The sequence below is a fragment of the Cnephaeus nilssonii genome (assembly GCF_951640355.1).
Source record: "Cnephaeus nilssonii genome assembly, chromosome: 3".
In the NCBI taxonomy this organism is placed as follows: Eukaryota; Metazoa; Chordata; class Mammalia; order Chiroptera; family Vespertilionidae; genus Cnephaeus; species Cnephaeus nilssonii.
Genome location: NC_137074.1, coordinates 6,893,138 through 7,035,965, shown reverse-complemented (window position 1 = coordinate 7,035,965; position 142,828 = coordinate 6,893,138). Strand labels below are relative to the sequence as shown.

General features: G+C 50.7%; 4 protein-coding genes across 7 annotated transcripts in view; 3 read left to right on the top strand and 1 right to left on the bottom strand.

Annotated features, from left to right (window-relative positions):
* TFF1 (trefoil factor 1) overlaps positions 1–1,539 on the top strand; it is a 3,039-nt gene extending 1,500 nt beyond the window's left edge. The window contains exons 2-3 of the mRNA XM_079763813.1: positions 737–889; positions 1,337–1,539. Coding sequence (XP_079619939.1) covers positions 737–889; positions 1,337–1,353 — 170 coding nt within the window. The 3' untranslated portion in view covers positions 1,354–1,539. The remainder of the gene's footprint in view (positions 1–736; positions 890–1,336) is intronic.
* An 11,234-nt stretch (positions 1,540–12,773) lies between these two features.
* Positions 12,774–16,547, top strand: TFF2 (trefoil factor 2; the record flags this gene model as incomplete). The annotated part of the gene is made up of 5 exons (XM_079767257.1): positions 12,774–12,846; positions 13,477–13,626; positions 14,765–14,911; positions 16,105–16,124; positions 16,404–16,547. 5 exons carry the CDS (start codon positions 12,774–12,776, stop codon positions 16,545–16,547), a joined length of 534 nt encoding a protein of 177 aa, XP_079623383.1.
* Positions 16,548–34,316: 17,769 nt separating this feature from the next.
* Positions 34,317–36,874, top strand: TFF3 (trefoil factor 3). Its single transcript, XM_079767315.1, has 3 exons — positions 34,317–34,433; positions 35,640–35,786; positions 36,714–36,874. Exons 1-3 carry the CDS (start codon positions 34,346–34,348, stop codon positions 36,725–36,727), a joined length of 249 nt encoding a protein of 82 aa, XP_079623441.1. The 5' UTR covers positions 34,317–34,345; the 3' UTR covers positions 36,728–36,874.
* Positions 36,875–47,990: 11,116 nt separating this feature from the next.
* ABCG1 (ATP binding cassette subfamily G member 1) lies at positions 47,991–112,075 on the bottom strand. Of its 4 annotated transcripts, none has more exons than XM_079767083.1 (16): positions 112,002–112,075; positions 111,250–111,308; positions 87,022–87,265; positions 65,648–65,765; positions 64,711–64,843; positions 62,106–62,156; positions 57,372–57,517; positions 56,951–57,074; positions 55,478–55,592; positions 53,770–53,921; positions 53,514–53,615; positions 52,480–52,648; positions 51,574–51,674; positions 51,304–51,459; positions 50,434–50,552; positions 47,991–48,990 (listed from the first exon to the last, which is right to left on the bottom strand). In XM_079767083.1, exons 1-16 carry the CDS (start codon positions 112,054–112,056, stop codon positions 48,762–48,764), a joined length of 2,073 nt encoding a protein of 690 aa, XP_079623209.1. In that variant the 5' UTR covers positions 112,057–112,075; the 3' UTR covers positions 47,991–48,761. The 4 variants fall into 4 exon arrangements, with proteins under 4 accessions (XP_079623209.1, XP_079623208.1, XP_079623210.1 ...); XM_079767082.1 differs by having other exon boundaries at positions 53,734–53,921; positions 112,002–112,074; XM_079767084.1 differs by lacking the exons at positions 111,250–111,308; positions 112,002–112,075 and adding an exon at positions 93,449–93,621 and having other exon boundaries at positions 53,734–53,921.
* Positions 112,076–142,828: the final 30,753 nt, after the last annotated feature.

The following is a 142,828-nucleotide window of genomic DNA, read 5'->3' as shown; positions in this document are numbered from 1 at the left end:
CCCAGACCGCCCACCTCTACCTCTGCATCGTCTCTGCACACGGACTCACACCTCCTCGAACACACCTTGCTCTCCCCCTTCACTGCCATTGACCATGCTGCTCCCTCTGCATGGAACACCCACTGCTCCATCTTCAACAGGTCAACCCCCTCCTACGGGAAGCTCTCCTTGCTTTGTTCAGCCTTGTTGTCACTTGCCCCTTCTGTGCTTGACCTGGACACACTGGGATGGTGGCACTGTGCTGCTTTGTACATATACTTGGCTTTCTCCTCCATTTGAGGTTGGTTTCTTAACAAGCATGTCTTCATTTTTAATTTCTGGGTCACCACCACCTGGCACGGAGCCTGGCATGAGCTCGGTTTCTGAGGGACCCGCGCTGTCTGTTTTTGCTGTGTCATCTCCTGTTCCTAGGACACACAAAAGTGCTCAATAGACATATTGATTGAGTAAATATGCTTAATAATCCTTAGTTGAAATTAATGAGCGAATGAATACGTTGTCCAGGTAGGTGCAAGGTTACAGATTCCGGTCACCTTGCATTTTCCCTGAGGTGACGTGGTTACATGTCAGGAAATGAGGACAGGTCTCCCTCTCGGACCCTGAGGCCTGGGTCTGCATCAGCGTGCCAGCCGGTTGCTGATTTAACTGGAGAACGAAGCAGGATGGGAGTGTGGATAGAAACAGCGAGGAGTTCAGCCGCTGGCTGACCTTTGCCCCCTGCCCCATGTGCTTTTAGAGACGTGCGTCATGTCCCCGAGCCAGAGAAGCAACTGCGGGTTTCCCGGCGTCACGCCTGCCGAGTGCGCAGCGAAGGGCTGCTGCTTTGACAGCACCGTCCCCGGGCACCCGTGGTGCTTCTACCCTTTGCAAATCAACAACGTTCCAGAAGGTACGTCCATGACAACGCGGGGGGGGCTGACGGCGTGGAATGCGGGAGAAAACCCGCACGGGCCCTCGGGACTCTGTCTGCATTGCCAGCTGTGTTTTCACCCGGGTCGCGGCCATGGGGGCCTGGGGAGGAGTGGGTTAGCCTAAATCACCATGAATCCGGGTCTGGGACAGAGGGAGGGCTGGAAGACCGTTTGGGGAGGAACCCTGCCTTGTTCCTGGCTTTCCCCCACATCCTTCACCGAACGCTGTGAAGAATCACCCTTCTGATGCATAGCTCACTTGGGGTGGGAGGGCAAGGAATGGCAAAATACGAAGACGGTCCATGTTTTCTAAAGAATCTTCCCGTTGATTCTTTCAAGTCAAAAATCCCCTGGAATTATTGCAAAGTGAGAGAACATCCTTATCCTCACTAACACATCTCTTCTCCCCGCACCTTCCCTTTCAGAGGAGTGTGAATTTTAGCCGCTCTCGGTGGGAGTCACGTCTACACTTAGAATGGACACACACACACCCCTCCAGCCGCAGCTCAGCCTCGCCACCACCCACACGTCTCCAGCTTCTGCGTCTGAGCCTCGGCTCACTGCATGGATTGACTGCTTTGATTTTTCCTGCTCAAAATTGACCTGAAAATGAAAAGAGATGAATGCTACTTTGTGCTTTTAGTTCTTTTGAAAAATAAAAATGATTTTCTTTTCTTTCAAGGCTTCTTGTCATGGGTTATACACTAATTCACTGTCCCAGGTGAGATCTGAGCGGTGGGTGAGGGGATGATGTGGCCACAGGGTTGCAGAAGTTGCCTCAGTGGCTATTAGCAACCGGGGTCCATGCACAAGCCCTTCATTGCAAAGTCTTTCATCCCTTCCTGACCCTCACCCCCTTCCTGACCCTCACCCCCTTCCTGACCCTCACCCCCTTCCTGACCCTCACCCCCTTCCTGACCCTCACCCCCTTCCTGACCCTCACCCCCTTCCTGGTCCTCACCCCCTTCCTGACCTTCACCCCCTTCCTGGTCCTCACCCCCTTCCTGACCCTCACCCCCTTCCTGACCCTCACCCCTTCCTGTCCTCACCCCCTTCCTGACCCTCACCCCTTCCTGGTCCTCACCCCCTTCCTGACCCTCACCCCCTTCCTGACCCTCACCCCCTTCCTGACCCTCACCCCTTCCTGTCCTCACCCCCTTCCTGACCCTCACCCCCTTCCTGACCCTCACCCCCTTCCTGACCCTCACCCCCTTCCTGACCCTCACCCCCTTCCTGACCCTCACCCCTTCCTGTCCTCACCCCCTTCCTGACCCTCACCCCTTCCTGTTCCTCACCCCTTCCTGTTCCTCACCCCCTTCCTGACCCTCACCCCCTTCCTGACCCTCACCCCTTCCTGTCCTCACCCCCTTCCTGGTCCTCACTCCCTTCCTGTTCCTCACCCCCTTCCTGACCCTCATGCCCTTCCTGACCCTCACCCCTTCCTGTCCTCACCCCCTTCCTGACCTTCACCCCCTTCCTGGTCCTCACCCCCTTCCTGGTCCTCACCCCCTTCCTGGTCCTCACTCCCTTCCTGTTCCTCACCCCCTTCCTGACCCTCATGCCCTTCCTGACCTTCACCCCTTCCTGGTCCTCACCCCCTTCCTGACATCACTCCCTTCCTGACATCACCCCCTTCCTGACATCACCCCCTTCCTGTTCCTCACCCCATTTTGTAACTGAGGCCAAGGCGCCGACGGTGCTTAATGACCCGCAGGGTGAGCAGACCCCTGATTGGACGGGCACGGCCCACTCTCGAGTCAGGGATCCGCCCGGGGTTGAGGTTTACTAATAACTTCAAAGATGCAATCGAGAGAAAGCCAGGAGGGGTCTGGGACACAGGGACAACGCCATGTTGTTCCTCCGTGGCTCTGAGACACAGGTGAGGCCCTGGTGGGGCTCCCACGGCAGGCCCTTCATGTGGTCCCGCCCCTTTCCCACCCAGAGGGCTGTGCGGGGAAGTGACACACAGACTGGGGGCTTCTGGACTCGAAGGCCTCCTGTGGCCAGGGACATCCAGCAGCGGGGACCCTCCTCCTGGCAAAGGTGTCAGGATGTGGGCCCAGAAATGCACACAGTCCCTAAGGTGTGCAGGGTGACAGAGGCCAGTGACCAGGAGACCGATTCGGTGGGTCCCCACCTTCCTTCGTTTCCCTGGATTCTGGCCCAGTGAAGGGACGGGATGGATACAGGGCTGGCGGCATCAGCTCCCCTCCCCGCACCGGGTTACAGAAAGCATCCGAGGCCCACGATCCATGCCCAGCTCCTCCGGGGTCCACCCCCCCACAGTGTGGATCCTGTGGCTCCACCAGCTGGACGCCAGGCCTCTCGTGAAGAGGACGGGGGCTCCTGGGGGGTGTCCCCCTCAGCACGCAGACATGCTTCTGTCCCGTCAGGGCCCAGCACCCTGCACCGGACTCAGCTGGTGCTTGGAAACTGGAAACGCACAAAAACCCCGAAGAATTCCGACAGTGGGATGCACCTGACGGGAGGGGGAGAGGCCTGGAGGCAGAGCTCCGAGGACGGAGAGCTGACAGAGAGCGAGGCTGTGGGCCGTGCCCGCGCACGGGGTCTGGAACAAGACGCTCAGAAGGGTGTTAGGAGCATGCCCTGTGTCATCCCTCCTCGGCCCGCACACACATGTCCGTGGACCTACGGCACTCACTCATGTTTTGGGGGTCAGTGGGAGCTGCTGAATGCTGGGTGTGGTGACAGGTGGGGTAGGTGGCCCTGAGGGGACAGAGGCCCTGGGTGACATGCCACTTCCTTTTCATGGCCAGAGCCAGGTGGGGTGAGACAAGAGAGGAGGAGGTTGGGGAGAAAACCCAGAAAGGCCCCAGAAGAATGAGACGTTTCCTCCTCACGCCCAGGAATATAGGCATCAGAACCTGCCCAGGGCCAGCCCCACGCACAGCAGCCCCTCACCCATGGTGCATCCCCCCTTAAATGCCCCATGGTGATCATCTCAGGGTGGGGGGACCTGGATGGGGATATCACACCACATTCCTACCTATGTCTCTCTACAGCCATGAACACACAGGCAAAGGAGGTGGGGGCGGGGGGCAGATTGGTGTCTTAAGGAAGCAATGGCGGCCTCTCCGGGTCACTGCAGAGGCCTTGAAGCACACGGAGAGGCCTTGAAGCACACGGAGAGGCCTTGAAGCACACGGAGAGGCCTTGAAGCACACGGAGAGGCCTTGAAGCACACGGAGAGGCCTTGAAGCACACGGAGGGTCCTTGAAGCACACGGAGAGGCCTTGAAGCACACGGAGAGGCCTTGAAGCACACGGAGAGGCCTTGAAGCACACGGAGAGGCCTTGAAGCACACGGAGGGTCCTTGAAGCACACGGAGAGGCCTTGAAGCACACGGAGAGGCCTTGAAGCACACGGAGGGTCCTTGAAGCACACGGAGGGTCCTTGAATCACACGGAGGGTCCTTGAAGCACACGGAGGGTCCTTGAAGCACACGGAGGGTCCTTGAAGCACACGGAGAGGCCTTGAAGCACACGGAGGGTCCTTGAAGCACACGGAGAGGCCTTGAAGCACACGGAGGGTGGTGGGGAAAAGGCCAGCTGGGGTGACAACGAGCCTTAGTAAGAACAGCGCTGCTGACAAGGCGCAGGATCAGTTAACAGTTTGGGGAACATATCACGCACACACACGTACATGTACACACATGCACACGCAGTCCCTAAAGAACCCAAGCTCCTCTTCTCCCCCACCTTTGGAAACTAGGCTGAGGACACCTGTGTGGAAGGTCAGCGGGGGGCCCGTGCTCTCTTGCACCTAAAACCGCTGGACTTCAGCCAGGGGAGGGAAAACCCCCGTATAACTTCCATCTCCGGATACCTGGCGTAGTGGTGTCAGGTACAGATAGCGGGGAACTCGCTCTGAGGAGTAGGTGACAGTAACCTGCAGGCTGTGTGACCTGATCAGAAGGATGGAATAAGCAGAACTGTTACCCTGGATGGGAGAGGACGGAGCGGCCGCGCATCAGAAGTAGCAGTGCCTGTCCAGGATTGACAGCTCAGCCGTGTCATCCGCGAGCCAGGCACTCCTCTGTGACTCTCATCATGGCCCCATTGGGGCCCCAGGTGTCAGCCCAGAAACAGGCGGGACTCTGTGGGCTCCAGCGGGGCCTGCAGTGCCAGCTGAGGTGCCTCACTAAAGCCCCAGCCTGTGGTGGCCCCAGGCACCGTCCGTGTCCTGGCCCCTTGCTCAAACCCCAGTTTTGGTCCTGGCTACCATGCATTGCTGGAAAGGCCAAAAGCGGGACAGGACAGAATACCTCCCCCACTTCCTGACCCTCACTCCCTGTTGGTGACCCAGGATCCAGGTGAGCGGTCATTCCACCCACTTGCACCCGCGGGACGTGTGAACCTGCCTGGGCTCTCACTTTGGGTTGTTGATTGATTTCACACACGCCGTGGCTTGAGCGTCTTGGTTTGATCCGTGAGCTTGTTTGTTCTGTGGCTGGTAGTGCAGTGGAGGTTACCAATGCTCCTTGATAAATTCCCACACAATAGGGTTCTGTTCAGACGATGTTGAACTAAAGACCAGGCCAGGAACCAATTCTCCAAGCCAAGTTGTGGCTTAAGATCATATTTGTAGAGTCACTGAGAAGGATATTGTTAACTTAAGAAAACTCCCTCGCCTTTCTTTGTGAGAGTGGGAGGGGCAGGTTGTGAAAATATTCAATAAATGTGAACATGATAGGAAACATCAGTGGCTATTAGGGAACAATTAGATATTTGATCCAAATATCAATGGCTATTAGAAAAAAGTCATCCACTTAAAGGTCCGAGCAGACAGAAGATTATAGTTAGTAACAGAAAAATGTATAGTGTTATAGTATTGTAAAGATGTTTCTATTTTTTAAAAATTGAATTTATTGGGGTGACATTGATTAATAAAATCATATAGGTTTCAGGTGTACAATTCTATAATACATCATCTGTATGTAGGATGGTGTGTTCTTAATTGTTCTCCTCAGGTCTTAATATTGTCCTGAGTTGGACATTTTGTGGGTAGCAAACAGATTAAATTAGGCAGATCTGCATATATCTACGTACATATGGGGTGCAATGAAGTTGAGTGGGCCTAATAAGTAGGGAACCTCTATGCTAAAGGCAAACATTGAAGGTGTTTTATTTGTTTATTTAATCTGTTCTAGGTCATCAATGTCAAGAACTCGGAAGAGCTCAGAGTTTACCCTACTTGCAGGGTGATAGTTTTATGGATGCTGGCAGAAGGAGAGCCCTGGTTCAGAGCTAAAGGACTACATTACTCACCGTGCAGCAAGCAGCATGAGGTCATCATGTTTGTGCTCCCAAGTCCTCCTGGGGTGACACAGATGGGCTCAGACAAATGCTGGAACACACGGGGGGTTGCATTAAAGGACAGGAACCCTGACTTCTTAAGGAACTCAGATCTTTTTAGGGGCAGTAAGCTTGCCTGCCCTCTGCTCCAGATGGAAGTGCCACATCTGCCTTCCCAGATTGTTTGCTCCGCAAACATCCTTGGAAAGATAGTCTGGCATGAAGGACTGTTTTGACAGCCTCCTACTCATCTCCTTGGTGGTGGCCGAGTATTCCCATCTAGGGTTATGGGGGTGGCCAACACTGGACAGCTGAGATCAGCTCCAGCTTGCATCACATATGCTCATGCCATGCAGGGCCACCTGGGGGTGCACTCAGGAACAGAGCGAACAAGGGGGGGGGGGGCGCTGCAGGAGGAGGCTTTGCAGCATCAAGAAGGTAGGGTGCCCATGGTTCCCACGGAGCATGAGATTGGCGTCTTTGAATAATTCTGTGGGCTGGCAGGGAAGTGAGAGCCCCTATACAGGGCAAGCGGGAACTGTGCCTCCTCCCCTGATAAGGAGGTTGGCTTGGCCAGGGATCTTATCTGTGGGGACAGGTGGGGAGGACATGTGGTCAGGCCACCTGAGGCCCTCTCAGTTCCACTGAACACTGAGTCTTAACGTTAGGTCCCAGACCACAAGGACAGTTAGGGAGACATGCACAGATGTGAGAGGTGCATGGAGAATGGTCTCTCAACAATTTTTAAACTTTTAAAAGTTTATTTTTAGAGAGTTTTTAAGATGATAATACAGGGAAAGGCAGATATTTATTTATTTATTTATTTATTTATTTATTTATTTATTTATACTAGAGGCCCGGTGCATGAATTCATGTACCAGTGGGGTCCCTTGGCCTAGCCTGTGGGATCGGGCCAAAACTGGCTCTCTGACATCCCCCAAGGGGTCCTGGATTGTGAGAGGGCACAGGCTAGGCCAAGGGACCCCACTGGTGCAGGATTAGGGCTGGAGAGGGACTGCAGGAGGGCTCCAGAGTATGTCTGGCCTGTCTAGCTCAGTCCCGATCAGCAAGACTCCAGCAGCAAGCCAACCTACCAGTAGGATCGTCTGCTCCCTGGTGGTCAGTGCACATCATAGCGAGTGGTCAAGCAGCCTTAGCATATCATTAGCATATTACACTTTGATTGGTTGAAAGGCCGACTGGTCGACCAGACACTTAGCATATTAGGCTTTTATTATACAGAATTGATTTCAGAGAGGAAGGGAGAGGGAGATAGAAACATCAATGATGAGAGAATCATTGATCAGCTGCCTCCTGCATGCCCCCAACCGGGGATCAAGCCCGCAACCCAGGCATGTACCCTTGGCCATAATCAAACCCGGGACCCCTCAGTCCACAGGCTGGCGCTCTATCCACTGAGCAAAACTGGCTAGGGCAGATTTTGTTTTTCTTAAAGGACCAGATGGAAAATATTTTAGGATTTGTGGACCATACAGTCTCTGTCACAAGTAATCAACTCTGCCATCACAGCTTGGAAGTAGCCATAAACAAATGTGTAAATAGGCATGGCTGTGTTTTAATAAAGTTTTATTTAAAAAAACAGGCAATGAGTCCATGAACCATAGTTTGCCAACTCCTATTATAATATACTAGAAGCCCGATGCACAAAGATTCGTGCTAGAATGGGCTTTCCTTTCCCTGGCTGCCGGCACTGCCTTTCCACTCTGGCCCAGTCCCTTTCCGCTCAGGTCACAGAGCCGCCTCTTTCCGCTCCCGCCCTGCCTTCCCACACTGCCCAGAGGCCCTGAGAGACTGGGGGTGGGGTAGAACGACTGCATCATTGTCATGTGTCCTGCCCGCCCCCATCACTCAGTGCCCGTGTATGCAAATTAACCACTATCTTTGTTGGATTAATTTGCATATCACTCCTGATTGGATGGTGGCATAGCAGAGGTACAGTCAATTTACATGTTTGTCTATTATTAGGTAAGCTCAGTTTGCCTTGATATGGTAACCTAAATTATTTAAATATTTTGACTTTTTAAGGTCAACCAGATTGTGGCTTGTCTTAGTATGGTGTCAAATAAAGCAAAACAAAGCACCCACTCAGATACCAAAGAGACATCTTAAAGTAATGTACATCTTGAATAAAGTCTTTCAAAGAAGTATAAGGACAAATCACATTGCACAACACATTAGAAAATGTGCTAAAAGTTATATCCACCCAATTATATTCCCAAATATAACTCATCAAGAAATCCTGAATTTCATTCCCTCCCCAACTCTGTATCAAAATTCTCACCAGCAGTAGTTCATCTGTGTATGTCTTCCCCTAGCTTTGGCCTAATTCTTTATTAAGTAGATAAATTTAATCATGGGCTTTCAAAGACTCTATTATTTACCCACTCCACTGATCAGCAAAACCAAACTCCAGAAACCTGGAAAGCTGGGGAGGAAACTGAATTGTATGTTGTTCACGCCTCCCCCCCGCCCCCCCCCCCACACACACACACACTCCTCTTCTACATTTAGGGGCACTAGACATGTAAATGGTAATAAAAATAGTTTTTCCCTGATGATAGTGTAAAATGAGATATGATTCCTCTTGGGCTTTAGGAGGCACGTGAGACTTTGGAGAGCACTGAGTAAGCCCACCTCCCTTTACAAATGACACTGTAATCCAGAGGCGTGAGGAGGCTTGCCTTAGTTGTGTGCCTCTATCTATGTCTAGATATTATTTTATGAGTTCTAAAGGTAATTTGGGTAGTAGGCAACTCTAGGTGGGAAGTTCCCGTTCCTCAGCTCCTGGGTTGCAGTCTCTCCACTTCTTCACTCCACTCCCCTCATTAAGGAAGTCCCTGATGTGCAGACACTGGGTCCGGTGCTAGTGAATAGGAGATATCTTCCCGTGTAGACCATAAAATGGGCAATAGCTTTAGCTCCTCCTTTGCATTGCTGTAAGGATATGATCTAGCCTGTGAAATCCTCAGGTGATCACTTGGCACAAAGTTAGCCTGCAGTAAGTATTAGCTGTTATCTTTGGTACAATTAACAAGAGAAAAATAAAAATCTACTTATTACAATGTAGGTGCGGCTGGTGTTTTGAATCAGGTGAACAGAAGATGTTTGGGAGAGGGGTGAGGGACCTGTCATCTCTCTGAGGGAAGTAAGGGAAATCTTTCTGGAAGAAGTGACTCCTGAATTAAGAGCTCAAGTACAGGAGGGAGTTGAGAAGGCAAAGAGTGGAGGGAGGGCACTGAGAGAAACGAGGGCACACCAGCAAAGGCTCAAAGGCCAAGGTGCATGTAGAGAAGTGTGATAGGCCTACACTGTGAGGGAGACCCAGCAACAGGAGAGGCTGGAGGGGTATGTGGGTCTAGATCATAAAGGGGTCTTGCTTTTCCTACGCAGGAAACTCATACCTGGTACCTTACAGGCCGCGAGAAGCAAGGGGAGTGGCAGAGTAGTGACATATATAGATTTTCATTTTTTAAAGATAATTAAGGCACCTGACTTTTGTCTGGATGGGGACAAAACTATTTGTGGCTGAGAGACGAGTTAGGAGACAGTTGTAGCAAACAAAGTGAGAAGTCACGAGGACTAGAGTGGGTTGTAGATGCAAATGCTTACAGAGGTCAAACAGGTGCCATAACCAGATAAATCCAGGTGGGTGCAACCTGCCTGCAGCAATCTGGAGAACTCACACCCTGCCCTAAGGGAGCACCATAGCTTCAGCTTCAAGAACTTCCTTCAAAATTCTGTTTACAACAGACAGGTTCACTCCACTTTGGTTTGTCTGAAAAAGTACCTTCTGCTCAATTCTGTATGAACCTAGAACTTCTCTAAAAAACAAAACCTGTTTTTTAAAAAAGTTATTTTGCCTTTATTTTTGAAGCGTATTTTCACCAAGTATAGAATTCTGACTTGACAAGGTTTTCCTTTTCCTTTCAGCACTTTAGATTTGCCATTCCATTGCCCTCAGTTTGCATTGTTTCGGATGAGAAGTCACTTGTAATTCTTATTATGTGCCCCTGTATGCAGTATGTCTTTTCTCCAGTTGCTGTAAAATATTTTTAATTTCTTATTTTCAACAATTTGATCATGCTGTGCCTTGATGTGGTTTTCTTTACATTTATCTTGTTTGGAGTTCATTGAGCTTCTAGGACCTATGAGTTTATATTTTCTCCATCAAGTTTACAAAAAATATTTTTGCCAGTATTTATTCAGTGCTTTTTCGCTCTTCTTCCAATGCTACACCAATTATATGTATGTTAGACTGGTTGACATTATCTCACGTCATTGAGGTTATATTCAACTTTTTATTAATATCTTTTCTCTGTATATTTCAGTTTGGAGAATATGTACTGCACAGGCTTCAAGTAAATCAGCCTTTCCTTCTACAGTATCTACTCTAAAGCCTATGCAGTGAATTTTTCATTTCAGATATGTTTTTTCATGTCTAGAATTTCCACTTGGTTCACTTTTAGTCTCCATTTCTTTATTCAAATTTTAACATTTGTAATCTTATTATATTTTTATGTTTCTCTTTAAATATTTGAGCACTTCAGTGCAGAATCTGTGTCTGTTTCTATGCACTGATTTTTTTCTAATGATTATGGGTCATGCTTCTTTGTCCTATGAGTCAATTTTGGTGTTGTGTTAAACATTATTGTGTGTCTGTATTTTTGTTATCGTCCTTAACAAATGCTAAGTTTCATTCTGTTAGGCAGTTGCTTTATTTGCAGATTAAATTTATTCTTTTAAGACTTACAAAGATTTGCAAGAAAGGAGACAGAATGATGGTTTGCAGATGACAGTGGAGCAAGGCATTGAAAGTGGTGTGGTTTGCAGCCTGCATCTCCAAGGAGCATCATTTTTGTGTGAGGAGAGAGACATCAGGCCTCAAGGTCAATGTCCAGCCCCCGTCTGAGCTCATGTAATGGGTGCATGAACAGCCAATGCAGTTGGAGATGCACATGTGTGCACAGCTCCATGTTCACATAGGGTGCCACTCAGACTGCAAACACCACTGTCTATTCTAATGATCTCCCCAGACGTGGAAGTAACTTGTCTCGAAGAAATGTACTTCCCTCCGCCCCCCCACCCCAATTTTCACAAAAGAAGTTGGTATGGGCAGTTGGTGCCTTGGGGAGGGGGCTGAGCACTTCTGCCCAAGGTGGTTGCCAGGGAGCATCTCAGGGAAGACACAGCCTTCTGTTAGGGCCAGAGGAGGGTGAGAGACACGGGGGTTGAGGATGGCAAGTTGTGCTTTTGGCATAGATCGGATGGCATCAGCGGGAACCCTGGAAGGGTCAGGATGGGGGCAGTAGGGAGTCAGGTCCAGGAAGAGGAAGCAGAGAGAACAGAGGGGACAAGAATCCAGGAGAGAACAGGTGATTAAGGACCTTATGTCTTGGTGGTGACTCAGGGTGACAGGGGCATGGGGCAGGGAAAGCTGACTTTGCAAGGTTCCCAAGATGGAGTCCCATTGGTTGCACAGCGGTGGGCAGTCAGGTACCTTGTCTGGAGATGTTATAACTGGACCCCCAGAAACCCTGGAGCATGAGGCCTGCTCTCTAGACTTGAGGGCCCAGGGTTTTGGATTCCATGCACCTTTGGGTCCCTGGTTGCACAACCAATGATTTACAGATTGGCGACTCCTGTCATTCCTATGGTGGTGGGGAGCTTGATCCCTCGCGGCCCTCCCACCACATCTTTCCTCTTTATCTGTTGGAGTGTCTCCCCTCTGGCTTCTTTCCTCTCTCTCTCTGTCCCATCCACAGACTCCCTTATCCTGAGCATCTTACCCCTGGGCACAGCGGTTACAGGTGCCACCTTTTGGGAAATGCAGACAGCTGCCATGGAAGATAAAATGAGGAATTTCGGAGGGTTGCTGAAATGAACTTATTTTTGCACTCATCTGGGCTTCTCCTTTCACCTAATCAGACTCATCTCTGTGGAGAGCAGCCCCCTCCCCAAGATGGAGAGAGGAAGTGCTGGCCAGGGGAGCCCTAACTGTGCACCGTGGAGGAGGGGTCTCCTGCCCTCCTCGGAGGGCCTCCCATTCCTGAAGGAGGGGGTCTTCTCTCTGCTGACAGCGGGCCTGGTCACTTCCCCAAATAGCCTTGGGCCCAATATATATATATATTTTTTTAATTCCTGTGGTAGGCACCTACTTTATCTGGAGAAATGCATGGCTTATCCCTTCCTGGGTGTGACCCTGTGGTGCCCCGCTCCAGACATGCATGTGGCCAGTCTTCCACGTTGGCATCCTGGAACGGCCCGGCTCCCGGCCGGGCAGGGGAGGCCGCCCTGGTGCCCAGAGCGTGGCACCTGGCCCGGAAGCCTCGCCTGAGTGGCTCTCTGTCTCGCGGCCGAGCTATCTCAGCCCCCTTTCCTAACAAAGGATCCAAAGGGGGCTGGGGCCAGGGGTGAGAGAGAAAGGTCATTTCCGCTTGCTGAGCAAACAGAGAGACGATGATAAAACGCCCGCTGGCAGCGGGAACCCTGCATTCTGCAGCGGCCCTGGGTGCAGCTGAGCACAGACATGGCAGGCGCCCGGCTCCTGGCAGCGGTCCTCGTCCTGGGTCTGTGCGCCATGGCGGGGGCCGGGAAACCTTGTAAGTGAACGCCCCGAAGTGACCCTCCATGGCTCAGTGTTCCCATCTGGGCAGTGGGGCCTCTGGGCCAGCGAGCCCGGAGCACCTGCTGAGCCCAAACCCAATGGGCATGGAAGTCCTACTGGGGTCTCTGTGCTGCTGGCTTCTCTCAGGAGGAAGGGGGGGGGCTGCGTTAGCTGGAGGGAGGAAGCAGCCGGAAAGGCCCCTAAGGTTTGTGGTGGGGGCCACACGCCCAGCCCCGTGTCCGTTCACACTTGCTTTCCTGCTATTCAGGGAGGATACCCGGGGTCCGTGAGACCTCTGAGAGAGGCCTCCCTCCCGGACAAGGTCGGGGTGCCCCCCGGTGCTGGGGGGTCTTCTTGAGGAGAGGGACTGGGCAGGAGGCCCCACCAGGGGCTCCTTGGAGTCCGGCTTTGATCACCTTTCATCTTGGTCTCCACGTGGGTCCATCTGTCCACCTCTTTCCAGAAGGTTACTTTATTTTTTTAAATATATTTTTTACGAATGACACAATTGCAGCAAAGCCCTGTCCCATGTGGGTGAGACAAGGCTTTGCATTTGGACACGATGGTGTCCCGAGTGTGCCCGGAGCAGGGCAGCGTGGAGGGGTGGTGACCCGTCTCCCCACAGCCCCCTGCCAGTGCTCCAGGATGAACCCCGACAGCAGGAAGAACTGCGGCTTCCCGGGCATCACCAGTGACCAGTGCTTCGCCGCCGGCTGCTGCTTCGACACCACGGTCCCGGGGGTGCCCTGGTGCTTCATCCCGCTCCCCATGCAAGGTAACCCCCGGGCAGCGGGGCCCCTTCCGGCTAACGGTGCTGGGGACAGGTGCCCCGGGCCGCCAACGGGAACAGAAAACCCCCCTTCACCTGTGTCCACACCTGGGCCCACGTGCCAGCCTCTGCCCCTTTGGCAGACACACGTGGGAGCCCGTGTGTGTACAGAACCTGCTTCTCTGTGTTTGAAGAAAACAACAGCGCTGGGGCCTCTCCTGCCGTAAAGGCGCGCCCGGAAGGCGCTTCCAGGGAAGGGGGCACTTCACGGGACCCCATTAACGTGACTGCCCGCAGACTCCGTGTGAGGAAGTTAGGACTCCTAGGACCACTTCTGAGAGAGGCTTGACGTCAGATGCTCCCGAGAGCAGGCCGTCCACCCCAAGGCGCGCACACAAGAAAGTGGGTGCATTGCAGGCCGGCGTGTCTGGAACTCGCACCCCGGCCTCTCGCCCACACTCCCGGGGGCTGAGGGCGAGGCTCCCGGGCTCTGAGGCTGGCTGCTGGCCAGGGGCCTCCCTCAAGGGGAAGGGCTGTTGGGTTTTAATACTTGTGCCAAATGCTTTAGAAGCTGAAAGTTCCTTCTCCTCTCTGGACCCGATATTCCCCTCTGTAAAATGGGCTGCCCCATTTTACAGAGGGGAATGTCGGGTCCAGAGAGGAGAAGTAACTTTCTTGAGGCCCCAGGACTTTCAGGCTTCTGACTTGTGACATCTGTGGGGAGGAAAGGGTGGGGGTGGCCAGCTGCTGGCACCAACCCGTCTGCAGGCCTCGGGGGGTTCAGCCTCAGAAGGTCCTCCTGACACATCTTGGCTGTCAATCAGAGGTGTCCCCAAGGGAAAGGATGGGGATTGTCTAGTCCAGTGGTCGGCAAACTGCGGCTCGGGAGCCACATGCGGCTCTTTGGCCCCCTGAGTTTTTAGCAAAGGCCAGCTTAGGAGTACCCTAATTAAGTTAATAACACTGTACCTACCTATATAGTTTAAGTTTAAAAAATTTGGCTCTCAAAAAAAATTTCAATCGTGGTACTGTTGATATTTGGCTCTGTTGACTAATGAGTTTGCCGACCGCTGGGCTAGTCAACAGAGCGGGCCTAATGGAGTCTCTGTGCTGTTTCTCTCCCGACCCCGGTGACGGTGACCAGACAAAGAGGAGTGTGTCATGGAAGTGTCGGCCCGCGTGAACTGTGGCTACCCGGGCATCAGCCCCCAGGACTGCGCGTCTCGGAAGTGCTGCTTCTCGGACACCATCCCTGAGGTGCCCTGGTGCTTCTTCCCGAAGCCCGTGCAAGGTAACGCCGCTGCGGGCGGGCCCGTCCGGCGCCTGGGCATGAGGATTTCTCGGGAGGGTGGGAGCTGGGGCGGGGGTGTTCTTACCCGGACGTCCTGCCGGAATGCCACCGAGGCCCCGGCTCCTGACCCAGGGGTGGCCGTTTCAGGGAACAAGTAGACTGATGGGTGAGCCTGCCTTTACCGTGAGGCAAGTCCAGAATGTTCTCAGCAACGGTAGCGTCCTTTAGAGCCACACAGCATCATGGGTCTTTATGACGGTTTAAAAGCACAGTGTTTTCAGCGACGCCGCTGGACCGCGGCCCTCACAGGTGGCCTCACAGTCCAGTCCCCATTTTTGGATGCTACTCAATGCCCTCGCTGTGTTGGGTACCGGGGACGGGGCCCAGAACAGAGCAGACGTGGCCTCCTCTCTGTGGACCTCATGTGCCCTCACGTGGCCACGCATGCCAGGTTCTGCCCCAGCGTCTGCTTCAGTGCCAGTCCCGGAGGGCCCGGCCCCCTCTCCCTCCTCCGTCACAATGTGTCTCCTGACACTGAGATTGGCAAGATAAAGGAAAAGCAGGCATTTTCCCCCAAATGGGAGGAGGGACCTGGTCCTTGAAGAGCACAGCCTTCACTTCCAGAAATTTCCAAGTGTGATCTAAGGGTCCACCTGGAAGATGGCCAGCTGTTTGGGGAGAGTGGCCCCAGAGGACACCCCAGCCCTGGGCGTTTGTCCCAGGAGGGGGGCTCCCTCCACGGGCACAGCTGGGCACGTGGCCTGTTGCCACGGGACCCACAGCACCCTTAGCTCAGGCTCCGGGCTCCCTGACCTCTCACCAGCGTCTCGCTTTGTCAATTTCTAGACTGTCATTATTAAGAGGCAGTGGCTTCAGAGGACCCGCCGGCTCCTGCATGTTCTGAAGCAGCGAGAGGACTCACCAGCTCGTCCGATTGCTGTCCCGTGTTTCCCGAGTGCCTCGGTTTTCTTCGTCCCTTTGTATCTGGTTCAGCGGTTTCACATTCAGTGTCTTCAAATAAAGGAAACCCTTAACATCTGCTCCATTTTATTTTGGCTTCATTGACACAGAGGCGGAGAGAGGGGTGTGTGTGTGTGTGTGTGTGTGTGTGTGTGTGTGTGTGTATAGCTTTAATACTCTTTCATTTCCCATACGAGCAAAAATTCATCCGATGTGTCCGGCGACTCTTGCAGCAACCAAGTACCCCGTGGAAGTGAGTTTCTGAATCCGCCTCACTTCTAACTCCTGCACCTGGTCGGTCGTGTGTATGCACACTCACATGTTCAATCGCAGGAACATGCGATTTCAGAATGCAACTACAAAATCACTTCCCTGTGACCAAAGGCAGCTCGGACCAGCACATGCCCTTGAACCGAGGGCCAGGGCCCCCATCGCCTCTCGGGACGCCGCTTGTCAGAAGGAGGCCACCTATGCTCACAGCACACCTGCCGGCTGAATAAGTGGGTGCCTGTGGCTGGAGCTCGGGTCTCAGAAACACTCGGGACAAATGGCCAATGAGATAGGCGTGGGCGACGGTGAATTTGTTCGTCACAGGGTGCTGGTCCTTCTCCCCTTCGCCCACAGGGTGCAGATCACACGTGCGGGCGTCACCAGCCCGGCCATGCACCCGCACTGAGAGTCTGGAGGCCCCGCTCCCAGAGCCGGCGCGTGGCTGCCCTGCCTCTGGGTTTGGCGGGAGCTCCTGGCTCCTGGCCCGTGTGGGCGTTTCCTCGTCCTCGGACCTCCTGTTCTCAGGCGGAGTCTCCGGGGGCCCACCCTGAAGGCGTTTTCTCAAAATCCTCCTCTCGGGCCCACCCCCTCCCACTTCCTCCCTTAGGATCCTCTTTGGTGCATTAACACCCTCATTTCTGAGCCGATTCCTACATCGCCCTCTGACGATTGCCTGCGGAGTCTTAAGCGATTTCAGGGGCGTTTGCCAGGGGCTTGGGGGTCCTTGGGACGTTTTCCTGTTTCAGCTATGGTAGCTCCTGCCAGCTCCAAAGCCCCTGATGGCAGTTCACTGCACGGCATCCACCGTGGCTTGGATTGCGCTGTCCCCTCCTCCTCCTTCTTCACGTGGCCACCAGAGGGTCCTCGTTGGCCCTGGAGCAATGGTTGGGGACATAGAAACCCTCTCTTCAGAAAAATGAACCTTTCTTTGTCCTTCTCTCGGTCTTCCTCCGTCTCATCCCTTCCCTTCCTTTTCCTCCTGTGATGAGTTACTTTGTCTCCTCCGCCATTCTCTGCTCCTCTCCCTCCATCCCTCTCCCCTCGGAGGCAGCACAGTCTGCTGGGCTCTGGCAGTCATGCTGCTGAGGGTGAGGAGGGTGAGGCTGGGCGCAGAGCGTCCGCCAGAGACCATGCTGTTGGGAGCAGGGGGAGGGGAAGCACACATACACACTCCCTGGTCTCCTGGCTCCTGAGGCTCACGCAGGCCCTTGCTGGCTGGCTCAGGTGCTGAAGGTGGTTTGAGAAGCAGTCACAGGAGAGGGGACCGGCCAGCACTGGCGGAGGGGACACCACAGTGCACGTGTGGGCTGCTATCCCAGGTGTGTGATGTCGGGGCGCTTCTCGTAGGGCTCAGGTTTTCAGGAGCTCTGTTTGTAAAGCGTGGGTAATACTGACACCCTAGCCAGTGGTGGTGGGAATGAAAAGTAACGTCTGTGAGCTGCCCGGTGCCTAGCGGCCCCACTCAATGGAGCACCTTCCAGGAGAGCCTGGGCAGAGGGGACTGCCGGCTCCTCTTGTCCTGACACCAAGCAGGGCCACCCTGTGTCCGCGTTTCAAAGCCCTTTCCGCACGGCGTCAGGGCAGTGTGACTGCGTCCAGGTGCGGGTGGGTCCTGCAGGCTGGGCACTTGCTCATTACACTCACCGCACACGCACTGCACATCACTGCACACGCACCGCACACTCACCGCACACTCACTGCACATGCACTGCACACTCACCGCACACGCACCGCACACGCACCGCACATGCACACTCACTGCACATCACTGCACACTTACCACACATGCACTGCACACGCACTGCACACTCACTGCACACTCACTACACATGCACTGCACACGCATTGCACACGCACTGCACACTGAGTATATGTAACTGGCTCTCAGTTTTCAAGGTGGTTATGTCCTAGGAAGTCACCGGCACTGAATTGGCAAATACTGAACCACGGGGGTTGGGGAAACACGGGCCAGGTTCCCAAGAGCGTCTTGACCAATTCCATCCACTGATCAATGCGTGACGCTGCTTGAGGTGTGTTTCTGTTCGCAGTAACTTAATGCATATTGTTGACTCACTAGCATTGAACTCACAGCCAACTGCAGCCACAGCTCACTCCCGAGGAAGCTGGTCTAGTACCTGCTTTTTCTCTAAGAAACACCACAGCCTTCTTGCCCTTAGGACGCTAGCCAGCCCTTGCCCACCGATCTTGGGGACCACTCACATAGCACAATCACCACCGAAAAGCACAAAAATGCCAGCAAGGAGATCTACACTGGCCGCGAAAGACACGCGCTTACAGCCAGAGGGGAAACAGGAAGGCAGAGGGACCCTGTTGTACCTCAAGTTTTGTTTTTTTTAATATAATATATTTTATTGATTTTTTACAGAGAGGAAGGGAGAGGGATAGAGTTAGAAACATCGATGAGAGCGAAACATCGATCAGCTGCCTCCTGCACACCCCCTACTGGGGATGTTGCCGCAACCAAGGTACATGCCCTTGACCGGAATCGAACCTGGGACCCTTGAGTCCGTAGGCCAACACTCTATCCACTGAGCCAAACCGGTTGGGGCGGACCTTGAGTTTTCATGCTCTGCACATTCGTGCATCAGCCTTGACCTCACACGCACCGGGAGTATTGACTTTGGAGTTGCAAATACATTTTAGCGAGCAGGCAAATTTACGAACAGGGAGTCCATGAATAGTGAGGAGCGCCTGTATGCTGGTAGCAAATATTCATTCTATGTGGTGCATACGCATAGACACCCCTGGCTGTTGCTTCAGGGTTCAGGGAAACACCCCTTTGCCTGAAGGAGGAGGAGGAGAGGCCACAGCCTCATATGCACCTCCACGGAGCCCCATGGAGTCTGGGCGCTGCAATAAGACTATATGTGTCGGGTCTCCAAAAGAGACGCACTGCACTTATGCTGATCACAGTTTCTGTACCTAAGTCTCTTCCTCGCTGTGCGACCTTGGGCAAGTTACGTAGATGCTCTGTGCCTCGTCTTATGTATGTGCAAGCGAGGGTGTTAATAGCCCCTTTTCCTACAGGCTTTTGACAGGATTCATGAGTTAATTCATGAGATGAGCTTAGAACAGTGTCGGGCACACAGCGAGTGCTTAATGAGAACATGATGCTAGTCATTATTATCATTAACACATACGCTTCCCAATAGGCCAGACCCCATTAGTCAGGATGACAATGTGGTCCCATGTACTCAGTGCCCATCAGCCCCTCCAGGAGCCCACGTCCTCATGCAGGAGGCCCGTCCCTGCCAAGTCCCCTCCCCGGGGTTCTTCTGCGGCCCTTCCTAACGCTGTGGTCCTGGTGGGCAGTGGTCCCATCGCAGGCTGGATGCTGAGGCTGCCACCTCATCGGGAAAGCTGGGGGCCTGCCGGGCTGGCTGGTGTTCCCTTCCCTGCTCACGGCCTCTGCCCCTCCCCGAAGGCTGGTCAGTATCTGTGGGACATGGTGGGAGGTCCCAGCACACCCCTGGGAGTTCCCTCAGCTGCCCTGCCACCTGAGGGGTTGGGAACAGAGGAGTCGCCTCCATTCCATGGGCCCCGAAAGTGTCTGATCCCAGCTCCAGCGCAGCCAGCCCTCCCTGGCAGCTCAGACACAGATGTGCTGATGCCCTGGCTCCAGGGCCCGTGAGTGACAGCTTCCATATTTATTTTCCTGTGACCCAAAGAGAGCGCCTCAGGTAGATGTTCCATCTTCATTTCACACAATCAAACACGTGACTTCAGGGAAGGAAGGACCCTTCTATTCGTCCCATTTGGACACGTGGCAAATGGATCTAAGGTGTTTTTCACCATAAAGAGCCTCCCAGGGCCAAGGATGCTCACTCCGCTGCCTTTCCTCTAGTGCCCTCTGCTGGCCAACACAGGAACAGAATTCTCCAACCGTCACCTGCCCCCTACTGGGCACCTCAGGCAGCAAAGATGTGGCATCTGTGTCCTCTGTATAGCTTAACGTCAAGAAATTGATCTCACTAACTATCGTAAGTTGCGAAGCTTATAAAGCCAGATCAGCCTGACTTTATTGATGAGGGCTCGAGAAGCAGAGATTCTGTTTAAAGTTGCACCTGGGGGTTAGAAACAGCTCTCTTCCCGCCTCGCCTTCTCTCTGTGTCCTCACGGGGAGGCCTTACACGCACATGGAGAGAGAGGGGAGAGCTCTTATCTCTCTTCCTCTTCTTATAAGGACACTAACCCTATCAGATCAGGGTCCTACGCTTATGGCTTCATTTAAACTTAATTGTGTCCATAAAGGCCCCATCTCCAAGGACAGTCACACATATGAATTTGGGGGGCCACACAATTCAGTCATAGAACCACCCTTCCATCGACCAGTTCACTGTCTTCACAATGGGAATACGGATCATGGTGATGTTTATACCTTGAGGTGTGTTTGCTTTTTTGAATTAGCTTCCTGGAGGTGTAATGCAGGACAGTAAAAATGGCCTATTTTAAGTAAATCAGCTCAGTGAGTTTTGAAAAATGTATGCAGCCATGCAAACACGACCACAGTGAAAAGATAGAATCATCTTCATCCTCACCCCTCACCCCAGATTTCCTTATGCTCGTTTGTAGTGCAGACACTCCTCCCACCACCAGCCCCAAGAGACCAATGACCTGCTTTCTTTCGGTGTAGTTTGGCCTCTGCTGGAATTTCATAGAAGCTTAATCACACCGTGTGTGGTCTTTTGAGTCTTTCATTCAGCAGACTGCTTTTAAAAATATATTTATTTTTATTGATTTCAGAGAGGAAGGAAGAGGGAGAGAGAGAGAGAAACATCAATGATAAGAGAGAATCATCGATCAGCTGCCTCCTATACACCCCACACTGGAGATAAAGCCCACAACTAAGGCATGCGGCCTGACCTGGAATTGAACAGTGACCTCCTAGTTCATAGGTTGACACTCAACCACTGAGCCATGCTAGCTGGGCAACATACTACTTTTGAGGTTCATTCAGGTCCTTCATTCCTTTTCCTTGTTTAGTGGTGTTCCATGATTAGGGGTATTTCACATTGTGTCACCAGCTGATGGACGTTTGGGTGGTTTCTAGCTCTTTACTATCTATATATATAAAAGCCCAGTGACCGAACAACAGAATGACCAGTCACTATGGTCGAACAGTCACTATGACGTGCACTGACCACCAGGGGGCAGACACTCAAAGCAGGAGCTTCCCCCTGGTAGTCAGTGCGCTTCCACAGTGGGAGCAGCCACTCAGAGGGCAGGTCCACAGTGGCTCGGCTTACTGGGATGAGCAGTGTTCCCATAGCAGGCTGATCCCCACAGGCCATGCCCCCATCAGTGCATGAATCTGTGCACCGGGCCTCTAGTTATGAATAAAGTTGCTCTGAACAATTGTGTACAAGTCTTGGGTGGACTTGGGTAAAACCTTTCTCTTGGTAAATATCAGCAGGATTGCTGGGTAGTATTTAACTTCATAAGGATCTAATTTTTCTTCAAAGTAGTTGTACCATTTCACCTTTTCACCAACAAAGTATGAGAAGCCCAACTGCTGTCCAAGTCCTCCCTAGCACTCGATGTCGTTAGTCATGCTAGTGTATGTGACACGGTAACATTTCCACTTTAATTTGCATTTCCCTAATAACAAATGATCCCGAGTATCTTTTCATGGACTTACCTTTTGCTTACTTCTTCTCTGGCAAAGTGTTCAAATGTTTTAGTCAGGTGCTGGTCTTCTCTGTATTGAGCTGTAAGCGTTCTTTATTGATTCTGAATGCAAGTCCTTCATTAGATACATGTACAAATATGTTCTTCCAAGCTGTGACTTGCCTTTCATTTCCTTAACAGCATCTTTCAAAGAGCAAATCCTTTTAATTTTGAGGAAGTCCAATTTTTCTGATTCCCACTTTAAGTATCTTCGCCTAATCTAAGGCCACAAATATTTTCTATTATATTTTCTTTCAGCGTTTTATAGCTTTAGCTCTTACATTTTGGAGTTATGACACATTTTGAATTATTTTTTCAGCATGAATTTGGACATTTTCCTTTGTTTTCTCCCCTCTGAAACATTGGGACAATTCGGTATTTGGGGCATTGTTAGAATTTCCCCGTGGGACCATCTGGTCATAGTGAGTTATACAGATTTGCTCCTTGATAAAGTTCTCTATTTCCTCTATAGTTCATCTGAGCTTTGTGTCTCTATTGGGACAATTTTGGTAAATTGTGATTTTCCTAGGAACTTACCTATCTCACCCACATTTTCAGAAATTTAGTTGCATAAAGTTATTCAGAGAAGTCTCTTACAATTTTTTAATGTTTTCTCTGTTTCAATAGGTGTTTCCCGTTTGTCAGTTCTTATTTTGTACTAGAAGCCCAGGGCATGATTTAATCATGCACGTGTAAGCTGTCTGTCCGCTGGTCGGCAGCTCCGAAGTCCCTGGGCCCCTAGGGCGAAGCAGGGCGGGGGCGTGGTCCTCCTGCGGCCGGAGCCCAGGCCGGGGTCTTACCTTTGCCTCCCGCCCAGGAAGGCTGGGGCCACCGCCACGTGCTCCTGCGGCCCAACTGCCGCCAGACTCCTCCCCAGGGAGCCGTGCCGCCCGCCCACCGCTCGCCGCCTCCAAACCTCCAAAACGCTGCTTGGCTCGCTGTCCCAGAGGCCTGTCTGTGCCGCAGCACAGCCATGGCGCAGACGCTGAGCTCGCGTCGCCGCTGGCAACGCGAGCTCAGCGTCCTGCCGGCCCAATCACCACCCCAGCCACCCCGATTCCCGCCCCCTGTGTCACCCGCTGGCCCAATCATGGGCATAGCAGAGTGATGGTAATTTAAATATTACCTTTTTATTATGTAAGATAGTTGGGATTTTTTTCCCCCTCCTGTTTTGTTTAGGTTGGCTACTGGTTTGCACATTTAAACATTTTTTATAGAACTGAGATTTTTATTTAATTTTACTATTTTTGTCTTAATGACGTTATTAATTTCTTTATCCCTGTGTTATTTTGGCTTATGTTCCTGTTCTTTTCCTAGCTCTCTGAGTTGGGAATTTAATTCACTCACTATGTAAGTGATGGGTATTTAAAGCTGTACCTTTTACTCTGGTCACTATCTTAAACATTCGTCATAGATTAGGAAACGTGGTGTTTTCATTATCATGATTTTAAAGAAATTCTATAATTTTGGTTTGTAGTTGACCTTTTAGCCACAGATGTTTAATAAAAGATATTTACATTTCCGTGTGCAAGAACCTTTCAAAAGGGTTGCCATGGTTTCCTGATTTTGTGGTATTGATCATAGTGTGGTTTTCACATCTCTAGTTTGTGGATGGTAATGCTCTCTCTTTGAACAAACCTGTGATGAGATTCCGTGACTCTTTCATGTGCTCCGCAGGAGAGTTGGTCGGGACTTGAGGTTGGACACATCCATGTCCATGAGCTCTGCCTTGTCGATTACAGTGTTTAAGCCTCTATTTCCTTCCTGGTCTTTTGTTCACACGCTTGTCTTACAGCTGAAATGGGTCCCCGTCGGCACAGCACGCCCCTCCCAGTGCACATTCGCTGCGCTTGTGTGTGTTTCTGCCTGCATCGTGTGTTCTTCCCGCATTTGTGAAGTAGAATGCCTTTGCCTAGCTCTTGGTCGCACAAATACACTTGTGAGTGTTGTATCTCCGTTGTGACGTGTGGCTTACAGTGTCCTTCTTCCTGTGTAGGCGCGTCGGCCTGACTTCTACTCTGTCTGACATCAGGGTCACGTCCCCCGCTCTTAGCTCAGCATCCTCGTAGTTAAGCCACTTTTGATCATTAGTGTGTTAGAGTGGACTAATTTTTAACCGTAATGACTCTTGGTTAAAAGCAGAAAGCAAAAGGAATTCTGGTCAAGAAACACAGGACGCTAACAGGAGAATAATACTAACAATGAGAATACTGAAATTTATCTTCAGACCTTCAACAGGTAAGTTATCTGATGACTTGATTTTAAAATCCCATAGACACATCAGTGTTTCTCCAAAAAGTAAAATCAATGTTAAAAATTGATCATAGTATATAAATTATTGCATTTTTAATGACACACTTATCCAAAAAACAACAACCCACAAAACCACACAAAAAAACACTTCCACTGATACCAAATTCACTTTGTCTTATACCATACAAAATTACTGTAAATTATTTTTGTAGTTCCTGAAAAGGGGCTTAGTGTTCTATTTTTTATTATTTATTATTTTTTTATTTTGTGTTCACGTCTAAAGCCTTGGCAGCCACTGCCCCTGCCTGCTTTACCTCCTGCTCCCTCTTAAACCTGACGTTAACCCCAGGAGCTGTTCATCAGCCTCCGACTCTCAGACGCTCCTGCTTATGGCCGTGCTGCTCTGCAGTGTACCTTGGACCGGAGCGTATCGAATTATGACCCAGATGATCCTCATTACAGCCAATAGAGCCAGCGCAGGTGCCTGCCCGTCTGCCCCGGTGTGCTTTACCGGGGATCGATCAACGTTGGGGCATAGAATGTTCCACCTCCACTGCTGATGGTTTCCCATCGATTCAATAGCGACTCCCCACCGGCCAGGAGCCGTGCAACTTGTCAGATAAGTAACTGCTGCCCCAGGGTGCAGCGCTGACGAGCTCCTCCCCTGCGAGCTGCAGGCAGGGTCAGCATCTTTATCCTTTTCATAACCCCTCCTGCCCCCACAACCCCCCGGCAAGCCCCCCATCCTCCCGCAGTCGGGGTACCGGGGAGCAGAGCAGAGAGCGGCGTCCAGTAAGCAGAGGCGGCTCAGGGGAAGACCTGGGAGGGCGGGTGAAGCCAAGGGTCTGCCCCAGGACTGGACAGCGGCTCTGGGCATGCCACCCAGCGTGGGAGGCAGTGTAGGAGGCTGGGCATCGCGTTGGACCCAGTTGAGCTGAACGGGGTCGTGGGGGACCGAGAATTCCTTCGAGTTTGCATCTCAAGATCATCACGACTGTAATGAAGCAGTGCTTGCATGTGGATCTGCTGTAACAGCGGCGGCTACACCCGCTAGTAGCATGACGATGGTGCTTTACCCACTAGGCTGCCCTGTACATCACTGCTGGAGGCCCACACCCACCACGGGCACCATGGTTGTCCATCAGGAACCCGGGACACCCACAAAAGCTTGAACCCCATCTTCTGTCTCTAACCCTACAGGGCCATCCTCTCTCAGCCTTCCTCACTACAAGATGAAGGTGAAGGGCCAGGGTCATGACCACTGTGCTTGGTCCTTGAGCATCTTCCATCTGGAAACCAGGTCCTGGGGACCCTCCTGCTAGGGGGTGGGGGGGCTGTCCAGGGTCTCCTCCACCACAGCTGCTCTGAGTCTAGACCAGTCTCGCCCTGCCCCGATGCCCCAGAGAGAGGCGTGTTCTCTCCCTGAGAGGGGATTCCTTCATCTCCCCGTTTCTCACGTTCAGGCAATGCCTCCTCGTTGACTCAGTCACATCACTTCTGCGTGGCTCAATTCAGAGTCCCCTGTTCCTTTAAGATTTCCTCTGCTAGGAAGAGTGAGGCGTTAACATCAAGGCCCCAGTGCCCACAGATCTCTCCCACCCATGCGCTGCGTGTTGATTTGTGAATTTGCTTTTGAAGTTAGCATATTCACCTACTCAATCCTTTATGGGTGGGCCCACTAGAGGGCAGTGGCTGTAGCAGCAGGAATGCCACATGGATTCCACAGGGCACATGCCTTGGAGGGTGTGAGGTTCCCTCCCTGACTACAGCTTTCTTATCAACAGTGACCTCTCCATCTTCTCCCTCAGCAACCTCCCACGGCACCTGGCAGAAGCCTGGGCACACAGTGGATGTTTGGTAAATATTGATTGATGGTTCTTGGTTCAATAATGCGTCCGCCTGTAGGAGCTTAACAAACACCACTCCGGTAAAACCCCTGAAGACACTCAGAAGGAAGATACCCTGTGAGAGCTATGTACGTATGAATAATGCACTGAGGAGCCTGGGTATTTAGCTTCTTGCCATTTGATATGCAAAACAGGGCTCTGATGAGTCTTGAGCGCATGGGGCACCTTATAACTGAGTGGGACAGGATGGGGGGTGCAGGGAGCGGGGAGCGCTTGCCTGCGCATGTTGACATTCTTTGCAATCTCACACTCTGTTTTCAACGCCATGGTGGATTAAATTCTTCATAAGGGGAACCCATTAGGGCAGGAAAAGGGATCTGAAACGATGGTGAGTACAAAAGGGCCCACAGGAGAGATCTGCTTGCTGCAATCCCAGCAAATACCCATGGGGAACCTCTAGCACAACCCAGCCAGAATCCTGCCAGCAGCCACCGGGAGAGTGGCCAGCGGGGAGGAACCCTCCTCCGCAGAGAGCTCTCCCTGCCCCTGTGTAGACAGCCCGGTGCCTCCAGGCCAGTGACCAGCTGCCTCCCCACCTAAGACTCAACCTGCGTCATCTTGTAGGTTCTCTGCAGTTTTGATAGAATGCTCTGTTTTTGTTTTTGACAAACACATTCTTAAGGGTGGGATCTGCTTTCAATTTCTTTTTAATTCTCCCCAAACTACTCTCTAGCGCTGGGCTAGTCACTGTTGGAGATGTGGCAGGAAAAACAAGCATGAGATACGTGTTAGACAGACATGAGCAGAGCAAGGACGATGGGCCAGATACAGAAACTCACCAGGGCAGAAAGCCCCGATGCCTAGCACAGGCAAAACTGGGAAAACAAGAACCTGGTCCCCAGGGTGGCCTGCCCTTCCCTAGCATGTCCTAGTCATTTGGTGTAGACCCCTGACCTTTCCTCCGGAAAGATAGCATCCACTCTTTAGTTGTATGTCAGCTCCAGGCCCAGAAAAGCAGCAAAACCAGACCGGTGACACCATGGCTGCCCTCAGGACCAGCTGCATTGACGAAGGACCCCCTGCCCTGAAACCGACCAATCGGTGGAGACCTCGACCCTGAAAGAGCACATCTGGAGGGCTGACGAATATTCTATCGAGACACTCCCCTGAAACCTCCCCTAAGATTCCCACCAACAAGAGAGCAATAAATACACTCAGGACACAGGACCCAGTGTGCACTCTCCCCCAGGGGAGCACGCCTGTGCCATTCCTTCCCCCTCTCCTTCCCCCACAGGCATGTGTCCCCTAACTTCTAAGGGGCCCATGAGACGTGCAACCAGGGAAACGGTGGGCAGCGGCAGCTCATCCCCGCTACCCCCCTGCACCTGTCCCCAAGGCCCCTTTTCTCTGACTTCCCAGTGAGCCAAAGCAGCCCAGCCCGGGCTCTCCTGCTGCTTCTACGCCCTTCCTTGCTTCACTCTCCTGAGTATATTGACCCAATACTCCTTGGCTCAGTGCTGTGTAGCCCTCCCCTTTGGGTATCCCCATTCCCCCACCCCCTTTTTCTTAAATAAATTCAATTTTTCTTCATTCACCATCTGAGATGGCTATTTAACCTGCTCACGCATCACCGACTCTAACCTTTCAAAAAGGTTGCATTTTAAGAGATGTAAGACTCTTAATTCTGACTGTTCTTATTCTACATTTTAGTGACAAATCTAATACCATTTCTGCTGGTGAGCTATCAACAAGCACCCCACCTGTGACTGAACAAATTAGGGGTCATTTCTAAGAAGTCCAAATCACAATCTCTAGTCTCTCAGACGTACTTTGAGGTGCAGGATGAGACGGCCCACGGCATGGAGGACACAGGGATTGTGCATCTGATCCAGAGATGACCAGTATGAAACATAGACACTCACGTGGGGCTTCCCCTCTGGGATGCCAGGTCACCCTACCTCCACCCCTCCACTCCCCAAAGGGATACAGCCAGGTCCTCATCTTCAGCGGATTTGGCAAATCTACTAATATAGGGAGAAAGTTGAGATAGTACTGCAGAAGCCCAAGGACTAAGAATTAAACAAGACAACTTGAAATGACTTGAGACTTTATTTATTTATTTACTAGAGGCCCAGTGCACAAAATTCGTGCATGGGGGGGTGTGTCCCTCAGCCCAGCCTGCACCCTCTCCAATCTGAGACATCCCTCTCACAATCCAGGACTGCTGGCTCACAACTGCCCTCCCCTGCAGTCCTGGTCCCCCCCAACTGCCCTCCCCTGCTGCAATTGCCCTCTCCTGCATGCCTGGGTCCCCCCCAACTGTCCTCCCCTGCAGGCCTTGTCTCCCCCCCCCAACAGCCCTCCCCTGCAGGCCTGGTCCCCCCAACTGCTCTCCCCTGCAGGCATGACCCCCCAACTGCACTCCCCTGCAGGTCTGGCCCCCACCAACTGCCCTTCCCTGAAGGCCTGGTCACCCCCAACTGCCCTCCTCTGCTGGCCTGGTCACCCCTAACTTCCCACAACTGCCCTTCCCTGCAGGCCATCTTGTGGTGGCCATCTGTGTCCACATGGGGGCAGCCATCTTTGACCACATGAGGGCAGCCATCTTGTGACTTGGTGTGATGGTCAATTTGCATATTACTCTTTTATTAGATAGGATGCTGATGGGATTTCTAAGTGGTCCTCTGCCCTGTCCCTGGCCTGATACACCTCTTTGACAGTGACCAGCCTCCAGAGCCCAGTGCTCTGATCCCAGCCAGTGGGTTGGCTTCTGCCAGACTCACCCTCCCTCAGCACCTCCTCTCCCTGCCTCCCAAACCACTTTATGTTTTAGACATTTTTAAAAAAATAAAAATCTTAAATGGTGATATTTCTCTTTTCATTAGATAGAAAAAAAATGTAATGGTCATCAATATATTCACTACCCAGATTTATAGATGCTGGATTTTTTTGTTCTTTTTGCTTCAATGCCTCTTATTTTATATAAAAAATAAAATTATAAATGTGCCCTCATTACTCATCCTTTTCCCTCTTGCCCAGAGTTCACCATTGGTCTGAAGTTCATGTTATTCTCACTCAGATCCATAAACACATCGATGTTTCTTTGTCTCTCCCCCTTCCTTCTAATCTCTGAAAATCAATGAAAAAATATCCTCAGGTGAGTATTAACCAAAAAAGAAAAATACTCTTGGCATATAGCATAAGCGGGCAACTCAGCTAGCCTGAGCATGTGCCCAGTGGGGGCTTGAGGGGTTTTATACCCGCCCCCCTCAGGTTTCAAAGGTTCTTTGCTGGATATCTTGGACAACAGACTAGATTTCAAGGTCCCCTTTTATTTTGTTGTGGCTTTTCCCAGAATTTATGAGACCATCTGGTGCTTTTATCTTGACAAGTCTCAAGACTGTTGACTTCTTTGTTCAGTGGGTGAGATAAACTCCCCTTTTTCCCCCTTCCCCTTGTCCAGAAGGCAGGACAATGAGGAGCCTGGTGTCCCCACACACATCTTCTCCCCAGCTATCAGCTCTGTTTATTTCTGACTTATCTCTGTACCTTTGTGTCCCCATCATCCACCCACTCCTTGCTGGGGACTTTCCTTGCTGCATCAGCACCTGGGCTGATGCAATAGTTCCAAGCCCAAAGGAGCTCTGGATTTAGAGGTCACTGGTGAGGCCACCCCAAGTATACCTTGAGCTAGACACTGGCTTCCCTTGAACACCTAGGGGCTGTCATATGACCTCCCCCCTCCCACCATGTGTGGGAGAACAGGCACTGGCCCAGTATTGGGAACAGGAGACCAGGTCCTCTGAGGAACATCCTAGGACCATGGCCTCTGTCCGGACTCACTGGGACCCTGTTCTCTCCCCTGCCCCCTGCACAGTTGGTGGGTGACACATTTGCAAGTCCTAACGTCCTCCCCCATGTGTCCTCAGTGGAAACCACGCCAAAAGACAGGAGCCTCCTGCATCTGTCACCATGGCTGCTACCTGCCGACAGGTCTGGCAGGAGGAACTGCAGACACAGTGGGAGGGGCCACACCCAAGGCAGCTGCAGAGCGAGGTGACAGCTGGTCAGCAGGAGGCTCCTGGGCCCACCCAGAGAGGTCAATGAACATGACTTTGTACTTTCTTCCTCCAGCTGGCTCTCTGCTGGCTCCGGTAGCCGAGAGTGACAATATCAGAAGCCGAGAGGTGACAGAGAAAATATGGCCCAGTGCAGGACACATTGACTCCATATTTTGTGAGAGGTGGTGACTTAGTGTCTGCCTGGAACACCCTTCTGGCCTCACCCATCTGTGAACTCCTATTCATCTTTCAAGACCCAGTTGAGATCTCTCCCCAGATGAGAAGCCTGCTGAGTAGCATTGTGCCAGCTCTGATCACATTGCATCACAATTTACACGTTAAGACTTGTTCTCCCTCCAGAGCTGTGGTCTCTGAGGTCAGGGACCAAGCCTCAGGCCAAGTGCCAGGGCTGTGGCCCACACTTAGTCTGTGCTGGTCACATACATGTGCCCCTGGCCATGCATCCCCCAGGTGGAAGGCGGCCCAGCTCTTGGGGCCATTTCACCTGCTTCTTGGACCCTCACCTTCCCTGGACACCTGCACACCAAGCCCAGGGTGGGAGGGGCTTGCAGGGGAGAGCTTTCAGGACAATCCAGACCCAGGCTCGCCCTAGGTCTCAGGGTGCATGCGGCAGCCACCTGTCAGGGCCGGGCCAAGGAACAGTGGCCCTGGGGTCAGCAGCCCTGACACGGTTTTCTTCATCCCTAGGACGTGAGCCCCCAGAGGAACAGGGAGGACCACGGGACTGCGAGCTCTGGACGGCAGGTGGGCTCTCAGGCCTCTCCTGTGCCTGGCGGGGAACCCTGGTTCCTGGGCTGAGGGCTCCCTAGGACAGAAGGAAGGGGGTACACGGATTCCCCCCCAAACGTTCATGCAATCCTTTCTTCTCCAAGGGCCAGCCCACGTGCTCTGCTCCCTCAGGAGTCTGTGCTGGCAACACCCGTGGGAATCCAGCTCTGCCCCTCATGCCGCAGCCGCCACTTCTATCTCACTTGGGGGCTCCAGAAGGTCTGGACCCCCTGCCACTGTAGCCACACCTGGCAGGTGGTCCGTGTGTGTCCTGGGGCCCAGCTCTGCTCTGTGTCACCATCTCACACAGCCCTGGGGGCTCGGCACTATGTGACAGGTGAGGAAACTGAGGCACGAGCAGTAAAATGACGGCCCCAAGGTCACGGAGCCCAGACTGGGACCAGTTCTCTCTGCTTCCCCATCTACAAATGACCAGGTCTTCCCTGGCCATTAATGAAGGGGACTCCTTAAGAACAGGATTTGTCACCTTTCATACGCCTTCCCCAGCCCTGGCTCAGTGGAGAGTAACTGAGTTAAACTGCAGCAGACACCAGGTGGTGGCTCTGGGCGTTGGCTGCCCAGGGAATTCAATAATCTCTGAATTATCTGCGTGGAGTGGGTGGGGGGAGGAGGGGGCAGGCATCTACACTGTTCCAGCCTCCAGGTGGATGCTATGGAAACGAGTGCCCGTCAATAGATGAGTGGATAAAAAAACTGTGATACTGCCTGGCAAGTGTGGCTTAGTGGTTGAGTGTCGACCTATGAACTAGGAGGTCACGGTTCGAGTCCCTGTCAGGGCACATGCTGGGGTTTTGGGCTCAATCCCAGTGGGGGACATGCAGGAGGCAGCCAATCAGTGATTCTCTCTCATCATTGACTTTTCTATTTCTCTTTCTTCCTCTCCCGTCCTGTCTTAAATCAATAAAAATATAATATTTTTTAAAAGCTATGATGCAGTGGAATATGACTTAGCCATAAAAAAGAATGAAATGCTACCTTTCCTGACAGCACGGATGGACCTACAGGGTATTATGCTAAGTGAAAGAAGGCACTCAGAGAAAGACAAATACCATATGATTTCACATAGACATGGAATCTAGAGAACAATACAAACAAACAAAACAGAAACAGACTCATAGATACAGAGAACAGACGTGGTTGCCCGAGGGGAGGGTGCTGGGGAGGGGGATGGGTGACAAAGGAGAAAGGGTTGAGAAGCACAGATTGGTGGTTACAGAATAGTCATCGGGATGTGAGTACAGCACAGGGAATAGAGTCAATAATATGATAATAACTGTGTGTGGTGCCAGGTGGGCACTGGAAGTACCAGGGGGACCACTTTGTAAAGTACATGACTTTCTAACCAATATGCTGTGCAGCTGAAACTAATACAAAATAATATTGAATGCCAACTGTAATTGAAAAAAAATTTTTTTTAATTAAAAAAAAAAAAGAGCACTGGTGTGGACCAGGGCACGTGGAGACCAGGCAGGTGAGGACGCTCCTGGCCAGGCCCGCCTCCCAATAACCGTCCCTTCTAAGTGCGTTTCGGGGTGTTTGTGCTTTCAGCTCCACTGCTTGGCCTGCCCCGGGCTCTGGCAGTGGGTAGGCAGGGGTCTGGCCGGGAAAGGCTGCCAGGAATCTTCCCGGGAGGATGTTTCCCACAGCATGAAACCCTGCATCTGCTGGCGTGCACTCTCCCTCTGGGCACAAAAAGGTACCGAGTAACTTTACTTAACACATTTATTTAAATGTAATTAATAATAAACATATTTCTTTGCTGGAAAACAACGCAGAAGCTGCTCCTCCTGTCTCCAGCCTGCGCTGAGCGTGGAGGGGGCAGCCCTGCTCCCTGATGGAGGAGTGTCGCCCCAAGTCCGTTCATCTGGGCTCACTAAGTGCGAGGGGCTGGGGCTGAGGATAGGGAGTCACAAGGTGGGACAAGGCCATTGTCCCCAAGGCGTGCGCAGTCTGTCCCCATTGGTTACCTGGTGAAGGACAACTCCGTGGATAACCCTCCCTTGGGTAGTCAGTTTTCCCCAACACCGTCCCCCACCCAGGGGCTGAGTTCGACCAGCTTCTAGGATGATATGCAAAACCCACCCGAGGTTCCTGGAAGGTCACTGGGTAACGTTGGTGCTGAACAGACAGGTAAGAATTCTGCCGGCAGAAAAGAGAGGGGAGGTCCCAGCAATAACAGGACCCACACCTCCTGCCTCACCCGGCATCACCCGCACAGGAGGGGCTGTGATGGACAGCTGAGCCCGCAGGGTCCCACGGAGGTGGGTTGAACCTCAGCTCCACCAGGTCTACTAGAGGCACCTTGGACAGCCACCTTAATTTCTGAGTCTTATTTTGCTCCTTTGGAAAATGGGTAGAAATAGTCCCAGTTCATGTAGACGTGCTGTTACAAAACAATTTTCCCAGATATAGCCTTCACTGAAAGAAAATGCAAGCTGGGCAAACACATCTAGCAAGCTTCCATTTGTGTTAAAAGTGTGCTTAGATCTAGAGAGAACATTTCTGGAAAAACACCTAAGAAAGTATTAAACATGAACACTGCTAAACAGGAGGGGGCTTTTGCACTGTCTGATTTTAAAAACCAACTGCACGTATTATATTTTTATTAAAATATATTGAACTAGAGGCCCGATGCACGGAATTTGTGCAAGAGTAGGCCTTCCTTCCCCCGGCTGCCGGCACCGGCTTCCCTCTGGCAGCCGGGACCCGGGCTTCCCTTGAAGCCCTGGCTTCGTCTGGAAGGTCGTCCGGAATGACATCCAGTCTAATTAGCATATTACCCTTTTATTATTATAGATAGCCCTAGCCCGTTTGGCTCCGTGGATAGAGCCTCAGTACCTTGGTTGCAGGCTAAATCCCCAGTCAGGGCGCATGCAGGAGGCAACCAATTGATGTCTTCCTCTCACATCGATGTTTCTCTCTCTGTGTCTCCCCCTCCTTCCACTCTTTCTAAAAATCAATGGGAAAAAAAAATATCCTCGGGTGAGGATTAACAACAAAAATGTACCGAATAACTTTACTTAATACATTTATTTAAATGTAATTAATAATAAACGTATTTATTTGCTGGAAAAAATGCCAAAAAGGAAGGAAAGGAATTTGTACCTTGCAGGAGCCACAAGAGAGAAATGAAGTCGCAGGCACGAACTACCTGAGTGGAGTCTCACGACCCAGGGCTGACCTGGGACTAAGTGGCCCGGGGACTGTTGTCATTGCAGAGGGAGCCTTCCGGACTCTTCCAGGCTGGGCTCTTGATACCGATGGTCAGCCCCATCTTCTCTCCTCCTGGCCCGGCTGCCTTGGGGAGGCACAGCCCTGCTCCCTGAGGGAGGAGTGTCAGACCCGGGCACCACCGAGGGGGCGCACCACCCTCTCTGCTCAGGGAGCCGGGCCTCTGGGGCTGGACAATCAGGTGCCGGGAAAAGCGGGCGCGGCCAGCTGCAGGGAAGGGTCATCCCCAAACAAACAGAGCCCAGAAGGCTGTGCAAACACAGGGCTATAAACGAGGGCTCTGAGCAGCCGGGTCCCCAGAACCCGCCGTGACCATGGAGGCCAGAGCGCTCTGGCTGCTGGCGCTGGTCCTGGCCTTGGGGACCTCCAGCTCGTCCGCGCAGGCGCAGTACGTGGGCCTGTGTGAGTACCACAGCAGGACGGGGCCTGGTGGCAGCGGGGGCCCGGGACGAGGGGAAGGGACACAGAAGACCCAGGCTTGGGGGGGACCTGAGGAAGGTGACCAGGCCCCCACATGCATTGAGTAATTGCTGTTTACCAGATAGACACCTTTCCTCTCTATAAACTGGGTCTTGCTGTCCCCATTTTAGATAAGGAAACTGAGGCTCAGGACGTTAATAACAGACCTAAGGCACCCCTGCCCTTCAGGGTCAGAACCCAGGGCTGGCGGGCTGGCAGCCAGTGCCCAGCCCCACTGCCCCCAACAGAAGGGACAGACCTATGACCAGGGTGACTTCCAGAATGATCCCGGAGTCGCTCAGCCCTTGCAGTGCACCTCCGGGTGGGGTGGGGGAGGTGTGGCTTGAAGAAATTAGGGTGCGGCTTTTATCGGGTTCCCTACCAAGCTGTGTCACAGGCAGCCCTTCCCAAACCGGGTGTCCGTTAGCCTCACGGGAACCCAGGATGCACCGATTCTGTCTGAATGTCTGGGGGGCGGGGTGGGGCTCCAGGGGTGTTTCAAGATCCCCAGCCGATTCCAATGTTGGGGAACCCGGGAGTAAGGAGCTGCAGCCTGACTGGCAGCCGTGGCGAGGACGGAGCAGATTCCGTGTGCTAGCTATCCGTCGTCCTCAGCAGACGTGGTTAGGTGCTGAGGCCCGGCGGACTGCTCACCTGAGACACAGGCTTGGGGACCTCAGGACGCACGGGGCAGGTCGCCCGGCTGTCCCATCTGGGGACAGGCAGGTGCTGGAAGGAAGCGGAAGGCGCGGCGTGCACCATGACTCCCTCTCCTGAATGCATCCCCCCCTGTCATCCTTTTCATTTAAGTGAGAGGGCTTCTCGTAGCTAAACAAAGGGAACCTGTTTCTGGGTTCAGGGGACCCCGATTCCCCGGGCCGCTGCCAGCCTGCGGGAACACGGCCCGCAGGACTTCCCGACAAGGTGCAGGAAGCGCGCGGGCAGACGGCCAGGCCCTACGGGACGTTTCTCTTTAAATATTTACACAGAAAGAGGGTTCACCTCAAGCACATGCTGGGGAGGGGGTCACACCCTTTGAACTCAGGAGGGGAGAGGGGAGAGGGTGCAGACCTGCCAGTCGGAGCCCACAGACCCCCCCCCCACAAGCCAGCCGGGCGCTGGCCGCTGACCGGGCTTTGTCTGGGACAGTGGAGAGCCAGTGTGCCATCCCGGCCAAGGACAGGGTGGACTGCGCTTACCCCGAGGTCACGCCCGAGCAGTGCAACAACCGGGGCTGCTGCTTCGACTCGAGCATCCCCGAGGTGCCCTGGTGCTTCAAGCCTCTGCAGGCGACAGGTGAGCCCCCCTCCCGCCCCGCCCCGGGCGCCAGGTCCTTTCTGGGCACGTGCCAGAGCCTCCCGGTCCCCCGCAGGCCGCCCACCCCTGGGCCCCGGGCAGGACACCCAGTTCCATGGCTGCTCGCTGGCGGAGGCCTCAGTCAGCGGCTTCATGCCAGGGCCACCAGCCCCCAGTCCCCTGCTGTCCTGTTGCCCAGTGGTTTGTGCAAGAATACAAAAGCAATTGTTTCAAAAAGGTGGCAACGTCAGGGCCTTCTATATAGGAACTAAGGTAGACTGTCCTGGAGGGAATGAACACAGCGTGGGTTTGGAAAGCTGGGCCCATCAGCAAACCAACCACCAACACTGGTGACATGCAGGCAGGTGGTAACGATGGACGGGGAGCCCTGGTGTCTCCACACCCCGTCACAAGTGCATCCCCTCCCCTCGGTGGCGCCGTGGGGTGCAAGATAGCCACCCGGGAACCCCCTGTCAGCAACAGATGGCATGCACATGGGTGGTTGCTGTCCTGGTTCCATCGGCCCCGCCTCACACATCCTGGGTGCAGAGGTCACTGTGAGCCATCTGGCAGCCAAGTGCCAGCTCACCTCTCAGAAGGACACCTTCCTGGAGGCAGCACCCCAGGGGTCACTCTTGCCCTTTGTGCCAGGATCATTCGGAGGGGGCTGCCTCCCTTCCTGGGCACGGGGTGGCCCTGCAGAGCCCCCCTCATTGATCATCTGCCCTCCCCTACTCCAGGGCCCCGTGGGGCATGTGGCTGATCTCCCACGAGGTGGGGGACTCAGCACTTCCCCAGTGACTTGGGGGGGTGGGGAATGCAGTATAAGGCGTTGACCTTGGAGCCTGTCTTGACCTTGAGAAGCTGAGCAGCTGTGGGGTGGAGAGGAGACCTGCTCCCGGTAACGTATACTGTGTTTGTTTCCAGAATGTACATTTTGAAGCCACGCCTACTGACCTGGACACCATGGGAGGTGAATTTCCACACTCTGACATCCTGCCTGCTCATCTCTGCTTAGCTAGCCCCTGCTCCTGGCCAGGCTCTGGCTGAAAGCTAATGCCTGGGACCCGATGTTTTAAAGAATAAAGATCCACGCTCAGCATGAGGACAGGTCTCTATTCCTGAGATTTTGTGTTTTGTGCTTTCTTTCTGCAGAGTCTCTCTTATTCTCTTCTCAGTGTGTCACAGATGAGGGACGGCAGGGGTGTCTCAGCCTCTCGGAGCAGAGGGTCTGCCCCGGCCTGGGGAGCAGGAGCAGAAAATAACCCCTAAGTTGCTGCACCGTTTGTTGCAGGCCTCAGACCTAGAGCAGACGCGATAGGGAGGGCGAGCCACCTTCAGAGTTACTGCCTCCTGCAGGCTGAGCTAAGACATTTCAAATGTAAGTTTCATAAATGAAACCAGGAATGTCTTTCTCAGGGGAGAGAAAGCCGATAAAAGCATATTGCAAAGTGGTACTTCTTTGTATTTATTTGCAAGTCAAGTTTAACATGTGTTTCACCTTGGGTGGCCACCTCTTGCTTGCTTTCTTCTGAAAATAGACCCGGCTATACGAATAAATGAAGCAGGGTCACCTGGAAGATCCCATTAAGTTCCCATAAAGTTTTAACAACCCCTCAATGGAGCGTTGTTCCCTGGGACACCCAGTTCCACGGACAGCAGGGCCCCCCCGGGGCGGGCAGCTCAGCGAGCCCAGACGGGTTTGCACACTCGCTCAGGCTGAGCATCCCCTGCTGTTCCCGTCGATGGGACTCTCTTAAAGACACGAGGACAATTCTACCGCACCCTCGTCATGCTGCGCAGTGGCCACACAGCAGTGCTGTCCACGGACGGCAGGGTGAGGGGTCTTGATCTGAGCCATCCTTCCCGCTGGAAAAGAGACACCTGCTCCCTCAAAATGACAGCCTTCGTTTCTGAGCTTGCACCTGGGCCCAGGCCCCTGGAGAGATTTCTCTGCTTGTCATGCAGAGAAGGAATCTGTCCAAGAGTCCCTGCTGAGAGGCACCTCGCCAGGAGGTCCAGGTCTTTAAATCCTAAGCCCTGTGTCCTTTCTAGCACCTTCAGGCCTCGGGGGTGAGGGTGGGGGGCGGGAGGGAGCCCTTCCAGGGACATCTCAGACCAAGGAGCACAGGCGGAAGCCCGCTGGGCAATAATGTCCAACCCACACAGCGCCCTCTGCTGGCTGACAGGAGTAACGGCGACTTCCTACCGTCACCGCTGCAGCCTGGTTTCTTGCCTCCCCTCCTAGATGGGTTATTAAGACACCCAAGACCCAACTGCCCTCACCTCCTGACGCATCCGATCCTGATTAAGCCCTATTTCCTTGAACCTCCCCCAAACCACCTAACACAGCCCAAATCCTACTCTAAGTCCTTCCTAACATCTTCCCACTGCGATGCCCCACACGTGCCGCAAGTCCGTCAACCCAGCTTGACTGTACCTGTACTCCTGGGGGGGGGGGGGAGGGCAGGGCTTTGGCAGGAGGGTGTTGGCAAGACACGGGCCAAAGGCCTGGTGTGGGTGATGGGGGCCCGGGAGACATAGTCTCCATGGGGACTTGAGACTTGAATGCCCCTAACAAGCCCACCGGGTGAGGGGTGTCCCTGTCATCACCTACATCCCATTCTGAGAGGAGGAAGCAGACAGGGGCCAGGCAGGAGCTTGCTCAGGGGTTTGCAGCGAGGGGGCCAGCCGTGCTGGATACGCTACAGCAGGAGCCCTTCTAGAAGACGGCAGAGTGGCAGCATCTCCCAGCCATTCCCATCTAATTCATGTTACAGGCAGCAATAGATACTGGGTGAAGAAACTAGTTAATAGGCTCTCAACCTTATTTAAAGGTCCATCCCAATTTTCTAGGTTTAAAATGAAACGCTGAAATGCTGACAAACTGAACTTGAATAATTAACTTCTAAGTACTGGCTTGCCAGGAGCCAGCACCAAATCCCACCGAGCCCAGTGTGGTCCTTGAGTTCTCTGTGACCCACTGAAGGGGCCAAGGGGTGTGTGCGTGGCCTCCCCTGAGGAATTTAAACGGCATTCTTGATTCTGGACAGTTGAGGTTATTAAGGACCCAGTGAGTGCTAATCAATTTTTAAATTTTGGCTAGGAAATGTTACAGTGTGGACTGGAATATTTTTGTTGTTGTTAATCCTCACCCAAGGATATTTTTTCCATTGATTTTTAGAGAGAGTGAAAGAGAGGGGGTAAGGGGAAAGAGAGAGAGAGAGAGAGAGAGAGAGAGAGAGAGAGAGAGAGAGAAACATTGATGTGAGAGAGACACATCAATTGGTTGCCTCCAGCACGCACCCTGACTGAGGCTGGGGATCCAACCTGCAAACCAGGTACTTGACTGGGAATTGAACTCACGACCCTTCAGTGCACGGGCTGACCCTCTAACCACTGAGAAACACTAACCAGGACATGAAACTTTTTTTAAAACTCCAAGTGCAGTGAGTAATCTTGTATTTACTTTTACTTTGCAAATGAGGAAACAGAGAAATTTGTTTTAGAGCACAGCCTTGCTAAGGTTCAAACCTGGGACGTGCGGGTAGTACAATCATCATTGGAGGACTTCAGGCACCTGGGCACTCAACTGCCAGCGACTGCCCATGGCCCCGACTGCCCATGGCCCCGACTGCCCATGGCCCCGGTGGCCTTTACCCGCCCATCAAACCGCCCTGCCTCCTGCTCAGGGTGCCTCTAGACCAGTGATGGGCAACCTTTTGAGCTTGGTGTGTCAAACTTCGCCAAAAAACTGAGCATAACTCGGGTAGTGTGTCACTTTGAGGAAAAAACATTATTTCACAAATGTTTCATCCTCAGGAGCAGCAAATGTTTCATCCTTGGCGGCCGCGTGTCATCAGAAATGGCTACGCGTGTCAGTGCTGACACGCGTGTCATAGGTTCACCATCACTGCTCTAGACTGTTCATCTCCCAGCAGCTCAGGGTGAATCCAGATAATGAGCCAGGCTCTGCAAGATCCAGGGATCATTTCAGTATCAAATACCTTCCTCATTGACTTAAACATGTTATACATTTCTAGAACCTTCCAGGAATGAGAACCTTGACTTGCCCAGGAGAAGCCAGACCCCTTACTGCTGGTGAAAGGGGAGATAACAGGAGCCCTCACATATACACACACACACACGTGCACTGTGGCCATTAAAGTTGTTAATTACTTCCTGTGCCATGTAGTATAGCTGCCTTTCCCCTCCTCCTGGATGTAAGGGCAGTTGGTCATGAAAGGCGTTGCTTCAACACTTACTTGGCAATGGCCCCTTCCGGGTTGGCTGGGTAGCTGTGTATTGTTTCAGAACATGTTGGAATTCACTGAAATGCATCATTCTATTCCAGAATTCTTCCACTTTCAAAGGCACAGAGAGGAGGGGTTTTGCTGACACCTGGGGACGTTTGTCCATCATCTTACCCGCTAACCACACGTCTGGGAGAAGTTTCCTCCCGGCCACTTCGTGTGACAAGATGGGCTCTCCTCTTTGCTCTCCATGTCTCCTCCCAAGCTGGGGAGTGTGCTGAAGGGGTCAGGGGTTACACTCTCGCCATCCGAACTCCGCAAGTTATCTAGTCTCTGAGCCTCAGTTTCCTCGTCTAAGAAATGGAGCTGGTGGTGGCTCTCTGGCCCCAAGGATGGCTGTTAAATTAGACAACGTATGGAAAGTCACTTGACCCTGTGCTACCTGCCACCTAGCACCGGGGGGGCTGGCGTACCACTGCCGTCACTCTTACTTTTCTCCCCCACTTCACTGGGACCCATCAGGACACCTGCCGAAGAAACTGCTGCATTGGATAGAGCGAGGGCGGCGTGAGACGGGGAAGAGAGTCCTCGCGCTCGGCCACACGCAGGCTCCCGCCTCCCGCTGTGTGAGGGCTGGTGTCGTTGAAAGCAAGCAAGAGAGAAATGAAATCTGAAAACAAAGATGCTTTATTTGACTTACGTCACATTTTCATAAATGGCATCTAATTTATCAGAAGACAAAGTTCAAGTCTGCAAAAAATGCACGTACAAACCTAAGAAGGCAACCCTACAGAAATATATAAAGCCGAGCCATGGTGTGTTCGGTCAGAGTTAGAGCTCACATCTGGGGTCTGCCCGGGCCTGTGTTCCAATGGAGTGAAACGGCCAGGAACAAGTGCCCCAGAGAGCCCAGGTTATTTAAAATATATAGATATAGATATATGTGTAGGTACGTATGTATATATATATATATATGCGGGTTTACCTACAACAGTGCAAACCTCTCACAGCGCGCAAGCAACTGTATTTCCTAGAGAACATGGCTAGACCAAAGTAAAGTTACCCATACAGTCTTATAAAAAACAGGGCTTCCATGATTCTATATTAGACATACAGATATGTGCACACGTTTGCACGCTGGTTAAAAAAATGTTACTTGCATTGACTCTTGCTTTGGAAGGAAAAACAAAGGGAAAACATTGAAACAGCTGCTCATCAAAGGCAACAATTCACAACAGATTCAGCCACGGTCGGCGGGGGGCTGCACCCACGCGGCTACACGGGAAGAGCAAACAGGGGAGGGGCGCCAGGGACACGTACACGTTCTGTTGAGAAACTCCTCCCCGTGCCCCTCCCGCGGGGATCGTGACGGTGAAAATGGAAACCTCTTATGTGGGTTTGGTGGTTGATTTGACGAGCAATTTGAATGGCGAGACCTTTGCTACCATTTTTAATTGGCTGAGGACTTGAAAGAGGAGACAGTTATGGTTAAGCCGGGGCAGTCTGTGCTTCTCAAGGTCATGGAACAGAGACCCCCGGGGTGCCCCGGATGGAGCTATAAAGGTTACAAAGGCCCTACAACAAAATAGCGCCCATGGTCACTGTTCCTGCCTCCCCGCGGGGCCTGATCTGTGCCCCAGCAGGAGAGGGCCCATCGGGGCCCACAGGGGAGAGGGTTTTGGTAACTCCCCCAGCAGTGGGTATGCCTGGTGCTCCAGCAAAGCCCTGGTTGGTAAAGGCTGTTTTCTGGAAAGCTCCCCGTGCTGACCCACGGCTGTGCCCGGAGGAAGGGCAGGTGTGGACCAGGCCTCAGGGCAGGTGAAGTGCAATGACAATAGGTCACTTCAGGTCCTGGCAGCAAGAGCCCCCCCTCCCCCCGAGATCTCCTTCAAGGGACACTCTTCAGGGAACTGGAGAATGGCCCAGGCAGGCCAGAAGGGGGGTCACACCTCACCGCTCAGATGCTTGCCCCCCAGGCTTCAGCATCTCCTCCCAGCTCACCCGGGACCCCGCCGCACGTGACGTAACAAATCACTCCCATCAGGAAAGGTAACAGCAGGTGGCTTACAAGGTCCCCCAAACCAGATCTCCTAACACTGGTGAACATAAGGCGATCCATTTGACTGTATACAATCTCAGGGCCACACTTATTCAGGCGTACGTACAGGCCGAAGGCACCCACGGGGATCAGCCGAGTCTCCCTCACATTTGCTCGGCGCAGACACAGCAAACGGGACGGTGCACCCCACCGAGAACCTCCACTGAATGCAATGGTTTTGAACCTGGCTGTGTTTCATTCACGTCATTCACGCTCATGCCACTCCCAACATCGGGGTGAAACCACGGAGCCCGAGAGAAACTCGCACATGCTCTGGCCATGTCCTTGACTTGGACTACAAGGCGGTGGCCGTGGGGGTCTCCCTGGGACCGGGGAGCAAGCTCAACCCCAGCTGTGGAACCCCCACCCCGCACGCCCTGGGAAGGTCCAGGCCAGTGGGTGCCATAACAAGGGAGCTTTTGTGCTTCTGTTCCCTTCCCTTCAGCCGTACAATGGTCGCTGCCTGGTGGGAAAGGCCCAAAGTGGGTCCCCGCCCACAACAATGCCCCCTCTGGGCACACCGGGTGGCCGGTGTGTCTGCACTGCTTTCTGCTGTGGCCCCCAGGGGACTGTGTGATCCAGAGGGAGTGGCACTGGGTCCCTGAGCCCAGCCTGTGCCCACACGAGTCACGTGTGTGCCCAGGTGGTCTGGGCACAGAGCAGGTCTCCTCGAGGAGGCCACACGACGTCTGTTGGAGGAAGGTTCCTCGTTGGCATGCTCAGAGAGAACGATAAACATGGAGCCAAGGTTAACCCTCTGTTTCCGCCAAGATGGGAACAGGACGTAGGGGAGGATGCGCCACAGTTCTCAGAAAATCGAGCTACGCCAGAGGGTGGGCACGAGCCCCCTCTTCACACTGCCTTCCTGCCCAGGAGGCAAGGGGGTGAGTACAGGCTGCCAGTGTGAAAATCAGAGTGCCAGGGCTGGGGCGCCAGGCTTCTTCCCTGCTCCTGGCCCCAGGGAGGCCCGAGAATTGTCCCAGAGGAATCTCCCTGATGTGAGAGGCCAAGTGCAGTGACCCAGAGGGACTTTAACGTGAGCTGGACCGAGGGAGGGTCTGCAGAGGCAGGAGGCTCGGTCGCAGGCATTGCCATCACCAGCTGTCCCTCATCGGGGTGCTCTCCCCCTGTGCTCACCACCTCTCTTTCCCTGTCACGTAGGAGGGTGGCAGGGGCCATGGGTTCCGTGACTTCGTATGGCTCTGCTCTCTCTCTGTCCCAGGTGGGAGGGAGTCCAGTGTGACAGCCCAGCCCAGAGCACCGCTGCTGGCAAGCTCCGGCCAAAGCGCAGGACCTGGGCGCTCCTGCAGCTGTAGCTCCAGGCTCCTCTGGGTCCTGCTCAGCTCCACTGGGGCCAATCTCATTGGGGGGTGCTCCCTGGAGCTGCCCCCTAGAGAGGCCGCAGCCTGAGATGGGTTCCCCAGGCCCCAGAGCAATGAATGAGGCAGTCCCTCTGCCTGGAGCCCGTGTCCACGGAGACCGTGTTCTCGGTGACCACTGCAAGGCTGAAGGGGATGGAAGGGAAGGCTCGGGCGGGCCGCCGGGCTTTGGGGGCCGTGGCACCTTTTGAGGTCATGGCCAACATTAACAAGGTAGAAAAGTGGGTGACCGGCCTGGGAGGATGGAGGAAAACCGCAAAACTCTAAGACAGTTCAACATAAAACATGCAAGTTCCCAAGAGAGGAAGGCGGTTATTTGCAATAGGGGTCAGACCGGAACACTAAGTAATAAACCCGAATTCTTTCTAAAAGTGCAGCAAATGTATTCACAATACAACCTCAAGATCCATTTCACTTGGCCAAATTCAAGCGAATCATTTTGTATTTGAAGCATTTAACAGTGAACAACAACAAAAAAAAAGCTTTATATAGAATATTTTATTAGCAGTCATCATTTCTCAGAAGTATCTAAGGTTATATTCATATGCTCTGCACCGCCCCCCCCCCCCCCCAAGCTGTTTTGTTTTACTTTTTGTCACACTGTCACTTAGCTGGCAATGGTGACATCCTTCGTGGTTCGGACCCTGCTCTACCATTTGCGTGGCAGGCGTGGAGTGAGGGAATGTTTTCTCTTCTTCTCAGAGTAAAGGGGGATTGAGGATTCTTAGGTGAAGGAAACGCCACAGAATAATTCTGTGACATACAGCCTGGCACAAGCCTGCACGTGAGCACGTGTGTGCGCGTCGGTGTGTGTACCACATTCGGCAGCCCCTCTCTGCCCGAGCTCGCCCACAGCGAGCTGCGCGAGGAGGCCAAGGCCGTGCCGGGCAGAGGGAGGCACACTCCACCCAGGCCCGAGTAAGCTCAGCCCCAGGCCAGCTCGGGACGCCCCTGGGCAAGGCGACAGGAGGGGCGGGGCATGGGCTCCCCCCCATCCCAGCTATCCGTTTGCTGAGCGGGAGTCCAGAATGAAAAGCCCCTAAGCTAGCACTGCATGTTATGCCGTATAAGCCATGTTCACACACACCTGGACACTTTGAACAGGAGGCAGGGTGGCAAGAAAGAAAAAAAGAAATGGAGATTTGGGGGTCAGACTGGGACTCGAATTCCGCTCTTTCCTGGTCCTGGGACCCGGGACCTTCCCGCCCCTCTGCCAGCCTTGGTGCCCTGCAGGTCCAGATGACTGGAGCGCTGTGCCATGCCCCCCTTCCCCCCCACACCCCGCCCCTGCTGCCTGCCTGCCCTGGAGGGCCGCCCGTGTTGTCTGAGCGCTCTCCCCTGGCCTAGTGCCTGGGACAGCACCAAGCGCGGGACGGTCGGTCCACACTTGCTGAGTGAACAGGTGGGGAATTCATAAGCATCAGGGCAGGGCCCGGACACTCGATAAAGAGAGAGGCTCAATCCATCGGAGCGCGCGTTTTTCTCAGGGAGAGCCGCGGTGATTCCGACCTCTCGGACATAGCCCGTCCCTGACCTCCTGGCCGTGCCCTTTTCAGGGTGGGAGATGACCTTTCTGTGCACGAGTTTTACCTAAAAGCACAAGTCCCATTTCCTGGGACCTAAGGGTCCTGAAGGCCCGCCCCCCCCCCCCAGAGGTGACGTCATGTGATCCCGGCATCTTCCCTGTGAATGTTCATGGAGGGCTCCTTCCCCTTCTGGGGAGAGCTCCCCACGCCACCACGGGGACTTGGAAAGAAGGCCATTCCCTAGCTGATACTCAACAAGCGTAAGAGAAAGGGGGGGCACCACATGACCTCAGTGGGGACAGAGGTGAAAGGCACCCAGAATGGGGCGGCTCAGCAGGGACCAGGCCCTGACCAGGTCTCGGAGCCAGGACAGTGGGTAGAATCCCAGGTGCCCCTTCTATCCTGAGAAGTTCCATTTGGAAGTGACATTCTCTGGCCCGGCTGGTGGCTCAGTGGTTGAGCGTCGACCCGTGAACCAAGGGAATGCTGGTTCGATTCCAGGTCAGGGCACATGCCAAGGTTGCGGGCTCAATCCCCAGTGTGGGGCATGTAGGAGGCAGCCGATCGATGATGTTTCTCTGTCATCTATGTTTCTATCTCTCTATCCCTCTCCCTTCCTCTCTATTTCTCTCTCTCTCAAAAAAAAAAAAAAATCAACAACATAATAAAATAAAATAAAAAGAAGAAAGCAAGCAAAATTCTCTGAGCTCCCATTTCCCCTCTGCCAACATTCGGAGAAGCCATGCACCTTTTTACCCAAGAATCCCCCCTTCTCCACATCAAGAAGCAGCCAGAAGTGAAAGGGGTGTCGGCGTCACCACATTCAGAAAGCACTTAAAAGCCTCCGGTTTGAGACGTTGGCCAGGTTTCAATTCCCACGTAGGAAAGCCAACACATCACCACCGACCTCCGAAGCACAGCAATTTAGAAAAACACATCAGTCCATTGCTGGGATGTTACCTTAGGCCACTGGGAGAAGGTACTTTCTCAGACTCCCCTAAAACAAGAGCAGAAGGCCAGCTTCTGCAGATCAGAACAGAACAGCAGCATTTCAGTGAAAGCTGTAAGGGTTTCTAATGCTGGGAGTTGAATTGGGGTGAAGGCAGCAGCATCCTAGGGGTGACCCAAGCTCACTCACCACGGCTTTAGGTCTTGCGAGGCAAATTATCCTGGGTGCTGGCAGTACACCTGCGACACCCCACTTAGCATCCTTTAAAAAATAGCCCTGGCCACTCTGTATACGGCTTTCCCTTCTAGCACCCGACAGCCCTCACGTCCCCAAAGATCTGCCCCCGGGTACGGGGGAGACCTCAATCAGTTGCTCATCTGTTACGGGATGAGCTAACAGTAAAAAACTGAAATGCAGGGAGCATGAGCTCCTATGGAGACATTCCTTCTGCGGGCTTAGGTGCGCTTGGAGATGAGATTGTAAATCTAAAGGAATCTCAGTCTCCTTCTGAAATGGCTGAGACGGGACCCTGCTGGCTCAGGGAACGGCTCTGTGGGTGAGATGGTCGACTCGCCGCGCAGCTCGTGGCATGCATGTCCTTGTAGGGCCACAGAGCCACAACCCAGGGGCTGACGCGGAGGGGAAGAGGCCTTTGAACACTGACCTCACCTGATGCAATTCTGGGGCGAGACTGATGACTTTCTCCTCTTCCCATCTCTGTCCCCCACTAGGCTGTCCCTGTGTGCGTCTTCCTATGTGTGGTGTCTCACAGGCAAATCTATCTTGAAATTAAAAGGAGACTTTGTGCAAAGGCTACGTTTGACCCTGGTTAAGTAACATGGCCTGGGAGGCAATGCTACTCTATGTGTGCGGGACAAGCGGACTTAAAATCACACGTTAGTACGCCTGGATTGTGTTTATTTACTAAAAAGGGTCAAAGGCGAAAAGGAGGTCTCTAAGCATCTACAAATCAAATCCGTGTGCAAGTGAACTCTTTTTTCATTCTCTGAAGTGGGAAATAAGTGTTGGGGGACAGAACCGAGGAATCTTTGAGCTGAAGTGGCCTTGAAGACTAGCTAGCGCTATTATTCACAGAAGAGGACACCGAGGGTCAGAGAGGTCCATGCGTCTTTTGCCCACAAACATACAATCTTTCATTAGGGGACCCTGACTCCGGGACAGTGATGGTCTAGAAGGGGAAAGCAATGCCGTTTTCCTTCAGACCTTCTTTGGCCAGAGGCACCTCCTACCCTGTAGATACTACACTGCCGGGGCTGACAGGCACACAGGAGCTCTGGTAGGAAGTCAAAGGCTGTCGCCCTGCAGATACCACTGTTCCTGCCCTAGAGAGATTTACGCGTGTGGTTACGTCACTGGGAAGATGGCTGCACAAACCAAACACTGACAAGGAGGTACGGCCGAGCTGCCACCAGAACCCCCCCCACAGCCTGTTTAACGGAGCTACGAACCCCTGGGCCACACTCAGGGTCCGGGGGCCTGCAAGGGCCTTGGATTCTAACGGGGTCTCAGCAGGCAGCTCATCTTTCAGGGCTGCACCTGGGATCTCTCAGCGTTCACACCTGGATGTCCCTCAGCCCAGCGTTCCCAGGTTCAGTGGAGGTAGTTGATGTGATATACGAGGAAAAGGAAAATGTTTGTAAAAACTCAACAGGGTGGGTCTTCTAGAATATTTTAGGCAAAATTAAGGTGCTCAGCCCCAGCTGGTTTGGCTCAGTGGATAGAGCGTTGGCCCGCGGACTGAAGGGTCCTGGGTTTGATCCTGATCAAGGGCATGTACCTCAGTTGCAGGCTCAATCCCAGGCCCTGGCCGGGACGTGTGTGGGAGGCCACCAAACATCGATGTGTGAGAGAGTCACATCGATGTTTCTCTCTCTGTGTCTCTCCCCCTCCCTTTCCCTCTCTCTAAAAATCAATGGAAAGATATCCTCGGGTGAGGATTAACAACAACAACAACAAAAAATTAAAGTGCTCAGGAAGGTAGGAAGAAAGAAACAATATATTTTGCTTAAAATAAGAAGCACGGGGAAAACAAAAGACTTGGGAAGAGTGGGCCAACTTCGCCTTCCCACTTTTTGTGTAACTCCTTAAAATTTCCGCACGGCTTCGCACAGACAGTTCCCCAGTCTCTCAACTTGGGGCCCGCACTTGCAGCTTTCCCAGGTTCTGTCTATCAGCGAAGCCGGGTCCCCCTGAACAACACCCTCCCACCAGGGCGGAAGAGACACCGTTTCTTAAAATGAATGACATTCACAGGCTTTTGGCTTGGAAAGCGACTTCTCATTGGAAAAAGAGACAAACTGTAGAAATATGAAAACTATGAAAAACAAGTCATAAAACAGAACCAGTTTCCTCTCCGCCTTGCTCCCCAGGACGCCTAACGGCGCAGTGACCAGGCGAGGGGCTGCTCGCGGCCTCCGCCCGGGACCAGAGCTACCTGGTCGTGAGGAAGCCTCGTCACCAGCTCTGTTGCAGGTTGCAATGCTGCCCCAGGTGTGGGCGTTTGAAATTCTGCACGTGAAAATTATCCTTTCTACATCTTCTTCCTAGTTAAAGCTGGGAAGGGTAATGGAGAGAAGACCCGTCCCCCGGGGCAGAGCCGTCGAACGCTTGGCACCCACCAGCCGGACGTGGTGGCTAGGGGCCGGGTCACAGTCGTCCTGTGTCCTCGGGCACAGGCTGGCCGCCACGATTCTGCCAGCTGCCCTTGGCGGCAGTGTCTAAAGCTCCTGTCTGCCGGCAGTCGGGAGCTCTACCTCTCCGCCCGGATTTTGTACCTCAGGACAAAGTAGGCGATGATGCGCAGCAAGATGAAGAAGATGCCCAGGACGATGAAGTCCATGTAGAGCTTGGCGTTCTCCACGTCCAGCTCTCTCAGGATGGCCTCCGACTTCTGAAAGTGGCAGGTCTCGTCGATGTCGCAGTGCAGGTCCTCGCGGTCCAGGCCGTAGATGGACAACATGACCCCCTCAAACCCGTACCTGCGGAGGAAAGCGCCCCCGAGTGAGGAAGGCTCTGCTCCAGCGACCAGATGCCATCCTCACCGTCCCTGACTCTGCCTCCCTGTGCCGAGGTCAAAATACCCTCCGCCTTCCCCGTGGTCCCAGTCGGCTCCTCTATCTCCCTCCCTCCCCCGCCCAAATACTTCCTAACCTCCCAGCATCCCTGAGATGAACGCACGGGCAGCTTCACTACGTTTTTCCCGTTTCATTTCCTCCAAACGGAACGAATCGTAGGGATTTGTTCAGGGAAATGAATTGAAAACCACTTGGATGACTTCTGGTGGTACATACTTTCTAAAAGTTTGATATAGCAGAATGTCTGAGAGCCTTCCAAGCAGCACGCAGCACTCTAACAAAACACGTCCTGCCTGCTCCGTTGTTCCCTGCCAGCCCTACATGGTCGGAACGAAAACGCTAATTCTGGGGAGAAAGACACGGGCTCGGTTTTCCCAGCGTTGGCGCATGCACAGGTTGCTGAAACTCTGGACAAGGGCTTTGTTTCCAGAACAAAACACCTGGGTCTGAACTGACATTCTAGAAAAGAAAAGCTTGTTCCGATGTGGGATCTGCGTGTCACGAAATCGAAAAGCTCTGGAGACAAGTGCAGCCCCCAAGGCCTACGTGCCAGACAGCCCCCGAGCGCGGAGCATGCAGTTGGACCGAGCGCCCATGTGCCAGAATCCTCGTGTCCAAATATGTTAGGGTGTTTCAGTCGTGACCCACTTCCCACTGGATTCCTTTTTCTAAAAATTTAATATATTTCTATTGCTTTCACAGAAGAAGGGAGAGGGAGATAGAAACAGCAATGATGAGAGAGAATCATTGATCAGCTACCTCCTCCTACTGGGGATCGAGCCCACAATCCAGGCATGTGCCCTGACTGGGAATCAAACTGTGACCTCCTGGTTCATAGGTCAATGCTCAACCACTGAGCCACACTGTTGTTGTTTTTTTTTTTTTTTAATATTCCATTGGATTTCTTATTAGGGTTTACTATATTCAGGAATGTGTCATACGCATGTTTATTTCAGAGATGAATGAAGTGTCTAACAGGTGGAAATCCACCCACCCCCCCCCCCCGGGGCAGATCTCCAAAGGGCCAGACAATGGGCCCACCTGGGCTCCTCAGGGTACGAGCGGCTAGTACTTATTTTACCCTTGTTGTGTGTGTGTTGGTGAGGGCAGGACACACAAAACTAGGACAAAAATAAAAGGCACCGATCCTCTGGGATCCGTGATATAGGAATGGTGCCGGCATTTAGCTGACAGCTAAGATGTGGCTTTTGTGAGCATCTGCATGCTATCAAGAGTCCTCTTCCCTCTGTCTCTGTGAGGGCCCCAAGTTATACAGGGTGCCCCCCACCATGACAACCACACACACACACACACACACACACACACACACGCACGCACACACGCTACCTGACGTAGGAGATGTAGGACATCCACTGCAGGTAGGCTGGGATAGTGCCAAGGCTGACGAAAAATCCTGAGAAGAGGAGGATGGGGATGGTCGTCATGGGGCCCACGAAGATTGCCACCTGGGGGAACACAGAGAGAGCTTAGTCCCGCCCGACTGCCTCTGCAGGTGGCCCTGGAGGCCATATTGTGGACAGTCCCTGGGACCGCTGAGAAAGGACCGGTTTTCAGGATGGGTCATCACGGGCCAGATGGCGTGGAGGAGTCTGGTTTGGGGAGTGAGCAGCCGGCTCTTGGTGCACGATTTACCCAAGTTCCCGGCTTAGCTGTGAAGGAAAGGCCTGGCCTGAGCTCTCTGTAGTCACGGAGGTGCAGAAACGGCAAGTGCACATGGGTTTGTGGGGGCGGTGGGACCAGGAGTCTGGAAGGGGCACTCAGATGGGGTGGGAATGTGGGGGTGCAATGGAGGAGGTTGGAGGGATGGGCCAGTGGATCCCCTGAGGCAACAAAACCTAGGCATCAAGAGCTTGACCTCTGAGCCAGCTGTGTGACCCCGACCAAATCGCATTGCCTCTCTGGGCCTCAGTGTTCGCATCTGTAAGATGGGGAGAGCACAGCATCTAACTCAGGGGTGTGCTGGGGACTAAAGGAGCTATTACGTGGAAAGCACTGAGCACAGCACTGGCATACACTAAGTGCCGCATCCAGGCACCTGCTGCTGTCGAGGTGCCAATAGTGACCAGCCAGGACATTGTGCGTCCTGACCCAAACACTGACCCGGAGAAGCTGATCTAGGAAGTTAGGGCAGGATTAGGAGGAGCGGGCGGTGCTGAGCCCCCCAGGGCAGCAGGGAGGCATTTCCTTAGCTGGTACCTGCAGGGATGTGGCAGCTCCAATCAGGAGGCCCAGGGACTGCGCCACCAGCGAGGTCATGGTGCCCAGCGCAGCAAACAGGACAAACCGCACGGCGTCGGACGGCTGCGAGGTCATCCAGTACACGATGCTGCAGTAGGCCACCGGGAACATGATCTGGGAACACAGGGCCCATCAGCCTCTCATGGAACTCGCCATTTCCCACCCCGGTCTGCAGGGTACGAGGAGAGTTCCTGCCCCTCCTCCAACACACACCCTTCCCGGACGTACCTGGAAGGGCACGTCAGCCAGGGTCTTGGCCAGGTAGTAGGCCTTCAGGCTGTACCAGTAATTCAGGTGTTCCCGGAGAAACACGCCCATCTCCAGGGGAACTAGGAGGCAGGAAAACGGAGGAGGCGTCAAGCAGACATACCCAGCGAGCCAAATACTGGCTCAACCACCTGGCCTGTGCCGAGACACGGGCCTTTCAACACCCCCGTGCTCAGGGTTTGGGTGGAAAGATAAGGACCGATTCACTAGCCTAGGAAAACTGCCATCCATTTTTATAACCTGAGGACTCATCGCGTGGAGGATATCCATGCAATAATGAGTGTTATTTTAGCGATTAATAAAACACTTATCGCTCAGCTTATTCTCATTCAATAACTGTGACAATGTGGTTCCTTCCTGCGGACAAGACCGCTTGTGAGGTCTTGGAAATTCTGGGCAATTTAGGGAGGAGCTTCATGCTGGTGTCCTGCAGAAGCAAGGCTGTCTGCACTGTCAGCCCCACGTGACTCTGCGAACAACCTAGACTTGCATGGAAATCCATCCAGAATGGCTTCATCCCCTCCCAAACTTGGCTGGACCGGGGCTATCTTAATAACCAGTGAGGTAAGCAGTGCCTTTGAGGGGCTCCTGATTAGAAAACCTTTTAGAAATCTCTCCCATCAGCCTTCCTCCCTGCATGAAAGCCTTCCATCCTTTGGCTTAAACAGGCTCTGTATTTTCTTGTCTAACAGAAAATACAATAATACTTGCATATGTCTACAAAGAGTATTGTATTTTTTAAAAAGCAAGACACTGTATGTTCAGAAAACTCCCCTCTTGGCCAAGCCATGACCTCAGTCTCCAGTTTGTGGGTTGGAATGACAGATGAGGAAGGAGAGGAGGGTCTGTGGCCCGTCGGGCACTCACACGTGAGCACGGTGGGCATGAGGGCCGCGAACATGAGGAACAGCATGGAGAAGAAGAGGAAGCCGGAGTTACTCATGACCTTCTTGGCTTCGTTCCCGATCCCCAAGTAGAGCAGGCCGATGAGGAGGCCGATGGCAATGTGCGAGGTGACCCGGAGGTGCATTAAGACCTGGGGGCAGACCTGGCTGTTACTCACACGCCTGGAAGTGGGGGATGGGGTAGTGATGGAACAACAGGTCCAAGACCTCTGGAGACATGGTCCATGGCAGACCTCATGCTTCATGCCGCCATTTCCTCCAGAAAAACCAACCTCCAGCCCTAAACCAACTCACACACACATGGGGCAGCATTTTATTGCTGTTAAAACAGATTTTCTCAAAACTTGCAAGCAAGGTCTGTGTGCCTTCAGAGGAGAGGACAAGTGACAGCGATGGTGGAGAAAGGGACCAAGGGTGGATATATCAGAGGCCACCCTTGAAGAGCTGTGGCATGGATTGCTACAAGCCCTTCCATCTTTCACACTAGGTCCCAGAGGCACCTGTCCGGGGCAGGTTGTCAGGTTGTCCACCTTAAAGGTGGATGTTACTCTGGTTCTCAACCCTTCAACACCTCCTTCCCAATAAGCCTCCACACAGCCCCAGAGCCCTATGCCTTGCTGTGCTTTCCTGAGGGAGGGGTGCACTCTCTGACGACGTGCTCGGCCATATGACTTGCTTTGGCCAGAGGAATGTGAGCACAAGTGACAAGTTGCCACCAGAAGTTTTACACTTGATTTCTCCCTTGCACTGTCCCTCTGTTGCATTCTAGAAAGGAGCTGTCCTTCCATTCTAACGCCCAGGATGAGAAGAAACAGGGGGCAGAGTCACAATGCTCAGCCACCAACCGGTAACACAGATATTTACTGTCAGAGCCGCTGGCACATGAGGGAGTGTTTGTCACAGCAGCATCGCAGAGTGAATGCTGACTGATGCAAATGGAGGAAGACAGTCAGGACAGATACACCTGAAAATGCCGGTGACTATAGACACGCTTACCGAATCCCTCACGGTACTCAATAAGGCCCTCTTGAAGAGGATGAAGAACTGGGTGAGGCAGCTGGCGGAGACGCTGTGGCAGCTTTCCATGGAAGTGGAGTTCTGAGGACACACCGAGAAGGGAGAGAAGGTGAGACCCCCAACCTCGTGACCCAGTTCCGCAAGGCTAAGAAAGAGCACCGTGCCGCAGGGGGCAAAACGCAGGGAGGGGTGGAGTTACCTTTCTCCTCCCCTTCCATCCTTTTGACGGCTTTACCTCTTCAGAGGGCTGGTGCTGGAGGAAGGGGTTCACCTCGCCATCCCCCGCAGGAGGCTCTTTCCTGCAGTCAGCGTCGCACAGGCCCTCACCGACGGCTCTCACCAGGCGGCCGTTCTGATCGCCGTACTCACCGGACGCCACCTCCATGACTGCATGAGACACAGGGGCGTGCCGTCAGCCAAACCGGGGATCAGAGCCTGAGACCGCCAATGTGAACTGTGGGCCTCGTTCATGTTTGCAACTACAGAGCCATGAATCCGGCGGGAATATTTTTACCTGATTATCTACAAGTGCATGATCACGATCATACGGTCAAATCATTTAGCTACCAATGTTCTTTCAGCTCTAAACCCCCAGCAAGGTCATGTCTCATGTCAGGAGAATGTAAATGTAAATAATACAATGTAAATGTAAATAATTAGCTCGTTCTCTATTAACTTAGGCATCAATCCAGGGCTATTGAACACCTGCTGTGGGCATCCAAGCCTCAGAGTAGAGCTGGAAGATGAGCCGGATGGAGCAGGATTTCTGTTTGGAGAGCTCGCATTTTGCACGTGGGACTGGCCATGAGTGATGAGAGCTGTGGCAGTTCAGTGGGACCACAGAAAAAGGGGTGACCAGGGCCTGAGGTGTGCTTGGCACCCTGGGGGCATTGAGGTCTGGGACCATCCGCCCCACCTTTCATATACCAGGATGCGGTGGCCCATTTTCATCAAGGAGGCCACATGGGCTCAGCACTGTCTGTCTGCTGGTCACTCACACCCACCCCTCCCCACACGCCATTCTTTGTGCACTCCAGTTTTCTCTCCAGGTGACGTGGAGGAGATAGAAGCCACGCCCTAACCTTTCTAGAACTTCCCGGAGGTTGCATGGACCCTGTTTCTCTTCCTGTCCATCTTTTCCTCTAGGTTCTCACCTCTTTGCAGGCCTTGGACCTCACCACCCTCCCCTGATCAGCACACCTGTCCCCAATCATGCTTCTCTCTTGTAACTATAAACCAGACCCTGTCCCACTGCCTTTAAACAAAGCTGGCTGTTCCCTGCACGTTCCCATTCCCACACTCTCGCTCAAGTGAGAGAACAGTGTCTTGTGGAACATAACTTGGGAGATGATGTTGTAGGAAATACGAAATCCTGGGAGTGTGGCCAGATGTTTGAAAGAAAAGCAACTGAATGAGAAGTGCTGATGACCAGGAGGGTTGTAGTGGGTTGAATAGCATCCCCCAAATATTCACGTCCACCTGGAACCGCAGAATATGACATTATTTGACAAATGTTTTTTTGCAGATGTAATTGGTTATGGGTCTTGAGGTGAAACTATCCTGGAGTTAGGATGGGCCCTGAATCCAAAAACAGAGACACACAGCGAAAAAAGCCACATGAAGGCAGAGACAGAGATTGGAGTGATGGGGCCACAAGGTTATTTCTTGTTAGAAATAACTTCCTGTAACCTGGGACTAACACAAGAGATGTTAGAAAATATTGCTCCTAACAACAGCTCCCTTGTCATTTTATCTGGAGGGGAAAACAACCTCTTTTTCTCTGTCCTTAGAAGTTCCACCATAGGATGGCACTTGAGCCATCTGTGGACTATTAACAAAAGCCCTGTCCGAAGGCCTCTGGTAAAAGTGAAAATCCACCAAGAGTGGCAAACAAACAAACAAAACAACCCTTTCTTTTCCTTCCTGGTCAAGGTTATACTTACCAAAATCAGCTGGGTTGTGGTAGGTTGGACAGTTCAGACCTAAATCCCTCAAATATGGTACAAGATTGGAGACTTTTCCCCGGTACACACACTGTCCTTGACTAAGAACATAAAGCTAGAAAAAAGCAAGGAGAGGTAAACATCAACCCTGCCTGCCCTCATGCTCTCAACATCCATCCACCCACCCACCCACCACCTATTCAACCACACCACACCTCCACTCCCCCATCCATCCACCACCCATCCACCACCCACCCATCCATCCATCCATCCACCATCCACCACCTCCTCACCTCCACTCCTACATCCACCTACCACCCATCCATCCATTCATCCATCCATCCATCCATCCATCCATCCATCCATCCACCAACCCACCCACCCTTGCACCCTTCTATCCATACACCCGCCCATTCATTCACCCACCCATCCATCCACCAACCAACCCTCCACCAACCTACCCATCCATCTACCCTTCCATCCTTCCATACCTCTATCCATATATTCATCCACCCATCTACCCATCCACCCTCCATCCATTCATTTAACCAAATCTATCTATCTATCTATCTATCTATCTATCTATCTATCTATTCTCTCTCTCTCTCTCTCTCTCTCTCTCTCTCTCTCTCTCTCTCCATTTCAGACTCTGTTAAAATCCACAGGGAAATCCATGGTGAGTCAGGGAAAACTGAGGATATCATGAGGCCCTGAATTATTTCCTTATATTGTTTTTGCACACTAACTAACCACCTGCTTGGGAAAGATTCATGAGCCTACACATTTCAACCCTTGGGATTTTTTCTCTCTCATAATATCAAAACCTAAGATTTATAAAACATGATATTATACAGTAGGTCCTTGGGGTATGTCGGAGATCCATTCCTACGGCACGATGTAACACAATTTTCGCCATAAGTCGGAACCCACCTACTACATAAGCACCTACGTCACTCACATGGAGCACATACACAGCAGTAATGAAGTGAATCATTAAAAAAAAATTAAAAGAAAAATAACAATTCCTGACCTTCACTTGTGGTAAGTAAATAATAAAAAACATAAAGCACATATGTACATACGTCGAAATGACAGAACTTTTTTGTTTTATAAATATATGGGAGATGGCGATGTAACCACGAAACGACATACGTCAAGTCCGACGTAACCCGAGGGCTGTCTGTACAAATAAAGTAATCTGTCATCTAATTCAGTAAAACAGGTATTTCCCCATTGCAACATGAAGCCTCAGCATGTCTACAGTGACTCACCCAAGTCCCCATGGCCACACACAGCTCCTGAGTAGACATTGGCCAGCTCTTCTGACCCCCTTCCTTAGTGGCTTATGGCTCCAACATCTTATGAGACGTAACACTAAGGCCACTCAACACTGAAGGCAACCCCAGGAACTAAGGGGAAGCTGGGTACCAGAACTCAGGCTCATAGGGGCTGATCACAGCAGGGTCTGTGTACCTGGTCGAACAGCTCAAAGAGCTTGGCGCTGGGCTGGTGGATGGTGCAGATGATGGACCTCCCTCCTTGAGCCAGCCCTTTCATCAGGGAGACCACCTGGAAGCAGGAGGAGCTGTCCAGGCCGCTGCAAGTCAAGGGGCACCATGAGACGTTTGCAGGGAACCCCCCCCCCGCCAAACCATGCTCACATTCAAACTGCACTGGGTAGGTCTGTGTGCAAGCCCGAGCCCATGGGTGTCTCCTAGTCTCAGACAGGGAGAGTGGGGCAAGTAAGGCCTCTGCCCTGTGACCCCAAAATAGGAGGAGAAAAAGATGGGGCAGGCAGGGCACACACCTCCCCCTTCTAAAGCTACAGTAGGGGCCCCCGTAAAATCTGCTGGCGCAGAGGTCAGGGGCTCTTCCCCCGGCTGCTCCTGAGTACCTGGTTGGCTCATCAAAGAACATGACGGGAGGGTTGTTCACCAGCTCCAGCCCGATGGCCAGGCGCTTCCGCTGCCCGCCTGAGAGACTTGCGGTCCGAGTGTTGGCACAAGACAGCAAGCCCAGAGCCGTCAGGATCTCCTTGACCTGGAGGGAGGAGCAGAGCCAGAGCAGCCATCAGGGACCCTCCACCACACGTCACCACCTCCAGCACCACGTGGACACCTGCTGCCTCCCCCACCCACTCCCAGCACACCCCGACCCACGCAGCACCCATCCCAGGCGGCCCTTTTCCAAGTCCAAGGTCCTGCTTTCGGCCTGGGAGGCTGAAGCAGTGGTGAAGCCAGATCCGCCTGGGCCGGGTCCCTATCCTGCCCCCTGTCCTGACCTTCACTTGTAAGCCTGGCTCCGGGCCAGGTCAGGGAGGGGTTCAGTGAGCATCTGTAGAAGGGTGATTGGCGGACACGTGGGTGGACAGATGACCAGGTGGCACAAAGGGCCGGCCACCGAGGCGGTGAAATGAGATCATGAATGAAAGTGCTTGGCAGGGCCCTAGCCAGTTTGGCCCAGTGGATAGAGCGTCGGCCTGTGGACTGAAGGGTTCCAGGTTCAATTCTGGCCAAGGGCACATGCCTAGGTTGCGGGGCTCAATCCCCAGTAGGGGGCGTGCAGGAGGCAGCCAATCAATGGTTCTCTCTCATCATTGATGTTTCTCTCTCTCTCTCTCTCTCTCTCTCTCTCTCTCTCTCTCTCTCTTCCTTGCTCTCTGAAATCAATAAAGAAATATATTTAAAAAAGAAAAAGAAAGTGCTTGGCAGGCATGAACATTTAGTTGACGGCAGCTCCTGCAGACACACACCACCCAGGCCAGGCCTCTCAGAAAGAAGGGAAGGAGCCCCCTCTGCCCTTGTCAATAGGAAAACAAGGTCTCTGAAGGGGTAGCAAGACGATAAAACGGCTTGAAGCAGCCAGTCCCTCCACAGCGTCCCGATGTCCCCCTGAGACGCAGGCGCACGGAGATACAAACAGTGCACTGTGGGCTGAGCCCTCCTGTCTGATGGGATTATCGATCCACTGTTGGCTCAGGGAACAGAAGGGTCAGCAGACCGCAGGGCAGACAGCAGTGCCAGTTTCGGCCCAGCATCTTCTCAGAGGTCAGCTGTCGGCCTCCCGGCCTCCACAACAGGCTCACCTCCCGGGGGTCCCACCTGAATGTGCCCAGCCATCGTCCCAGCCCAGGGTGGCTCCTGGGTCCATCTGGGTGGACCCAGCCTAGCAGCTTCTCTGGGAGATGAGGTCATGCAAAGGAGAAGGAACTGGCAAGGAGGAAGATTTCCATCCGGCTCTTGGATCACTGAAGCACAGTCACCACAGAGTTAGGCTTAGGCGACAGAAAGCGGCAGGACACCGCAGCGCCACAGGCTGGGAAGCAGGTGGTTAGACAGGCCTGGGTTCGAATCCTTCTCATCCTCTCTCTTGTTGACCCCTAAACCCCACTCCTCTGCCTCCTCTAGACACACTAAAGGCTCTAGGCTTTCGTCAGTAAGAGGAATGGGAAGGCCAGGCCCTGCATGCCTTTGTGGGACACCAACCCAGAAATAAGGTCAGCGAGGTCACCCTCTAGAAAAGGCTATCGACGTGGGGCAGGTGGGGCGGCTCTTCCGGGCACACGTCCACCCTGGGCAGACAGGACCACAGGCCAACGTCACAGCAGGAGGAGTCACACCAGTCATTCTAGGCTCACTTTGGAGCATCACAGACATGGCACACACCCTGTGCCCATCCATCTGTTTCCTTGAGGGCTGACTACTGTGGCCCAGCGTCCCTCAACCCCTGTGGAGCGGACGCTGGAAGTGGAGGGGAGGCTGGATGTGGAGGGGAGGCTGGATGTGGAGTGGAGGCTGGATGTGGAGTGGAGGCTGGACGTGGAGAGGCAAATGCTGGTGCCTTCCCTTCTCCCGCCCATCCAGCGGGCTCCCGCCCACCCAGTTCTCTCAGTGGGTCCGGAGACTGACACTCTGCAGGTTAGTTCTGCTTCAAAACTAGTCGGAGAACAATATCTGGCCCTGGGACCTCGCTCCTGAGGAAGACCCCCTCCCTGGAGGCTCTTGAGGGCCGAGGCTGCTTTCTGGGAAACAGGCCGGACAACACCTTCCTCTCCGCCAGAACGTTCCCGTCTATTGTGTTCCACGCCGGAGTCGGAGGGAAGTGAGTCAGGGCATGTGACGGGCTTCTCATCCTGAGAATAACCACACGCTCCCCCGGAGGATCGCTGCGGGAGGTGGACCTGCACGTGGCTGGGGCCAGGAAGATGGGTGGGCGGCCTGGCCTGGAGACTCCCGGTGAGAAACGTGTGCAGGGCCCAAGCACACCTGTGGGCCCTGCAGGAGGGGCTCGCAGCCTTGGTCAACCCGGCATCAGAGGGATCTGAAGAGAAGGGTGAGGCCCTCACTCCCTGGGGATGATGCAGCCACACGGTCCAGGGGAGACCCCCACCGAATGCATGTAAACGCAGCCTAATGTCAACGTGTGCATGGCCCAAGCATGAGGCTCTGCTCTGGCCCATGTGTTGGGCCGGGGACATGGAGGACATGCACTCGGGCAGGCCCCCCTCCTCCTCCCCTGCTGGGCTGTGGTCCTACAAGGGCCTTAGAAGACAACATGGTGTATAATAGGCGGAACTCCCCCAAATTCCATACTGCGATCCCTCCATTCCCTACCAAGAAAGCCATATGCGCCTGTCCTTTCTGCCCGAGCAGATAGGGAGGGTTCCGGTGGCCTGTCCCCCCAAGACCCCACTGCCTCCTGCGCTCTGGGCTTCCGTCAGCAACAGGGACGGGAAGGCCAGGCCCCGCCTGCCTTCGGGGCAGTGTGAGGCTGGCTTAGATGGAGCCAGCTACCGGGATGAGGCTAGATGTTGCCTCTGAAGGTCGTGACGTAACAGACAAAGCCAGTGCAGGACGCCAAAGGGCGGCTGGCTGTGCTCCCCAATATAGAAAGTCAGCTGAGGAGCACGCCCGGTGTTCCCAGCCGGTGAGCAAAGGCTGCCTTCCCTCCCCAGCTCCTCCTCCCTTTTGGAAAGGCGGGTCCATGCGGGTCAGGCTGTAGGGAAGTGCTCCATGGCCTACTTACTCATGGGCCACGCGTGTCTGCAGCTCAGACACACTAAAGGCATCACCTAACTCAGCCTCACGCCGCCCAGAGGCAGGGGGGCCTGGCCTTCCGTGCCCACCTTTCGGAGGAAGCCCAGAGGGGGGCCTGGCCTTCCATGCCCACCTTTCGGAGGAAGCCCAGAGGGGGCTGGCAGTGGTGGAGATTACCCCATGGGTCCCGGGGAGGCAGGGCTGAAGGGACTCCCCTTCGCCGTGCTGTGTCACAACTGAGTTGTGTGCACCGCATCAAGTCTCCTTCTTCACCGCAACCCAAACTGAAGGGTCCTGTTGGCGTCCAATTGATGCCAACGGCCTTTGATTGACAAGGGACAGAAACACGTGTGGTTCCCACATTCCCTACATCTCTGTTTCTGGTTCCGTTAAACCCACGTATTCCTTTCAGCCTCAGAATGGAAGCGTTCCACGTGACACATCTTCGGCAGCACAAGTTCCGCTGGTCACAGAAATGGGGCTCTTCCCCCTACACTGTGCAGCTAGCCCTCCCCTGGCAGATTCAAGGGCGGAACCCTAAGAGCCTGGAGGGGGCGGGGGGCGGGGGGGGAGACAAGGAGAGGAGGACAGGAAGGGCGAGGGGGAAGCCTAAAGATGCCAGCGTTTCCTTCCACACCAGGGCGGTTTACATTTATGTAACGGCAGCTACTCTGAGGGACAGGAGAGGGGACAGGCGTAAACAGAGTGGCTGCTAGTGCTTCCTGAGCCTGTAGAGCTATTCTCTTCGCCACCCCGGTCCCTTCCACACAGGAAGAGTCCCGTTGCACCACTGGGGCTAATCCTGTGGATTCTGCTTCTCCCCTGCTGGGCCGTGGTCCTACAAGGGCCTTAGAAGATAACATGGTATTTAATAGGCGGAACTTCCCCAAATTCTATACTGAACATCCCACCGGCGCTCAGTGTGGAGTGGAGAGGAGGGAAGCTGTTTCCCTGCGATGTGTGTAAATATAAATTGGTTCCACTCCCCCCCAAACCCCCAATGGGGCTTCCCGGTGCTCCCCACTGGGTCTGCTTACCCAGCACCCTCGCTGTTCCCTGGGGAGTGAAGAGAGCCATCAAAGGGATTAGATGGCCTACTCACCCTGGAAACTTGGTCAATTCATTTTTTTTTAAAGGCTGGTTAATAACATGTGAGAATCAAATTTCTTCTTGCAAGTGTGTGTGGGTGGAGGCTGGTTATTTTTAAACGAGTGACTAACCACCTTCATTGTTAATATTTTATAACAACAATTGCGTGTGCCGCACGTTAACTAAGACAAACACCGTGCCTGGGCTGAGCCGAGGCCGGGCCCTCCGGCCACCTGAGCGCTCAGGCCGGTGTCCCGCTGCGTCCTTGCTGTTGGTGAGGCAGCGCCAGGACACGAGAGTCAAGGCTGTGGCTCTTGCGGCAGAGTGGCCAGTCCTGGCTGCCAGGCGAGAATGCAGCACACTGAGATGACACCATCGCCTACACACAGAAGGTAAGGCGACAAACCGACATCGCCGGCGCCCAAACGTCCCCGCACATGTGTCTGCCAAATGCAAGTTCGTGCACTTTCTGGACCACCTGTGGCCCCAAGGCACACACTTACCATCTCCTTTCTGCCTTCGTCCTTCTCCTTGAGCTTCAGATGCGCGGACACCTGCAGGGGACGAGGGATACAGTGTGGAGTCAGAACAGATGGCCCTCGGCAGGGCAAACCTCACAAGCCACACCACGGGCCAGAGCCCCAGTGGCTGCAGGAAAACCCCCAGAGAAGGTCATGGCTTCCCACCTCCCTTGGCTCAGTAGAGGTGGGGTCTAGGACAGCCGTGCGTGTCTGGGGTGCTTTCCGTTCTCCCTGTTGAATTTGCAGCGGGGTGTCCGTGAGGGGAATTAATTAGATGTGGGCAACTGTGAGATAAGGAAACCTAAGGCCTCAGGGGCTTGAAGACTAGTGGTGCATATTTAGGAATTTCACAAGCCACCTGTGAAACCGTTGATAGCTTAAAACTATCCATTGCTCATCATGGAGTATTTGAGAATATTTACACCACAGAAAGTGGCAAGCGCTACAAATCAGGACTCTGGTGTTGTTGTTGTCTTGTTTGAGATCCTGGTGGCCAGCACACCCCTGGCCCCCTGGCCCTGCCGGGGAAATCCCTGACTAGTCATCCCCACGCCCAGGGTCAGCTTTGGTTCTGTTCTGCCGACTTCTGTGGCTTTAGGAAATGAGCCTCAGTTTCCTCACGGGCACAGTGGTGAGGTTAGAACCTGCCCACCAGTGAGCTGGTGAAGTCGCCATGAGGATCGATGACAGACTGAGACGCAGGGCAGAGTGGAGAAGAGGCCGCAGTCGCCGAGTCAGACAGGGCCAGGCCTAGGTCAGCTCGGTCGGGCCAGCTGCTTGCCCGGTGACACCAGGTGTCACTTCTTGGTTAGTCTCATGGTTGTGAGGGTCAGAAGCAGCCATGAAGATGCATAACCCAGAGCTGATAGTCAATATGATCCCTACGTGTGTGACAAGACTTCAGGGGGTAAAAGAGATCATGGCTTCAAGTTAGAATTTCATTGAGTTTCATTGTGAAAATAAATGAATTTCACAGCAGAGCCTGGTGAGACGGTACGGGGAGGAGGGAGATGACAAACAGGAGTCACCAGGCTTGTTTGCAAAGAAAGCAGCAACTGAGCCAGAAATCAAAGTGAAGATTCTCTCTGCTCACCTGAGATGAGACGAAGTAGCAACAGGGGATGTGTAAAGCTTGCTCCCACTAACCTTCCCATTCTGTTTGCAAGCTCCTCCTAAGTTCCCTGTGCTCGCATCAGATAAACAATCAGAGCCACCGGGACACGGCCTCCTCGGGGGGCCAGCCTGGGGGACAGGTGTCCCCTGCCTTACACAACACTGAGTTCCAGGGACGACGAGAGGAACCCCGCAGGGCCCTCCTCTCTGTCTCCCCACAAAGCAGGTTAAGGAGCAGATCACACAGCTGACACCTTACCCTGCTCCCCTTTGCTAAGAGTTGCCCTTGGGACGCAAGGCTGGGCAGCGCGTCTCTCTGGTGCCAGAGGGAGGAAGCTCTGCCCAGTCGCGATGAGGAGCTTGGGCTGGAAAACCAAGGCGAACCCCGGCCTCTGACCAGGGCGCAAGGCAGACAGGCTGAGGGCGTCGCACCACATGCCAGGAGCGGCTCAGAGGCCCTGCCTTTTACAGTGGACGAGGATGAAGCGGACAACCAGGCACCTTGCCATTTGAAACGCACCTCGAGGAGCAAAGGGCGCTGATGGGCCTTCCCATCTCTTCTCAATGGGAGACACTCCAGGGGTCCTGGTGCCCACAGCTGGGTCAGCGTGGTCCCTGATGGTGTGGGCGGGGCCTTTTAAAATCCTGGCACTTGGCAGGATCCTGGTCTGTTCAAAGAGCATGATGGCCAGGCCATTCTGGACCCCAGTGTACAGGATGCCCTGGCCAACAGCTCACTCTAGCCCAGTGGTTCTCAACCTTTCTAATGCCGCGACCCTTTAATACAGCTCCTCATGTTGTGGTGACCCCCAACCATAAAATTATTTTCATTGCTACTTCATAACTGTAATTTTGCTACTGTTATGAATCGTAATGTAAATATCTGTGTTTTCCGATGATCTTAGGCTCTACAGCAGCGGTTCTCAACCTGTGGGTCACGTAGAGCCTAAGACCATCGGAAAACACAGAAATTTACGTTACGATTCATAACAGTAGCAAAATTACAGTTATGAAGTAGCAACAAAAATAATTTTATGGTTGGGGATCACCACAACATGAGGAACTGTATGAAAGGGTCGCGGCATTAGGAAGGTTGAGAACCACAGCTCTAGAGGCTGCCTCTCTCCGTGCTTCCGCAGGATTACATGTCTGATGACTGTGGGCTCTGTGAGTGCAGGGCCCGGGACCCAGCAGGTGGGCAGCATCCTGCAGGCAGGCAGGCAGATGAGTCAGAGGAGGAGGAGACCCAATCCAGCACCAGGCTGACGGGAACTTGGCCCTATAGGGGTTAGGACTGGGGTCACCTAGGAAGGGGCCACCCACATCGGTAGGGTCAATACCTTTCTCAGGAATTCGGCCTTGATTTGGCCATCCAGGGTCTACGAGAACCCAGAATCTTGAGGTTTGTTTTCAACAAAGCTGTCCCAACAGCTGGTGTCAGAGCTCCGCTAATGGAGGACAGGGGGCAGCTCACCATCATGGCCTCCTGCACGGTGAGGTGCGGCATCAGCATGTGGTCCTGCATGATGTAACAGGACACCTTCCGGAAGCAGCGCAGGTCCCGGGGCTTGCCGTTGGTGAGGATGGTCCCCTTCATGCCCGTCTCCCTGCAAGGCCAGGAGAGCACTGGTCAGCCTGGCTCCTGCTCCTGTTCCCCGTCCAGGGCTGGGGAGGGCCTGAGAGAGAGGCGGCCCCTCCCAGCACCTTCCAGGCTGGAACATTTGCCACAGAGACGTGGGGGCAGGAAGGACGGAGACCTGGGACAGCCTAGTATTCGCAGGAAGGAACTGCAGAGAAAATGCCCAGCACAGAAGGGAAAGGCGGAGGGAGGTCTCCCTGGGATGGCATGTTTGTAGCAAATGCCCATCAACAAGCAGCGATGCGCATGGATGCTCCTACAGGCGGCCACAGCTCAGATATACACCCCGGGCTTCTCGGGAGGATTTCTAAGGTTGGCTTCTGAACAATCCTGTGTGTAGCCACGGTTACAGTGGCTGCCCCAAAGGCCAAGACTCTGCAGTCTGGGGTGTGGCCACTATGTCAGAACCAGCTCCCCAGAGCCTGGGACACAGCAGGGCCCCTGGGCTCACGTGGCTGAAAGAGGAGGGGGCCTGCGCCTTGGACCACTCAGCCAAGCGTGTGGTCCTCCACCAGCCAGGTATTCATGGTGGACAGAGTGGGCACCCATGTGTACTTTGGAAATGGAAGGGGCACAGTCCCGCCAGCCACGCTCCCTCCCTCCCTCCTTTGCCCATCCCTGCTGCCTGAGGCCTTCTGAAGCATCAGCCCAGGCTTCGCTGGAGCCTGTACAGAACCTTCAGAAGGGATGGGATGGACTGAGGTGGCTTCCCTGTTCATATGCCGCCACAGGCCACACACGGCGGGGACCTCATTCTCCAGGGTGTGCTCACCTGTATCCGGCCAGAATGTTCATGAGCGTGGACTTTCCAGCCCCGGAAGGACCCATGATGGCCACCAGCTGCCCACTGTTGAATTTCCCAGAAATTCCTTTCAGCAGGGTCTTGTATCCTGTAGAAAAGCAGATCATACTCACTCTCTATCACAGGACTGGGAGTTAAAGGAGACCCATGGGTGGGAGGGGATAGGGACCCCAAAGGACTGCATCCGCCCCTCAGTAGACAGACAGACGGAAGGTCGCCCCTCACTGCCCGCCCCCTGCTGTACAGGTAAACACACAGTACATTTGACCTTAGATCCAAGGCCAAAAGCAAGATTTCTCATGCCTCTACTTCAATTGCATTTCATGGATTATGTTAATGACAGTTACCAGTAAGTGTGTAATGCTTTAGACTAGCAGTCGCCAACCTTTCGGACCTCATGGACCACCAGCAGATTGTGGACCACCGGTTGGCGGCCAATGCATTTGACTGTACAAAGCACTCTCACACATACTACCTAGGGCAGCGGTCGCCAACCGGTGGTCCGCAGACCACTGGTGGTCCGTGAGGTCTGAAAGGTTGGCAACCACTGATCTAGGGCATGAGGAGTCCACCATTCTCCTTTCAGAATGAGAAAGCAAGTGTCCAGGGTGTACCAGGGACTCTTCCATGCTCCCGCACTGCTTCTGCCCAGGGTCACACCAGTGGTCACACTGCTTCTGCCCCCATGATGGTTAAACAAATTATTAATTTACTAGAGGCCCGGTGCACAAAATTTGTGCATGGGGGTGGGGAGGGTGTCCCCTCAGCCCAGCCTGCACCCTCTCACAATCCAGGACCACTGGCTGCTAACCACTCACTGGCCTGCCTACCTGATCGTCCCTAACAGCCTTTACCTGCCTGCCTGATCGCCCCTAACTGCACCCCCTGCCGGCCTGGTCGCCCCATGCAGCCTGCTGTTCGGTCATTGCATGAGGGCATCCTGATCAATTTGCATATTACCCTCTTATTAGTATAGATTATTTCATTTGTGATTTTTACTTATAAGTTATACAAACATAAATTATTCATATAGGATTTATTCATAAATTATTATGCTAATATGTTATTTGATAATTAAAAGCATATTATTTGTAGCCACATCAAATTGCTTTGGAATTTCTGCCAAGTCTCCATCCAAGAGCTTTGTTAAAAGACAAAAAAAGTCTACACATCCCAAACAGAGGCACATGAGTTCTTTTTGAGTGAACTATTCATGTGTGTGATAAATAATAAAACAGAAGAGACTGGATTCGTGTTCAAAGACTCCTAATTCAGAAATATTTCACAGTTCCTGAGAAATGCTTGCAGAACGGGACCATGCAAATGCAATATTTTAGCTCCCACATGATGTTTAGGGGGCCCAGTGAGAAAGGGGTGTGGGGCATCCCACCAGATCCTACTCTCCCCCCAGCCCGAGGCTGGATGCTCCCTGGACCCCAAACCTGTATGTTTATTTGAGCCTCAGCCACAGTCTGGAGAGTCCCATCTTTCACAGATAAGACACCTGAGCACCCAAACTGTCATCAGATGCCACCTTGACTTAGCTGGGGAGTCCCCAGGGCCTTGTTTAACCAGGCAGAGAGAAGCGGAAACGAAGGCAGGAAGCTTGTGGCCCTGCGACGCGGCTCATTACGGAGAGTGGCGGTGCCTGGGGAGGGCTGAGACAGTTGTCCCTGTGGGGAAGGGGCAGAGGCACAAATGGAAGGCGTCTGGAAGACTGGCTCAGAGCTGCAAATGAGCCAGATGCCTACCACTGGGAGGTCCATGACGCCAGGTCAGCCAACACCGGCCGGTGGGAGTTAAAGGAGACCCATGGGTGGGAGGGGATGGGGACCCCAAAGGGCTGCATCTGCCCCTCAGTGGACAGACAGACGGAAGGCCTGGAGGACACCAGAGACCTCTCCTCTGCAAGGTCAAGCTCGCAGTGCAGCAGGTTCTGAATCAGGATGGAGCTCTGTTGAGCCAGGGGCTCTGGGACCTGGGCCACAGGGGACCTGCCTGACATCACCGAGGGAGCATTAGACGCCAGACCCTCCAGACCCATCTTCTCATGACCAGCCTCTTGTTGGTACAGATCCAGAGCAGGGTCACCTCCGAGCAAACCCTCTTATAAGCTGTTTCTCCTCAAAGTTCAAGGCTGTTCCCCAGCTGGTCCCCTGTAAACCAGGAGCTGCCTGAGGATGCAGGTGCATTGCTGAGATGCCATGGCCACTTGGAGGCCAAGTGCAGCCTGCACGTGGGTCAGGACAGCCCAAACGCAGCCTTGCTCTGGGACTCTGAGAGGCTCTGCTCTCCCTCTGACGTCACCTGGTGCTGGCCCTTGGGGTTGGGGTCCACACTGGGGCACAGATAATAACAATCGCTGCAGGAAGGTCACAGGCTGGGATGCTCATGGACAGGAAGCCAGGAACAGACACGGGTGTGGTAGCTGGGGGGGCATCCGGCCCTTTCAAGGGAAGAGGCGGGCGGAGTGGGGGACAGACTGTGGTCTCCTCCCTTACAGCCACCAGACTGGAACTGTGGGTCTGGCCGTGAGCCCTGGTGCTAGACAGGGACACTGTTGAGTCAAATGAGCCCCTTGGCCTCACAGGCAGACGACCCAGCCTCGGAGAGGGGCACCAGGTACCAGGAAAGACAGGAGTGCGTGTGTGTGACATGCTGCAGGGTCCTCACATGTGGGACCCACGGGGGGTTTGGTGGTGGAGAAGGTACGAGACCCAACGTGGGGCTCCCTTCTCTAACATCAGAAACCTGTCTTTCTTTAAATATGACAAACACGTGTTTGGGATTTAAGACTTAAAAGTGACGCTGGAAACAGAAGTCAAGGAGGCATCGATCTCCTGGGCCCACAGAGGCTGCGATGGAGGAGGCGGCGCAAACTCAGAAGTGGGCTCCCGGCACAGGCCGAGGGACCAGAACACCTGTTAGCATGTGCACAGCCCTATTTCTATGCAACGAAGCTGCCCTTTACTTCGCACCTTGCTCGGTCCCCGGTAGTACAGTGAAATGCAGACGGACCGTCCCAACACCCCGGCCGCCCTACTTTCCTGCCAATGAGGCCTACTCAGCTCTGTTTCTTGGCACCATGGAAAGATCACCTGACAGGCTGGGCCATGGGTATTCATCCGCCCGCAGGGCACAGGCATCCTTCAAACAGCCAGGCCAGAAGCCAGACCAGAACCCCAAACAAAACCCAGACCAGAGAGAAGAAGGTAGGCGGAGAGAGAAATGGAGACAGACAGACAGACAGAGATGACGGTGCCTGCGCCCCTCTATCAGAGGGAAGAGAACTCTGCTCAGACTCGGGGGCCCAGGGAGAGCGCTGCCGGCATCCTCTGAGCCAGAAGGGGCACCTTCTGTGGGGAGAAGACCGGGGGCCACGGCCAGGAGGGCGGGGCCCACGCTGGCATCAGGAGCGTTGGAGCAAACGGGCTGATGGGCAGGAGAAAGGCCCAGTGGGAGGGGAGCTGGAAACTGGGGTTCTCGTTTGTCTTGCAGACCCTGATGCTTTGCAGGGGGGGACTGGGGAGGGGTCTCCAGGGGAAAGAGGACAAAGATAAAATGTGATGCTTGGTTCTGGCTGAAATTTAAGCCCGGGCAGCTGAGCAGGAAACGCTGTCAGCTCAGGCACCTCGCCTTCCATCTCAGAGCCTCTGGCCCTGCCCACGGCCCCGCAGCGGGCACACTCAGGGAACTGGGTGGACGGAGGCAGGCATGAGTGGGTGTCTGAGAACCTGTGGAGAGAGGCGTTCTGAGCAGCTCAGTGAAAACTGAGGGGCTCCCTTAGCTGCCCGCAGGAGTTACTTCAAACGCGACCGATTCAGAAAGAGCCTGTCCACGCGCCTGGATCTCAACGACCAGGTTCCCGAAGTTCAGTAACGGGGAGAACAAAGGGGACATCAGAGCAAGACCTCTCCTAGAGGAGCCAGCCCGCCCCAAACCGAATGCCGCCAGGAGCCCAGGCAGCAGATACCTGCCCCACGCACACCTCGTCTCGCCTCCCCGCTCTGTTCACTACTGCCCCTGGGGACCCCACAAGGTCAGCTCCATGAAAACGGGACCAGAACTGTCCCCCTCATCACCAGGTCCCGTGTATAGGACGGTGCCTGGCATGCAGTGGTCACATAAAAAGTGTTTATGGAATTAGTGAACAGAAGGCGGAACGCTGCCTAAGTACCTTCAGGGTCACAGCCACCGTCTTGGGCACCGCCATTTAGTTAGAGCTTCTCTCCCACTAAATGCCCCCAACAGGACCCCTCTGGGCTTCAGATCAGCGTGTGCTGGCTCAGCAAGAAACTCCCAGCAGCCCCTGCAGGTCCCTGAGGTCAACCCACAGGGGTGAGTACTGCTGTGCAATGCCTTTCAGAGGTGTCCCTGTGTGGATGGCATGAAAGTCACCAGTAAGCCCTTACATAATCACAATCAAAATGTGCATTGTATTTCCTTCAGAGTAATTACTTTTTTAAAAAAATATGTATTTTATTGATTTTTTTTTTTTTTACAGAGAGGAAGGGAGAGGGATAGAGTTAGAAACATCGATGAGAGAGAAACATTGATCAGCTGCCTCCTGCACACCCCCTAATGGAGATGTGCCTGCAATCAAGGTACATGCCCTTGACCAGAATTGAACCCAGGACCCTTCAGTCTGCAGGCTGACGCTCTATCCACTGAGCCAAAAGGGATGGGGCACAGTAATTACTTTTTGATACAAATTTTTCCAAAGTTTTGCATGCACAGAGAGAAATGCACAACTCGTGAGTGTATGCAAAGCTTGACACTCTCCAAACTGAAGCTCCTGGGGACCCGGCACCCAGGTCAGAACTGGGATGTTCAGGGCCCTGGGAAGCCCCCTCCCACCACGTCAGTGGGTAATTGCTCTGGAATCTTCAGTAGAAGTCCAGGGGTGCTGACTTTCAGACAGAGGGATATATGTTCCCCAAAGGGGAAAACGTTATTTTCCTCCCTTGGAAAGGAACGTTTTGCCCGCAGAACATTCCTTAGAGGGGAAATTGTGCCCAATAATCCCATGAGCACCTGTTGCTGCCCTAGGACCCTGCCCTGGGACGGGCTGGTTCTTGCCCAGAATGTATGTCCAGAAATCACAGAGAAAGGGAATGACTGAGCATTCGCACGTATCTGTCAACACCTACCAGGTTCTGGGGACACACAGCAGCTTATGTTCGGTTGGGTAGGGTGCAGGTTTTCTCATTGGTAGAAATGTGCCCTGAAGGTCAGTTCTGGAGAGCAGCACAGACCCCCAGCAAGCCCAGCTCTGGACCCGTTCATTTGGGATAGAGCAGGGTGCCAGCTTTGCTCACACTTCCTCCTTAATGCCTCGCAGCAAGCTGGGTACCAGGTTCTTCTCCATATTTTGCAGAGAAGAAAGAAGGGCTCAGAGAGGGTTAACGACCTGCCCAAGGCCACAGCGGAGCCAGCATTCCAACCACTTCTGCCCAGCTCCAGAGGTGGCCCTTGCACTGGGCCACGAGCCTCTGCCAGCCTGGGCAGCACAGTGGAGGGGTCTGGGCAGTCAGCGCTCCCCACCCACCCCCCTTCCCATTAATCGCGATGGTCATCTCAGCTCAGAAGTACGCACTTAGTCTACTGTTGTGTGACCTATTTCACAGAGGATTGGGAAAAAAACTACAAAATGAAATCCCGTTGGTCACCGGAGGCCAAGGCTGCCGCCTGGGTGCGGGCAGAGCCGCTCCCGGTGTGGGTGTGGCAAATGATCTGAAAGCTAAGGCCCAGGTGCCCTCCATGCATCCAGAGAGCTCGTAACTCATCCAATTGTCCTCATCCTTCCGTTTCCTTTACTTTCCATGAAACATTCTCAAGTCAAAAAAAAAAAAAGAAAAATTCTTGCCAGGGCGTGGCCAGGTCTCCTGTAGGGAGGACGCACACCCTGCTGGGTCCAGGCCCCTCTGCGCAATCGTGAAGAAGGGTGCGTCCTCCCACTCACAGGGCGCTCCCCTGGCTCCTTGTTATAAAACTGCCCCGGCTTCCTGCCGCCACCGGCGGCCCAACCACAGGGATTAGAGCAGCCGCGTTTCAGAGCAGCTCCCAGCACGCCAGGCCCCTTGGGGACCATGAGGCCCGATCCCGGTGACCTGCAGGAAATAATAAGCAGCGTGTCCCTCAAACTCCAGCGAGCGACTCACTCACTCACTCAGGTTTCACTTAACGAGCTGCGCTTTGGAAGGGGCGCAGTTTCTAGAGGGTTCCAGGGCCAGGCAATCGCTGGGTTTTGTTTGTGAGCTGCACCCAACCAAGGCTGTTGTCTGGCCGCCGTGGGGGCGGGGCTGGGGCAGGTGGAGTGGGTGCCCCCTGAGACGCAGGCTCTGTTTGTGCTTGTCCAGATGTCAAATGCCAGGCTGATGGCCGGGTGAGCATGCTGTTAAGGTCACCGTAGACAAACAGGTCGTCATCGTAGACAAAGGGTCACGATCCTGGCTTTGTCCTCTCACCGGAGAGCTCGCCAAGGTGGCTGGGCCGCACCAGATACTCCTCCTCTAGGCCTCATGGCAAAGAGCTGAGTCCCGTCACCGATGAGGGGTGCCCAGGACCCAGAGAGAGACCTGGTCTTCAGTAGAGAGATGGTCAGGGAGGGGTCCAAACCCCCCATGTTCCCTTCTTTTCCTCCTGGGGTCCCTGCACCCATCAGTCAGGGGCTGGAGATGGAGTTTCACATCCTGCCGGTCCATGTCCTCATCGGGACCCCTCCTCTCACAGAGGGGACCGTAAAGCCCAGCATAGCACCCCCAACAGCCCCAGTCCTCTCACTAGGCGGCCAGGACGTCCGTTTCCTACGGAGCCCCGCTAACAGTTTGATTCTGGACTCTGTCCTCCAGTTGGGCGAGAGGATAACTTTGTGCTGTTTTAAACCACCGAGTTTGTAGGCATTGATCACAGCAGCCTCGGGAAGTAACACGCTCACCCTGACCCTGCACACAGCGGCTCACCCCCATGCCGGCCAGCCTCCAGGTCCTCCTGGAGGGACCCCATTTTCTCTGGTTCGTCCATCTGTAGACTTTCAAGACCCTCTGACCCATGCGTTTGCTCCATCCTACACACGCTGGCATGCAGCACTGGCGTCCAGAATTCACTGGAGCGGCCAGAGGAACCCAGGAACACAGGGCAGAAAGCTCTTCACCCCAGACGCTCAGACCTGAAACGGGGCTGAACTGCAGGAGGCGTCTGGGACAGAGCTGGGGCAGTGATGGGGGGCCCGGGACCCGCCATGCTCAGGGACTTCTTATGTGGAGTCACTCTCAGCAAGTGACTCGGGAAGTGGTGACGTTCACACTTCTGGTTCCCACCCGCCCTCCTGGTATGACTCTCGCCAAGTGCACAACCTTCTCTGAACCTCAGTCCAAACGGCCAGTTGGGGGCTTTCTGCTTATGGTCCTTCTGCATGTGAAAGTGCCAGCCCCGTGGTAAAGGTCACTGTCAACTCTCAGCAGGTGTTTTCCAAGCTTTTTGTAGAGTCAATCATTTTGTGGCAGAAAAGCGGAAGCCGTGGCAACAGCCCTGCCAGTCGGCACAGATGCTGGGAGCCTTCGCACCACCAGCTCACGCTCCAACCGTTAGGACCCCTCCGTGGTCCAAGTACGATTTTTAAAAGTCATGAATTTACCCCTGCGGCTCAGAATCTGCCACCTGGGAGATGAGGAAGAAGCTCAAGCTCTTCACCAAAAACAGAGTGGGGATTGCCAAGAAAGACAGCACTGCACTTCGATGTGGGGATGAGGGGCATCCGAGAACAAACTTTGGAGGTCTTTTAGACCCACTGACTTATCGGCAATGTTACGTCTGTGTCAACTGCCCGAGTTTCTGATCGCATCCCTAGAGCTGGTGCCGAGGATTGTGGTCGTGGTGACCTCATTCTGTGGCGGTCAAGTCTAACACTCAATCGGGAGAGGACAGCTCAGGTGGGCTCTTGTTGGAACCTGGCATCGGAGGGCAGAGGAGAAGTGCAAGTGGCCCATCCTGAGTACCTACGAGCCCAACTCTGCTCCAGCTCTGCTCTCCACACCCCAGGCCGACCCCAGGCTCCAGCCTCGGCAAATGGCTTTGCCACTTCCAGCGATGTTTTAGCCAGGAGAGAGCAATGTTTCTTTTAGTCAGAGATGAGGAGGGTTTACAGACAAGGAAAGAAAATGACCAGGTTAGACCCCTCGGCTCTCTCCCACCCCGTCTGCCTGGACAGTGCCTGGATCCTGCAACCCAGACCTGTCCCTCCACACCAGCCTCTTCCCGGATTTCACAGAGGAACTGGCCGGTGGAAAAATCGGTGCTAGAGATCAAAAAGCTTTCTTTGGGGCTTGAATAGGTTTTACAAATAAGCAGAAAGAAATCTTATCTTCTTTACCCCACACAGGTGATACTGCAAACCAGAGAATGTAAACACACACACACACACACACACACACACACACACACGTATCTAAAACACAGTTCTCTGGATCAGATTAAGATAAAAATACTACCTGCACTCTCTTAAATAAGAATAATATAATAACAACTAGAGGCGCGGTGCACAGGATTCGTGCACTGGTGGGAGGTGTGGCCTGTGGGGATCGGCCTGCTGTGGGAGAGCCATTCATCCCGGTCAGCCGAGCAGCACTCCCACTGTGGGAGCGCACTGACCACCAGGGGGCAGCTCCTCCGTCGAGTGTCTGCCCCCTGATGGTCAGTGCGCGTCATAGTGACTCGTCGACCGGTTGTTCTGGTTGTTCCGCAGCTTGGTCACTGGGCTTTTATAATATAGGATAATTGCTAAATCCAGGCATTCCCACCCTGTTCTCCAGCATCCAGAAGCCTGCTGTCCCCACAGAGATGTCCCAGGGGCAGTAGCTTTTACTCGGGTTGCTGAGGAGGGGAGGGGGCTGACATGCTCCCCAAGTGCACAGGGGGCTCAGAAGATTGTCTCGCCCTCCCTGAATCCCCGACAAAGCAGTCCCTGCTTTCTTTCCCACCATCCTAGCCCCAGGGAAGCTGACTGCACCCTGGAGCTGCTGAGAGCCTGAGAGCCTGAGCCTGGCCCTGCTCCCTCCTCCCCGGGGTGCAGGTAAGGCCATTGCCTGCTCCCGCTTTTAAAGGGCCACGTGTGGCTCTCACGTGGCCGTCAGTTCCTCTTTGGGTCAGCATCGCCGGGCACTTCTGGACATGCCAACTCTCACCTGCCCCACACCTGCTGAACCAGACCCTTGGGTGGGCCCGGCCAGCTGTGCTTCACCCGCCCTCTGGGCCGTCCTGGTGCTCACTCAGGTTTGAGACCATTGGCTCCTGTCACTTCAGGCTCTGGGGGGTGACTGAACAAAGCATCACCCCATGGGCCACTGCTCTCTCCACCAGCTCCGAGAGGACAGGGTGGGGGAGTGTGAAATAGCACGGAAGCTGGGGAGAGTGAGCCAGCCCCTAAGAGGTCAGTGTTCTCCCAGCGGCTAATTCACCTGACTCATCTCTCAGCATTTATCCCGGCCTTACATTTACCATTTGGTTCTGGACATCAGCCACCCACGCCCTTAACTGCTACAGCGCCCTCCTCCCTGCATAGTACAGTTTTTTAAAAACCCAATGTTGCCTAATAGAAACTCAGAAATCCAAATACACTAATAAGAATGGCACCTGCTTTGGCAATTTTGCTAAAAATAAAATACACTAGAATCTACCTTAACACCGGCCCCGCGTTTCTTAGAAACATGGCTCACTGTTCTGCACTTTCAGTAACAGGCGTGTTTGTAAAACGACTAACCAAGCCGCAGCGGCATTCTTTTTTTTTTTTTTTTTAATATATTTTATTGATTTTTTACAGAGAGGAAGGGAGAGGGATAGAGAGTTAGAAACGTTGATGAGAGAGAAACATCAACCAGCTGCCTCCTGCACATCCCCCACTGGGGACGTGCCCGCAACCAATGTACATGCCCTTGACCGGAATCGAACCTGGGACCCTTCAGTCCGCAGACCGACGCTCTATCCACTGAGCCAAACCGGTTTCGGCCGCAGCGGCATTCTTAATGCAATGGAACTTCTTTAGAAACAGCACGAAATTATGAATACCCCCCGGGTTTCCAGACTCCCCACAGGAACACTTGCAGTGCACGGCGAGCTCGCTGGTGCCACCATGAAGGAGGATGTCCGCTTTGCACTGGTTTTCATGAAAGCCGGTGGCCCATCGTCCCGAGGGGCAGTCGCTTTTGAACGTGGGCAGTGCTCTTAGGAGTCTGCGAACATCAGAATGATCACATTCCCAGAGATCGCCAATCCACCTGCTGCTCAGTGGATTGCAGGTGGCTGGAGCGAGCATTCCACATCCCTGTGCCCCGTATTCCTCTGGTGAACTTGCCCACACCCGCCCTGTGCTGACAACGTGACAAAGCAGCTGAATTTGCCCCTAACTGCCCCCTCTGCCCTCCGTCACTTGGGTGGCCCTAGTTGTTGGCATGCCTGCTGCTTGTGAGCATGTGTACCGTGCACTTGTCACGGCTGTTCACTGTCCCTGAAGACAGGCAGTGGGTTTCATCTGAACCGCAGCCCTCCACACTGCTCAGCCCTCCAAGCTCACCTGAGTTCTCTCCCAGGACACTGCCTCATTCTCACTGACAACCAAGCTTTAAGGCACACGTCTGGAGGAAGTAAACATTTTCATGTTTCCAGTTCACTAAAAATGGCCGTGAACCTGGTGGTCACTGGGTCTGTGTCACATGACACAGGGCAGAGAGGAGGAGCATGAGGGTCAGTCAGGCTGCCCTTGATCCTGGGAGGCAAGGTGAGTTCCTGGCAGAGGGGTGGCTCCTGCAAAGAACCCACAAATACTGACTGAACAGACCCCTTTCTTAACAGGCAGTCCACCTGGCTAGCCCATGGGGAACGGCTGCAGAGAAAAGAGGCTGGGAGACAGGCCGGAGAGGGGTGTCCTTGAACGCTTTCTGCCAGGCTAAGCACTTTGAAATTTATATCATAGAGCCCTATCCAATTCTAAAACCAAGAAGCACAGAACTGCCCTGGCCAGTGTGGCTCAGTAAGTTGACTGCCATCCAATGAACCGAAAGGTTGCCAGTTTGATTCCCAGTCAGGGCATATGCCCGGGTTGTGGGCTCAATCCCCAGTAGGTGGTGTGCAGGAGGCAGCCGATCCATGTTTCTCTCTCTTTCCCTTTGCCTTCCTCTCTCTCTCAAATCAATAAAAACATATTTATTTATTTTTAATAATTTTTTTTATTGATTACAGAGAGGAAGGGAGAGGGAGAGAAAGATAGAAACATCAATGATGACAGAAAATCAGTGATTGGCTGCCTCCTGTACCGCCCCCACTGGGGATCGAGCCCGCAACCTGGGCATGTGCCCTGACCGGGAATAGAACCATGACCTCCTGGTTCATGGGTTGACGCTCAACCACTGAGCCACACCGGCTCAGCAAAACATATATTTTTTAAAGAAGCACAGAACACCTCTGGGAAGAGGGTAACTGACCAAATTAAAAACATGATCCTCCTCTCTATGGCAGATAAAAATCAGGGATGAGGAAAGAGTGCATGGTTTGGCCCAGGACACATATACCACACACACCACATTTCTGACAGCTGAAGAATGGCAGGACTAGAAGCGTATGGTTAGAGGCTGCCATTTGGGACCCAACAATTTTCTAGACAGGCTGATATGCAGGTCTTTAGAAACAGGAAACTCACAAGCTTCCTCTATAATTCTTAATGAGATTCTGATTGATAAGATATGAAACTAAATGTAAGGGCTCCCACTTTTCAACCAGACTTTTGTATATGGTATGTTCTTATGTTACTAATATGCATTGTGAATGTTTATATTAATGGGACACCTAAGTTATCATAAAAGTGCATTGCCTTCCCTTTGCAAATGTTTCCACTTGCCTCACCAGCAAAACCTCAGAAGAACAGAGTTACCCACCATCACTTCTAATTTCATGTATTCCACCTTCGGCTCAGTGAGTCTCAGAGACTTAAGAACCATAATCTCCACATAGGTTGACAAAAATGTCAACTCTACAATCAAAAAATCAAGTAAGCAAGTAAAACCCAAGACTATGAGAAAAATCATGAGCCACTGACAACGTGCATGTATTCAGGAACCCAAAAGGTTGAGCAAAGCATATCAATGATGGTGCTTAACTTCTCATAACTCATAGAAATTAAGCCCAAAGAAACCAGAACTGCGAGGAAGGCCCTGGTCCCCCAGGAGAGGCAATGCCTGGCACCTCCTATTCCACCAGGGTGGTACCAGGCCTTCCAGGGGTTAAAATGCAGCCCCAGTGGCAGAGATCATGTTGACCACATCTGTGGGAGCCACCAAATAGTGTGCACCAGGTGCGAAAGAGAACACAGCTCACTCGCACACCCAGGATGGAAGTGCCTTGGCAGGGAGCAGGGGAGCAGCCACCTGGCAGCATGACCGCTGGATTCCAGCCAGCTGAATGGATCCCTGCTTCAGATTCCTGAGGGCAACGTCAGGATTCCAAAAACCACCCTGATCATTTTTAAACACTCAGCTGGGAGAGGGACCACAGCTGGTTGCTTCCTGCCCAACCTGCTTGGCCCAACCCAAGAGGCCCTGCCTTTCATCACTTCACCCACGTGGTGAACCCCAAACAAAACAAGACAAAACAAAACAAGAACATTTATAAGGATTCAGATACTATTGTCTCACAGAAAGCATGCTAGACCTGCACGTATGGTTCTACCTGCAGCTTTGAATAGAAGTCTGGAAAATTGTGACACTCCCCTCTCTGATGAAAGCTACAAGAACACAAACACCACACGGAATGCCAGCCATTTTCCTTAGGATGGTCCTGCTAAATATCCGTGCGCTATTTCCATTCCAGTGAAGTCTCCCAAATATGCTTTAAAAGACATCAAAATAATAATCGTCAGTTTTTAAAATATCTCCATCCGTCAGATCTATTTTAGAGACGTTTTCGGGAGTAACATTAGGCTATGGGAAAGGTTCTGGCACTTTCAGGGACCACACGTTCCAAGGATCTGTGGTGGAGCATGGGGTTTGCACCCCTGGGGAGGGGGTCCACAGGTCAGCCCCAGTCCAGTGGAAGCAGAGACCCCGCCACCCCAGGAGGCATCCGGACCCGAGAAACTCTGCATCCTCAGCTCCCGCTTAGCAGCTTAGCAACAGCGCCCGGCGCGCAGCCAACCGCAACCAGCCGCTGAGGTTATCCGCGAGCAATGACCGAGAGTAACCTTGGCGGGGAAGGCGGTGGCCGTCACTGCGCATGCGCCACAGCGCACACCTGCCCCGCCCGCACTTGCCCCGCAAGCATCTACAAGCGCGAGGGACCCCACAGTTCTCTTCTCCAACCGGTCAGATTTTAGGGTTCCCTAGGAACAGGAAACTCCTCCAGACAGCCTCCAGCAGCCCCGCAGCCGGTGTGTGTGTCCGGCTGCCTGGCGGGGAGAGCGCAAAGGTCACCCTGAGCCCCAGGCCTGCAGAGTCAGCGGGGCACCCTACTGGGAAAGGGCTGGGGTTTTACTCCATGTTTAAAGCCCATGGAAGGGCCGCCTGAGCCTCCCCTTCGCTACAGCCTGCTGATGTACAATGGCCAGGATGAACTCATCCTTTGAGACAAGCCAGTCTCAACGCAACGCCCTTGGAAGGACCAGCTGGGTGCCAGAAGGGTGGCCCTTTAACCCCAACCTGAAGGGAGAGGGCAAGCAGAGGTACCCAGCTCAGCCCCCAGCCAGGTGTCCCCAGCACAGCCCATGAAGGACAGCTGAGAAGTCCCTCCCCAAGACAGGTGGGAAGACCTCTGCTGTCACCAGGTTTTGGGGTTGTGTATGTCATGGGCAAAGCAAACCTAACAGCTCATTTTAGGGAGCCTGAGACATGACAGAGGGAGCGTTGTCAGCGGGGCCTGTTGAGAGGCAGGTGGTTAAGACTAGAGGATTCAGCCGGGATGTAGCTGCAGAGTGCCTCCCTCTCACCTCCCTCCCTCCTGGGTAAGATGTCCATACTGGCATGCCCCTATGGCTTTCCCAGGATGCCTTAAGGATACAATACGCTACAGCTAACAGCATTTGCTTAGTAAAAAAATATGTTTAATTTAAAAATATGCACTCTCCCCCCCACCCCCCCAAAACAAAGTGGGAGGAGAGAAGTAACAACTGAGAAATTCCATAAAACTCCTGCTAAAAGGTTCACTTTCGAGACAGCCCGTTGAGATGCCAGGCCAGGGACTTTTTGTCTGAGCACACCGGCTGGAGGCTGGTCTGAATGACAATAAACGAAACAGAAAGAGTGACTCAGCTGCTCTTCTGTGGCGCCCCACCCTTATCAGTTCGCAAACAGCGAAGGAGCACATGAGCACATTCCAGCAGCGGCTCCTGCTCGCCGCCCTGCCACCGTGGATGTGCACCGGCACGCAAGCTGCTGCCTGCGCCCGAAGCGGCTCCAGGCCTCCAAGGGCCACAGCCTCTCTCCTTTCCAGATAGCCCCAGCTCCTGACGCACTTGACTACCATTGTGCACCTGGTCAGGCTTTATCCCTTCTAATCTGTGAGCTCATCTCAAGACCACGACCGCCCGGGTGAGAGTCAACCCATAAACCAGGAGGTCACCGGTTTGATTCCAGATCAGGACACATGCCTGGGTTGCAGGCTCAATCCCCAGTAGGATTCTCTCTCATCATCAATGTTTCTCTCTCTCTCTCTCTCCCTCTCCCTTTCTCCCTCTGAAATCAATAAAGACATGTCTAAAAAAAATTTTTTTTTAAAAGACCAAAACCAAGATCTAATCTGCAGAGTTCCAAAAAGCAGAACTTGGGTCAACCAATGAACATGACTGGAATTCAGATTTCAGCTCCACAGACAGGAGTCTTTTCTAAGAATGAGATTGTGCAAACATGGACCTGGCTGCCGGGGGAAGTGTGAGACCCTGGCCACTGCTCAGACAGAGGCTGGCCACCTACAGTTGGGGGTGGCACAAGGACTCCTCCTCCTCGGGTGAGCGGTCAGACCAAGGGAGCTCTGAGGCCCCTTTGGGACCCAAGATTCGGATTCTAAATGCAGGTCTCCGTTGGACGTAATCACAGTCTTGAAGGCACTCTGGCATGTTTTAATGTTGACACCAGGTGCCCCTTACCCTACAAAGCAGAAAGGGGACTAACAACACCTCAGCTGACACAGAAGTGAAACTAATGGCTGGGGTCAGACTGGACCCTGCAGGCGCACCAGCCTCCGTCCCCGACTCTGCAAACTTCTCTTGCTGCCTTTGCTCACATTTTGGGCAAAAAAATACTTGTGTTTGATGTATTTTATTTGACGGTACCCTTTCCTCGAAGGTTCTGGAACTTCATCGGCATGGGTCTGACAGAGAATCACCCCTCCTTTGTACGATTCCTTCTTCCTAAACATACTATTTAATCTGACCCCTGTGGTACCTTTGTTTCTTAAATAAGCAAATCCGTTGATTCCAGAACTGAACTCAAACAGAGCAGGTGTATTGTTACTAAACATTTTTGCGCCGATTTATAAACAAATTAAGTGGTTTCATGCTCAGCAAAATGTCACCTTGGCTTATTCTGTGGCCGTGGCAGATTAGGTTCTGGTTTGTAAGGAGGACTCTAGTTCGAGAAGATACAAGCATATCTGAGGTGTTAAAAGAAGGCAGGGGGGCACCCACCCAGCAGGTGAAAATATATGTGGCAAGAATGTCCTCAAAAAGTGAAACAGTGACACCAAGTCCCCGCTGAGCAGGGCACAGGCCTGCAAAGTCGCACTGAAGAGGCCAGATGGCTCAAGAACAGGCACGCTCTGGGACAGTGACAGAGTGTGAGCATGCCCAAATAAAGAGCTGCCAGGTAACAGGGCTGGCCAGACATGGAAGCAAAGTATGGAAATGATATATCATGTAAACATTAATCAAAAGAAATCAGAAATGGCTATATTAATACCAGATAAAGTAGACTTTAGGAAAAGAAAATTATCAGAGTTAGAGACATTATATTTTGATAAGAGGGCCACGGAGACATAACAATCCTAAATACAGGGTGGGGCTAAAGTAGATTTACAGTTGTGAGTACTTGAAACATAGGGTTTATTCTTGCATTATTATTTATTAATTATTATTTTATTTTTCATACAAACAACCATAAACCTACTTTGACCCCACCCTGTATATATGAACCAAACGACAGAGCTGGGCTTCCGTGCAGCGTACTCCAAGGGAGAGGGTGTGCTGGCTGGAGAAGGGAAGTGCCTAGACTCCTTGGGTGTAAAGTTGTCCTGGTAAGCTAGCAAACCCTTTGGTTTCGTACATAGTCACTAGACAGTCATCTGTCACGAGTCTGCCGAGAGAGCTGGTCCATGCTCAGCAGTCTTTCAAAGCCTCTTTCTGAGCCTATGAGGCAAAAGGTCAGAACTGTTCCGGAAGACCCGTCATCAAAGGGCCCTGAGGGGTGTCCTGCCTGCCTGCCCCAGGGAGCCTCCAAGAACTGAGAACCTAAGAACTGGCTCCGAGGGGAAGAGAGGATCTCTCCGCTTGGCTCCAGTTATATCAGCCCAGCCTCAAGCAAGGAGCCCTTGCAAGCAAGGTTTAGGTTCACCACACTGCACCAGATGAAAGGCTAGCCACAGCCTCAGATAAAGACAGAGGCAGGGTATTTCCTTTTCCAAAAGAAAACCCACCTTAGCATGGTGGTTCCCAAGAAGCACAAGAGTAATCCATTCATGCCAGGGGAATAGAAACCCCCTCCGAACCTGAGCAGCCCACCCCCTGAAAACCCATTGCTGCCTGGGGGGGTTTCTGCAGTCCCCCTTTCACTGGCTGCCTTTCCCATCCCTGCCCAAGTCACCCAGCACTTGGTTCGACTCCAGTCTTCCCTAAATGGAATCCCTGAAAGGCATTTATTAAAGGCACATTCCACTCATTTTAACCAGCCTGTCGTTACAGGCCTTGGGAATAGCTATGGAAATGAAGAGATGGCCAACGTGAATTTGAGAAAGGTGTTGAAACACATTTTTGCAGCTGAAAAGCAAACCAATACAGAGACGCAGGAGCTGCCCAGACTGTTCCGCTCCTCCCTGGCATTGGGCGGGGAGGAGGCTGGAGGATTGGATTTCCAAGCAGGAGATGCTATTTCATCCCAGTGGAGTGTTATCATGTTGGGACAGCAGCCTGGCTGAGGAAGAGTAAAGAGAACTTGCTAAAGCCCCAGATATGATTACTTTTGTTCTCAATCTGAACTTCATCACAAGGGAATCCTGGGAGGGGTGTTTCATTGGTAAGAACCATGTCATCTGTCTATGTGAAGGCATGCCACACACCTCTCCTCACCTTGAGGAGACAGGACCGCGGGAGACGGTCCAAAGGACCAGGAGGTTCCTTAGGAATGGCAGAGGTGAGTGACATCCAAGCAGGTCAGTCAAAAGGAAAATGGGTCCGAATTGCCAAGGCAATCCTAATAGTTTCGTAAAATGGGGTGAGGCCCATGCATGCTCTGGTGGTCCAGTGGTGTGCCCTCCTCAAAGCCAGGCGCTTACTGGGTTCCTTGTTGGGTCTTAGCCTCAAATCCCACAGATCTGCTATCAAGTCCCACCTCGTGTGCACCTGTGCCCTGGGATATGTATTCCACAGGCACAAAGGGCAGAATTAGCCCCTGAGCCAAGTGGATCTGCTTTAATGTCACACATGGAAAATTCTCTGGCCTCCTTTGGGGGGCGGGCGCCGGCACTATCCAGAGGACCTCAAGCACTCCACTTGTAAATTGTGACCAGTCACATCCCAATGAAAAAGAGACCCCTGTGTGAATGAGCCCCGAAAGCCAGGAAGTGCTACGTAAGTGTCAGGTCTTCTCAGCACCACCCACATCTCCATCTCCGAAGTTCAGGCTGCAGATTCTCTTCTCAGCACGGGGTCCTAAATGTCCCCAACAGCGTGTCTACCTACAGGAAGCAGAAGCTGCTTTCAAAAGTAAGTCACACGGAGGGCTCAGCAAGAGCAACCCACCCAGACAGTTCAGGTGGTCCCCTGACATAACAAAGTCCACATCGTCCCAAATCTTCTGCCCCATCCACTTATGCCACGTGAGCGAATTCCTCGAGGGAACGTGATTCCTGTGTCAGAAGCTGGTGAAGTCATCCTTGGGGTACACAGTTTTACCTGGGGAATAGCTCCTTTCATAATTATGTTCTCTACTAGGAATATATCACACGATGTGTTTTTCCTCCAAAGACATTACTAATCATATGGTGAAAATGTAACGACAATGAAAATACAAGATGCTTGTTAGATGCCATATTCAGTGCTCGGCAACTGTCAAGCTCAGGACCCAGTGCCTGACTCCTTCCATACGGCCGCTGGTCCCTCACGCCCTTGTTCTAAGGACGGGGGGGTTCTCGTTATCTGTCGTCTTTTTAAAAAAATAATGATGTAGGAGTTTATAAGGTTATTCTCATTACAACGCAAGCTTTGCTACAGCATTCTATGTTGAATTTGTGTTGCAGCACCTTGTTCTGGCAGAAACTGTGTGAGGAAAGAGACTCCCTTGGAATTCACTGGACAGTGTCTTTGTGACAGAAAGAAACCTGGGCTGGGAGTCAGACAGCCGGAACCCAGCATTGGCTCTGACCTGGAGCAAATCACTTCTGCTTTGGGGCTCTGTTTGCTTCGCTACACAACCAGGCGTGCAGCCCTCACACCTCTCCTCTCCAGAGATGCCCGTCTCCTAGGCAATGCCCTGGCGCCCAACCCCAGTGTGGTCATTACAATGAGCTCCACGTGCAAAGCTGAATTCAAACAATTAACAACAGTCAACAAGAGAGAGACAGCAAAACTAATATGGTGAGAGAGGTAAGAGAACGAACCCCTGCCCCAAAGGCTGGTCACACGTGGCGTCATACCGAGGTGATGCCAAATATACAACTGCCACATGGAGAAAAAGGAAATGAGAGAGAGGCTGGGATCTGACTTCTCAGCTTAACCTCACCATGGCTGGGGATAGAGACAATCACCAGCAATCGGAGGGACAAGGCAAGAAAGGCCACGTTGAGGGGGAGGAGCCAGACCTGAGAAGGAGTGGCGGGAAGCCAACAGGAAGTCGGTGGACCTGGTGGGAAAGGTACAAGAGGAATTCACAGGTATCAGCCCAATGCCTGGGTCCAGACTTTATGCTGACTTGTACTGTACGTCCTACTAGTTGGGGGAAATGTGGTTGGTCCCCAAGTTACTAGCTCACTGGAGATGTAGCACCGGCGAGCCTGCTGGTGATGAGGATGCAGTGAGCGCTGAGAGGAACCTCGGGCAGGTAACGCCTCTGATTCAGGAAAACTCTACGCTTCCATGGGTGCAGCCTCCAGTCTCATGGGGCAACCAGTCCAGCACACGGCAGCAGAGCAAAACCCGCGAGCACCAACCCTGCAGAGGCAGCACAGGGACCTGGGCATCCCTGAGGGGGCACAGGCACCAGGTCAGACTGCAGAGTTAGAAATCCCCCCCCCCCCCCCCCCACAGACCCAGGCCTGCCTGGCTAGCTGGGGCACATGAGCAAGCCTTAACCCCTCAGTTTCCTTTCTGTTCAGTGAGGAGGTGGACCAGTATTTCACACCCTGAATTGATGCCGCAGTGAACTCATCTAAATCCTAAATTGCAGGGTGCCAAGAACAAAGGACAGGCTGGTGTGCGCAGTGGGGGAAGGGCAGACACAGGTGCTGCTACTGAGGAGGGAGCCTGGGAGAAAGCCAGAAAATGGGCCTTGCTGGTCAACTAACCAGCCACGGGGATACAGAAACCCCATCACGCCCAGCTTCCTCGGGCCCTAACCATCTCTGACTCACGGGCAGGTCCCTCGGGGCTCACGTCCTCCTCCACCCCTCCTGAGTAACAGGGGTTACTGTAGGGCAAGTGTCTATCCGGCAGCCACTTGAGCTGAACTTCCAAGTGGTGGCCCCTCCCTCACTGACTAAGACTCCATCACCACGTCGGTGAAGTTGGACAATTAGTGGGACCAGTTCTAACACTCAGAGAATACAGGGTGGACAAGCCACATACCTGTCTGGGACATGATGTTCTTCACGTGCAAACAATGGTTGAGCACCTACTGTGTTGGCCTGCAAACCAAGACTCTGTCACGGTTTGCAGGTGTTTGCATCTCGGCATTGCAAGCTCTCTTCCCATTTACAGGAAAGCCATCCAAGCATTTCCAGCCATCAGGACAACATTCCTGAGGCCACATGTACCAGATGGACCAAAACTGGTCTATGATGCCCATGGGCTTGCCACAATTTGTCTATACAGACAAGTCAAGCCGAACATAACAAGGCCCTCTGGTCACTTGGTGCGTTGTTTTTTGTTTGTTTGTTTGTTTGTTTGGTGTGGTGTGTGTTTTTGGTAAAATCTTAGTTCAAGTTCATGAGAAAAAAGGCTGAAACCCTGTGCTGACATTTCAATAGGCTCATACATTTTCAAGATGATTTAAATAATTTGTTAGAAACTAGGGACCATCATTTCTTGATGATGTGTAACATGCCCTCTCCCGCCCTCTAGAAAGTTGGATGGATAATGAATGCAGGGAGTGAAGTATAGAAAGATGAGGAGTAGGTGCCACAGGAAGAAATAGATCAGAAATACCAGCCCAGGTGGCACTGACTCCACACACTCTGGAAACCTAGAGCTGGCAAAGGAACATCCAGGCCGCTAAGAAAACTCAAAATACTGTCCTTTGCCAATTGCCATTGACGTGCAACAAGCTGGTAGCAAACTCAGGAACTGTGTGGCTTTCCAGAGACCTCCCAAGTTCCATCCTCCCTATCTCTTCTGTTTTCATTTCTATGGTTCATTCGCCAACAATGTGTGTGTGTTTGATATCCCATCAACACCACTCATGAGAGTCCTTTAAAGATCCTTAAACGTAAATGATTGGTTTTGAGCGAGGTCACGCTAAGTCACCAGCTACCTTCTAACACTTCAAACCTGGGAGGGAGCTCCTGTCTTCCATTTTGCTCTGCAACATTAAAACAAACAAACAAACAAACAAAAAAACAGTCCCATCTTGAAAGACTAACATAAACAGCCTCCAGTAAAGAGGACCCTCTGAGTGCACTCCAGAATCCAGCACACCTGGACACTGGCCCATCTTTGTGAATTCTTTGTACTCATATGAGAAGTTAAGAGCCACCATGAATCTTGAATCATCTAATCCACCTGTACATATTATAGGTGAGAAAAAAGCAAACAGGCATAAAGCAATGCAATATACCAGCCACCGCAGAGTGACAGCCTCCCACTGCCAGACCCCGATTTCCCCCAAACCACCTGTTGCTTCCTTCACAGGTTCCTCCCACCTCCTAACACAGCAGCGCCCTCCTACCTTTTTTCTTATACCAGGGGCCTTCTGGGACCGAGTAGGAAAGGTCCTTGAATTCAATGTTGATCGCCGCCCTCCGAGGCAGGGAGGACAAGCGCTGGGCCTCTGTGAGGTTGTTGTCCACTTTCTTCAGATGCCCATTCAGCAGATCCTTCTCGCACAGCTCCGTGTTGCTGGAGACCACCTCGTCCACCGAGACGCACACCGACTTGAGCTCCGTCATCACTGCAGAGTAACTGCTCGTGTTCTACAAAGACAGGGAGGAAGCACCAAGAGAGGTTACAAATCACATCAGGGAGAAGAGCAGAGGGGACCTTGAGCCTGGTGGCCAGTCCCCAGGTCATTGAATACTTACAGCAACACTACAAAGTGACTTTGGTGGGAGAAGCAAACGTACCCAGAGAAATCTCTTATCTCTAGCCATCACTTTTTCTTCTATTAAAACAGTATTGAAGATAAGATATTAAATTTATCTACCATTCTTCCTTTGGAATCATCAAATCTAATCACAAAACCATAATGAATGAATAACAACCAAAGAATGAAACAGTGATCTAATGAAAATGTTATCTATGTACAGTCAACTCATTAAAAATCCTCATAAAGGTACATAAGGCTCCTAGAAAAATGTGCAACTGAAAGTTTCATTGAACATGAGCTCTCTTAGTGCCTTTCTCATGTAACCTCATCAGCATTTCTCAAGAGTAATGACACCACTTGAACCTCTGGGTTTTGTGGGAGTTGGCCTTTATGTTTCCCTCGTAAATTTTCCAAATCACTCCCAACCCTCCTCTCTCGTCATATCTTAATAATAGCACTGAAAAAAAGGTAAGGAAGATTAAAATTTGTTCTCTGTTAAACAGACGAGGAAACTGAGGCGCAGACAATTTAAGGACCTTGAACTTGCTCTGAGCCCTATAACCAAGTGAGGGGCAGAAGTGATCCCAGAATCGGAGTCATCAAAAAGAAGACACTTTAGATGACCCTTCCACCGCATCCCATGAGTACCTAACATTTTGTAACTACAGCGGCTTTCAAGCTTCCATTGGGAGTCACCTGCTACTGAGGTGCCAAGAACCAAGGGTATTTATGCAAAGAAAGGAATATCTTTTTCTAACAGTTTGGCAACCCTGAACAAATCAATTTGCTTCAGGTACTGCCAAGACTCAGAAGGACCCTGGGGTGGGCAAATATTATGCTGTGCTTTCTCTTGACTCAAGAGGGAACATTCCACAGGGGCCCACAGCACGGGCCTCCGGCGATGCTCCTTCATATGGCTGAAGGCAGGTGGCCCGGTGGGGAGAGGCCATGGAATACTGTCTTGGGGAATTCAGGACCTCGTGACTGCGGTAGGAGTGGGGACACCCTGGGCGCTGCTGTGTGTGCTGAAGTGGAACACGGTACCGTTATTTTTCCATAGGTTTGTTAGGCCCATTGCTTTAGAGCTGATAGCTTTTTATCATTATTGTTTCTAATAAAAAATCCAAAACAAACCTGAGAGTGGATCATCCATAAATATTCCTACAGACCTAGCAACTCATGTGGCCAAGACAAGCTCTTCCCCCGTTGGAATGCCTGACGGAGGACCCGGCTGTGTCCTCAAGACCTGGCCTTTTTTCCTTCGGGTACTTACGGGCTCACAGAGCTTGGAGGGCTTGGTTCTGAATGTCTCAAGCACAGAGGGCTGGGCTGAGCAGATGTGGGCATAGGGGTTTCTGGTCCTTGTGATGTTTGAAAATGTTGCTTTGACATTTAAGAAAAGGACACAGGTCCACACACACACACACACACACACACACACACACACCCTTCAGGCATCTCCTGACCTCTGGAAGGCTTAACCTCTGGAAATCTTAACTGACTATAACACTCTGTGGATAAAAATGCAAGTGCCGAATAAAACCGACAAAGTTAAGCTTGGTTTGCTACCGTCACGGAGCATATGAAACGTTTCAGATGCAAACGTAAGTAGGTTCATACATTCTGGAAGTCAGGGAAGGTCTGTGTTGGCCCAACATCGGGGCTCCTGAGAGCCCTGGCATGACAGGATGCCACCTCTGCCTCCGAGCTCACCCCGGGCCTTCTGTGTCCAGCCCTTCTGGAGGAGTAATAGCAGACCCTGCCACAGCTCATACTCTCCGCGTTGGCTGATGAGGAGAAAACTTACAACTTTAGCTCTGGCACCCAGAGAAAGCACCAAATGCCAACCCTTTGCCCACTCCTCTTGTCCTGGAGGGCACATGCTGCTGTCCCGGGTTTATCACACACTTTGACTCCATCATTGGCCTCAAAGCACCAAATCCTGACCTTGAGGGATAGCAAAGGGAGCAACGAGCAAGACAATTAGCTCCAGGCCTGGTCCCCCAGGTTTGTTCTCATCGCCACCCTCCCAACCAAGGGAAAAGGCTCACCTATGGTTCACGCCCACATTCTGCTGACAGACTTGGCTCTTACCGGGGATCCCCCATCGTTGTGTGTTCAGTTGGGGGCAAGGAGTAGCCAGCAACTCCTCTCCAGTGGTGGTCCCCCTGGACTTTCACCCCAGCATTCCAGCTGCTACAGACCACCCATGCCCTCCCCCAGAATCCACTACAAGTGTCAACCCCTGCACAGGTCCAGGAATAGGTCACAGCTTTCCACTGTGATGAATACAGGGATGAACAGCCATTACTCCAACCACCCACTCACGGACTGTAGCTGATGCCAAACCTGTATTATGATCAGGGCCTGGCTTCTCTCCCCGCCCCCCCCCCCCCCAAAAGACCCTAAGCTTATCTGCTCTCTAACTTACTCATTCATTTAACAAATTAAGCACCAAATAAAGCCCTGGGGGTTAGCAGTCAGCCACACAGACATGGCCTATGGCCTCAGCAAGCTCATGTTCAAGATGGAGCCCCAGGCAAGAATACAGGCAATTAGTTACAAGACTGTGAGGCAAGAGCTACAAGGGAGTCCATGCAGAAACTCAGAGCGGACATGCAGTCCTGGGCAGGACAAACCTGGGTGACTAAATGATTTGGTAATGAGAGAGAGAGAGAGAAGCCAGAGGCGAGTACTCACTATTTAAATATTAAACAATAACACCTTGTGCATAGTAGGTGTGACTATAAACAGCGACTCTTGATGCAAAGCAAGTACAATGAGCCCTTTAAACTCCAGGATACAGAGATTATGCCTCTTACTATCTCCCCAACTCCAGCAGCGTTTTATCGTCTCCCCCCTCATCCATTTCAGAGGAGGGATCTAAGGCACAGAGAGACTGCCAGACCCGCCCAAGACCCCACCGTTAGTGAGTAGCCAGGCCGGGGTCCAGCTCTGTGCGGCTTCCATGTCTGCATCTTGTCCTCCCAGCCAGCATCCTTAACAGTGCTTAGCTTTTTACAGGCAAGGTGTAGGTGACCCTGGGTCATCCCAGCCCCTGTCCATTAGAGGGAAGGCCACACACAGAAAAGTGAGAAACCATACCACCCCGCCCCCAGCTACACTGACACCGAGGCTGTGTGCACCACTACCCACCCTTCCTCCATGGGTGTCCAATGGCCTCGCCCAATTAATGAAATCATGGGATCCTGTATGATGGGAGGCAGTGGCTGTCACTCTGAAATAGACCAGCTCTCTGGAAACACATCCTCCGATGAGAGCAACCGCAATGTAGGTTACAGCTCGCTGTCCTCGGCCTCCTGAGCTCATTAATAATGAAACAAATCCATCTTCCCTCCCCACTGATTCCCTCCCACTGTGTGTTTCCCCGCCTTACTGAAGCATTGTCTTGACCTCGCCCCCTCCATGCACAATGTGCGCTGCGTAATAAATGGTAAATAGCAGGAAGTCCATGCCCGGGTGTTGGGTGCCGAGGAGCCCAGGCTTGGAGGGGTCCTGCCTGCTGTTGAATGCTGCTAATGTCAATTTGAATGCTAACATATGAGATGCCTATTTAGCTGGGAGGGTCTCTAACAGGCAGCAGCCCCCCAGGCCACTGTGAGACTGGCCCACTCTACTTTCCCAGGAAAGCCTAGTTAGAGATAGAAACACACACACACAGACACACACACACACAGACACACACACACAGAGACACACACACAGACACACACACACAGACACACACACACAGACACACACACACAGCATCATGAGGGAGGGAAGAGGAGCTCGCAGGCACCAGGTGCTGGCACGCACTCTCTCTCGCTTCTCTGTCCAGTTTCTCATCACTGGCCTTGGTGTGCACCTAGGCAGGTCCGTCCTTGGTCCCCTGGGCACATTAGCGGAAAACGTGCTGAGGGGAATTCTCAAGGACACTGCCTGAGGAAAATAGCCCAAACGGCACACCCTTCACGGCAAAGGGCACATGCCACCTGCACGGTCACTCGGAATGCCAACCTCACCAAAGCCAAACCCGGCTTCAAACAGGCCCAAATACCACCATCCCACTGGAACCCGTGCCTCCCCCTCCCGCCAGCTCAGGGACTCCACTCCCCAGGCGGTCCGCCTACTTAACTCCCTTTAAATTCACCTCTGGCCCCGTCTGCCCAGGCTAAACCCCAGAGCCAGGGTGGCCGGAAAGCAAACTTCGGGATCCCAGGAGCTCTCCAGCCAGGGCTCATTGTTTATGTCCTGAGTAGAATTTATTATTATTATTATTTTAAAAAACCCGGCCACTTTTTTCGGGGAGAAAATTGATTTGAAAAGAAAAAATTCTCTGGGGAAAAACAAACAAACAAACAAACAAACAAAAAACAGCCACTAGCACCTCCACGTGAGAACAAAACACTTGTTTTCTGGGTCTGTCACATAACAATCTGGACATAAAACCTCTATTCTTCAACACATTCTGATTCATTCTTTTCCCACGGGGATAAGCCACTCTTGCAGCTTTGAAAGGCCTTCCAGGGTTACCCAGTACCTAAAAGACCAGAAACTTTCTTTACCTACAACTCTCAGTAATACGCTCCTTAATTCTTCATTATCAGCATGATTAAGGAATCCCAAAGAGGGGGGCAAATGAAAAGGCAGAACTGCCACGTGTGATCCAAACACTCAGCCAGATGAAGGCACATGTCCTGAGGAGGGGCTTGCCTTTCCTGGTTTCCACCCCCTCTTATCGGTCAAGCAAAGCACGCCCAGTGGGACCGGCCTGTGGGCCGCCCGCTCTCCCCTCCTCTACCAACCTCCTCAGCACCGGCGCCGGCCCCATTCTATCGGTTTACACAAAATCATTATATAATGAGCTGGCGGGGCGCGGTGTGTTCTACAGTAACCTGTTTGGAATCACAGGATGCAGTTGGCAGGACAGAGCATGCGCAGAAACCCGGCTACTTTTTTTTCTCTCTCTCTTTTTTTTTCTTGAGCTTAAGGTAACTGTCGGTTAAATACCGCTGAGCCCTGCTGACTTCAATACAGGATGCTAAAAATGAAATAGGGGGAGGGGTGGGGGTGGCAAATCGCTGTGCACTATGGGCTTTCAGCCTATGGGAAGGAACTGGCAGGATAGTAAATACACAGAGGACAGAAAGAGGGATGGATGGGGAGGGCGATGCGGGTTGAAATACACAATATTCTCTATCGGCACTTTAGGTGACCTGAAATCTAGCCCGTAAGTACCAAACTGCAACGCAGGCTAGATCGGCACAGAAATGAAAAGCCCTCTGATGGGTGGGTCGATGGTTATTTGCTGTTTGTTTTGTTCTAACGTGAGTTTAAGGAGCTATTGTAAGCCAGCAAGGGGAGCCTCTGGACCGCCCGTGGGAAGAGCACTTGCTGTAGGTAGCAATGAATTCCCGGGCACCAAGGGGTCCCCCTTCAGAGCTGGTACCCTCCGGAGACGGCCCAGGAGCGCCTCTGTCCCCACCCCGTCTCTCTAAAGGGCGCAGAGAGGTGGCCTGCCGGCGCCCAGGCTCGCTCTTGTCTGCCTAGCCCGGGACTCGGCCGCTCCGTCCGCAGCAGATCCCAGCGCACGGTCCCCGGGAAGCGCAGGGGCAGCGCAGGCTCTGGCTTCGGGAGGCAGCTCCCTCTTTTGTTCCCCAGATCCTGCCCGGCGCTCCGGAGGGTGGTGCGCGAAGTGCCGGCTCCGGGAGCCCGGGGCGCGCGCGCCGGCGGGGGATGGGACCCTCTCCGGCCCAGGCTGCCCCCTCCCCAGGGCGCTTCAGGTCCGCAGGCCCCATGCCCCTCAGCCCCCCGGCGGACGAGGTCAAGGCCGTCTGTGCGGATGCTGGCCGCCTCCCGCCCACTCCTGGCCCCTCCACCTTCCCGGCGTCCTCAGCTGGTGCAAGGAGCATCCCGAGAGCCAGGTGGCCAGAATGTGGGCGACGGGAGACGGGCACCTCCTCGGGGACCCGGGGGCAGGTGTCAAGGTGAGGGCGCGGGTCTTTGTGTCTCTCGCTCTCCTGGAAAACAGCACCAAGCCCCAGGGGCGTAAAATGCGCTCACTCACCAAGGCGGTGCCGACCGAGAAAGCGGCCGTCAGACAGGCCATGCCCCGGGGACGGCGGGGACGGCGGCGGCGGCGGCTGCGGCGGCGACAGGGACGGGCGGCGGGCGCGAGGCTGCGCTCGCTCACTCGGGACTCAGCCGCTGCGCCCCGCGCTGGCTCGGGCTCCCCGGGCTGCTGGGGCTCCGGCCCCGCCCCGCGTTGGCCCCGCCCATGACCAGCCCTCGACCAACCATTGGCCAGTGTGCGGTGTGGGGCGGGGCCGGCAGGTGCGCGTGCTCTTGTTTTGCTCCTGCTGGGGGCCGCTGGCCCAGCTCCCTGGCATCCCACTCCCAGAGCCTTTCACGCCCCTGAGCCTGGCAGGCACTGTGGGCCCTCCTCAGCACCGGACCCCCCTCACCCCCCGCCCCGAGTCTGGAAACAGGCGGGGGCTAGGCCAGCGGCCCAGGGCTCCCACAGACAGCGGGGGGTGGGGGGCGGGGAGTGTCCCCCTCTAGGCCCGCCAGACTAGGAATCCTGGGAGGGAGGGGAAAGGAAAGGGGATCTTCTCTTTTCATTTTTTCTTTCTTGTGCAACCTCTCTGCCAGATAGGACCATGGAGACTAATGAGGAGATGGCCGCCCCAACACCCCCTTCCCCATTATAGCTTGCATCTAGGGTGACCCCCTACACACACACACACACACACACACACACACACACACACACTGAGGCAGCAATATACACTCATATGCAACATTGCTTTGTGCCCGTGTAAAGTAAAAGGCTTGCTTTTGCAGAGTGATGAGAGTGATGTTTCAGTGCCTGGCCCTGTACCTGGGCCACAGCTGTGTACCCGTAACTGAATAAGGAATGACACTCCAGACACCCTCTCATTTGGACTCAGACTGGAATATCAGATGGCCTGGCATCTGCTAAAGCCTTTATTATATACTAGAGGCCAGTGCATGAAATTCATGCATGGGGGGTGGGGAGGGTCTCTCAGCCCGGCCTGCACCCTCTCGCAATTCAGGACCCCTTGGGGGGGAGGTCCGACTGCCAGTTTAGGCCTGAAACTGGCAGTTGGACATTCCTCTCACAATCTGGGACCGCTGGCTCCTAACCACTCGCCTGCCTGCCTGCTTGATCACCCCTAACCACTCTGCCTGCCTGCCTGATGGCCCTAACCACTCTGCCTGCCTGCCTGATTGCCCCTAACCGCCTCTGCCTCGGCCCCCACTGCAGCGGCTTTGTCAGGAAGGACTCCAGAATGACGTCTGGAAGGTCGTTCAGCTGTCCGGTCTAATTAGCATATTACACTTTTATTATTATAGATAAGTGGCACTATTTTTTGGTAACCATGGTGACAAGGCATTCTTTACTCCCAATCTCAGAGGCTGTGTTTTGTTCAGTAGTTTTCATGTTGGGACTGCACACAGGAATGCATTTCTTTTCACCTCCAGCCCACCTGGGTCTCCGCTCACCATCCACACCTCAGATAAGCAAGCTCCTATTATTTAAAAAGGAGGCACAGTCTTTATGCCAGGCAGGTGGACTTCACACCCACAGGGGGCTTTTGTCTGAATAGTTTCACTTGAAGAATCCATGCATTACCTCTGTTCTACCTGCCTGCTGTATTTCCAGGTGCCAGTATCCATGTGCCAGGCCCAGGAGGTTATGTGGTGCCTTTAATGTAGTGAACAGGGAAACCAACAACCTCTGAATGTTCTGGAAAGAGGATTCAAATCCACAACCTCCTGGGGAAAGTTTAGGCCAAAGGACATAGTCCAAGGTGCCTAATTTCTGGGGCCCAGGGTTGTGGATAACCCTACAGCCACCACTTGCTCCAGGGGCAAATCCTATATAATAAAAGCCTAATATGCTAAGTGTCCGGTCACCTGGTCATCCATTCAACCAATCAAAGCATAATATGCTAATGATATGCTAAGGCCGCTCAACTGCTCACTATGACATGCACTGACCACCAAGGGGCAGATGCTCCAACCCGTAGGTTAGCTTGCTGCTGGGGTCTGGCCAACGGGACTGAGCAAGATGGGCCAGACATGCCCTGGAGCCCTCCCACGATCTCTCCCCGGCTGGTCAGAGAGCTGGTTTCAGCCTGATCCCGCAGGCATAAAAGGCTAATACGCAAATCTACCAAACGGCGGAATGACTGGTCGCTATGATGCGCACTGACCACCAGGGGGCAATGCAGGAGCTGCCCCCTGGTGGTCAGTGCGCTCCCACAGGGGTAGCACGGCTCAGCCAAAAGTTGGGCTCATGGCTAGTGAGTGCAGTGGCAGTGATGGGAGCCTCTCCCTCCTCTACGGCAATGCTAAGGATGTCCGATTGACGGCTTAGGCCAGCTCCCTGTGGAAAGCGGGCCTAAGCTGTCAGTCTGACATCCCCTGAGGGCTCCTGGACTGTGAGAGGGTGCAGGCCAGGCTGAGGGACTCCCGAGTGCACAAATTTCGTGCACCGGGCCTCTAGTAGAACGTAAAGCAGGAGAGGATGACACGGAATGCACTGGGGGAGGGCTGAACACTGCCCAGCTGCATGACAGGACAAGTGGCAGGACGGTGTGGCCTGTTGTGTTGGCATCTATTCTCTGTCCAGGATCTAGTCTCACTCTTATGAACATGTTCAGAGATTCCTCTGGGAAATCCCCTTGCCCCCAAGTTCTAGGCCAGGTGACTTGTGGCAGTGGCTGATCAGGAGCCAGAGGTGTAAGGCGATGGATGCTTGCTGGGCTCCTGGGAATGGCCAGGGGGACAGTGCAGAGGATGAAGCCCGTGACAAACTGGGTCCTTGTTGGCGTGGCTTGAGCTGCTGGCTTTTCTGTTACAGCCCCTGGGAGAGCCCCTCACTTGCACAGCCATCCATTGTGGTGGTAATAATCTTAGCCACATGGAAAATAATGCGTGTCAAGCTTTTCTCGCCATGCATGGCACATAGCAAAGCACTCCCATTCTGATCCTCACTAGTGTTGCCTTTTTGTGCCAAGTTAGGGAATAAGCAAATGGTAGAGTAGGTCATATATGTGACATTTGTATCGGGACTCCTGGTTGCAAAAGACAGAAGCTCAACTCCAACCTGCTTATGCTACAGGTAATGCATGGCCTTAGGTAGCAGAGCGGTTCTGGGTGCACTGGTTTCAGGCCTGCCAGGGCCGAGCACCTGTTGTCTGTCCTTAGCCCCTGGGTCTGGAGCTCTCTCCATGGCTCTGCTCCCTCTCTGCTGGTCTCTCCCTCAGCGTGGTTGTCCCCGCATGGCCCTCCCAACAGCTGTATTCTATCAGCCGACAGCCAGCCAGGAGAGTTGACAAACACCGAGTGGTCTGGCTTGAGTCACATGTGCCGAATGGGCCAAAGGGAAAGTCAGCCCCGGGAGAACCATGCAGAAAGATTGGGACCTGGGTGCTTCACCGAGGCTATTTTAGGGTGCCCTGAGAAGAAGTGTGGGTGCCAAGCAGGTAAGCACAAGAGGAGCTCATCACAGGACGGTCCAGTCCAGACCCCAACCCCAATAAGAATTTCTGCTAAGACAGGTTGGCCAGGCTGGGCTTGAGAATTCCTGGGCTGGAGATACTTCCTGCCTCAACAAGCAGCTGTTCCAGTATTAAGTAGTTGTTTCTCAGTGGTTAGAGCATCAGCCCATGCACCAGGGCCTTGGGTTCAATTCCCTGTCGAGGGCCTATACCTGGGTTTTCGGGTTCACTCCCTGCCTCTGGCCGGGATGGGTTCTGGAGGTGACCAGTTGATGTGTCTCTCTCACATCGATGTTTCTCTCTCTCTCTCTCCCCTTCCTCCCTCCCTTCTACTCTCTCTAAAAATGAGAATTAACAAAAAAAATAAGACGTTGTCATTGTTAACAAGCAGTTCCTGTGACTAATTGCACTCACGGTCACCCTGGGAGCTCTGTGTTCCACAGTCACACAGTTAGTCCTCCTCCTCTGTACGATAGGCCTTGAGCTGTTCAACGGTGGCGCCATATTTCTCTGGAGGCCTTTACTTCCATGGACCAAACATCCCTGGTCCCTCCAACATTGTTTCATAGACAGGCTCCCTCTTCCTGCTCACCTTTCCATGCATGAGTTCCGTTTTCTCAGTGTCCCTTGTGAAACGTGGGGTCCACCACTGAACACCTATTCAGGGTGCTCCCTCCTCGCTAATGAGTGAGCTCTCCCAGGTTCACTCACACTGTTGCTAAGGACAAGGCTCCCTGCCGCTGAACCAGCTAACTGTGTTAGGCAGTTGGACAGACGAGCAGAGCAAGGAAAATGGGCCAGGTACAGAGGGCAGAAATCCCCGGGTGCCTAGCAAAGCCCCAGGGTGACCTTTCCTCCCCTAGCATATCACTGGTCATGCTATTTGGAACCCCCCACCTTTCCTCCCTAGAGTTAACATCTAGGTCTCAATTGTATTTCAGCTCCAGGCCCAGAAAAGCAGCAAAACCAGACAAGGAATGCCATGGCTGCCCTCAGGGCCAGCTGCTTTGGATAATGACCTCCTGCCCTGGTGCCGACCAATCATCAGTGGCGACCTAGACCCTGAAAGGACACACCTGGAAAGCTGCTGAATATTCGATTGAGATCTTCCCCTGGGACCTCCCCTAAAATCTCTACCCTTAAAACCTTTAGGATTTAGGACCCAGGGAGCTCTCCCTCCCGGGAGCACACACTTGGTCTTTCCCAATTCCTCTCCCTCCCCTCCCCCCAGGCGCTTTACCATTGCTTTCCTCACTCCCAAGTTTCTAGGACCCTTCCTTTGCCTCTACAACTTGTTTCCTAAGCCAATTTCTTCTATGACTTACTTCTTCTACCTCTGTGATTTTTCTCAATAAACTAGAGGCCCAGTGCATGACATTCGTGTACTGGGGAGAGAGGGGGGGGCAGAGGGGAGTGGAGACCCCTCAGCCTGGCCTGCCCCCTCTCGCAGTCTGGGACCCCTCAGGGGATGTCTGCCTGCTGGCCCACAGGGATTGGGCCTAAGCCAGCAGTCAGACACCCCTCTCGCATCCGGGCTCTCACAGTCCAGGACCCCTCGCTGCTTACTGCCCGCCTGCAGCGGAGGTGGGAGAGGCTCCTTCCACTGCTGCTGCTCCAGCCAGCTGGGAGCCAGCTTCTGGCTGAGCAGCACACTGACCACCAGGGGGCATCTCCTGCATTGAGCATCTGCCCCCTGGTGATCAGTGCACGTCATAGCGACCGGTTGTTCCGCTGTTCAGTCAATTTGCATATTAGGGTTTTATTATATAGGATGTTCTCTTAATAGTTTGAGTCTTGACTCTGAATTCTTTCCTAGCCAGAACCCAAGTGCAGAGGTTGCTGAACCCAGGTCCAGGCTGACCCCATGGGTCTAACACCTGGTGCCATTCTGCCCCCCACAGCACCATGACCTAATGCCCTGGGGGCACGCAGGTTCACGAGCTCAGTCGGCAGTGCACTACATTCACTTCCCTTGTAATGATGTAGTTCCAGTTGCCTGACTTTCACTTTATCCCCCAAATTCCATTTTTAAAAAATATATTTTTATTGATTTCTGAGAGGAAGGGAGAGGGGGAGAGAGATAGAAACATCAATGATGAGAGAAAAGCATTGATCAGCTGCCTCCTGCACGCCCCCTACTGGGGATCCAGCCTGAAACCCAGGCATGTGCCCTGACCTGGAATGGAACTGTGACCTCCTGGTTTACAGGTCAATGTTCAACCACTGAGCAATATAGAACGGGCCCAAATACCATTTTTAAGGAGTGTCCACTTTATCTCTGCCAGATGCCCAGACACTGAGGCTGGGAAATGCGGGGGATAAGAGAGGGGGTGTGTACAGTTAGGACTTGGTCTCTGTGTGAGGATTCTGCTCTGGCCTGACTCCCATGGTTGTCTGTCTCCAATGTCCAGAAGTCTCCTTATGGCATCCTCTGGGAGCCCCTCCCTCCCCAATCTTCCAGGAGGTGGGGGCAGAAGAGGGGCCAGGAGATGAGAGTGGAGGGGGAAGGAGGGGAAGTGCCCAGAGGCTGAGGTCAAAACAAAACAAAACAACACAAAGCAAAAAACCTAGATTAATGAGAGCTGTTTTGAGGGAAAGAAAAATGCAAGTAAATATTTCATAAACTAAATTAGGAAGAGGCAAAGCATTGCAAACAGATGATTTCTGTTTTCTTCCACTAGCACTGTGGACACTGTAGACGAAAAGGTGCTACATGCTGACCTGACTGGCTCAGGGAGGCCTGCGTGGAGCCCTTGCAAACTCAGAGACCTGAAGTAACCACATAGGATGGTCTGAAATGAACACTTTAAGTAAAAACAGTCTATGGTGGGTAGTCATGTCCTAGGCCGGTACCTTCTCTGACAAAGGTCAATCTTTACCTTAACTGAGCCATTTTTTTTCATCTATGATAATACATTGTTGGAATGTCAAAGTAATTCTTCTTTTTCTGGACCCCTCAAGGCACAGGCACTGCCCTGTGGAGATCACAAATTCCCTCATTGTTATTGAGTTAATTGTTGACTGTTAACTATCCTGTACCCATCTAAGTAAGAGAAGCATGTGTCCGTCATTTTACATTTTATCCAATCCCTGAGGTTTCCCCGATTTGCTTTTTCCCACCTCCCTAACCAATCACCAATGGGCTTTAAGTAACCCTCTTTTGATTGTAATTTATAAAACAAGGTGCAAAACTGCCATCCTCCAGAGCATGGTCTCAGTCCCTTGAGATTCTGCTTCCTGGCAATTGTGGAGAGTTTGGCTCAAATAAACTCACAAAAATTCTTCACAGGTTTGAATGTTTCTTACGTTAACAGCACAGAACAAAGAGTGGCATGCAAGGTCTTGGAAAGTATTTCTATAAATGGAGAAAGAGGAAATACCATCTGCTGTTGAGATGGCCTTCAACGCTGAAGGTTAGGACCGAAGTCTCAGAGGCAGACACTGGAACATGACTGCAGGCTTCCTCCACACTTGTGAATGGTGACGTAAGTAAGAAATGACCAAACCTGTAGAAAATTTTTATGAGCTTATTTGAGCCAAACTGACGACAATTTTAGGAAAGCAAAAATCTCAATGAATTGAGACAGTGCTCTGGAAAATGGCAGCTTTCCCAGTTATTTTATACATCAGGATCAAAGGGGAAGACATGAGCAATCCTATATAATAAAAGGGTAATATGCAAATTGACCCTAACGGCGGAACAACCGGGAACGACCAGTGGCTATGATGTGTGCTGACCACCAGGGGGCAGACACTCAACGCAGGAGCTGCCCCCTGGTGGTCAGTGCACTCCCACAGGCCAGAAGCCGGGCTCAGGGCTGGCGAGTGTAGCGGTGGTGGCAGGACCCTCTCCTGTCTCGGCAGCAGCGCTAAGGAGCAGCGAGCTGAGCAGAAAGGTAAGGAGTGAGCAGGAGGGGAGCAAGGAGCAAGGGATCCCAGATTGTGAGAGTGATGTCCGACTGCTGGGGGCATCGGGCCTAACCCAGCAGTTGGACATCCCCTGAGGGATCCCGGACTGTGAGAGGGCGCAGGCTGCGCTGAGGGACCCCCACCCCCAGTGCACAAATTTGTGCACCAGGCCTCTAGTGTTACATAAAACCCATTGGTAGTAGTTTAGGGAGGTGGGAGAAAGCAAAACTGGGAAATCTCTGAGATTGGATAGACACATACTTCCTTTATATAGGTGGGTACAGGATAGTTAACAGTTAAAATTAACATGATAATAATAACAATGAGGGCATTTGTGGTCTCTGCTCTGGTGTGTAGTTGTGCTTTGAGGGGTCCAGAAAGAGGGAAATTACTCTGCTGTTCCAAAGGTATGTTACCATGTATGCTATTGTAGATGCAAAAAAAAAAAAAAAAAGAGGACAGGCTCAGTTAAGGTAAAAACTGACCCTTGTAGGGAAAAAATACCACCCTAAGACATGACTACCTGCCATGAACTGCTTTTAGTTAGGAAGTTTTAATTTCAGACCATCCTATGTGATCACTTGAGGTCTCTGAGTTTGCAAGGCCACCATGCAGGCCTTCCCTGAGCTTGTCAGGTTTAGTATGTGGCTCCCTTTCCACCCACATACATGACAGCCTCCCTTCACCCCCATAAAGGGTCCAGCTGAGAAATAACTGTAGCTCACAGGCCTCTGTGCACCCGTTCTTCTGAGGAGCCTCCCTCCCGTAATCCATCCTAGCACACCACCCGGGCCAGACAGAACGGTCCATTCCTCGGGCCACTGCAGTGGTTCTGGAAAGGATTTACAGACCCAGTGGGGCCATCAGCACTCTCATGGGGACTTGCCTGGGAAATCTGGGAGGGTTTCTTTCCCTATTAGAGTTGGCAGCCACATGCAGTGGCATCTTCCTTGTCCTGAGGAGAGTGTCTAGGTGACAACGATGTGACCGCTCTGAGGAGCAGAGCTGAGAGATGGAGAAGGTCAGAGAGCCCTTTCCAAGAAACTGGACAGCATGGTGGGTGGTAGGCACTGGGCTATGGAGCCAGGTGGCCAGCTCTTTCATAGGTTCATCTCCCTCTCTCTTTCTAAAACAATATTTTTAAAATTGATTTCAGAGAGGAAGGGAGAAGGATAGAGAGAAAACATTAATGATGAGAGAGAATCATTGATGGGCTGCCTCCTGCACACCCCCTACTGGGGATTGAACCCACAACCCAGGCATATGTGCCCTAACTGGGAATGGAACTGTGACCTCCTGGTTCATTGGTCAACGTTCAACCACTGAGCCACACCAGCCAGGCAGGTTTGTATCTCTAAGTGCCTCCATGACATCCGCTGTGAAGTGAGTGACAATTGTGCCCATCTCATAGGAATATTGTGAGGATCATAGGAGTCCATTTTGGAAAATCATATCCAGTTCATAGTGTGCCAGTATGTCCTATAAGTAGATATTGGTCATTGCCATTATTTATTTGCTCTATGGGGCTCTGTACTCTCCCTCTGACTTGGAGCTGGCATGCATTAGCTTTAAAAGCCCTGATTAAGACAGTTTGGCAATGTTGTTAAGAGTCAGGGGCCAGAAACCAGTTTATGGAAAAATCCTTACAAATAGTTCATAGGTCAACCCTGTAAGCCCTTATTGCCTTAGGTTCTGTCCACCCCGGCACACGCCTTATCTCTTCAGCATCTCTTACATATTTCTTTGCCTATGACATCATTCTCAGCCTAGCATCTAGCCAGAGTAGGTGCTTGATAAAAATCATGAGTTATATTGGAACAGCTGCTAATGCTTTGACAAGTTCTGTAACATGGATAAACCCATGTGACACTCAGAGCACCCTGTGGGGTAGGAGGGCAGCTGCCATCACGCGTGACTCCGACTCCCCAGACCCAGGTGCAGGGAGGGCTATGTGTTGTTTTCTCTATCAGCCAGACCACCTGCCTCTGGTCCCTGGAACGCAGTGCCTTCATACCATGCCAACTTGGGCATAGATCGACTCTCCTGGCTCCAAAGACCACAGCTCAAGTCCAGGGTGCTCAGTACCCTGGTCACCACTGCAGAAGTTCTCTTGCCTCCCAGAGACACCTGAGCTCTCCTGGGATCTGCAAACCCCACCCTTCCCCTCCCTGGACTGGCAAACTGTCCTGAACCTCTGTCTCACTACTTCAGCTCTCCATCCCTGCTCCTCCAGGAAGACCTGGGTGGCCACCCTGTTGAACCCCGGCTTGTGAAAGCAAAAGTCTGGTTAGGGAGATTATCTCCTGCATGCCTGGAAACTTCTGGGAAGATCCCTGCAAGTCGAAAGTACCCAAGGCAGGAAAGAAATAATTCAACTAAAAAATAATTTGAAAAAAGACTTGGCTATTTTTTAAGGGAGGGAAGGGGAAAATGGCTAGAGCAAGGAAATTAATATTGGAAATTATCTCAGTATCCTTATCCTGGCACAAGGAAATAAGGCTCTGTGAGGTTTGAAACCTGCCTCGGGTTACAGTGCCCTGGCAAGGACCCAGGCCTCCTGCCTCCTGCCGCACACCACCTTCCCACAGCTGTCACATATGTGTTGAGGAATAGGCCAAACCCATTTCAATAGGCAGGGAGTTCTACAAGAAGCCCCCAGTTCAATCTGTTACAGGTCACAGGCCAGGCTAGTGGGGACATGGAGTAGACTTGCTTTTCTCTACTCCTCCCGGTGAGCACAACTCTGGACATTACACGAAACAAGCGTGAGGGGCGTCTGCAAGGAGGAGAGGTCTGGCCAGGGACCTTGGGTCTCTAGGAACCACACAGTGGTGAGGTCTCTGTGTTTTCTCTTTGCCTCTTGTATCCCAGACTTTCAGGGCAAGAAACCAACAACCTTGAAATGCAAATAGGCACAAACAAACAAAGACCCACCCAACCAAAGGCTGCTTTCTCTAGTCAGAGAGATGGAAAAGGAGCAACCTAGCAATATACGACTCTGCTCCAGCCCAACACCACACAATAAACTGCCCTGTCCTCAAGGCAAGAAACAAACAATTCAACTAAAAAAGTAGATTACTGTAGAGGGCCCCCTGGGAAGGCACATGGGCATTTCTTTAATTATTGTCAGCTGAACTCAGGGCGACAGGCAGAGCCCTGCCCTGGAACACGTTTTGCCAAAAAGGCAAGAGTGTTATCAGCTTGGCCTTCACTTCAGCCCAGGTATCGGGTAGAGGGACTTTGATATGTAAATCCAGTCAAGCACCAGGAATGCTCAAGAATGCAAATAATCTCTTTTGATCCTAACTTTTGGTGAAACCCCCTGGTATTTGGGGGTATAAATAAACACTCTGCCTTGGCTCTGGGTCCCTGTCCCTCCATCAGAGGAGGCAGCAGTTCCACCCGGTCCCAGCTTTTTTTCCTTCTATTGTCTCTTTCTTTCTTTTATTTCTCAATCCCCAGCCGCCTCCACTCAGAACCGGTTCATCTCTCTTTCCGTGCTGGATGCAGAAAAGGGAGATCCCCGCCATATCTGCCCCATCGATTACCGCTCTGTCCCACCCACCCATACTGGCAAACACGAGTGAGAAGCTATATTCCCACCTCCCACAGGTTGTAATGAGGCACCCAAACCTGCTCCCACCCCCACTCAAAATGGAATCCACCCTCCCAGGCAGTGGGGTGGTGGGAGCGGAGAACCAGTAGAGTCAGGACTTTGACCACCACCCAGTGCTGACGAGGACACTACTCATGTGGGGAGCAAATGGGGCCTGCTATCGCTCCCAGCCAGGGAGATATGGGGAGTGGCCAAGTGGAGAGCAGAACCCCAACCCCTCTCTGCAGTAATGAGGAGCCCCTCTCTTGGGTGTCAATAAAGGCTGAGTGGGGAACCTGGACTTGGACAATAATGAGGAAGTGTCAGGAGAAGTAATGTCAGAAGAAGCCAACAGACTTAAATAAGCTCTAGAATCTCGTAACACCAAAATACCTAGATTTCCATAAAAAATTCCTCCTCTTCCAAGAACCAAGAACGTCACAATCCAAATGGACAAAGGTGTCACAAGTACCTGACCAAGATTTTGAAAGCAGTCATCATTTAAAAATGCCTCCTGAGCAATCATGAACACCCTTGAAACAAATGAAAAAAAATAGAAAGCCTTGCAAAGAAATAGAAGGTATAAAGAATAAAATAGAAAATTCAGAACAGAGCAATAGAATAGCCAAAATAAAAAAACTCAGCAATGGGCTCAACAGCAGAATGGAGGGCAGAAAGGAAAGGGTCAAGGAACTGAAAAGCAGAACAATTACAGAAATTACCCAGGCTTAGCAACAGAGAGAAAATAGGCAATACACAAAGTGGACAGGGCCTGGAGAACCTGCGGGACTATAACAAAAGATCTAACAAAAGATCTAACAGTTTCAGAAGGGGGTTGGGGATGTTGAAAAAGTACTCAAAGGAATAATGGCTAAAAACTTCCCAAATTTTGCAAAAGACAGAAATTTACAGATTCAGAAAGTTGATCAAATTCCAAACAGGATAAATTAAAAACATCTATAAGACATACCGTAGTCAAACTTCTGAAAACTAAATACAAAGAAGAGATCTTGAAAGCAGTGAGAGAGACATGACATCTTACCTAGAGATAAAAAGCAATTCAAGTGACAGCAGATTTCCCATTGAAAACAATGGAGGCCAGAAAGAATTGGCACACCTTTCATTTGCTGAAAGAAAAAATTGCCAACCCAGATACCTATATCCAGAAAAAATAACCAAGACTTGTCACCAGTAGACATATCCTAAAAGAGTGACTAAAGAAACTTCTCTAAATTTAAAAAAAAGGTAAAAGAAGGAAATTGTATATCAAAAACGAAAACACTATAAGTAAAAATATGGATAAATAGAATAGCCTTCCCTTCTGCTCTTGAGTTATCTAAATGGTGTTTGATGGTTAAAGCAAAAATTGTAATGCTGTCAAATGTGCTTCTAAATGTAAGTAGAGTAAATATTTAAGACAATAATATTATAAAGGAAGGAGGGTAAAGAGATATAAAGAGAGGTAAGGTTACTATATGGCACGCAAACCTATAAAACTATGACACCAGTAGACTGATAAATCATGGATATGTAATAAAATATCTAGAGAAACCACTAAAATAGCTATACAAAGATATATGCTCAAAACCACCATAGATAAATCAAAATGGATTTCTAAAAAATGTTCAAGTAACTCCCAAGAAGGCAGAAAAAAAAAAAGAAAATAGGAAAATGAAAAAAAGAAAACATAGGGAAAACAAAAAAATAAAATGCATACTTAACCCCATTATGTCAATGCTTATATTAAATGTAACTGAACTATACCAATTAAAACAGAGATTGGCAAAGTGGACTAAAAATATGTAATGATATAGGCAGCATGCAAGTAAAAATATGGAAATGATATATCATGTAAACATTAATCAAAAGAAATTAGAAATGGCTATATTAATACCAGATAAAGTAGACTTTAGGAAAAGAAAATTATCAGAGTTAGAGACATTATATTTTGATAAGAGGGCCACGGAGACATAACAATCCTAAATACAGGGTGGGGCAAAAGTAGATTTACAGTTGTGAGTACTTGAAACATAGGGTTTATTCTTGCATTATTATTTGTTAATTATTATTTTATTTTCCATACAAACAACCATAAACCTACTTTGACCCCACCCTGTATATATGAACCAAACGACAGAGCTATAAAATATGTGAGGCCAAAAACTGAGAGAACTGCAAAGAGAAATAGATAAACCCACAATTCCAGTTGGACACCTCAACACTTCTCTCACAATAATGCTAGAACAACTAGACAGAAAATCAGCAAGGACATAGAACTCAACAACACTGACCAATGGGATGCAATTAATATTTATAGAACACTCCATCCAACTATTACAGGCAAATACACATCATTTTCAAATGTTAATGGAACATATACCAAGATAGACCACATCCCGGACCATAAAACAAACCTCAACCAATTTAAAAGAATTGAAATTATATAGGGTGTGTTCTCGGATTCAAATGGAATCAAATGAGAAATTAGTAATAGAAAGATAATAGGAAAATCTCTGAAGACTTAGGATCCAAACAACACACTTCTAAATAACCCAGGAGTCAAAGAGGGAGTCCTCAGACGCAATAAAAAGTACAGTTAACTGAAGTAAAATGAAAGCACACATATCATCATTTGTGGGACGCAGCTACAGCAGAGCAGAGAGGGGAATTTCTAGCACTGAATGCATATAAATTAAAGATTAGGAAAAGTCTCAAGTCAATAATCCAAGCTCCCACCTCAAAAATGTAGAAAAAGAAATAGAAAAAAATAATAATGAGCAGAAATCAATGAAATGACAAACCTCTAGCATTACTAACAAAGAAAAAAGAGAGCGAGGACACAAATTATGAATGTTAAAGATGGAGCAACGGTTATCATTACAGGTTCCACAAACATCCGAAGGACAATAAGGGAACACTATAAACATCTCTACACACATAATTTTGAAAACTTAGATGAAATGGACCAATTCCTCAAAAACTTGTATACTATACAACAACTAACTTGATATTAAATAGGTTATTTGAGTAGTACTATAACTTTAAGGAAATTGTGTTCATAAATTTTAAAATTCTAAATAAGGAACTCTCCAGGCCCATATAGTTTAGAAATATTTCCCAATTCATTTTATTTGGCTAGTATTACCCTGATACCAGAGATAGTATATATATATATATATATATATATATATATATATATATATAGTCTATATATATACATATATATATGTGGTCTATAGTTTATATATATATATATATATATATATATATATACATATATATATATATATATATATATATACTATAGACCAATATCCCTCATAAATGTAGATGCAAAAATCCTTAACAAAATATTAGCAAATAGAATTCCATTATATATTTTAAAACATATGCACTATGCACTATGTCCAAATGAGGTTTATTTCTGGCATGCAGGACGGATTTAATATTTGAAAGTAGGTTAATGTAACATACCAGATAACAGAAAAAGCACTTGGCAAAATTCAACATCTATTCATGATTTTTTAAGAAAAAAAAAAACTATCAGAAAAATAGAAATAAAGGGCAACTTCCTCATCCTGATAAAGAACATCTACAAGAAACCTACAGCTAACATTATAATTAATGGTTAAAGACTGAATGCTTTTCCCTTAAGATCAAGAGTAATACAGGATATTTGATTTCGCCACTCTTCTTGAACATAGTGCTGAAATTCTAGCCAGTGTGGTAAGGCAAAGAGAAATAAAAGGCATACAGATTGGGAAGAGAAAAGTAAAACTATCTCTGTTTGCAAATGACATCATTGTTGGACCTCATAGGAAATTCCAAGGAATCAACAAAAACATTCCTAGAACAGTAAGTGAGTTCAGCAAGGTTGCAGGATATAAGATAAACATACAAAAATAACTTTTATTTCTATATTCTAGCAATGGACACTGAAATTAAAAAAACACACACATCTATATAATTTATAATTGCTCAAACAAAAGTAAATATTTAAGTGTAAATCTACCAAAAACATTACAGAACTTGTATTCTAATAGCTTGAAATATTGGTGAAAGAAGTCAAAGCTCTTTAAAAATGGAGAGTCATGTTTTGTTCATGGACTGGAAGACTTAACATAGTAAAAATGTCAATTATCCCCCAATTGATATACAGTTTTGATGTAATCCCAATTAAAATCCCAGCAAGATTTTTGTGGAAATAAATAAGAGTAATCTAAAATTTTTGGAAAGTCAAATGAATTAGAATAGTTAAAGCAATTTTAGGAAAGAATGAAGTAGGGGAAATGGAATGACCTGATTTTTAGATTAATTATAGTTACAGTAATCAAGACTGTGTGAGACTAGCAAAGAGATAGACACAAAGATCAATGAAACAAAATGAAAAATCTGGAATTATACCCACACAAATATGCCCCAAAATATGATTTTTTACATAGGTACAAAACGCTTCAATGAAGGAAAGATAGCTTTTTCATTAAATGGTGCTGGAGCAATTGGACATCCATAGGCAGAAAAAAAATAACCTGGGCCTAAGTCTCATGCCTTATGCAAAAATTAATTCAAAATGGATCATTGATTTAAATGTAAAACAATTTTTTTTTAGAAAAAAAATAGAAGGGAAAAAATCGTTGGGATCTAGGGCCAGGCAAAGGGTTCTTAAAACACCAAAAGTATGATCCATAAAATTAAAAAATATTAAGTTAGACTACATCAAAATGAAAAACTTTGTTAGAAAGATGAAAAGACAAGCCAGTCTGGTAGAGAAGACTTGTAAATAAACCTCATACCCAACAAAAAAAAACCTAGAATGTATAAAGAGCTGTGAAAACTCAACAGTGAAGAAAACAAAATCAAACAATCCAATTAGGAAGTGGGCAAAAGAGCCTGGCCGGTATAGTTCAGTGGTTGAGCATTGACCTATGAACCAGGAGGTCACGGTTTGATTTCCAGTCAGGGCACATGCCCAGGTTCCAGGCTGGATCCCCAGTGTGGGGCGTGCAGGAGGCAACCGATCAATGATTTTCTCTCATCATTGATGTTTCTCTCTCTCTCTCTCTCTCTCTCTCTCTCTCTCTCTCTCTCTCCCTTCCTCTCTGAAATCAATAAAAAATGTATTAAAAAATAAAAAAAATGTAAAAATAAAATGGGCAGCAGACATTTCCCTGAAGAAGATTGCAAATAAGCACATGAACAGAAGTTCCACATCCACATCACTAAGCATTAGAGATGCTTAAAATAAAATAAAATCACTACATGCTTTTCAGAATGGCTAAAATAAAAATTAGTGCAACACACCACATTGGAGGGTGTAGGCAAACTGGAGACTGGTTCGCTGCTGGTACAGCCAGCTGGTAAACAGTCTGCCAGTTTCTTGAAAAACTGAACCTGCAACTACCATTCGCCCCAGCAATGGCCCTCCTGGACATTTATCTCCGAGGAATATAAAGTTACATTCACACCAAAATCTGTGCACAAGAGTTTGCAGCTCAAACTTGTTTAACTTAGCTCAAACTTGCCAACAAGCCAGGTGACCCTCAATGGGTGACTCAACAAATGTGCTCCATCCTGACTCAGCAATAAGAAGGAATGAATGACTGATACATGCAGCAACCTGGATGGGTCTCCAGAAAATTCTGGAAGAAGCCTATTTCAAGATATCGTATTTAGAGCAAGCCCATTTATGCAATGTTCTTGAAATGACAAATTTATAGGCTGGAGACAAGAGCAGTGGCTGGTAGAATTAAGGTGGGGTGGATGGGGAGAAAGAGGGTGTGGCCGTAAGAGGGCAGCAGGAAGGAAACTCCTGGGGATGGGATGCTCTGACCCTGGACCATGCCCGTGTCCACACTCTGGATGTGATGCTGACCTGCAGTTGTGCAAGGTGCCTCCCCTGGGGGAACTGGGGAAAGGGTCCATGGGATCTCACAACTAAACAGGAAACGACAATTTTTCATTTTGTAGTTTCAAAATTAAAAATAATTCTTGCCGAAACCGGTTTGGCTCAGTGGATAGAGCATCAGCCTGCAGACCGAAAGGTCCCAGGTTCAATTCCGGTCAAGGGCGTGTACCTTGGTTGCAGGCACATCCCCAGTAGGGGGTGTGCAGGAGGCAGCTGATCCATGTTTCTCTCTCATCGATGTTTCTAACTCTCTATCCCTCTCCCTTCCTCTCTGTAAAAAATAAATAAAATATATTTTAAAAATAATAATAATTCTCTAGAAGTCACAGAACAGTCCTCATTGAGGTCCCTCTGGATGAGGTGGCCTCTGATCAAAACTATAGCAGAGCATAGACATCATGCCGAGTGTGGGGAGTGAGGAAGTACCGGTAAGTGAAGGTGCTTTGGGGATGACAGGGGGGACACAGGACCAGACAGCACCTGGGACCGGAGGAGAGTTTGTGACTGTGCTTTGTCCACCGTCAACTGGATAAAGGGAAGACTCTTCCTTTTTACTGGAAGAGAGAGAGACAGAGACAGAGACAGAGACAGAGACAGAGACAGAGAGAGACGGAGAGAGAGACGGAGAGAGAGAGAGAGAACCACAGGCATCTGCAGGCAGACAGCAATGGTGGGACGCCAGCCCGCCACCAGCCATCTGTGATGCTGGGCCTGTTCCGAGCCTCTCAAAGCCTCAGTCTTCATCAGTAAAATGGGAATAAAAGGACCACCATTGTGACAATTGAACGAGATGGGTAGTCATGGTGTGTGGGAGCCGAGAAGAGACAAAAGAAGGAGGCTTGTATGCATCCAACATTTCCACATCCTGAGCCCATGACCCTGCCCTTAACGCCACCCCCCCTCCCCTGCACATTGTTTTCACTGCTCACCTTCACTCCAACGGCTTTCTTTATTTTGCTTCCTATGAGCGACTGTTGTGTGGGACGCCCTGCAAGGGAAAATGGGTAGATACATGTACAAAGGAACTCCTCGATCACCAGCCTCAGGGTGACAGCATTTCAGTATCAAATATTAAGACATCAATATGGAGGTTGCAAAGTGAAAACTTCTAGTTACAAGATAAGTAAATCCTTGGATGTAATGTACAGCACCGTGACCACAGCTGCCAATACTGTATTGTGTATTGGACAGTTACCAAGAGATTCATCTTAAAAGTTCTTATCACAAGAAACTAATTGTAGCTACGTGAGGTGATGGGTGTTAACTACACTCATTGTGGTGATCATTTCACAATAGAAACGTATTTCAGGTCCTGATGTTGTACACCTTGGATTAACAGAATGCTATATGTCAATTATATCTCAATAAAATTGGAAAAATATTACGGCATCTTACTTTGGCCCATCTGAATTTACAGATTCGCTGGGTTTCTCGCTAGTGCCTGGGCCCACAGGCTGGAGAAGCTCAGGTGCGTGCTCACTGACCCCCGATATCTAGCAGATGCCTGGTTCTGAGTGCTCTCCGATAGACACTGTACATCACAGTTCAAATCCAAATAATTGTTTGCTGCCTGAACAAGAGACCCAACTTCTGTTCTTGGACCTGGCACTAGTTCTATTAATTCCATATATTTACATCACAATTTTTTTTTTTACTAAAGAGCATTTTGCCAGTGACTTACCCACAGGCTTGGGTGTAGATATCCCACAGGAGTTCTCCTTCTGCACAGAGGCCATCGCTGGGGAACCTATTTATTTGGGGATTAATAAAGGGAAGAAGCCCCGCCTTAAAGCAGAACTCCAGTTTTCACCGCTGCAGACATGTGAAAAAGCCCAAGCCACGAACTGAGATTCAGCTTCTGTTTTATACTAGAGAGAGAATGGTTTAAAATAGGGATGATGCAATCAGAGCTGTGATACTATTACCCAATGCAATTGTTCCTGCAGACAACAGGAAGCAACTGAGGTTACTAAAGGACAGTCTGCTCCCTCCCAGGTTACTAGCTCAAAGGAGAACCCACCACCTGCCTGATTGGCCAACTATGAAATCTACTGATTTATCACTTTGGGTCCGGTAGAAGATTTTGCATTTGTGAACATGGTGGAAATTACCTAGTTTTTGTTAATCCTCACCCGAGGATTTTTCTCCATTGATTTTTAGACAGATTGGAAGGGAGGGGGAGAGACAGAGAGAGAAACATCAATGTGAGAGAGACACGTTGATTGGCTGCCTCCCGCATGTGCCCCAACCAGGCCCAGGGGTTGAGCCTGCAACTAAGGTATGTGCCCTTGACTGGAATGAACCCGGGACCCTTCAGTCCGTGGGCCGACGCTCCAACCACTGAGCCAAACTGGCGAGGGCAGAATTTTTTTTTTTTTTATAAAACATTGACAACAGCCCACATGGAAATTCACCAGGGTCTACAGGGTAATAGTGAACAGTAAACAGAGTATTTCCTAGTAGTTCTAGAATAATTACAAACATCATATTGTGATAGCTCTAGCCAATGATTCTTGCTGCAAAATGGGTTGCATGAGCTGCTGAAGTGTCTGAGACCTCACAGCTTGAGGGGAGTTGGCCATCACCTGGGGACAAGGACTAATACCCGTAAGGCCAGAGTAGGTACCCGGTACCATGCTTTGAACTCTATAGCCACTAACTCACTTAATTTGCATCTTTGTAGACCAGACACTATTACTATGAACAAAGGGGAAGTAAAGCATAGGAAGGTTATCTGACTTCCTGAGGTCACACAGCAAGAATGTAGCTTATCTCAGATCCAAAACAGTCAGGTCTGGCTCCAGAGGTTAAACATTCTTTTCCTTCCTATAATAAAGGGTTCTTTAAAAAAAAAAAAAAAAAAAAAAAGCACACACATCTCAATGTAAAGGTTGGTGGTTTTTAGCTTTCTATACACCTGAACTGTATATTCACCACGCAGATCAATCACCGCGGAGAACATTTCCGTGGTGTGAAGTGGTCCTTGTGGCGGATCCCAATCAATTCCTGCCTCTAGAGGTAGACCCTACTCTGGCTTCAATCACCACAGGCTACTTTGTGTCTTCTTGATCTGCAACAAACTGCAATACAGTCTGCACCACTTCGTGTCCGGCTCCTTTCACTCAACATCAGGATTTTAAGACGCATCCGTGTTGTCACATGTATCCATTATGCCACAGTTTCTTTTTGCCTCGGTTGATTTTTTAATTCTCCTACTGATGGACACTTGAGTTGTTTCCAGTTTGGGGCTATCCTATATAATAAAAGGCTAATATGCTAATAGAATGAACAGTGGAACAACTGAATAACCGAACAACCGAATAACCGGTCACTATGATGTGTGCTGACCACCAGGGGGTGCACACAGAACATGGAGGGCATCGGCCACAGCAGGATAGTGGAGCAGGGGCGCCAGACCAAGGCAGGACACTGGTGACTGTCATTGGGGCGAGCCTCTGGTGGTTACTGAAAATTCTTTGCTCCCATGTTCTGCAGTCCTGCCCTGCGCTTGCACCTGCTGCCGGCGCCAGCCCCACTTGCACCCGCTGCCGGCGCCTGGAGCCACTGCTCGCACCCGCTGCTGGCACAGGCCCCAATCACTCCGTGCAGTCAGGTGCCAGCGGGGCAGGCGGGGCCAAGCAGGGGTGCAGAGGATGGGCCAAGACCCGCCCCTGTGCCCACCACAGCCTCACGGCCCACAGTTCCTTTCAGGGTGCACAAATTCGTGCACTGGGCCCCTAGTTATAAATAAAGGTCCTATCAACATTATTGTACATGTGTCCTGGTGGACATAAACATTCATTTCTCTTGAGAATATATCTAAGCAATGCAATGGCTGGGTTGTGGGATAAGAATATGTTTCATTGTAGTAGAATCTGCCTGCCAGTTTTCCAAATTTAAACCAATTTATATGCCCACCAGCAGCGTAAGAGTTCCAGTTGGTCTGCATCCTTGCCATCACTCTGCATTCTCAGTGTTGTTTTTTTAATGTGCCCATTCTTTAGGGGTATGGTGATTATATCACCAACGTTTTAATTTGCCTCTCTGTACTACTTATTCCATTTTCCCCCATTTAAAACTTGGATTTTTTTAGTATTGATTTGTAGGATTTCTTGATATAGTCTGCATGTGTCTGTCACATACACATATTGAAAATGTATGTTCTTCCAATCTGCAGCTTCCCAGTCAGTTTCTTAATTTTTTTTAATGATCAAAGTTCTTAGTTTTAGTAAAACCTAATTTTTCAATATTTTCCTTAATAGTTATGGGTTTTGTTTTGTGTTTTTTTGTGGTTTTTTTTTGCATGTGCTTCTTCTTTAAGAAACCTTGTCCTACCACAAGAATATGCAAATACTTTCCTATGTTTTCTTCTAGAAGTGCCATTGTTTTCATTCTCACATTAAAGTTTGGGAATTTTGAATTAATGGCCTTTATCCATTTTGAATTAGTTTCTACGTGTGCTGACAGGCGGAAGTCCAGGCACATTTCCCCTGTGCTTGTTCGATTAACTGCTTCAGAACCAGTTTCCTGAGAACCCCATCCTTTCTCCGTGGAATTGCAATGACCACGTAGGGGAGGAAGGTCTATTTTGGGACCATCTGTTCTTTTCCATTGGTCCATTTGTCTGTCTTTACACCAATATCATGCCAGCTTTGTTAAAATAAGTCCTAAAATAGGACAGTGTTCTGGATCCTTTGTATTTCCGTGTAAATTTTAGAATCAGCTTGTCAATTGTCACCAAGAAAGGGGAAAGGAGAAAAGCAAACCTATTGGAGTTCCAACTGGGACTGCATTATTCTAGATCACTTGGAGGGGAACCGACATCTTTTTTAAAATATATATATATATTTTAATTGATTTCAGAGAGGAAGCGAGGGGGAGAGAGAGACAGAAACATCAATGAGAGAATCATTGATTGGCTACAACTCATACCGGGGATCAAGACTGCAACCCAGGCATGTGCCCTGACAGGGAATTGAACTGTAACCTCCTGGTTCATAGGTGGATGCTCAACCACTGAGCCACACCAGCCGGGTGAGAACGAACATCTTAACAGCACTGAATATCTGAACCCACGACTACAGAACATCTCTCCATTTACCTGTTATCTTTAGTTTCTCTCTGCGGTGTTATAAAATCTCCAGTGAAGAGTTCTTGTCCACTGACTACATCTTTAGTTAGGCTTATTCTTTTTTATATTTTATATTATATTTTATTTTATTCTAAGTGATAGGTTTTCATCTCGCTGTCCAATTGTGTGGTGCTCGAATGTGGAAATAGAGTCGGTTTTCCCATACTGACGCTGTAGCTTGCAAGCTAGCGGACATCGCTTATTTCTGCTCTGATCCTCGTCATGTCCTTCCTTCCGCTGCTTTGGGTTCCGTGTGCTCTTTCCCAGGTTCTGAAGGGGGACGTTTCCGTTGTTGCTCTGAGGTCTTCTTTTCTGTAGTGGGGTCTCTCGCGATAAATTGGCCTTTCAGCGCTGTTCCTGCTGCATCCCATACGTTTTGGTCTGTTGTGTTTTCTTTTCATTCCTCACCAAGTCTATTCAACTTCCCTTGTGATTTTTCTCTTTCAGCTATTGGTTATTTAGAAGGGTGTTGTTTAATTTCCACATATTAGTGAATTTCCCAAGATACTTTATTAATGGTAATAGTTTATAGATTCAGTTATATGGAGTCAGACTATGATGGTGCTTAAGTTTGATTTTTTAAAATTATTCATCCTACTTGGATTTATTTTCCTGAATCTGTGGGTTGCTATTTTTCGTAAGGTTTAGAAAATATTTGGCTATTATTTCTTCAACTATTGCCCCTCTCCCTCTTCTCTCGCCTTGTTCCAGAACTCTGGCTACAGGGTGTTGAGATTGGTCCTGTCCTGCATGTCTTACCCTTTGTTTTGTTTTTGTCATGATTTTTTTTTTCTCTCTGTGATTCATTTTGGATATGTTCTATTGATCTGTCTTTAAATGCATTAATCTTATGGTTCTGTGTATCCCATCTACTGTTACTGTCATCTGAAATACCCATTTATCAAAATACTTGTGCTTCTAGAATGTCCATTTGGTGATTTTTGTAGAGCCCAGTCCTCCATGGAAACGCTCCCTCCTTGCATCCACTTTGCCTACCTTTTACTCCATTTTCACACATTAGCACGGTTATTATGAAGTCGTTGACAGCTAACGCTACCCTCTGAGGTCTGACTCTAACATGAAAGCCATTTCCACAGGGATGAAGCCTGGCGCCTGCCTTGGGGCCCTCCTGCTGGCCCTCACCCCTCACCTACAGCTTATGGCCCTTTGCGCTGGTTTGCCTTCCCGTTCTGTTACTGCACCCCCAGCAACCAGCCAGCAGACAAACGTTGCACCCCGCCCTTAGCAACAGCACCAGTGCAATCACCCGGATTGCATCGTCACAGGAAATCAGGAGGTGCCTTTTCCTTCCCACAAACAATTTGGGAAGCGGTCTGGGCGACACCAGGTCAGCAGTTAAAACTCATTTTCACCATTTCCCTTGAATTGGCCCATCCACATCGAAGATTGCGAACGCATCCAATTACAACCCACAACTTGAGTAAAACATTCTTTCTTTAAAAAAAAAAAAATGAGCGAAAGGTGGCCTGAATAGCAATCTAATTAAAATAGCATGCTGCATGTGTTACAAACTCTGTTCTCTTAAAAAACAAAGGTAACACATGGATACTGTACCTAGCTCACTAAAACGGGTTTTAGCTGCTTCTGTTGGTGGAGGGTTTGGTTTGTGGTGAGTTCTGGACAAGCCCATGTGTGCACTCGAGGTTCATGGCATAACTACCACACGGAACAACATGAGAGTGTGCTGCTTTTCTCAGTCTCGGCTGCTACACAAGTTACAGTTCGACAGTGAGATGCTTTCTATTTCAATCGCATCAAGTTTTGAACTCAACTTTGTGAGAGATTAGAAGAGGCACTAGGCTGTCAGGGGGCAGTGCCTCGGAAGGAAATAAGTGGCACAAGTCAATGCCAGCCAAGGAGGTGGACGTGCGTGAGGGCCCCGAGCTGTGTGAGGGCCCTGTGGACCCGGGATGGCCTGGTGGCCTTGGTGACACTCTTGTTCCCAGCTTTCTGGCTCCACCTTAGCCAGCCAACCCCATCCCCCGCCATGGTGACCCCCTCCTGGCTATGCACCAGCACCCCACGGTCCTCGCTCTGCCCTTCAGGTCTCCGACTGGAACCGTCATCCGCCCTTCACGGTGTATGGACTCCAGTCACCTTGCTCCAAGAAGCTTGGGCTCCTTGGCCTCCCAATGGGAGCATGCGTGCACCATGCTCCCCCAAGGCCCCAAGAAGAGCAGGATGCGTATTGGGGGCGGGGGGGGGGGGGGAACACCATTGCTGTCACCTGCAGTCAGCTGGGTTCCCTTGGTCCCTCGCTTTGCCCACGTTAATTTGCTTTGGGCCCTGGTGAGTTCACTGCTGAGAGGGGTCAAGGGCCAGAACGTAGGGCCCCTCTCCGCTCCCTCCAGTGCAGCAGCCAAGGGTGGGCACCTGGCAGCTCGGTCACACCATCACAGAAACACGGGGGCTTTGCGGGCTGTGGGAGCAGGAGAGCGGATCGCACCAGATTTCCCCTTCCTGCCCTTCGCCTCGTCCCCGCCCCTTCGCCTCCTCGTCTCAGGAGTCAGTGGTGATGTGCCTGTGCCTCTCCGGATCCAGATCAAGCCACCCTCCTTCCCGCCCCCCCCCCCCCCAGCCCCCCGCAACGATCTGGCCTCAGGTAGTGTCCAGCTCCCTGACACGCCCCCTGCCCTTTCCTGATGAACTAACGCCACACCCTCCCTATGCTCTATGGGGGTGCCTGCAACCAGATCCCCTACGTAAGGACGGATAGGGTGTAGGTATCAGGGTGTGCATAGCTCCCAGGAGATTTAACCTTTTGCACTCGGATGTCGAGTGTGACTCCACACGGTTAGCATCGGTAGCAGCTCGTATGTTGAGCCACACTCGACACGTAGTTTCACCGCGGGGGGGGGAAGGGGGATTTTTGTCTATTTTTCTAGTATCTTTTCTTGGTTTCATTAGCATGAAAGGACAAGTAAAATGTAAATGCCGTCTCAACTGATGCCACCACCTAAGCTTATCTTTTGCATAGGCAGCAATCTTGAGTAGGAGGGTCCAAGGCAGGAGTCTTTGCATCTTGCCTTTGAGCTTGCATCATCTTCCCTTGGTAAAGAACCTTCCTTATCTTTTCGTCTCCTAGGTTTGTTTAGGTTTCTATTTAGCATATCACAGATGTTGTCATGACACAGGGTTTAGTTGGATGATTGGTTTGCCCCCTAGCAGTCGCACATTCTGAGTGAATTTCCCCTCCTCAGGATGGATAAGTTTTCCAAAGACATAGAAAGCAGCGATGATGAATTTTACTTCGAAAAGGAAGAAAAAAGTGAAAAATGTAATAGTGACGAAAGTGAGTTCTCCGAGGATGCGAGTGGAGATGATGAACAAATCGCTGGTCCTAGTGGAACTACCGAAAGGAAAAAGTCCCTTGCTTTGCCCAAAGATCTGGCTCAAAGTACTGACAGTGACAGTGACATTGAATTCATAAAGGCAAAACGAAGACGCACAATTGTTTATTCGAGTGAGAGTGATGGAGATATAGGTGATATCATTGAGAAATCGGGTATAAGACCCAGTGAAAGTTACGTTTCTAGGGGAAAACAGGAAAAAGGAAAGTGGACATCTACATCTGTGAATGACAAAGAGCCTAGCAGAATCCCTTTCTCCACTGGTCAGTTACACGTTGGACCTCAAGTTCCTTCTGGATGTGCCACACCAATAGACTTTTTTCAGTTGTTTTTTACTGAGACGTTGATAAAAAATATAACGGATGAGACAAATGAGTATGCTAGGCATAAAATTAGCCAGAAAGAACGATCCCAGCGATCCACTTGGAATAATTGGAAAGATGTGACGATAGAGGAAATGAAGGCTTTTCTTGGTGTAATACTAAATATGGGTGTATTGAATCACCCCAACTTGCAGAGTTGTTGGTCCATGGATTTTGAGTCTCATATACCATTTTTTCGATCTGTTTTCAAAAGAGAAAGGTTCTTGCAAATATTTTGGATGTTACACTTGAAAAACGACCAAAAGTCAAGTAAAGATTTGAGAACAAGAACCGAGAAGGTAAACTGCTTCTTGTCATACCTTGAAATGAAATTTAGGGAGAGATTCTGTCCTGGAAGAGAGATTGCTGTTGATGAGGCTGTTGTTGGTTTCAAGGGAAAGATACACTTCATCACATATAATCCTAAAAAGCCAACAAAATGGGGTATTCGTTTATATGTCCTCTCAGATTCAAAATGAGGTTACGTACATTCATTTGTCCCTTATTATGGAGGAATAACATCTGAAACGTTGGTGAGACCTGATCTCCCTTTTACTAGCAGAATAGTTTTAGAGCTTCATGAAAGATTGAAGAACTCAGTACCTGGTTCTCAAGGTTATCATTTCTTCACTGACAGGTATTACACTAGTGTCACTCTTGCAAAGGAATTGTTCAAGGAAAAAACACACTTGACAGGGACAATAATGCCCAATAGGAAAGATAATCCACCTGTTATCAAACATCCAAAGCTAAGGAAAGGAGAGATAGTGGCTTTCAGGGATGAAAATGTAATGCTTCTTGCGTGGAAAGACAAGAGGATAGTCACAATGCTCAGTACATGGGACACTTCAGAGACTGAGTCTGTGGAAAGGAGAGTGCGTGGTGGTGGGAAGGAAATAGTTCTCAAACCCAAGGTTGTGACCAACTATACAAAGTTTATGGGGGTTGTTGATATAGCTGATCACTACACAGGCACATACTGTTTTATGAGGAAGACTCTAAAATGGTGGCGTAAATTGTTTTTCTGGGGGCTTGAGGTCAGTGTTGTAAATTCCTATATATTGTACAAAGAATGCCAAAAAAGAAAAAATGAAAAACCGATAACGCATGTGAAATTTATTAGGAAACTAGTACATGATCTTGTTGGAGAATTCAGAGATAGTACACTAACTTCCAGGGGTAGATTATTATCCACTAACTTAGAGCAACGTTTAGGTGGAAAGCTCCATATAATCATACCTCACCCTAATAAAAAACACAAAGATTGTGTTGTTTGTTCTAACAGAAAAATCAAAGGAGGAAGAAGAGAGACGATTTATATTTGTGAAACATGTGAATGTAAACCAGGTCTTCATGTGGGTGAATGTTTCAAAAAATATCACACCATGAAAAATTATAGAGATTAAAATTACTCTTTGAATGTATCAATAATTTGAAATATTAAAAAATCCAAATAAATAGGTTTGTATGAAAAGAAACTCCAGTTTTTTATTCTACTGCCGCGCTTTGTAAAATCTAGGGTATTTTAAAAATTAAATCCCGAGTAGAATAAAGGAATCGAGAAAAAAGCAAGCGAGTGCAAAGGGTTAAACGTGCAGCCAGAATCGAGGGCAAGGCCGTAAGCCTAAGCCTGAACTTGCATAAGAGCTACCTGGGAGCTTGTCAAACACTCCACCCCACATCCCATCCGTGGGCTGAGGTCTGTGCATTTTCACCCGTTTCTTGCAGCGCCCAAGGGACCTCTGCACTCCCGCGAACACGGTGCTGTCCTGAAGCCTGCCCGGGAGTGCCCGTGCCTAGCCCTGTCCCGTCACATCATCCATACCCTCGACCTCCGGCCCCCACCCCAACACATGCCCAGCATGACCAGGCCACTGTCCCTTGCATTGGTGGTCGCACATCATGAAGTCAGTCATTCCCAAACCAGGCTGCCCTGTAACCTCCCAGGAGAGGGACTGACAAGAAATGCTGATGCCTGCACGTCACCCCAGATGGCCGCGTGGCCAGAGGTCACTGCAGGGCAGGTGCAGGTGCACAGCTCAGAGCCACGAGAGCACACGGATGAGCGTGTTTGGTTTTGTTTTGTTTTTCTCCGATGAACCCCAGGATAAGAAGTGGGAAGTGAAGCATGAACCCAAGTCAACTCCTATTTGTTCTTCCAAAAAAAAGTCCCAGAATATTATTGATATGCCAGAGGTCACGTGGGTTTGAGAACAATTACAGGACACCAGACCAAAAAATATGTAGAAAGTTGGGCCAAGCATATTGTTCCCCAACAAAGGAAGCGGGGCCCTAGGGGGTCCCCCGTTACCGTGACTAATTATCCACCACTGTCTAGGGAATCATTTCAGAACCACATGAGAATATCTCACCTAGCTGGGATGGATTATAGTGTGTGTGTGTGTGTGTGTGTGTGTGTGTGTGTGTGTGTGTGATTTGATCTAAATCGCAAGGATGTTGGCCAGGCCTCGCATCTGCTCACCAAGCAGCCTTGGTCCTGTTCACGTGCTGGGACAGTCCCCCTAACTGTGGGAAAGGCCATTTCGGCGACCCTGGACCCACGAGGAGAGACAGAGCAGAGCTAGCAAGCACCTCCCCCGGGGCCAGGGGACTTGAAGGCAGGAGTATCGGTGGCTGAGGGTCCCTGTGAATGTTCCCCATCTAACAAGCTGCAAATCCCCACACGGTCACCATCCAGCATGGACAGTGTTGGTCACAGTCAGGTCTCCAGGCGATGACAGAGGGGGCTGGGCATGGAGGGCTGGACCAAGTGGAGTGGGTCGTGCGAGGAGGCGAACATGGAGCAGCATGTGGACAGGACCCTGGAAATACGGTCTGACGTCCAGACCCTGTGAGAATCAGCCCGGACCGCTGAGCACCTCACGGAGTTCCGCCAGGGCAGCTGGCCGTCCTGTCCCCGCTGGGCAGAGCGAGGGCACAGAGGGAGCCAACGGTGCATCCGTGTCACCCTCCCTGTCCCTTTGCATCACACTGGGCCCAGATCGGAAATGGGCCCTTGTTTTCAGGACATCGACTTCCAACGGCTTTGCCCTCCGGAATCACCAACATCCCAACGGAGAGACTTGGGTGTGAGAATCTCTTGACCGAATGCAGCTCCGCCAGCTCCCCCTCACCGCCCCGCACCGCTAGGAAGGGAGGGTCCACGGCTCACCCCCTCGGTGCCGAGCCCCGGTCCCCGGGCGCCCGCAGCATCCGGAGTCCTGGCAGTCCCCCGGCAGGGCATGCCAGCACTCGCTCTGGCTTATTGTCTAAGATGTAGAATGCGTTTTCCCATAGACACAGGGGTTAGTTTCCCAGGCCAGTCCGTAAAAGCCCGTTTTTGTTTTATTTGTAGATAGATGGCATTACTGCCATTCTTCACGGTAATAAATTGTGGGACTCGGTATAGAGAGCTCTACAACACTGCATTTGTCAGAAAATACCCCAAATCCAGCCTCCAGCCTCCAGGAGGTGGGGCCTGGGCTTGGTCCTCTGCACACACTCAGTCTTCAGGGAGCCAGGCCCCGGGTGCCCACCTGGGTCCAGGTGGGAGTTGGTGCATGGACAGTCCAGGGCAATGGTCCGACCCCGGGGCTGGGAGGAGACGCAGGGGAGGGAGGGATGGGAAGAGCTGGGTCAAGGCTGCAATAGCTTTTCGTGTGTTAAAGGTATCAGATGGCACAGGGCTTTCTAAGGGTGGAGCTTCGAGTGATGTCTGCAAGGGAAGGGGCTTACCAATCCTACCTCAGCCCTCACTGGGAAAGGAAGTACCTGCCATGTTTATGGAATTCCTCAGGGAAAGAGGTGATCTTACAGGCAGGCAAGCACTTGGACCTTTTCCCAAAACCCACAATAGCAGCGTTACTTGTCAAAGGTTACACAACTGAGCACATAAATCAAAAAATGTTCTATACCAAATAATGTCTCCACAGTGCAGGGGTTGGGAGGGAAGTGGTCATCATTTGGGAGGGAAAGATACTGCTTTTTTGTACATAAAATTAGGTGCAGCCTGGTTAGCTGAAGTCACTCCTATTGTAAGTTGTATGTTTCTTGCTTCGGTGTCCAGAAAAATGTGACCACTGTGTGTTGTGCCTGAATGTGTGTTACAGTTTTATCTCTCCACACATGATGTGCTTCCAATGCTGTATTAGCATATTTGAGGAAGTAAAATAATCTTGTATCGATTGGGTTACAACATAATGTAAGGGATGGCTTTTCTCCAAAATGGTAAAACTCTATTATTGTCATTTTCAAGTGTTATCTGCAACTACTCCCCTCACACTGTACGATGTGTCTGAGAATCCCTCCCCAGGTAGTTCCTGGGGTGCAAGCAGGTGCTTCCAGGTCTCCAGGGGAGCACACGTGAACCTTGGGGAGTGGGGCTCCTTGGGCAGAAGGGATTTCTATATTCGTAACACCCCTGAAAGCTCACAGCTCGGATCAGAGATGGGGACTGCTGACCCCTGCAGAGCACAGGCCTCCCTGGAACCCACTGCTAATCTTCCAGGCTTTTTAAGTAAACGTCAGTGAGCACATGGAGCAAGCACAATTAGGACATCCTTTTGAATAAATGGACGAAAGGTAGGCGGAGAATAGATAGAGGGCTAGATGATTTTACCCAGGGTCTTCATCTGACTTCCCCTCTTCCTGGTCACAGGTTCGAGAGCCAACTCCTCACAGCAAGGCGGTGACGACAAGGCTGCCCGGCTCCTCCCTGGCCGCCAGGTCTCGGCCTCGCGGTGAGATCTGACCGTGGAAAAGACGCCGATTTCTCCTTTGGCCTTGCTGGTTGCTGTGCCCTGCAGCGCCTCTCTACCTGGAGAGGAGGCGGCTGGTCAGGCCCCTGCACCCTCTACAAGGCTGGTCGTCTCAAACTGGGCAGTTGTTCCCCTTGTATGTCTCGAGGTTGTTGTCCCCGATGAGCACCTGCAGCCTGGGAAACAGACTTAGGGCACTGCCCGCGGCGGGGTGGGGAGGGTGCACCCTGGCAGCCAGCGCCCATCCACCCGTTCAGTTCATCACCGGCTTGCACAGCGAAGTAAAGTATAAACATGGACTTCTGATCAGCCGTGTAAGCCGGCCTGTTTATAATCCCGAATCGGTTTTGTACACTGGATTTTAATATTCCACACCCTCACCCAAACAGATGTCCATAAACTGCTTCCATTATTATGAAAACCATTATCTATCTATCTATCTATCTATCTATCTATCTATCTATCTATCATCTGCCATAGCCTGGTGCCTTGCTCAGCCATATAACATGCACTTTACCCTCAGGACAACGTAGAGCTTGGGGGTATTGTTTAGGGTGACCAGCTGTACCGGTTTCGCAGGCCGGGGCGGGAGGGGAGGAAAGGTCCTAGGATGTGGGACTTTCAGTACTAAAACCAGGTCGCCTTGTATTGCCCCCATTTTGCAGATGAGACAACCAAGGCCCGGAGGAGCCCAGAGGGCACACAGCGTGAGGCAGCAGCTCCTGGTCCCATTCACTGAGTCCCAGGCCCGGGCTCCTGGCCACCCAACCACAGGCTTCCCTGCAGGTTCCTACTTACACAGAATTAGCCAAGTAACTTCCTTAATGGCCTAGGCATGAACCAAGAGTGCTGAGAATGTCCCTTCCCATTAGCTTATTCCTGAAGACATAAGAAACAGACAGTGGGGTGGGTTTCAACATATAAATTTCAGGGGGGGGGGGGGAGGCACAATTCAGTCCATTGCATATAGACACCGAACTTTTCACACTGGTGTCTTATATGTATGTTGGAACTGTTAACCTAAAACTAAAGGGCCACACGGAGAGGCTACAAGCATTTAAGTGAATTTAAAAAAAAAAAAAAAAAGAATACTATTCAGGAAGCTGCACCAGCACCCTCCTAGCCCTCCTTGACACCCATGCCTCACGTCAGCTCCCACCATGGGCGCCTCACTCTGGTTTCGATGTCCAGCACCGCGGCTCCCCTCCATGTAGACAACCCTCACCCGCTCAGGCCTCAGCACCCCCCTGGCCCCTGGCACTGCCCTGCACTCCAGCACAGCTTCTGCCCTGCTGGGCCCACCTAACGCCCTTAGGATTGAATTTTTCAGAGTGAAAGGAGAGGAAGATCTCTTTTATAAAATAAGACTAAGTATACATGCTTATCATAACAAAATAAACGTACATAAAAAATGATGATAGCCTTCTTTACCTCCATAAAAAAAGATAATAAACGGAGCCGCTTTAAAATGGCACTGGAGCAGCCATCCAGAGGCCCTGCCCCGCACGTCTGACGCCTCAAACCTTGGCATGTTGGAACCGGGCAAAGCGGCCTTGCCCTGGGCCTGAGCGAGCTTGTCTCCCAAAGACCTGTTTGCAAAGATAACAAGAAAGCAGATGTTATAACTGGAGGCCCGAGGACTACCGGGCTAAAATTAAAAATATTCTTCAGAATTAGCATCACTATATGATGTTATCTGCACCAATAGCAATGCCTTCTTCCTTTGATTCATATAATTGTTCCCTCCCTTTCTCACCGATACCCCCGGCCTTTGCCTCCTAATCAGAACAGGGCTTCTGCCGGAATCACTGCCTCTCCACTAGTATTTGTTTTTTATCTCAATAAATGCTCATTGCCTCTCACTTTGGCCTTTTAGTTTTAGGTCAACACCTCCAACATACATATAAGACACCGTTAAGAGTTAGAGGTATGTCTTCCATGGACTGAATTGTGCCCCCAAAATGTATATGTTGAAGCCTTAACCCCAATGTGAAGGCGTTTGGAGGTGGGACTTGGGGAGGTGATTAGGTCATGAGAGGGGCGCCCTGTGACGGGATTAGTGCCCTTAGAGGAAGTGGCTCCAGAGAGATCTTCTCTGAGGACAGTGAGAAGATGCCACCAGTACACCATGCTGGCACCCTGACCTCAGACGTCCCAGCCTCCAGAACTGTGAGAAATAAAAGTCCCCACTTTATAAGCCATCCAGCCTATGGTGTCTGTTAGAACAACCCACGCTGGCAAAGACATTGGCACTGAGAGGGCAGGCTGCTGGTGTAAGGAACATCCCCAAAGGTGGAAACGGTCTGGCTGGCACCAGGTGATGGGTGGAGACTGGGACAGTTTGGAGGTGCGGCCAGAAAAAGCTGAGCCGGCCACGAAGGGCTTGCTAACGGTGATGGAGGTGCGGTTTGATGGAGATTGGGGCCACGCTGTTAGACTCTGGAGGAAAGGGCTTGGCTGACCTGTGCCCACATCCTGGTGTTTTGTGGACGGTAAGACCTGCACGCTCTGGAACTGGGTACTTAGCTGAGGACATTTCTAAGCCAAGTGTTGTGGCAGCAGCTCGGTGCCGCCTGGCTGCTCACAGCAAAATGTGCGAAGAGAGAAACGAATTTGAGAAGAAACTGTCAAGCAGAAAAGAAGCCAGAACGTAAAGATTGGAAAATTCTCAGACTATCCAGATTGTAAAAAAAAATGAGGAAGTGTGTTATCTGGGAAGACTGAGAGTGTGACGTCCAGAACCGAGAGAGATAAATTTCTGTTGATTAAGCCACTGAGCCTGTGGTACTTTGTTAGAGCTTCCGGAGCTGACCAAGGCAGTGTCCTCCCATAACCTTCTCTTCAGTCATAAACAAGCATGTGTGTGTGTGTGTGAGATTCATGTAAGGTAATTTGCTCTTTTTATATATAAGTATAGAATCATCCTAGCCACATTACTTTTTCCCTAACATGAAAATATTCCATAGCAATATATAAAAACCATACCCATTGTTTTATTAGCCACATAATCTAACACTTAATTGTAAATGCCATAATTTATTCAGTCATTCCATGAATGTATGAACATGAAATTTGCAGCTAATTTTCTTTTGTGTTGTTGTTAACAGAGGCAAACTTAGCTACTTATTTTTCCTTTGTGTTTTCTCGGTCAATCTAAATGTCACTGACCTGCTACCGTGGTTCTGGGAAGGGTCAATAGTATCGTATTCTTTCGCTATGAGCCATGGTTTTTCCTTACCTTCGTAGTTTGTTTCTAAGAAATTGACAGACAATTTTTCTTTTACATTGATTTTTCTCATGTTTCCTCTTGTATTTGAAATAGGTTGGTGTTGTGTTGTGTGTGTGTTTTTAAGGACTTTGTCCATTCGTTTACCTAAGGTCCTGAGACACTTACCTTTCAACAAGAGAGTAGTTGCCGACATGGCTAAGCTACTACTATCCACGTGAAGGGGCATGGATATGAGGGATGAGCGAGGCCTCACCAACCTGGAAAACGAAAAAACGATGGTGTTAAGCAGCTGTGTGCTGACCAATGTGTGACGACTGGCCGTTGGGAGAGGAGAGAATATCTGACCTGTAGAACTTGCCAATTTCCAAAGTGTAAATATTCCCGCCATCCACCAATTTCAAGCTGCCGACCTGATCTCTCTGAGCAGGGTACCAGCAGAGATGTGCACAGCAGACCACCAGGAAGTGTCCCCACCAGTCAGGCACAGTTGGTATCAGTAGTCTCAAGAGCACAAACAATAGTAAAATGTTAACAATAATTAGGAAGTGATGTGGTTGGCGTGTCGATTGCCTTTGGTTTTAAAATTCATTCATTTTGGACAATGGCTGGGTTTACCAGTTGGTCCTTGTTGCCGGGTGGAAGCCAACTCCAGCCCACCCTGGACGTGAGACCCCAGCAGCTGGATCGCCTGCCTCTATCTCCTCTTCCCCCCGCCACCAGCCTGAGTGCATCACTTACGCATACAGGGGAGGTTTACCAGACAATGAAACGCCTGCCCACGGAGTTCTTCACTTCTGACACGGGAACCACTTACGGTGTTAAAAACCCATTTCCTCAACTTCTCACCAGCAAGGTTTTAAAAAAAATAATCTTAGGCCTGCCTGGCCGGTGCGGCTCAATGGTTGAGCATCAACCTATGAACTAGGAGGTCATGGTTCGATTCCTGGTCAGGGCACATGCCCAAGATGTGGGCTTAATCCCCAATGGGGCATGTGAAGGAGGCAGCTGATCAATGATTCTCTGTCATCATTGATGTTTCTATCTCTCCTTCTCTCTGAAATCAATAAAATTATATTTTAAAAAATCTTAGGCCCAGTTTTCAAGAACGTCCCTGATACGTTAACTCGGGGACCCCCTCATTTATTACTTTTCTCCACAAACACACACACACTTTAACCTTTTCTAATTAGAAAAAAAAATCAACAACATTGGCTTTGACTAGTTTATTTGCTAAAAGTTTCCTAACAGTTCATATACACTTCGGCAGTTGTCCACTTAGGTCGCAATGATACGAAAGCCTGTTTTTTGGTCTGAGGCGTCCCATGGCAGAGGGACCAGAGCTCCGATGGTGGAGATGGGCATCCTGTCCTTGGCCCTCCACAAAGGGGCATGTGATTTCCAGGAAGCGCTTCATTTCTCCAAACCCCTTCTTCAGCTGAAAGGGAGAAGGGGCTCTCCGGGCAAGGTGGTACAAGGTGGTGCAGGAAGCTTGTGCTGCCCCAAACCTACAGTCCGACAGGAGACAGCACTGCCAAAGCCAGGGCTGAGAGCCCGTGGCTTGGCAATGACACAGAGTGCGGAGGCACAGCCCTGAGGGGATCTGGGCTGCAAGCAGGTGACAGAGGTCAGGAGTCAAGCTGGGACTCAGCCAGGTCCCTGCCTGAAGGCAGGGAGGGGACAGAGCTGGGAGAGGCAGTGTCTGCTGACCGCTCTGTGGGTGAGGCGGCTCAGACAAGGACACGAAGGGCGGAGTGGGCACACATGGCCGCCCTGCTGGCCCTGCTGGACAGGAGCCCCAGCCGTGGGAAGGACAGGAGGCTGGCCTGGCGAGGGCGTGGGATGCCAGTCAGCCATGGAACCGCTGCTCAGAAACAAAACTTCTCACCCCAAATGAGCCTGCAAATGTAACACACATGAGGAAACCTAATGCCCAACAATGATTAGCCAACAAAACCAACATGCAAACCGCGAATGCACTTCAGTTAACCAGAACAAGTGAACAGACAACAGCAACAGATGCGGATGCAGAGAAGAGATGGTTGTCAGGTGGGAGGGGGTTGGGGGGATGGAAGAAAAAGGTGAAGGGATTCAGATGTGCAAATTGGTGCTCACAGAGTAGTCACGGGATGTAAAGTTCAGCGCAGGGAATGTAGTCAGCAATATGGTAGTAACTATGGATGTGCCAGGTGGGCACTAGACTTACCATGGGGAGTGGGGGGGGGGTGCCACTTTGTAAGGTCTGTAAATGTCTAACCACTCTGCTGTATACCTGAAATGGCCGCTAAAAATAAAAAAAGTTAATAAAATAAAATGTTTAAAATGGCAAAAAATAATGTTATAGGTGATTGTGGCAGAAATAAATGAAGAAAACACTTAACATTTGTAAAAAGAAAAAGTAATTATTAGATAACAACACATAATACAAAAGAGCAATTCGAAATTGTGTAAAGGATAGAACTATTGAAATATAAAACCAAAATATATCTGGGAGAGAGTAAAAACAACAAAATCACCATCAACAAACGTAGAAATTACTGAGTTAGAAATCAGACTCTTAGTAGAATGAATAAATGGGTTGCTCCTTTGAAAAATTCTCCAGAACGGAAAATCCAAGAGACAGCCTAATTATTTAAAAAGAAGCAGAAGATAAAAACAGGTTTGTTGACGGTTCATAAAAGCTGGGTGGGAGGTACAGAGTAGTTTGTTATACTACTCTCTCTACTTTTATTCTGAGACATTTTTGTGTTGGAACGGAAGGGAAATATTAGCTCAGGTTCCACTCCCAGGACAAAAGGACTCCTGGTCTGCGGAGTGGAGGGTCCCTCCCCAGCGCCCACGCCCACTGTTGACTAACCCTGGAGCCCACTCCCGGGCACTGCTGCCCTGCCTGCCTTCTCTACCTGCAGAAAAGCCGTCAGACACAGAGATGCAGATACTGGCCATTGGGAGTTGGACGGAACATCTCAAAGCGACAGGTCCCGAGGGAGACAGATGGTCACTGACAACACGGTGACGTGGAGAGAGCAGGTATTTTTCAGGCACAACTAGAACATTTACAAAACCTTACCTCCATCTGGGGCACAGAGCAAGTCTCACAGAAACGTCAAGTTTGGTTTCATTAACATCCCATTGTTTTTTGTCCATAATTAAGTGAATAATTCACCACAAAAGTAACTTGGGGAAGAGGGACAAGTGTTTGGAAATTAATAAATACACTTCTAACTAACTCATGGGTCAAAAAAGAAACTATGTTGAAATGAGAAAATATTTTAAATAGCAATATAACAACTACTCTATCATCAACAAATCAACAAATGACAAGGGCTGGTGAGGATGCGGAGAAAAAGGAACCCTCCTTTATTGCTGGTGGGAATGCAGACTGGTGCAGCCACTGTGGAAGACAGTATGGAGTTTCCTCAAAAAACTAAAAATTGAACTCCCATTTGACCCAGTGATCCCACTTCTAGGACTATATCCCAAGAAACCAGAAACACCAATCAGAAGGGATATATGCACCCCTATGTTCATAGCAGCACAATTTGCAATAGCTAAGATTTGGAAACAGCCTAAGTGCCCATCAGCAGATGAGTGGATTTAAAAACTGTGTTACATCTACACAATGGAATACTATGCTGCTGTAAAAAAGAAGTAACTTTTACCATTTGCAACAGCACGGATGGAACTGGAGAGCATTATGCTAAGCGAAATAAACCAGATCTCACTCATATGTGGGATATAATGATCAACATAATTTGATGAACAAAAATAGATCCAGAGACAAATGCAGGGGAGGTGGAGGGGGGCGTTAGAGAGCAACCAAAGGACTTGTATGCATGCATATTGGCATAACCAATGGCCACAGACACTGGGCAGTGGGGGCTTGCCCGGGGTGGGAATGGTTGGGGGTGGGGTGGGGGTCAATCAGGGAAAAAGGAGACAGATGTAAAACTTTAGACAATATATATATATATATATATCAACTACATCTTAAATCATGAGGGATGCAAGTAAAATGTTTCTTAAAGAGATATTTATTTTTTTAATTTCTTTATTGATTAAGGTGCTATATATGTGTCCTTATTCCCCCATTACCCCCCCCAATCCCCCCCACTCATGCCCTCACCCCCCTGTTGTCTGTGTCCATTGGTTAGGCTTATATGCATGCATACAAGTCCTTTGGTTGATCTCTCCCCCTTAAAGAGATATTTAAAACCCTGACAGCTTGCTGCATTAGAAGAGTGGGGAGGCTAAAATAACAATGAACTAGATTTCCAATGTAAGAAGTTAGAAAATGAACAAGCAAGTGAACACAAGGAAAACAGGTGGAAGGAACTGATAAATACATTAATGAATTAGAAAGCAAACTGCACCAGGTGCCTGGCATATAACTCAGATCTGTGGGCTCCCCTGTGGTGCCAGCAGTGGCCTCAGAAACAGGCGAGTTCCCTCCCAGCTAATGGCTGTCACCCCAAGCCTGCCCAGCTCCCCTGCCTCCTGGTTTCTCTGATGCACTGGAAGTAGGGTGCCAACAGGATCCCACTCAGCACTCAACCCTGAGCAGCCCAGAAGTACAGGAGGCTAACACCCCATGGTAACTCCACTGGCGGGAGGCAGGAGCCCCAGCCTTCAATCCTTGGACAGACAAGTCTGGGAGAATTCTACACCCTTCCCAATAGGCCCCAGCCTGGTCGAGCCCCAGCTGCTCACAGCAGTGTCCAGCACTTAGCACCCCCCAAAAAACACATGCATTATTTCAAGTGCTCCTGAAACTGGGTTGACTAATCATAAGCAAAGGGTTTTGTTTTGTTTTGTTTTGTCATCAGGTCTTTAAAATTGCCATCACCCAGAACACATTCTCAGACCTCAATGCAATTAAATTACAAATCAATAATACGAAACTCAAAAGCATGTTTAGATCATTTAAATGCTCTCTTAAATGACTCTTGAGTGAGGAAATGACAATGAGGGTTGTGAGACGTGGGCTCCACCTGAGTGGATGGCCAGCAAGAACTCCGGTTTCATAATGGCTAAACACCATCCCTAGAAACAACTACAGCAAATCAGACAACTTAAAAGTGAGCTCACTGCTAGCCAGAGGATATAGAGGAGAGAGCAGGTGCGGGAGGCAGTGGAAGGAGGGAGGAGAGGGAGGAGGACAACAAATTATGACTAAGAACAATGAAAGATGGGATTTAATTGCAGGGAAAATTAAAAATGCACTTAAGTTATAAGTAACTTTATCCAATGAATCTGAAGTCGGCAATGAAATGGATAACTTTACAAAAGTAAAAAACACCAAAATTGGATCAAGAAGAAAACAAAAGCCTGAATAAGCCTATAAACCCTTATATAAATTCAATGAGTAGTCAAAATTTTCCCACCTCCCTAGGCATCCCAGACAGATTTTTCCATAAATCTTCCCAAATCTTCAAGAAATAGATCATCTTCATCTTACACAAATTGTTTCAAAGAATAGAAAAAGAGACTGTGCTATAATCCATTTTAAGATGCTAATATAAGTTTGATAATAAAATTGGATGAGTAAAATACAGTATATATGTACAACTCAAACACAGACTTAATACACTGGGTGGGGTAAAAGTAGGTTTACAGTTGTTCATAAGAAAAAATAATACAATGATTAATAAATAATAACACGAGAATAAACTTTTGCATACTCACAACTACAAACCTACTTTTGCCCTACCCTGTAGAGACTATATAAAGAAATCTCACCAATGGATCGCCCTGGACCAGGGCTGGAGGAAGGGACTGTGAGAGGTTGGCCAGCTGGTCCCCTGATTGGGGCCGATGTGGGGGACCCGCTGGATGGGAGGGGAGGGGCTGCGGGAGATTGGCCAGCGGGGTGGGGGAAGGGTCACAGGAGGTTGGCTGGCTCGGGGGGTTGAGAGGGGCTATGAGAAGTTGGCTGGCTGGCCCCCCCATCAGGGCCAATCAGGGGGCCAGCTGGGGGGAGGGGCTGCGAAAGGTTGGCTGTTGGAGCACACTGACCACCAGGGGGCAGCTCCTGCGGTGAGCATCTGCCCCTGCTGGTCAGTGCACATCATAGCGACTGGTCGACCATTCGTTCCAGTCATTCCGGTCATTCAATCATAACGGTCACTTAGGCTTTTACCTATATATGGATTTCTGTTGTTAATCCTCGCCCATTGATTTTTAAAGAGAGTGGAAGCGGGGAGAGGGGAGGGCAGACAGAGAGAGAGAGAAAAAAACCATCGATGTTAGAGAGACACATTGATTGGTTGCCTTCCGCATGAGCCCAGACCAGGGCTAAGGATCAAGCCTGCAACTCAGGTACACGCCCTTGACCAGAATTGAACCTGGGACCCTTCAATCTGAGGGCTGACATTGTATTCACTGAGCCAAACTGGCTAGGGCTGCAACCTGATCCTTTTAACGGTAAAGGAAGAGAGGAGTGCGGTTTGGGCACGAGATCACGTGGTCAGCGGACGGCCGTGCCCCGTTTGGTCCACCAGGCCGCCCGCCTCCCGATACGGAGAATCTCCACGTGCAGTGGTCACTCTCAAACGGCACTTGGACATTGTAATAAGACAAGATGTGTTTCACTCTAAGAATGTCTTACAACAACAACAACAACTTCCAAGGTGTTCCATCCAAATAGAAGACCTCACCATGAAGTGTCGGCTCCTTGCCCGCGTTGGTATGAGATGTCAACATTGCAAGGAGAGAACAACCAGTGGGTGCATTTGGAGTTTCCATCCACACGAAGCATCCGGGGCCTCCTGTGAGGATGTTTCCGAAGATGTTCAACCACGTGATGGCTGCTTTCTGAAAGGAGACCGAGGACCTTTGCTGGAGGCAATCCGTGTTTCCAGAAGTCAAATTGGGCTGCAGGTGAACGGGGTCTCGGAGGGATATGGGTAGGAGCCCCAGAGAGTCTGGCTTTCCAGCTGGAAGGAAGGTGGGAGCCTCGAGCCTGGCTCGTCATTTTGCAGATGAAGAACATCGCCTGGCATTCCTCCTGCTTCACTGTGATTGTTACGGAGACTTTGGTGTGTCCCCAGCTACCTGGTGACCTTTCTCAACTTTGGGGGAGCACAGTGAGCCTGGGAGGGGAGGTGCCAGTGACTGAGCTCTTCTGGAGATACCCCAGCATCGGGCTTTGTTCATTCAGATGTTGGGCCTTAAAGTGGGTTCAGAAAACCACGTGAAAGCAGTCCCATCCCCGCCCCCCTTCCTGTGACTGAGTGGCAGTAGGCAAACTCCTAAAGGGCTGTAGGGACTGAGGGGAGTCACAGCAGACTGATGGGCAGGGGACTGTGAGCGAGGATGTGTCAGGGCGACTGCAGAGCTGGGGAGTAGAACCAGAAAGGAGAACACACATGTGTGAATGTCGACATCAGTCATGAGTTCGTTGAGAAGCATTTCCTGGGCACCTGCTCTGATGGAAGTCACGGTGCGAGGCAGGCGCTGTGAGATGTCCAGAGAGGTGGGACTCTGGTCCCCGGCCTGGGGTTTTACAAGTTCATTAACAGTAAAGCTCCATGAACACACACAACATGCCTGTGAACACGCACACGCACACTTGTGCACACGTGCATCCAAAACGTAACAAACCTCTGGCCAGCATTTGATCCAGTGTCGAGGTTTTATAGAAGCATAAAGAAGAAAGTACTTCCTGCGGGATGAAGCAGCAGATCAGCTTCCAGAAGGAACAGGGGTGTCCGCTGTGCGTCGCAGGTAAATTCACAAGCAGCCCACCCCATCGTGTGCGGGGAAGAGCCGCTGGGGGCCTCTCTCCGAGTCCAGCTTTGAAGACCTAGCGCAGTCCATCACTGCTTTACAGAGCCACCCTCACGCCTGCAATGGGAGGCCATTTCCTGCAGACACGCCTCAGACCACAGCACCTCGATGGCAGCGAAGAGAAGTCACGAGGGGCCAGGCGTTCTGAGAAGTTGTGAGGGACGGTGGGGGCGATCAGGAGGTCTCCACAGCATGGGGATGGCCGAGGGTGAAGGTGTGCAAACAAGTGCTTCAGGGTGAGTGGGGAAATACATGGACGTTTTGAAGAACATGACCGGGAGGAGCAGGGACATCCATGTAGCTTCCCCTTCCTGGCAGGTTGAAGGTCGGTGGCTGGGGAATTTGATAGCCAAGGCCAGCAGGGAAGGAGGCAAAGCTGAAAGGCATTCTAGCGCCCAACGCTCCGTATTAGAGATGCCGGCACATCTCTCTGGGTTCTGGACATCGAGGGTGAGGGGTATCGCCAGGAGACGGGGGCTCTATGTGAAGAGATGCAGCTGGACTGGAAGTTGAATACAATGAAAGCACCAGCAACAAAGACAGCAGGCAACAAGGTTTGAAAACGAAACACAATGTGTATGCATACACAGTCTGTGTTGACACGCAGCCTGGTTCCAGAGAGGACTGGGTGGTAGAATCTGTGCTGTTGTGGGTCAATCCATATCGAAGGGTCTGAAAAGCTTTTGTGGCTTTTGTGTGTCCAGCACCTACCCTGCCTTTCTGCAGTTAACCACCCCCTGGGCCCCCCAGGAAGGGGGCTGACTTCTTGCCAGCCATGTGGTCCAGCTCTGACCAATCAGAGCCCTGTATTTCCCAGCCACAGGGATTGGATGGCACTTGCTCATGTGACTCAGGCTGGGCCAATCAGAGTGCCTCCTGGGCCTCTGCCCCTGGAGCCAGTGGGAAAGCAGTGTGTGTCCACTGCCAGCCTGGCCCCCAGCCTGGCCTTGGGTGCCTTTGAGAGATGACATCATCACAGCCCTGCCGGTGGCCCCCGGGGTGCACCCGGACTTCCCATTGATGTGAGCCGGCGAACGCCCTGTTTTGCTTAAGCTAGTTTAAAGTGGTTGCAGCTCAGAGAGAGTCCTGGCAGATACAGCCAATTTTTTATAATGGTTTTTACAGCCAGTTTTTTTATAATGGCTTTTTAAACCACATTTTAAGAAAATGATAGCTTTATAGCTAATAATTGCCCAAAATAGAAATAGAACTGGGTATTAATTCAGACCCTTGAGAGAGGAATGATACATTTTGGAGGCACAGATAAACCTTTGCCTTTATACATTATTTCCTAAAATATTCTCCCCTCCCCCCCCTCTCTCTCTCACACACACACTTTTAGAGAGTTTTATGAGAGGAAGCCAGTCTTCTCAGGTGATGGGATGTCGTTGACGACTAGAGAGCAGTCATTTACTAAATGGTGCCTTGTCATTTTGGAAGAGTTAATGGAACTTCTAAAACAACCCCGGCTCGCTTTCCTGGAGCGGTGTTTGAATTGGTTGGATCAGGCTGAATGGTCCCAGAACACTACGCTCCAGCCACAGACTGCCATTTTGAATGCAAAGGAGACACTGGCACCATCCCATTTGGTGAAGTCGCTGGGGGTTCTAGAAGGCGATATGGAAAGTTCTGGAACAGACCTGCTGCCTCTCTTCCCCAGTGAGCATAGGGAATGCTTCCTGAGGGAAAAGCCCTACCCCGATCCCCCTTGGCGGGTCTCCTAGATTCACTGACCTCTCCGCGCAACCTCTAGGTGACCTGGCAGCTCTGCACACTGGCTGGGCCCCACATGGACCCAAATGGGCTTTTTTTTTTTTTTTTGCAGGATCGTGTCCTAGCCTTCAGGCTTAGAGAGGCCCCACTCCCTAGGGCCCTGGACACCGGGAGCCCCGGCCACTGACTCAGCCGGCCCCCACTGCTGCAGCAGGCCATTCCCAGAGGCCCAGAGATGCCAGCACTCCCCAAGGTAGCCCCTCTTCTCCCCGCCCCCACCCCTGGCCCTCACAGGGGGAGGAAACTCCGAGAATCAGGCAACCCTCACCCAGGAGTCACATGACCCCAACGGACCCCATGTGAAGCCCTTGTTTTCCTCTTCCTGCCTGTCAAGTACTCAAACTGCCCACTGCCCAGGGCTGGGCCGGGTGGTGGCCTGGGGGAGGGGAGGAAAGAGCAGCGAGTCTCCAACCTGCAACGGGGCAGCCCTCTTCCCCGAGTCACCGGACACCGGCTGGAAGACATAGTTTTGGACACCAGCACAGTACATTACCCTCTGCTGCTGCTCCAGTTCTGTGATGCAGTGAACGGGGAGACAAGTGGCGAATCCATAGTACTTTTCACACACACACACACACACACACACACACACACACACACGTAAATGCAGAGAGAATTGGTGATCATTTGGGGGAATGTCCCCCACCTGCCTGTGGGCATGACTCCCCAGCTACCTTATTCCACTGTGGTGGGTGCACGTTACCCTCCTCACTTCGACCATGCCGGCTTCATACATATGTGTTACGTCAATAAAATAGGGCACAGGAAGATTGTTGAACCCAGGTTTAATTTTTTAGCTTTCCAGAACTTTCTCTATTTTCATCAAAGACGCCTCTTTGAAACACATGCTCTCCTAGGAGGTCGGCATTGGCTGGAAGGGAGACCTCCTGTTTCGTTATTAGTATGATTTACGCAGAATTTTTGTAAAGCACATTGTGAACATTTTCATAATCCTCTCAAACATTTCAAGGATTGGGAAATGAGAGAGAGGTCAGCAAAGCAGGGTAAAATCCATAATGCTCCGATTGTTCCGAATTCAAAATGCTAGAGGAGTATTTCCACAGCCTGGTTTCCAGAAGAGCCCGCTGTGAGCCCGCTTTAACTCTTCCCAAGCCAGCCAACCGCGCGGGAGAGCATCCGGCATGCAGCTTCAAAGGCTGAAGCACGGAATCCACACCCCAGGTCGTTAGTACCGGCTACATGGTGGGTCAGCCAGGGCTGCCTGGCTGCCACAGTTTCCCCGCCGAGATCGGGGGCAGCCAGGTGCACAGAGACTCAAGCAGCCAGCGCGGGCTCTGGGCCACTTCCCAGGCCGGCGAGGACACGCTCCTGAAGTGACCCACTCTCCATTCCCAGACCTCACCCAAGGGCACCTTTGTTCCCAACACAAACACATCTGAAGCCGCAAGACCAACGGCCACACCCAGCAGCTCTTGGAACGCCGCCACAGTCAGATTCCGCCCCGAGTCCGGATCTGTGACCTTTTAAAGTGTCCTCGAAGCACGCTTGGCGCCCTTGTCTTCCTCTTCCCGCCTGTCAAGTGTTGAATGGGAGGTGGATGGTGGGAGTGGGGACCGAAGGAAGAAGGTCTGATGCATAAAGGCGATGAGGTAGTGTGCATCTGTCTGCCCGCTAGAGTGTGTTCCGTCTGGGCCTCTAGGATTTAGGTTCCCACCCTCCTGTCCTTCCTTCATTCAGTAAGTCAGGCAGTTGGGCAGTCAGCAAATTAATGAGTCGTACAACATTGGTTGAACTCCTCCCAGCTCCATGCACTATTCTAAGCTTGCAAAATGAATAGGTATTGTTTTAGCTCTCAAGGACTTTATTGTCTAATGCAAGAGAAAGACAAATAAATAATGGCAGCATGGAAAATGCTGCAATCACAGTACAAACAGTACATTCTAGAAGCAATGCACTTGCTGTGTCATTTTGGCATTTTATGTTGATATTTTTAATAAAATTACTTTTAAAAAAAATATTTTAGAAATACTTTTGATTTCAGAGAGGAAGAGACAGGGAGAGAGAGATAGAAGAAACATCAATGATGAGAGAGAGAGAGTCATTGATTGGCTGCCTCCTGCACGGCTCCCTACTGGGGATCGAGCCTGCAACTCAGGCATATGCCCTTGACTGGAATCAAACCATGGCCTCCTGGTTCATTGGTCGATGCTCAACCACTGAGCCATGCCAGCTGGGATAAAAATTACTTTTTCATTTGTGGTTTTAAAAGACCTGCTTTAAAATATGAACACATGTTGTGAGATCCCTAACGTGTAAAAGTGAAATGTATGAAAACAGTATTACAAAAGAAGGGATGGGGAAAAGGAAGGTACAGTTGCTGTTGCAAGGTTCTCACACTGTGTGGGTGAACTGGTGTGATATTAGATGAAGGCAGACTGACGAGTTCAAGGTGCAATAAAGCATAACACTAAAAACAACAGAGCTACCACTAAGCGACAAAAGAATGAAGCAGCGCCAATACACCAAAGTGGAGATAAAGTGAAATACTGAAAAATGCTCAATTTAAAATGCTATGTTTATTTTACTTCACACACAAAAAGATGCTTGACGCTCATTTGATCAAAATAAGGGAGGAAAACAAGGAAAAAGAAACAAGATGATAGATTTGAACCCAACCATAGCCCAAATTATCTCAACTATAAATGGGCTAACATTTCAATTAAAAGGCAGAGATTGTCAAAGTAGACCAAAAAATAGAACCTAAATATTTAAAGAATCCTCCTTTAAATACGACAACACAGACAAAAGGTAAAGGAATGGAAACAGATATATTGTACCAGGTGAGAGATTAGCTGGACAAGTCATATTAATACCAGACAAAGCCAGCTTCGGAGCAAGGAGTTTCACCAGGTTGAAGAGGATGACCTCAGAGTAAAAAAGGACTAAGTTCACCGCGAGGATGTAACAATCCTAAATGTGTATGCACCTAATTGCAGAGCTTCAAAAACACACAAAGGAAAAGATGACAGCCCTAAAAAAGAGAAAGAGACAAATCTACAATTTTAGCTGGCAATTTAAATGTTCCTCCCTCAACAATTGATAGACAGAAAATTAGTAATGGTATTGCCTTTACTCAGGAACACTGTATCAACCAATCTGCCTGATTTATGGCTAGAGCCACTTCACCGAACAATAGCAAAATACATTCTTTTCAAGTACCCATGGAACATTCAGCAAGAAAGACCATAGGCCAGGCCATAAAACAAGTCATAATGATTCATGTAAAGTGATTCAAATGATGTAATGTCTGTTCTTTGACCATAAAATAATTAAACTAGAACTCAATAACAAAAAGTATGTGAAAAAAAACAACCCTAATTTGGAAATTAAATAACACACTTCTAAAAAACCCCATGGGCCAAAGAAGAAATCACAAAAGAAATTAGAATATATCAAATTGAATGAAAATGAAATCACAACATATCAAAATTTTGGGATGTAGCTACAGTACTGCTTAAAAGGCACAGTTTTCAGTACTTATATAAAAAAAGAACAAAGGCCACAAATCAATGATCTAAGTTTGCAAGTCAATAAACTAGAAAGACAAAGAGTGAATAAACCCAAATTAAGAAAAAAGGAAATAACAGTTGGAAATTATTGAAAAAGAAAATTAAAAAGAATAGATAATCCAATGAAGGCAAAACTAAATTCTTGGGGAAAAATAAATATAATTGATAAATCTCTACCCAGAAAAATCAGAAATTTAAAAAAAGAAAAAGACTATAAATAAAGCTATATATACAATGAACATTAAAAGAATAAAGGAATAATATGAACAATTCTCTCAATACATTTGTCAAGTTATTTAAAATGAATAGATTTCTTGAACAATAAATATAAATGACCTGAATATCCCTATATCTATTTTTTAAATTAAATTTATAGCTATACATTTCCCTCAAAGAAAACTCTAATCCCAGGTGGCCTCATTGGTGAGTTCTACTAAACATGTTAGCAAGAAATATTAATTCTGTACAAATGCTCCCCCAAAATCCTGGTGGTCTTTTCCTTTTTTTCTTTCTTTTTTTTGTAGAAATTGACAAACGAATTATAAAATTCCATAGGAAATACAGAGAACCTAGAAGAGTCAATTTTTTGGAAAATGAATTAAATTTACTTGACTTTAAGACTTACTAGAAAGCTATTGTAATCGAGACATTGTAGTACTGATATAAAGATTCATGGGGGGAAATGGTCAATTAATTTTAAAAAAAGATTCCAAAGTAATTCATTGGGGGATGAGACCTTCTTTTCTGAAATGGTGCTAGAATGACAGGATGTCTGTATGATAAAAAATAAATAAACCTCAAACCTTACCTCGTGTCATATTTACTGGGTGGACACTTAAAATGGGTGTACTGTTGGCTATGTAAACTCTAACTCAATAAACTTACGCTTTTTAAGACCTGTTTATTTTTAACTGATTATGTCATGATCAAAAAATGTCTGCTACACTGGATCCTTAGTCTTGTGGGGGTTTTTTAATTGATTTTAGGAAGGGTGAGAGAAAGAGAAACATCTATTGGCCACTTCCCCTACACGCCCTGACAGGGGATCACGCCCACAACCTGGATATGTGCCCTGACCAGGAATCAAACCCAAGACCTTCCAATGCATGGATGATGCTCCAACCATCTGCACCAGGGCTGGATCTTAGTCCTATGATGTCCATCTGTGAGCAAATAAATGTTGACACAGGAATATTTACCTGGCAGAAATCGATCTAATATTTCACTTGGCAAAGGAAGAGATATGAATGTCTGAAAAAACACATGAAAAGATGTTCAGCATTGTTAGGAATCAGGACAATCCAAATAAATCACAAAATGTCATTGCACACTCACCAGAATGGCTAACATGGGGGGAAAGAATGGCAAACCCAGTTGCCGGTAAAGGCATGGTACAACTAGAATGCTCATCATGGGGAGTGAAATGGTCCAACCGCTTTGGACCAAGTCTGACAGTGTCTTAGGAAACTAACCATCCAAGCACCCCAGGAGCCAAACTTCTACGTTCGGGTATTTACCCAAGAGACGTGAAAGCATCAAAGGGATAGACAAGAAACAGTAGCTTTATCCAAACTAGCCAAACGCTGGAGTAGCATGGGAGCTGCCATCAGAATGAGGCAACAGATGTTGGCATATTCATACAACGAAATGCTCTTCAGTAGGAGGGTCTGCCCCCCACAGGCAGCAGTGTGGTTCTTAGATCGCTATGCGGAGTGGAAGAGCTCACACCCAAGAGTACAGCCTGTGCAATTCCATTTGTGTGAAGGTCCAGAACCGAGAGTGAAAAAATCGGACTGTGGTAGCCTCAGTGGGGCGGTTAGCCTGGGAAAGGCCATGAGGGAACTTTATCTTGATGGAGGATGAGGCTTAAATGTTATACATTTTGCTGTTTGTACATCTTATCACTTACAGAACACCCATAAACTAGTAATGAATGCTGATTAATGATATGCACACTGAAGCATTTGAAGAGTGGTGTGTACTGATGTCTACAACTTCCGAATGCATCCAAAACAGTGTGGGTTGATGAACGGACAGAGGGATGGACAGATGGGTGACAAAATAATTATAAAAAAGTGCTTATTTTAGAAACTCGGGCAGGGGTCAGTCAACCTTTCTGTAAAGGGCCAGGTAGTAGATCTTGGAGACTGCTGCGTCTATTCAACCAATCAGTCTACTGGGGCAAGAACCCAGCCATGGACGATGTGCGTCGCCTGTGTTCCCGCACAACCCTATTTATAAACGCTGAAATTTGAATTTCACATAATTTTCATGTCACAAACTATTTTCTCTCTTTTGACTGTTTTTCAACCATTTGAAAACGTAAAGCCATTCTTATCTTACAAGGTCATGCAAAACAGCCAGTGGGTGAGCCTTAGCCCCCGGGCCGGAGTTGGCTGACCCCTGACCTGGGGAGGGTGGATATATGAGTGTTTATTGCACAATGCTTTCCACTTTTCTGAAACTTTTCCATGGTTAAATATTGAGTCAATTACCAAAAAGAAAAAAGTTAACAAATAAATCACAACAGTTATTTCCTGAAAAGTCTCGTACTATTCGTACTATGACCT

Excerpts from the sequence above, each read along its gene's own strand:
- TFF3 (XM_079767315.1), top strand. The coding sequence starts at position 34,346 with ATGGAGGCCAGAGCGCTCTGGCTGCTGGCGCTGGTCCTGGCCTTGGGG. Across the intron at positions 34,434-35,639 it reads GGCGCAGTACGTGGGCCTGT|TGGAGAGCCAGTGTGCCATC; the intron begins GTGAGTACCACA and ends TGTCTGGGACAG.
- ABCG1 (XM_079767082.1), bottom strand. The coding sequence starts at position 112,056 with ATGGCCTCTGTGCAGAAGGAGAACTCCTGTGGGATATCTACACCCAAG. Across the intron at positions 53,616-53,733 it reads GATGGAAGGGGAGGAGAAAG|AACTCCACTTCCATGGAAAG; the intron begins GTAACTCCACCC and ends GTGTGTCCTCAG. Across the intron at positions 48,991-50,433 it reads TCCTACATCTCCTACGTCAG|GTACGGGTTTGAGGGGGTCA; the intron begins GTAGCGTGTGTG and ends TTTCCTCCGCAG.